The sequence below is a fragment of the Rutilus rutilus genome (assembly GCF_951802725.1).
Source record: "Rutilus rutilus genome assembly, chromosome: 8".
Taxonomy (NCBI): Eukaryota; Metazoa; Chordata; class Actinopteri; order Cypriniformes; family Leuciscidae; genus Rutilus; species Rutilus rutilus.
Window position 1 is genome coordinate 5797431 of NC_140222.1, and position 121896 is coordinate 5919326.

The following is a 121896-nucleotide window of genomic DNA, read 5'->3' on the forward strand; positions in this document are numbered from 1 at the left end:
CCTGCTTCTGAATTAATGCAGAACTATTACAAAGGTAAGTCACACGTTGTCTGTGTTTCATTATAATATTTATAATATGAATTACCCAGCTGACAAAAATATGTTCAAAGAACTAGAGTTAAGAAAAAACGTAATTTCTGAATTTTCTGTGAGCGTTCAGTTTTACATTTTCACGGTAATGCGAACGTTAAGGTTACATGACATTTTATCACTCTTCAAACATTACTTTGAAGTACAGTAGTAACGTTTACAACGGTATGAACGTCCACCTAAAACGTTTCAGGAAATAATAATGTTCCATGAACAATGTATTTAATGTTTTGTACTAAAGTTTTGATAACATTATTAAAGACCAGATATTATAACTTGCTGGACGTTACTGGAAGAACATTTGTTTATAATTTCGAGAGAATTCGTTAGCTAAAGTTCTGAAAACGTTCCCTGTGTCCTGGGTTATTTATTAATTATTTTGTCAACGTCACGGCTAATAGCCATTATAAAGACTCGATGAGTCATTAAACACGTATTAGGATTATTTTTGGGTCTTCATACCAAGGACAATCACTAAAGATACAGATAAAGACATAGTTTTAAACATCATTCTTAATATTAAAGAATAGCAAAGTCCACACACACCACAGCTATAACACAGATAATTAATATTGTTGGAATCACTTTCATAACGATTTTATCTAGCTAATGAATGATTAAAAAACTTCAACAACAACTGATTAGAATCAATCCTGCTATAACTGGCTTGAGGATTTAAGGGACAGATAGTCATCTTGAATTTTTTCTTTAATATTTTATTTTATTGTACAACATTAATTATACTTTTGGTGCATGAAATATTCAGCTTGAAAGTGTTCAAATATGTTGATAGTCTATGAAATATTGATATTGAAATATTCAAATTCACTCATAATCAACAACTTTTACTTTGTCTTTCAGCATTCAGAAGCTCATGCTCGCCTAAGTGACTTCAAATTGAATGGAATGACTTGAACATGCCATATGAGTGCATATATTCACATATGATCGCCAGTTCTTGCGTAAACAATGGCAGAAGATGGAGTACAGCTTATGGACGGAGGATTCGCGAATCTCGCCAAGGCGTTTGAGGTCCTCTCCCAAGCTGGGCAGGAGCGATGGTTCAGCCTGACCTTCAAAATGGGTCGCGAACGGCCCGAGAACGGCCACAAACAGCCTGAGGAGCTGGTGTACGCCATGTGCTTGATTCTCCTGAAGCGGAATTTCGATGCGCATGCTAAGCTAACAGCTAACGCCGACAGCAGCATTGGAAACTACTTGGCTGAAATGCTCAAACTGCACGGAGAACGTTTGAACGGCGGCCATATTGCCGGTTTTGAGCCAACAGATGCCAAAACGTTACTGGATATCGCAAGAATTTTCGCTATTTTGGTGCAGGAGAGATTGTGCGACGAGTCGCTACGAGATCAAGCGTACCGTGCGGCTCTTGCGTCGTGCAGAACGGCTGGTTTGAGTTCTTTAGACATCGAGGAGGAAGTTAAGCAAGTCTGCGGTCCTGATGCTATCGATCAATCCACCACTGAACTTACTACTTACCAACTGACGTCCCCAGACGCATCTAAGCAAAACAGTAGCCATTTGGTGACTCAGCAATTAAGTTCGGGCCGTAGTTCGTATAGTCTCGAAATTAGCTCGCCAACTGCTTCAGAATCCAATATGGCCAATAAGCCGTTGAGTTTGCACACGCCAACAAATAGCGAACGTACAACCAATCAAGACCAACTACGACAACCAACTACGAATATTCACACGTACAACCAACTACAGACAGCAGAAGTCAATCACGCGACAAATCCAACACAGTGTCTAGACCAAACCAGAAGCTCCCAACTTTTTACATCCCAAAACCCCAAAATTGGATTTTCGTCCGGACCAAACGATGCTAACGCTAACGATCGCAAACCACCAATTCAAGCTAACAGTTTTTGCTCTCCAGAAGCGAGCCAAAGCGACGTAGAAGAAACATTTTACGCCTTTGTGATCCTCCACGAAGCTGAAGACGCGGACGAGGCGCGAAGACTACGAGACAAACTCGAACTTATAATCTCTGTGTCTGGTGCGACATTTTACGACGACTTCGCCCAACCGGGAAGGTCGATGTTAGGATGCATTGAGGACGCCATCGAGAACTCTGCGTTTACGCTGCTGCTGCTCACGCAGAACTTCCAATCCAACCTCAGCGCGACCACCGCTGATTCAGCGATGGTGAATTCGCTGGAAAACCATCACAAATTTAACTCTGTTATTCCGCTGCTTCCTCGCGAGAACAGTTTGCCGCGCAAAAGTTTTCCGTTGGTGCTTCGGACGAAGTACCCTCTCGAAGAAAGCAGCAGGATGTTTGAACGCAACGCCTTGAGGGCCATCGCACCAGACAAAGTGGAAAAACAAAGGAAGGTTTGGCTAATCGAACAGCGTAAGAAGAAACTACACGAGGAACGAAAGAGACTAAAAGAGGAGAACGACAGAAATGCGGAACTACAGCGAGAGACTGAAAAATTAGCGCGACTGAAGCTAGAAAGCGAAATGCGGCAGAATAACATGTTTTATGCTCCTTCTGCACCAACTCCGTTAAATGGAGCAATGTTTCAGCCACACGGCTCTTGGCAGCCACAATCGTCATGCATCCACATTGAGAACGCGCAAAACGTTATGATCGGAAATAACTCATCTATGAATATTGATCATGTTAAAAACTCAGCTGATGAGTTTTAAAGCTGCTGGTTGGGGGATTTTTTCCCCCACTAAAGTGCATGTGAGAAATCTCATGTCTCTGTGACGGAATTCTTGCTTAAACCAATCAGAACACTCTCTGCCTGTCAGTCGTTTTGCATACTCACATACGGTTGGCTGATATGTTTTTGGGGGCGGGGTTTGGAGAAGGCCTGTTGTTTGAACTTGCAACATTAAAGGGGGTCGCACACCGGACGCGCCGCGCAGCGCCACGTCTTTTAAATTCAAACACATTATTCTCTATCATGAGAGTACACACACCGGCGGCGCCTTTCGGCGTCTGTCCGCGGCGCCCAGCAACGGCTCAGGACTGTGTTCAAAATCCTGCCGCGCCACAGAGCGCCATTTACATAGTTTTATATTAAATTTACATTTATGTGTCTCAATTCGTAGTTAATGTATATACAGACTTCACCCTGTGCTGCAATATACATTTAGTTTTATATTTATTTACAGAAATCAGAAAATGGCTGATGTTATCGGATTTTCAGGTGAGAGTGGTCCTAGACGTGGCGCGGCGCGGCGCTGAGCTGCGCGTCCGGTGTGCGGCCCCCTTAATACAAGTGTAATTGTATTCATTCATAATAAGGGCTATTGGGATGTCCCATGGTGGTTTATGGTTCTAGGTTATTGTATTATTATTATTATTATTTGAGTCAATCATTGCATTTTAAGGTACACATTTCACATTCTTAGCAGTTCTCAGTTCTTGCTTTCCCTGCAAATCGAACCCATGACCTTGGTGTTGCAAGCACCAGCGAAAGCTGATTTACAATTTGTATGTTGTTAATCACAGTCAAGATTTGCTTTTAAAACTTTAAAGTTGATACAAAATAGGTAAACTGAAAACAAAGTGTCTATAGTGTTACTGTGCGGTAAAGAGGTGTTTTAATAAAATCAATAAAATCATTGATACTACATGACTGTTGTATTATTTACAATTATGTAAATAACTCATGACAAACTCTGATAAATTATTCTGTATTGCTGTGCCTGAGGGCTCATTCCTAAATTTATGAATAAAAACTAAAGCACTTATATACATATTTTATGTATTTGAATGGGAAAATACAAAAGATGAGTTAAAATTATTGTATTATTTGAGGCATTACATTGCAATCATATCACCTGTTTTGGTCTTATTAGATTAATGTAGTACAACAAATCAAATTTAATAAAAATGCAAAAAAAAATATATATATATATATATATATATATGTAATATTATTAAAATATATATTTGGCGTCTGTTGATTGGCTGTTCCCTGGCCTGGCTCCTCCCCCGGAATTGCGTCGCAAGGTCAGCAGCCAAACGGGTCACTCGCAGCGCTTCCAAGATGGCGGCCTCCTTGTGTCAGTGTTACCAGGTGAGTTTCTCATTTTAACCTTTTAATAAGCGGTTATCAACAGCGCGATCAATATCTTCACGGTTAGCGCACTGTTCGCCATTAAAGCAACACGAGCGCGCGTTTGATTCTCTAGAACTATCATGTGTTTAGTGTAGAAATGTAAAAAGATTCTCTAGTCATGCTGATGAAACATGATTCTGGCCTTGATGGAGCATTAAATATTATAACATAACTAATAAAACTTTCTAAAATGACATTGTTTATGTGTAAATCACAAAAAAAGCACCAAGCAGGTATTCATTATTGTGTTTATACCCCTTAATCATAAAATCCCATAGTATATTACCATGGTTTTTAGTCATGTACTATGGAAATACCATGGTGTTATTTTGAGTGCCATCTGAGTTTATGGAATATGAATAATGCATGTATAATATCTTGTTTGTAAGTGACATCAGCATCAGATAACACACCTGAGCATGTCTTTCTGGCGTTTTTTCTTCATAATTATGAAATGACTGTATTATTATGCATGTTTTTGTGCTCAGCTTTGTGTCAGGAGAAGTCCTGCACTGTTAGTCACTCGTCAGTATGCAGCGTTATACGACAGAGCTCACACGTATAGGATATGTGGCCCGGCGGCCAGTACGGCACAGGTGAGTGTGGCACGTCAGTGTTGTTTTTTATGGGAGATTTGGGATTTTTTCCATGTTTTTCACACGCGTGTGATGATGTGCAGGCCAGGTTTATGTCCAGCGGAGGTCGGAAGGGCTTCCTGGGAGAGTTTCTGGACAATCTCAAGCAGGAACTGGGCAAGAACACCGAGATGAAGGAGAACATCAAGAAGTTTCGCGAGGAGGCCAAAAAACTAGAAGAATCTGAAGCCCTCAAGCAAGCCAGGAGGAAATATGTACGTACGATGTACGAGTGTTTTATGTTGCATTTTAATTAACTAGGGCTGTCAGTATATTAAAACACGTATTGTGAAATTGAGCATACACCATTTATCTGGTTTAACGCATTTATTTTGTCATCATTTGCTATATCCAGCAAAGTCAACCTTCAGATTGAAGGGCGAATCTCACAAAACTGTATTTTCTGCACGTTTTTTGTTCGTTTTTTTTAGGTAAATTTAGATGTTTTTCCAAAAAAGGACATTTTATTAGCTAAATGATATTATGAGTCCATATAATTCATACATTTATGCACCCATGAAAACACAAAAACATTACAGCGGCAAACATTACAGAATTCACAGTGTATAGACCTTATGTAGCTCCGCCCCTTTTCAGCGCTGCGCTCGTTGTCTTTTGACTTCCGGTCTGTATTTTCACAGCGATCTTGCGTATTTATGAATGAACGGCTCGTTTTAAAATCTTCCCGGTCTACTGACATTTGTTAAGACATCTGCTTTAAACATTACAATCCTCATGATATCTTTCGTTAAAGGGATACTCCACTTTTTTTGGAAATAGGAAACTTTGCTGCCGTACCATGAGTCCAGCAGGCGTAATGATATGACGCAGCGCCTGAAAATAGTCCCCAGCTCAGTAACTTCCAACGTGACCGGGACTAAGTTTGTCTAACCTATTAGACCTATTTTCAGGCGCTGCGTCATATCATTACGCCTGCTGGACTCATGGTACGGCAGCAAAGTTTCTTGATTATTACGCAGGAATGAGAGTATAGTTCCTAGCCATATCAGCCTAGAAAATCACAACTTTACATTTTCCGTCGGTCTTAGTACACAATGTAACTACAGAAGAGTCAAGTTTTAAATAGGAAAAATATCGAAAATCTTTGGTCATTTTTTTGAGAGAGATGCTAATGGTCTTGTCCGATTCAATGATCTATGCTAAGCTATGCTAAAAGTGGTACCGCCAGACCCGGAGATCGGCTGAATGGATTCGAAAACGGTAAAACTCAACTGTTTAACTCTGGGGGAGTTGTAAAATGAGCCTATTTCCAAAAAAAAGTGGAGTATCCCTTTAACTTTACATTAAGTAAATCCACTTCAAAAGCTAATTGCTCCTGGACAGCAATGCCATAGAAATATACAGAGTGACCGCAAAACCGGAAGTTCAAAGACAATATTCTAAAAATGGCGGCGCATATGGTCTATAGTGTGCGTACACTGCAAAAGCAAAGAGCTGGTTTACATTTTAGACAAAAAAAACCTAAACCAACCACCTGGACATGACTGCATATATACCTGCAGTCAACGGATCCATTCAGAATTACAAAACACAGCAACATACACATGACAAATAAGAACATTATCCTGAATAGTGTTGTCAAAAATATTACTGAAATATCTGAAACGGTTCCAATACTCCTTTTCTGCAGTGTCGATACACCGATTCCAGCTGCGCGTTCACTCTCTCTTCTCTCCGACGGGCGAGCTGACACACACCCGCCTCCTCTCACTCACTCGTCTCATTCGCTCCGGTTAAATGGTGCTTGTATTGCGCGTTATTTTAGTCATTCTCGCAGGTTTCACACTCGCACAGAAACTGATCTATATAAGTGTCGCTCTCATAAAGCCTCCTTTACAAACAAAAATTACTTTTTTTTCATGGCTTATTCAGGTAAATACAGTGAATTTTGTAACTGGAATAGTTGAGAAGTTGTAGTTCACCCAAAAATGAAATATCTGTCATTAATTATTCATCCTCATGTCGTTCCAAACCCGTAAGACCTTCGTTCATTTTCATAACACAGATGAAGATATTATTGATGAAATCCGAGAGGTTTCTGATCACAGATAGGCAGCAACGTCATTGCAACTTTCAAGGCCCAGAAAGTTAGTAAAGACATTGTTAAAATAGTCCAAGTGACTACAGTGGGCTAACCTTAATGCTATGAAGCGACAAGAATACTTTTTGTGTACAAAAAACCCCCCAAAATAACGACTTTATTCAACAATCTCTTCTCTTCCACGTCATTCTCCTACGCTGTTGACGTTGTAAACACAGTGCAGCGCCTCCTGGTTCTACGTCAGAACGCCGGCTCACTATTGGCCAACGCTGGTCACATGGGCACTGGCTGAATAACTTTTGTAACTTTAAATGCATGTGTTAATTTTTATGACGAAAACGGCCCAGTGTTATTTTACATTTGATCACTTTAATTTCTGTATTACCTGAATAGTACTGTTAGACCCACCTGAAAAACTTAAAACCGTGCTTATTTCATTTGTCTCTTTATTCTACTGCATTTATTTGTGCTGTTGTTTGCAATTACTTTATTTGTTCTTATTTTGTTACTGACTGTTTACTTGTCTTTTTTGTGCTGTGCTATGTGTAATCTGTTAGGCTACAATTAAAATTACCCAAATTATCAACAAAAAAATATGAGATAACAAAATATCTGAATGGTGTTATATATGGCAGTTTTCCTCATGGTATCGAATATCTATATTTTTTCAAGGCATCACATCGAAGTTGGAAATTCAACGCTAATCACGGTTTGTTTGCGCATCAATATAACGGACTCGAGCGTGCTATTACGTCACCGCAATCGTCTTTACCTTGATTACAATCTGCATCCATCAAAACTTTAGTAGCAAAGTAAAGAAGTTTGAAATCAAAGTAAAAAAAAAAATTATTTGCGTATTATCTGGTTTCCATACAGCGATGTTCGGTTCAGTCTGTATTTCACACAGCGCGATGCGTGAGGACTCGCGCTCTTCAGAAACAACGACAGCGCTCGTGTTTTAAAGCTAAACACACACTTGAAATGAACAATTCTCTGAAAACTGGCTGAGAGTCGCTGTTCTCTCTATCATATCTGATGTAATCAGCCGGGGTTTCTTTACATTGTCGCTGATTGTTTGAATGAATTCACTTACTGGATCGTTGGACTGCAGACTTTCCCGGGGATTAGCGGCTTAAACTGCGTGACGTGCATTATGTAAATGAGGCAATTATGCATTTTATTCAGTTCAGCGGCTTAGAATGATCTGATCGCTGATTACTGACTTCTAATGTAATTTTTCAATTTCTATTTATTCATTCTTATATAGCGCAGTTTAATGCAACATGAGTTGTCCAAAGTGTTTCTCAATAAAAAATAAATAAAAATAAATAAATACAGAGATAAAAAACATATAGAACCATATAAAACAGACACCGTTGCAATCGAAACCCCTTCATGACTTCTAAGATCATCTAACTGCATGATGTGAATTATGTTAATGACGCAATTATGCATTAACATTGACAGCCCTAATATTTACCTTGCTGTGGTTATAAAACAACTGAATGTCCCCTTGTGTAATTGTGCTGAATTGTGTTTTTGTTGCTTCTTCCAGAAAACCATAGAGTCTGAAACAGTCAAAACCTCTGAAGTGTTTAAGAAAACTCTGGGGACGCTATCAGAGACCGTGAAGGAGGTGTGTGGGAATTACTGCCGTTTCCAGAACATCTTGACATGCACTTTGTCTCATTTCAGAGGACATTTATATTTATATGTAGTGTTTTCATTTGCATAAGTGCTGAACGTTACATTTCTGCAGAGTGTTTACGCTGCAGAATTGCCATGTTCTGTGAAGGATGACATTTTGTTCTGATTTTGTGTGGAAAACACTTTTTTTTTTTTTTTTTTACTGCAGTGACTTGCATAACTGCTCAGAGTATGCTAGTAATGTGATGAATGTTGGGTTATTGTGCTGTCAAACCAAAATTTATTCAGACACCTTCAGCATTTCTCACATTATCACAGTTTATTTGCTATAGTTTATAAAAAGGTAATAAAATATCAGAGTTCCGAACTCAGAGCTATCAAATCAGTTGATATTTCACTGGTTTTGTCCATCCTTCTGTTAGACTGTCTCACAAATTATGTTAAATTTAACTACACAATTAGATAATACCAATTTAGCTCAACCAATCACCAAGCAATGCTTCATTTTGTTCAGTCTGTGTGTAAAAAGAGCATTAGCAATTAAAGAAAACACACTTCAGCAAAACATGATCAGCTCAAAGTGTCTGAATCATTTTTGGTTTATAAATGTTACTTCATAGTCACTGTATGAAGAATTTTTGGGTATAATATGTCATAGTTTACTTTATTTTGCTCTCCTCACTTACATAAATGAACTATAGTGTCCTGCACACACTAGTAAAAAATATGTCTGGTGTCTGAATCATTTTTGGTTTGACTGTAGTTCATATATGTAACGCAGGGATTAACTGGACATAATTCTCTTAGAAAATGCATTCTGATTGTGTGTGTTTCTCCTCAGGGTCTGGAAGAAGTGGGCCGCTCGGACATCGGAAAGAAGATCAAGGAAGGCATGGAGGAGGCTGCTAAAACAGCCAAACACTCGGCAGAGACGGTGTCTAAGGGCGGGGAAAAACTGGGAAAGACCGGAGCGTTTCGGGCGATCTCACAGGTCCCTACACTCATGAGTCTTGGGTTTCTGTCAATTGAGATGCACTGATACTAAATTTCCCCGCCGATCATTCAGAATGATATTGCCCGATAGAAAAGAAATCTCTCCCAAATAATGCTGCAAACTATACAGGGAACCCTCTCATTTGGTACACTGTAATATTAGAGATTACTATCAACAACAGAGCTATTAATATTCAACTGCTATTTATTTCCAGATATAATATTTACACTCTAATAAAGCTGAAATGTTTGAATGCAACTCGGGTAGTTTTTATGACACTTTTTCATGGCAAATTTATTCAAACATACGTATATAATTAACAGTAAATAAGCTCTTCTCTAGTGTTTTTATAGCTAACTAACGACTGAACTGAACACTGGATAACTTTAAGTGATGTTGTTCTCAAGCTGTTTTATTGACTTCTTTCTGCGGTTGAAACACAGATTGAGTGATTAAATGAGACACAATACAGATTTCGGTAAGTTATTCTGTGTCTTTCAACATACCTTCTGATGTTCATGCATGTTTTTCTAGATATAACTTGTATTCAAGTGGAAGAAAAGACTCTTGAACTGAAGCGCTATAGCAATCTAACGTCACATTTAAGAGCGTCAAAACACCATTTATTGTGTGAATTTCATGATAAAATGGTGAGAATGTGAAAGCTAAGACTTAGTTTCTTTTCAGAAGTAACAGAGCACAAGCTCTTTGTGATTATTGGATGAGAGGAGCTAAAAATAATGTTTGATGTGGGGAAAAAACGTAGATCTGGCAACCCTTGGCTTGAACTACGGGTGATTCACAGGGTCAAATAAGTCTGCATTAACGTCACTATTTTACTCTGTTAAAGCGTTATTGTCGCGTTAACCTAAATTCAACACACGAGAGATCTTCTTCACACACACACACACGTTTCACACCCTTTTGATTGACAGGATATAATCTGCACTGATCGGCCGATATAAAAATAATAGGCCTAGCTTTTATCGTTGATACCGATTATTGGCCGATTCATCGGTGCATCTCTAGTTGTCAAATCAAATGCTGTTTATATCATAAGCGATGAGTTTTCTGATGTTTCTATGTTGTGAAAAGTGGATGAAATGCACCCTGTTCTGAATATGTCGATAGTTTCAGCTCTTACGCCTCTTGATCTTCGCTGTGTTCAGGGTGTGGAGAGCGTGAAGAAAGAGATCGGTGAACTCGGACAGAGCGGCCCGTACCGGCCGCCCAGCAGACTGAGGAAGAGGAGCGATTTCTCATCCAAGACAGCCGGTGCTGAAGACAGAGTCTTCGAGGCCAACGAGTAGGTCTAATATGACGTTGAGATGTTTATTTTAAGAAGAATGTATGTATGTTGTATATTAAATGAATGTAAAATTCAACGTCAAGTGTAACATTGTATACATTAAGTATATTACTCTAGATCATTTAAATTACTTTTTTAGTGTTTTGTCCATGTCTTTCTTTCTTCAGTCGAAAAGAAATGAAGGTTTTTGAGGAACACATTCCAGGATTTTTCTCCATATAGTGACTTCAATGGGGTCCAACAGGTCGAAGGTCCAGATGTGAGTTTCAGTGCAGCTTCAAAGTCTCGACACGATCCAGCCGAGGAATAAGAGTCTTATCTAGACAAACCAGCGGCCATTTTATAAAACAAAATAAACATTTATATTCTTTTAACCACAAATGCTCGTCTCGCACGTCCACGACTTCACACATTACGTAATAACGTTGGAAAGTTCAGACAGTAACCTGATGTAGGTGGAAAATGTAGAGCGAAAAACTCCATCTTGCTTTATCTTTAATTTTTTTTTGTAAATGCCGTTTGACTTAATCTTTGCACGTTCGCATTGTAAACACTAGGTCGGTTCTTTCTCCTACATCACGCTTGACCTTTCAACGTGATTAAGTAATGTGTGTCGCATCACAGCCAGTGCAAGACGAGCATTTGTGGTTAAAAGTATATAAATGTTTATTTTTTAATTAAATGAGCGATGGTTTGTCTAGATAAGACTCTTATTCTTCGGCTGGGATCGTGTCGAGACTTTGAAGCTGCACTGAAACTCACATTTGGACCTTTAAACTTTTGGACCCCATTGAAGTCACTATATGGAGAAAAATCCTGGAACGTTTTCCTCAAAAACCTTCATTTCTTTTCGACTGAAGAAAGAAAGACATGAATATCTCAGATGAATAACATCTTAACGTAGTGGTTTTCTCTTGAAGGGAGGCGATGGGAGTCGTGCTTCACAAGGACTCTAAATGGTATCAGCAGTGGAAGGACTTCAAGGACAACAATGTGGTTTTTAACAGTGAGTTGATCTGCAGTGCACATGATTGACCAATAGATGGCGCAGAGATCTGCATGTTCACTTCTGTTCTGGAGCGGCTCTGGATGTTAGTTGGTAATTGAAGAGTTCACTGCATCAATTAGAGCCTCGTTAAGCGCAGTGATAATGAGGCTCAGTAACGAGCACCGTCGGCTCCTGCTCCCTTCATGATCAAGTGCTTTTCCAGAGGAAAGGCTGCGTGTTGCTCACACCATGATGTGAGATGTTTGCTTTAGCGTGGGGTTGTTGTGCTGACAGTGTGTGCTGTCTGTGCTTTTCTTCTCTCAGGGTTCTTTGAGATGAAGATGAAGTACGATGAGAGTGACAACGCCTTCGTCAGAGCGTCACGCGCCGTCACTGACAAGATGACCGACATCATCGGTAGAGACACCACTGCATTTATGCTTACTTTTTCTTATAGATGGATGGATGGATGGACGGACAGATAGATAGATGTATAGAGAGAGATGGACGGATGGATGGATGGATGGATGGATGGACGGATAGATAGATGTATAGAGATAGATAGATGGACGGATGGATGGATGGATGGATGGATGGACAGACGGACGGACAGATAGATAGATGTATAGAGATAGATAGATAGATAGATAGATGGACGGATGGATGGATAGACAGACAGACAATTAGATGGATGGATAGATATAGACGGACAGATAGACAGACAGACAGTTAGACGGACAGGTAGATGGATGGATGGATGGATGGATAGACAGACAGATAGACAGAAAGACAGACAGTTAGACGGAAAGGTAGATAGATGGGTGGGTGGATGGATGGATGGATAGAAGGATGGATGGATAGATAGATAGACAGATAGATAGATAGATAGATAGATAGATAGACAGACAGACAGTTAGATAGATAGACATAGATAGATAGATAGATAGACGGACAGATAGATAGACAGACAGTTAGTTAGATAGATAGATAGATAGACAGACAGTTAGATAGATAGATAGACAGACAGTTAGATAGATAGATAGACAGACAGTTAGATAGATAGATAGACAGACAGTTAGATAGATAGACATAGATAGATAGACGGACAGACAGTTAGATGGATGGATAGATGGATAGATAGATAGATAGATAGATAGATAGATAGATAGATAGATAGATAGATAGATAGATAGATAGATAGATAGATAGATAGATAGATAGATAGATAGATAGATAGATGGATAGATGGATGGATAGACAGACAGTTAGATAGATAGACAGACAGTTAGATAGATAGATAGACAGACAGTTAGATAGATAGACATAGATAGATAGACGGACAGACAGTTAGATGGATGGATGGATGGATAGATAGATAGATAGATAGATAGATAGATAGATAGATAGATAGATAGATAGATAGATAGATAGATAGATAGATAGATAGATAGATAGATAGATAGATAGATAGATAGATAGATAGATAGATGGATGGATGGATGGATAGATAGACGGATAGATAGACGGATAGATAGACGGATAAATAGATAGATAGATAGATAGACAGACAGTTAGATAGATAGTTAGTTAGTTAGATAGACAGACAGATAGATAGATAGATCTCCCTCATCATAACCGTTCTCTGCTCTTCTCAGGCGGTTTGTTCTCCAAAACCGAGATGTCGGAGGTTCTGACTGAGATCCTGAAGGTGGATCCGAATTTCGACAAGGATTCCTTCCTCAAGCTGTGCGAGAGAGACATCATTCCCAACATCCTAGAGGTGAGGGACAAAGATCCCAGCGTACATCGCTCCGAAAACATTGAAAGAACATTAACGCTGAACATGCGCTCTGTTTGTAGGCCATGATCCAGGGAGAACTGGATGTGCTGAAAGACTGGTGCTACGAGGCCGTGAGTGTCCCGGGGAAAAACATCCCTGCTGTTTTCTAGACGTGATTTGGCTGTTAAAGGGATAGTTCACCCAAAAATGAAAATTAGCCCATGATTTACTCACCCTGAAGTCATCCTAGGTGTATATGACATTCTTCTTTCAGACGAATACAATCAGAGTTATATAAAAAAAAATTCCTGACTCTTCCAAGCTTTATAATGACAGTGAATGGGTTTTGTTTTTGGAAGTTCATCAAAGTGCATCTGTCCATTATAAAAGTGCATCTATCCATTATAAAAGTGCATCTATCCATTATAAAAGTGCATCTGTCCATGATAAAAGTGCATCTATCCATCATAAAAGTGCATCTATCCATCATAAAAGTGCATCTATCCATCATAAATGCACTTTTATGATGGATAGATGCACTTTTATGATGGATAGATGCACTTTTATCATGGATAGATGCACTTTTATGATGGACAGATGCACTTTTATGATGGATAGATGCACTTTTATCATGGATAGATGCACTTTTATGGACTACAAAACAGAAACAGCCATTCACTGTCATTATAAAGCTTGGAAGAGCCAGGAAATGTTTTAATATAACTCTGATTGTGTTCGTCTGAAAGAAGAATGTCATATACACCTAGGATGGCTTGAGGGTGAGTAAATCATGGGCTAATTTTCATTTTGGGGTTTTTTACTTGACGCTCTAACACTGGTTCTGGTTTCAGACGTACAGTCAGCTGGCTCACCCCATCCAGCAGGCCAAAGCCATGGGCCTCCAGTTTCACTCCAAGATCCTGGACATTGATAACATTGATGTGAGTACCGAAGGAAAAAAGACACATGATATCCGTCTGCTGCATCTTAATGGCTCAGTAACTCCATCAGAGCCTGCGGATGGACGTATAATGCAGAATCATCAGACGTGAGAGCATCTGATTCCATTATGACATACAGTCAAACCAAAATCTATTCAGACACCTTCAACATTTCTCACATTATCACAGTTTGTTCGCTATAGAAATGGTATTAAAATATGCCAAGTTGATATTTGACTGGTTTTGTCCGTCCTTCTGTTAGACTGTCTCACACATTAATTATGTTGAATATCTGTCAGCTGTTAAATTTAACTACACAATTAGATAATACCAGTTTAGCTCAACCAGTTACCAAGCAATGCTTCATTTTGTTCAGTCTGCAGTTAAGAAGAAAAAACACTTCAGCAGAACATGATCAGCTCAAAGTGTCTGAATCATTTTTGGTTTATAAATGTTACTGGTAGTCACTGTATGAAGAATTTTTGGGTATAGTATGTCACAGTTTACTTTATTTTGCTATCCTCATTTACACAAATGAACTATGGTGTCCTGCTTTAAATAAAAAAAAATCACAAATTACATCTGGGGTCTGAATAATTTTTGGTTTGACTGTATGAAATAACTCCCGTTTTGTTTTCTCTGAAGCTGGCGATGGGGAAGATGATGGAACAAGGTCCCGTTCTCATCATCACCTTCCAGGCTCAGCTCGTGATGGTCATCCGTAACATGAAGGGTGAAGTCGTGGAGGGAGACCCGGTGAGTAAGCGACTCCTAGACATTAGCGCATTCGAAGGTTGTGATTCACCTCCAGTGATCTCACTCTGAGCCGTCGTGACTGTACAGTTCTCAGGGTATAAATCTGTTAAAAGGCCGACTGAAACGACACACCAGGGATGTTTTTACATTAGAAGCTTGTGGTTAATTATGGCAGTCCGCTGCCCTCGAGTCATTGAGTTCAGACAGTCGTGGATATTAGAAACGCTCTTTTATTTCCAACACTGAAGATGGCTTTAACCCTTTCACACGTAAGCCTAAAATATTCTAGCTGACCCCCCAGTGTGAGTTTTTCAAGGCGAACGTTATTTAGTACGTGCTAGGGGTGGCACGGTTCACAAAACCCACGGTTCGGTTCGTATCACGGTTTTAGGGTCACGGTTTTCGGTTCTGTACGGTTCTTGTTGTTATTTTTTTCTTTTAATCTTTAACACTCCAAAAATGTACTTCAGCATATGATATATAGCTTAATTATCTAATTATTAATTGATTCATTTCATAAATGGGGCGTGTTTGCAAAACGCAGCTTCTCATTTCCCATTTTGAAGTAATATAGTGAGTGAGCGGTCACCGTGAGGAAGCGTTCAGTGACCCTGGAGGTCCATCATCTGCAGTGAGAGCTACGTGGGCTGTGTCGGACAGTTCTTTGTCAATTTCTCCTCGTGTCTCGTCATCATAGGCGTAATTTGCGGGTGGGACATGTCCCCACGGTCGATATTGTCCCCACCACTTTTGAAACATCTCGCGGCACGGATGTACCAATACAAATAAATAAAGCATCTCCAGTTAACTAGCAAATTATTCGTTTCGTTCGCTTGTTAAATAAGAAGCAATCTAGCGCTGAAATGTGTTTTTTTAATCAAGTGATCAAAGTGCTTGTTGCCGCTGCGATCAGTGGCGCTGATACAGTGTTCACACGCCGCAGTCTTCACTCAGACGCGCGCTTCAATCCGTTGAGGAGACTCTCTATTCGTTCCGGTGAAATCACAAAGCAAAATTCACACAAATCTGTCCCTGCTTGATATACAACCACTGATAAACATAATCGGTTTTGATGAACCTATGACACGCTTGGCAAGAGTTCTGCCACTGGACTATTAAATTAGGCTACATTTGTGAAACAGTCGACCTATGTATTTATTCGCATGAAAAAACAACATAGTGGAGTAGATCTCGTTAAATGTCTAAGTAAACCCAGTGCACTATTTAGATCGATTGCTGGACATCGTAATGTTGTCCTACATACATCTGATTTATGATTTAGCATTGTATTAGCACGGGCACGAGGCTACAATGCGCATGCGTCGAACCGTGCGACGCACACACGCACCGAACCGAGACAAGCGAACCAAACGGTTTGGATGTTTTTTCATGTACCGTGCCACCCCTAGTACGTGCCACTTTATTGGTGATAAATGGTGACGTGTCATTGCTTGTCACGTGACGTGACACACCGCAGCCACAATAGTGCTGAATGAATAATGATCTGCTTTTATGTCATTTTTACCTTTTTTATTCAAAATATTCACAAATTTGCTAGCTATAGCATGAAATCTGATATTCTGATTGTCAAACATGTGCAAGTGGATGTGTTTTGTTGTTCACACATCTTTAAAACAATCGCGTTAGTTGAGCTGTATATGCGTTAGTTTGTGCCGCTGTTCAGATAATCGGATCTGTTGGATTTACAACACGTCAATACATCCACTTCTCCCAAAATACATGAAAGTAAGTGGCCGGTGAACTGGGAGAAGAATAGAGTAAACTTTAAAGTTACTTACACAATGATATCTGATATGAATAAAACATGTCGTCTAATTATAATGGAAAGGATCATTATTGGCGCTTCTATAGACATCTGTGTGTATTTTACAAACTCACATTCATTGTTTTACTTGTACTTATGTGTATTTAAACCTTAAATAAACATTATGTTGTTGAAAACACTGAATAGTTGTGATATATGACAAGCTCTGAGTTGAATTCAGCAGTTGATGCACTGACCGTTCTGATCACACCGGTGTGATCGTACGTACGTACATGAAGTTCATCCATTCATTGCGTTTGCCTGTTTCACAGGATAAGGTCCTGAGGATGATGTACGTTTGGGCGTTGTGTCGAGATCAGGACGAGTTGAACCCCTACGCCGCTTGGAGACTCTTAGACATCTCTGCATCCAGCACTGAGCAGATCCTGTAAAGACGGTTCTACAGAGGGACTCAGGGGGCGGGGCTTAGCTAGGGGCGGAGCCACACACATCCACTTGTTTTACATAACTCCGCCCCTGTGTTCTTCCAGAGCCCTTTCACGAACCCTGACTCGACCGCGGGGTTGTTCGAGTGTGAGACAAAATGGCCGACGGTTGGACTCGCGCCATTGGACCGAAAACCCCATCAGTCTGAAAGACTGAGAGACTCATTTTTTTTTTTTTGTGTACTGTTTGTCTAACTGTTCTGGAAGATTATGTCGAGTGGTTATCAAGTGCCATTCTACACAGCTATTAGTAACGATGTTTAATAATAATTATAATAAAAGTACTTTATTTATATTGGATTGAATCTGAAGATAACCAGACCTCCCCACCGACTTGAAACTCACTGGCCGCCAATAGCAGTTCAACATATTTATTAATGATTTGATCCTGATTGCCAGTTTGTGTAGTTTTATCAATTACAGACTATATCTTTAAGGTCGGAAGAGTTTGGAAGAGTTCAACGGATTTATTAAGCCATCAAATAGTCTTTTATTAATTTCCGCCTCATGTGGGGCTAAAATAGCAGCTCGTCTTTAAAAAATTACAGTATGTCGAGTATCGTATATGGGAGTCGCTGGTTGATGTAGAGCTTGATTATCTGGATCAAAAACATGAAATGTATATTATTAAAATTATTCCATGCTTCACCACTCACCATGAAAGATGTGCTGATATGTTGATTTATTTCAATCAGGTGTGTATAGCTACTTACAAAAACTAGCTAGCTGAAATTTAAGTGTACATCGCTACCTACAAAAAATAGCAAACTGAAATGAAGGTATATCGCTACTTACAAAAACTAGCTAGCTGAAATTAAGGTGTATAGCTAGGCCTAGTTTTTGTTTGTAGCATTATTGCAGTTAGCACGTTTTTGTAAGTCACTTTTAAGTGTGGCTAACTACCGTTTAAAGGGTTGCTTGACTCTATTTAAACTACTGTTAATCGAGTAGCTTGTAGTTCGACAAGTTATAATTTGAAATCTGACAACTAGTGTTAAAATTTGTTAACAGTAAGCTAGCCTAAACTTACATCGGACTAGAATGTACACTGCTAATTCACTTTAGCAGCTAATTTAGCTGGCAGTATTTGGCTATTTAGAGTGAGAAAATGCTGTTATGTAATGTGTTTCAGAGAATTGTTCTCTTCAGGTTTCTGTGGGTTGATTCTCACCAACGTGCCGCGCTTGTCCATGAACGTGGGCGCGCCGTTTCGACGCGGTCAGATTTATTGCCTGGGCTCTGGAAACGTGGAGGAAGCCTGATAAACAGGTTTTCCTATTCGTTCATCCATTCATTCATTCATTCATTCTGTGACAAGCGCATCTGTTTCGTGATGGATCTCCTTTGCTTGAGGAGACCGCTGAGGTGTGCACTTGTCCTGAAGTTTTCCTACATCTGCAGATGGATAGTATGTTCTGACCCGTCAAGCCTACAGAAAATATACAATATCCACCTCAGAACATGAGATTTATTGTGAGTTGAGTATGAACATGAGTATTATTCTAAAAGATATAAGACACTATATGCAAAATTTGTTTAAATACTGGTTCAGAACAGCATTCTAGCATACTATTCTTTTGATACTATTGTTGTAAACTTGTATAGTACAAATACTGTGACCTGCCATTTTTAACTTTGTTTAAAAACGTCTTGATTTTTGTCTGTTCGAATAAATACAGGTTCAGAATAGCATTCTAGAATACTGTGACTAGTATTACGCTATTCTTGCAGTATTTAGTATATAGTACATATACTGTGACGTGCCATTTTTAAGAAATTTTGTTTACTGTTTTGACTTTTGGTTGTGTTTAAGAATAGCATACTACCATAATATTATGTATATTGTGACTAGTACTGCTGTACATACTAATCTTTCAGTATGTAGTATGTATACTGCGACCTGCCATTTTTTTAAGCAATTTTGTCAATTTAATAATAGCATACTACCATAAGATTATGTATACTGTGACTAGTACTGCTGTACATACTAATCTTTTAGTATGTAGTATGCATACTGCGACCTGCCATTTTTAAGCAATTTTGTCAATTTAAGAATAGCATACTACCATAATATTACGTATACTGTGACTAGTACTGCTTTACATACTAATCTTTCAGTATGCATACTGCGACCTGCCATTTTTAAGCAATTTTGTCAATTTAAGAATAGCATACTACCATAATATTACGTATACTGTGACTAGTACTGCTTTACATACTAATCTTTCAGTATGCATACTGCGACCTGCCATTTTTAAGCAATTTTGTTAATTTAAGAATAGCATACTACCATAATATTATGTATACTGTGACTAGTACTGCTTTACATACTCATTTTTTAGTATGCATACTGCGACCTGCCATTTTTAAGCAATTTTGTCAATTGTCAATTTAAGAATAGCATACTACCATAATATTATGTATACTGTGACTAGTTCTGCTTTACATACTAATCATTTAGTATGTAGTATGTATACTGCGACAGATCTGCCATTTTTAAGCTAATTTAATTTAAAAATGTCTTGACCTTTGCCTGTTTGTTTAAATGCTGTTTCAGAATAGCATCATACCATACTACATTATTATGTATACTGTGACAAATACTACATACTATTCTTTCATTATAGGGTATGTAAAGTTCAAATACTGTGACCTGCCATTTTTAAGCAAATATTGTTTGTTAATGTCTTTGACTTTTGGCTGTTTGTTTAGATACTGTTTCAGAATAGCATTCTAGCATACTATTATTTTCATACTTTACTTGCAGTATACTTGTATGTATAGTACAAATACTGTGACTTGCCATTTTGAACTTTGTTTAAAAACGTCTTGATTTTTGTCTGTTCGAATAAATACAGGTTCAGAATAGCATTCTAGAATACTGTGACTAGTAATACACTATTCTTGCAGTATTTAGTATATAGTACTGTGACGTGCCATTTTTAAGAAATTTTGTTTACTGTTTTGACTTTTGGTTGTGTTTAAGAATAGCATACTACCATAATATTATGTATATTGTGACTAGTACTGCTGTACATACTAATCTTTCAGTATGTAGTATGTATACTGCGACCTGCCATTTTTTAAAGCAATTTTGTCAATTTAATAATAGCATACTACCATAAGATTATGTATACTGTGACTAGTACTGCTGTATACTAATCTTTTAGTATGTAGTATGCATACTGCGACCTGCCATTTTTAAGCAATTTTGTCAATTTAAGAATAGCATACTACCATAATATTACGTATACTGTGACTAGTACTGCTTTACATACTAATCTTTCAGTATGCATACTGCGACCTGCCATTTTTAAGCAATTTTGTCAATTTAAGAATAGCATACTACCATAATATTACGTATACTGTGACTAGTACTGCTTTACATACTAATCTTTCAGTATGCATACTGCGACCTGCCATTTTTAAGCAATTTTGTTAATTTAAGAATAGCATACTACCATAATATTATGTATACTGTGACTAGTACTGCTTTACATACTCATTTTTTAGTATGCATACTGCGACCTGCCATTTTTAAGCAATTTTGTCAATTGTCAATTTAAGAATAGCATACTACCATAATATTATGTATACTGTGACTAGTTCTGCTTTACATACTAATCATTTAGTATGTAGTATGTATACTGCGACAGATCTGCCATTTTTAAGCTAATTTAATTTAAAAATGTCTTGACCTTTGCCTGTTTGTTTAAATGCTGTTTCAGAAAAGCATCATACCATACTACATTATTATGTATACTGTGACAAATACTACATACTATTCTTTCATTATAGGGTATGTAAAGTTCAAATACTGTGACCTGCCATTTTTAAGCAAATATTGTTTGTTAATGTCTTTGACTTTTGGCTGTTTGTTTAGATACTGTTTCAGAATAGCATTCTAGCATACTATTATTTTCATACTTTACTTGCAGTATACTTGTATGTATAGTACAAATACTGTGACTTGCCATTTTGAACTTTTTTTAAAAACGTTTTGATTTTTGTCTGTACGAATAAATACAGGTTCAGAATAGCATTCTAGAATACTGTGACTAGTACTACATAATATTCTTGCAGTATGTATAGTACATATACTGTGACGTGCCATTTTTAAGCAATTTTTTTTACTGTTTTGACTTATGGTTGTGTTCAAGAATAGCATACTACCATAATATTATGTATACTGTGACTAGTACTGCTGTACATACTAATCTTTCAGTATGTATACTGCGACCTGCCATTTTTAAGCAAATTTGATTTGATCTGTTTGTTTAAATGCTGTCGAATAGCATTATACCATATACCACCGTATTATGCATACTGTGACAAATACTATATACTTTTCTTTCATTATATAGTATGTATATTACAAATACTGTCACCTGCCATTTTTAAGTATATTTTGTTTGTTAATGTCTTGACTTTAATGTTTGTTTAGATACTGGTTCAGAATAGCATCCTACCATACAATTATGTATTCTGTGACTAGTACTACTGTAGCCTACATACTACTCTTTCAGTATGTAGTATTTATACTGTGACGTGCCATTTTTGAGCAAATTTTGTTTAAAAATGTATTGACCTTTGGCTGTAAATGCTGGTTCAGAATAGCACTCAACCACACTATTATGTAAACTGTTACTGGTACTACACACTATTCTTGCAGTATATAGTATGTATACTACAAATACTGTGAACCACTATTTTAAAGCAAATTTGGTTTGTTAATGTCTTGACTTTTGCCTGTATGTTTAAATGCTGGTTCAGAATAGCAAACTACTATACTATGTACACTGTGACTAGTATTACATACTATTCTAGCAGTATGTACTATGTATACCGCAACCTTCCATTTGTGTTAATTTCTTGACTTTTGACTGTACAGTTAAATACGGGTTCAGAATTGCATACTACAATACTATTTTTCCGGTATGTAGTATGTATACTGTGTCATGCCATTTCCAGTGCAACAAATGAAGCCGAAGCAGTATTAAATGTGATTTCAACTTCTTTTTGACATAACATTTGATTGGACCAGCAAAAGTTATATTTTTACACATACATTTTCCTTTTGTAAGATCAAGCGCTCTGCATTGTGGGATACAGTATTCACGCAGTGTGCTCTGGTTGTATTGCTGCACACGTTCCAAACAAACCCAATGTCTCTTCACAGACCTGTCAGGAACATGCGCTCGCAAACGCACATATGCAAATGAGCTGCAGCATTAGCATTCAGTTAGCGGCTTGCTAATGAGACCCCTCCAGTGCTCATTTATTAGACCTTTAGGCTGCTTCGTGAGTCCTTTTGCATATTGCAGAAAGCAAATAATTACTTTCGATGGCATGCAAAGACTCAAATCATGTGTCTTATTGTTACTTTACCAAGCAATTAGTCTGATTTAAGTTTATTTAAGGAAGGTCAAAGGTCAAGGAGGCCTGCAATTACTCAAAGACAACAAATTAGTGGCAAATCGACGGGTATTTCAGCAGTTTCCACTGTGGATCGGCATACAATCTTCTCATGAGCGGGTCGTCTAGGGCTGCGTTGGCGTATCCTCACTCGAATGAAATGAACGATCGCTCCATCCCAGCGGCAGATTCTTTATGAGGATCTATGGATGTGTTTTGGAGGACGAAAACAATGGCAAATCCGGTTTCTATTGATCAGTAGGTCCTCTGCCTGCGGTTCTCCTGTTAGTGGCTTTCAGGATGGCAATTTGTCACGAGTTTAATGCGGAGGACGACTGGTTTCTGTCAGGGCTTTAGACTGGGGGCGATTTCTGCTGGTGTAAATTCAAGCTCAACCTTGAAACCACGCAAACAACTTCTTAGGTTGTCGAAACTGTCGTCAGCATGGGAACACTTCCTCAAGACAATCACAGATTGATGTTTTACTTTCTTTAGTTTCTTCAGTACATACACACTTATCTCAGGAAATGTTTAGCAAGATTTATCATCATAAAATGTTGGAACTTTGACTCATAAAGGCATTTTGTTTTCTTAAAATCCCCCTGTGGTCAGTCATATTTAAATGTATTTTTCCTTAAAAAAATTAAATAAATTTCTTCATGCCTTAAAATAGATTTCAACATCGAAATCAAGATTTCATTTTTACACAATGTAGTAATTGAGCTTTTGTTAACTTCACACACTCTTAAAACGAGGGAAAATATGGGTTTTACAGAGCTTATTCATGTAAATAATAAATTATGAATCATATTAGCAACATGCTAAAACATGTTAGCAATGAGCTAAATCACGCTAAAAACATTCTTGCAAGGTGATAATTCTAGAAACATACTAGCCACGTACTAAATCATGCTAGCAACATGTTAAAACATGCTAGCATTGTAAAAAAAAAAAAAAAAATCTACTGAAAATAATGGTGTAGAAATGTTTATAAAAATATAGTTTTACTGTAATATTGATAGTTTTTAAGAATGTTCTCAAAACGTTAGCACAAAAACATTATTCAAACATCGTTCATGGAACGTTCGTTACTACTTACTAAACGTTACTACTTTTTTCAAAATGTTTAGAAATCATTCAAAATTAACGTTCCCATAATGTTTGAAGAATGATCAATAGAATAGAATGTTTGCATAACCAAGAAAGTACGTTACATTTCTTTCTTTTTTTTTTTTTTTGAACGTTAAGAGAAACAAAGTTTTCATAACTTAACAGGAACGTTATTAGAACATATTTTTGTGAGCTGGGTTAGTTTGCTACACTGTAAGCTAAGCTACTAGTCAAAAACTAGATAACTGAAATAAAGTTACATAGCAACTCAATTTAAAGTAGTTTAAAGGTAAAGTTAGCTTCTATGGGTGGTGTGTGAGCATTTTGTGTAGCCTGTTCTGAAAATCCCTTAGGAACTCTGAGATTGGATTAGACGACTCCAGGAAAAGCCTGATCCAAGAAACCAACAAGAGACGGGAAATTAGGCTTGAGTGTCTGGAAAAACAAGCCTAATGGGGTGGCAAACCTTGTGGGAAGTGGGTGTAGATGTGAGCATGCCCAGTCCAGCCCTATATATATCTTCCCATCTACCCCCAGGGCAGTTACTCACGCCTTCTGAGGCGTTTGTTTGCTCTGTGGAAGTGACAGCTAATCTATGGGTGTAAATCAGAAGACCAGAGGTTGGGGAAACAGTTACAGAAGAGTCTCTCTTGGCTGTTACCCGGCTGTAATAATTGACGTTATTTTTATGACGAATCTCCAGGTTACATTAAATCAAGATGTGGTTCATTGAACAAGCAAGTGTTTATCGACATGGACGGGAACATTGAGAAGATGAAAAGAGAATGAAGATGTTTTCATTTAAATATCTATCTATCAATCTATCTATTTATCAACATATCAACCTATCTATCGATCTATCTATCTATCTAGCCTACCTATCTATCCATCAAGCCACATGCAAAAACATGGCAAAAATGTGCTAAATCATGCTAGCAATATGTTAAACCATGCTAAAAACAGGTTAGCAATGTGCTAAGTGCTAAAAAGTTGCCAAAACTTTACTGGCAAATGTGTTAAACTATAGAAACATGTTAGCAATGTTCTAAATCATGCAAAAAAATTGCCAAAACATGCTGGCAATTGTGTTAAGCCATGCTAAAAACATGTTAGAAACGTGTTAAATCATGCTAGCAACATGTTTGAACATGCTAGCAATGTGCTAAATCTTGCTATAAGCGTGCTAGCAACATGCTAAAATGTCGACAATGTGCTAGATACATGTTAACACCATACTAAATCATGATAGCAATATGTTAGCAATGTGCTAATTATTCTAGGAACATGTTAACATTTTTCCTTTGTCACTTCCTTTTTCCTTTTTCCTTTAAATCCTCGCTTATCGGGCTTATGCTCTGAACAATGCCTGAACTTCGTATTTTGAGCACTTCTTTGCGTTGTTTCTTGCCTCTTCACGATGACTCGCTTAATTTAGTCCTAATTTGTAAGTCGCTTTGGACAAAAGTGTCTGCTAAATGACTAAATGTAAATGTTAACACTGTACAAAATCATGCTAGCAACATATTAAGAAACGCTTGCAACACGTTAAACCATGCTAGCAACAAGCTAAACCATGCTAGCAATGTGCTAAATCATTCTAAAACATGTTAATAACTTGTTGAAACATGTTAACAATGTGTTAGAACATGTTAACATTTTATTTACTTTGAAAAGCTTGAATTTTTTCAAACTTTCAGACAAGATTTTGTCAAGCCAACCTTAAAGTTCGTCTCCAAACTATATAGGCTATACTCACCTAGTTATTGGAATGGAAACAGTTTTGGCAAGGCCGGCACTAAGCATAATAAACCATCCGTTTAAAATTTGCTTCCTCATATTTTAATATTTGCATTACAGTAATGTCAAACATCATTTAAAGTAATAAAACTGCTGGAAAACAAAAAAACATTCCCAGCTGTTTGACTGCTAAAGCCACTATGCACAGCTTCAGTCATAAAGAGACACTTGAGGAGCAGCAGCGATTAACCTGAAGCTTTCGCCTGAACACAAACCCAACATATGCCAATAGTACAGATTAGGCTAGATGTTTACAATTAAGTAAAGTCAATTAGAACTTAGAACAAGTTAGAACAGGTTACAGTGTATATGCATTGCCCTCCGTAGCTCCAACTGACGCTCACACTTGAGGCGTAAATGTCATCAGGACTTTATGAATATCTACTGAGTCTGTGCATGTGTTCGCGCGCCTCTGTAAATGAATAGGGTGACGGATCGCGCAACGGCGCGTCTGTTGGGATAAATATTCGCATTAGAATCGCTGCAGCCCGAGATGAGCATCGCTACTGGCCTATGAAATCTGCAAGGTCCTGCCCTACATGATAAATGAGCTCAAATCTGCCGTAAAGCATATTAAAGTCATATCGCATGATAGATAGCAAGATGGAGAAGAGGAGGGGGAGAATTTAGCAAGCCAGAGGAAATGTAAAACCCAGACAAAAATATTAAACTCAACCCTCTCTCTTTATTTATAACTCTCTCTAATTTTAATATTAATGCCTAACGTCCAGGTTATTTCTGCTAATTAAAGACTTCTTCTTTGCAATCTTAAAATCGCTCTGAACTTTCGTTCGGGAGATCCCAACGTGTCCTTTAAACCCAAGGGATCCCGTGGCCACGACACTCTCATGAACAAAAGTCAATAATTAGTCAATAAAATCCATAAGTGAGTTCGCGGGAAATTCACATGTGAGCGACACGTTCGTTCGTTCATTATAATGCTCTCAGTGACGGTAATAATGAAGACAATGTCATTTAATTAATTCACTGGACTGTGTAAAGTTTGGAGAGTAAAACGCCTTTATACGCCTATAGATGCTTTTAATCAAGTCGTGACGCAAACGTGTTTGATATCGAGGGACCCAAAAATTGAAAGATAGATAGGCTACGTTAAACTTTTGCGTAATGCAAGCAATCTAATTAAATTTTTACATATTACAAACCTCGTACCAAGCAATTTTTTGTTAATGCTGGTAGCCTACGGATCGACTGTTTGCGTCCATTAAGCATTCATGCAATATTAATAATATTATGCATATTCGATGGAGCCGGGCTTCAAAACGAGCGCCTTGTTTTCGTTCTCCGGCTCAATAAATCCTCCAAACTCAATTCCCAAGGTCATTGAGAGACATAATGTGTTTATCGCCTGGCTGTTTCGCTCATAATAAAACCATTCCCATTGGAATATTGGGATTGATGGATGTCTATGGGATATTGATCGATACCTGCTGGCCTTCTGGAAACAGGGAAATGAGTGACCATTAGTCCAACTCAATTCAGCGAGCTCAGAGCTGAGACTCTGTTTCCCACAGCTCAAAGACACCGCAGGACGCTCTGGATATGAAACCCCTGCGTTAGAAACGTTGAAGATGTTCAGATGCGCTGCAGGTGTCATGAAGAGCGAATTTCCAAAAACAAAGTTTGGATTTTCTCTAGGCTACAACATCTTGGTTGGTTGTATTTTCAGTTAGGCTAGACAGACTCACTCTAATATTGGGCCAATGTCATATTGACAACAGCTTGAAGAGGAATGGTCATTTGGCGAGTTAGCATGCTAGTCACAGGTAGTTAGTTTTGTGTTTATTACAGTTTCACTACAAATCCATACAAGCGCTTGCTGTAAAACCTTGTTAGTTTCTATGGTTTTTACTACAAAATCACAGTTAAACCAGTTACTGTAGTAAAACCATGTTAATTTTCTAAGTGCAACCCAGCTAACAGCATGTTCCCATAACTTTCACTATTGTTCTTTAAAAGGTAAATGTTAGGACAAAACGTTCTTAAAATAATGTTTATGGAAGGTTCTTATAAAGTAAGGGATAATGTTTCTCAGAATAAACCCCCAACAGGGGATTAGGTCTAGCATCAGGGGTTTATTTGGAGATAACAACTGGCTGGATGTAGCCTACATTATCCCACATAATTATGGAGATAAGAGATATTGATTTGAGATGAAACTGTTTTAAAATCGTACCTGTTTGTTGTCTTATAATCCAGCAATGTACAAAACAATAATCACAAATAGTCCACGATACTGGATGAAAAAAATAAATAACTGTACACAAAATATTGATTTGACTGATTTTTTATAATTTATGAGCTCGCCAAAATACCAAACTTCCAAGAAGAAAAGCCGTTTTCTAGCAAGCATATAACACTGCTGACTTCAGTAGTCCGGATGAGCCTGTGTTTCTGTTTTTAGCGGTTGGCTGGCTCTTGTAATGTTGAGAAAAAAATATTCTTAGAACAATATTCTTGGAACGTCCTTGTTATTATTATTTGCTGAATGTTTTCATAATGTTATCACAATGGAATCACTTTGGAATCATTCATGGAATGTCACGATGTAATTTGTACTTGATGAATGTTCTCGTAAATGTTGAGAGAAAAAACATTCTTAGAACAAAATTCTTGGAACGTCCTTATATTTTAATAATGTTTGCTGAATGTTCTTGTAATGTTTGCATAAAACATTTTAAAGAAACGTCCTTACTGTTTTTTTGTCAAAGTCAAAATTTGACACCTTTTTTGCATAACCCAGAAAATCATCTTAGAACATGAAGAAACTGGACGTTTTGAACGTTCAGAAAAAACATTTTCAAGATTATAGAATGGAATGTTCATCTAACGGTCACATGGGCTAAACCATGATAACCTGTTCTTACTTTAAAAAAATTGGACGTTTTGAATGTTCATAAGCCATTCGCAAATAATGTTTTCATAACCTAATGGAAAGGTTAGCAAAACATTCTAAGATTATATTTTTGCTAGCTGAGTCAGGGGTCAAACCTAAAAGCTTTTGTTAACACATTTTGAAAGGGCGAGGCTGTCAAACGTCTAAGTTGGCCTATAAAATAACAAAGAAGAAACAGAGGTGATTGAGTTGTTTATTGTTCATTATTGCTCACATGCAGAGGAAGTGACCCGTTGAGAGACTTCCCTTCGCCTGTCAACATGTTCTGGTCCAGCCCTCATCATCTGAACAGTGAGAGAGCGATATGGCTGACAGTCTTGCTTAGTTACAAACTGACTTTTGATTTTAGATTTGTGTAATCTAACTGTACAGGAGAAACAACTGTCTGAGATATGACCTTTCCATTGAACGGATTCCCCCTTCTTAAAGAAAAAACCCAGATACCGTGCATATGTAACTGTAAACTGTAAAGGTTAACGAGGCGTGTTTTTCGCTCGTTATGGAAGAAGAGGCATGTGCGGTAATGACGCCCCACGGATCTCATTATGGAGATTATTGATTCGATCGGCTCACATGCTTTCACCCGACACTCCGCTTTCTCTTTTTAACGAGCAACACGCTGAAGTGTTTCCTCCGAGGGACGGTCCGTCACACACATTCTGTTTAGAAACCTAACGAGGCATCATTTTAAAGGGATAGTTCACGCAAAAATTCTGTGATATCTTCATGTCGTTCCAAACCTGCGTGACGCGAGAGCAGATGTTGCGTGAACACGTGGTGGAGATTGATATTTTGTTAATAAATTGGTAAATTGTGTTTTTTTTTTGTTTTGTTTTTTCTTCAAACAAATGTCCTGTCACTGAGGTTAAACCACTGGAGTCACGTGGGCTTCTTGTAGGCCTATGATGTTTTTACTACCTTTAAATGGCTTGAAACTGGTAGTTGCGTAACTGTCAATGGAGGGACTCTCAGATTTCATTAAAAAGATCTTCATTTGTATGAATTTGTTACAAAAATAAATGAAATTCTTACAGGTTGGAGTTGCCCTGCTGAAAAAACAACAACAATAAAACTCTTATAGAATTTTTAATGGTTATAATGGGAATTGTATTGGTTTTAATGGAAACTGTCATGGTCTCTGTGGCTCTCTACTGGTAATTTGTTGCCTTCTGTTAAAACCATTAATGTCCCCCTGTGGTGAACATCCAGCTTTTAATGTTGTTTATATGTCTATGTGGTGTTTTTAATATGCTTTAAGACAAACCATGTGTAAATTCATAAGTCAACACCATTTCTATCCTTTGCGGACGTGTTTTATCGACTAATCGTGACGCACGTATAAATTCTCCTCCCCTTTCACATCGGTCACAATCATTTTAACTTATACTTTACCTTTGCAGTTTAAACCACACATCTTGCATATTTCAAAAAAATAAGAATTGAGAAGCACCCAGTCTCAAAAACACGGTTTGAAATCGCTGGTGTTTCTGACGTCACAAACTAATTTGCATATTCACAGAACCGCGTAGGCCTATACTAAATGAGGCAAGGGTGTCGAGTTACATTCAAGCTATTTTCCGAGGAAAAAACTTTAAAATATGTAATTTTGGTGATCAAAGATGAGTTTTAAGGGATACAATTATTGACTACAGGGGGACTTTAAATCCTAATAGATTATTGCCCAAATCACATTACAGGACAGGGTTGCCAGATTAAACACAGCTTTATTAGGGTAATCCACAATTGTAGTCCAAAATACAGAAGGGTGCACTCAATAACATCCCTTATGGATTTCGCACACCACTACAAATCCCCTCCAAAAGTGCTCTATTTAGGGCGATGTCAGACAAAGCCAATGAATGGGTGAATATAAACGACGAATTCAGACGTCGAGTGCGACGGAAATGCGCGTTAACCCCATTTTCTGGCAAGACGCGGGAATTTATTCGGCGCGGTGCTCACAGTGCATGCAAACCGTTATTGAGGTGCATTATGGGATTGAATGACTGCACTTGATGGTTTAAAACACCACTACAAAAAACGGCTGTCCACTCAAATAGTGAACTATAGTGCACGCTTTTTCCTTAGGCTATATTATTACAAGAGCAAGTGCATTTTAGTGTGATTGTGGTATATGTTCAAAACACCATGGAATTCTTTGTACATGTCTGAAAAGTTTTTTTAGTTGGACTTTGACCCAGCAGAAATTAAATTTTAAATCATATGCATAATGAATCAATTCCGAGCTTGCTTGTCAGCAACTTTCAATGCAGAACATTTTGATCTCTCCTCAGAAAAAAAACAACACACACAGTAGGCTATATCAACTTACATGACAGGTTTGGAAGATTTATGAGAAACTGTTAATTAGCGCTCGAGTAATTCGTGTTTTCAACGGTATCAGAGAAAAATGAATGACAAGACAAACTGACAAGTTGATTTAAGGAGATTAGTCGCGAGCTTGCCAATACACCTCATTATAGATGGTTTCAGCGAGGGTTTCTGAGTCAGATCACTCTGTCTGCGGACACGATGACCCGCGGGAGAGCCAGGGTTCACACTGGCACAAGTCAGGGCTGGCAGAGAGTGTTGTAGCACAGATGGTCGAGTCGCCACCTTCGGTTGGATGATTCGCTGTGTTCTGGAAGGTTAAGACCTATAGATTCAAAGGGCCTTCGGTCAGACTGGAAACCTGAGGAAAATTCAACACACTCTCTTAAAAATAAAGGTTCTTTACTGGCATTGAATGGTTCCATGAAGAACCTTTAAAATCCATGGAATCTTTCCAGAAAAATAGATTTTTTTAAAGGTGCAGTAAGCGATTTCTGAGAAATTCTGTTGAAAGTGGATCCAGAACACACTTGTATCCAATCAACAGTAAGGGGGCGTGTCCACTCGTGTGTCGCATACAACCGTGACTTAAACTGCAATTCATTGACTGGCCACTAGAGACAGGCTGAAAAAGAGAGTCAATCCCATAGACTCACATGTTAAAGCTCCAGTCCGTAACTTTTTTAGGTTAAAAATGATCCAAAATAAATTTTTGAGCAAGTACATAACCAGCCAGTGTTCAAAACTATCTGCTTGCCTTAGCTAGATTCAAAACGGTAAGCTCGTAATAATGTTTTTAATTCCAGTGGTACTGGTGGATTTCCGCGGGAAATTCGAGCATGTCTTTGCGTCATTACGTCACATCTGTACACATAAAGGAGTCTCGGCTAGTCGGCTATGAGTGTGAGGATGTTGGAGGTGGAGATGTATAGCCTTTTCTCACAGCACTTGATATAATTAAAATGTATTAATTTGATGGCGGATCCAGAAAGGTTCAAACGACAATCACCAGTGATGAGATTCACCCGTTGTAAAATGCAAAAGACTTCGGACTTCGGAGTGACTACAGAAGAAAAGAGACTGCAACCGGTGACAGTATCCACAACGGCCCGGGAGTGACGCGCTGCCAATATGGCGACGGCCTGCTCCGCCCACTTTAGGCTTCAAAAATGCTCTTCAGAAACACTACGGGTGATGTCACGGACACTACGTCCATATCTTTTTATAGTCTGGTTGCATAGCATGTTTGTAAATTTGGGGGCGGAGCTATTAAGATAGGGGCGTGATCCTTTTGGGTAGACGCGTGTTTGTTTTGGTGATTTCAAATATTTACCTTTCTCAGAAATCACTTACTAAGTAGCAGGCCTAAAATATTAATGCTACTAATTTACATGTTTTTTTTTTTGTTTTTTTTTTAACCTAGCATCATATTTGTTTAAATTTAGTCATTTGGGAAAGATCCATGTTATGTAATAGGCGAATGTGGTTTATTGTTGGCAGCAGATGGCCGATGCTGTCATGAACAGATGGGGGGCCACACTGATCACAGAGGGATGTGTTATGTTGTTATTTCTGAGCAGTCAAAACATAATTTTTATGACACTTCACATGAACCCCTGATGCCGGTGACTCTTTAAATAAATAAATCTTTAGTTAATCGTTTTTTTTTTTGTTTTTGTTTTTGTTGTGATGTTAAAAAACATTACATTTGTGGTTGAAACTGTCACAATACCAGAATTTTTTTAATAAAACATATTAAATATTACAAACATTATATTTCTATATATAAGCTGCTATATCTCTATATATAACATGTTGTATTTATGTTAAATTAATATGTGTTATTAATATAGGCCTGTAAAAATAATGTATAGTTATTTATTTATTCCGATTATTTTGCTAATCTTAATAAAAAAATATTCAAAGTTATTTTTAAATAAACCGATTATTTTATTAATTATTTTATTAACTAAAGTAAATAGAATTGTCCTTGTTAATCATTCTATTTGTTCATGATTCATTAATGATTAGGTATTTATAAAATAGGCTACCACATTCACCTTGCTAGATACAAGTCAATCTCGGTAAATAAATAATAATGAAAGAAATCCCTCTTTTCCTCTGTGATTGGTTTCTGTAGTGCGTGCGGGTTCTTTAAGAGCGGGTCGCGCGCCTGCTCGCGCGCTATCAGTTGGAGCGGCAGCGTGAACGCGCAGTGGCTAAACGCGCCCAAGTTTCGCGCCAGACGCAGATGAGGCGATTCTCCTCACAGATTAGACTTAACACCACACAGGTGAGTTTTTACATTTTAAATGTCATTTTAATCTGTATTAATAAATATCTGAGGGGGATGTAGATGTGTAAAGCGTTTTGAACGGCATATACGAGAGTAAAGATGAAATATCAGTTATTTTACGCAGAATACGAACTAAATATATTAGAAGAAATATGAGAAACTTTAATTTATTCGGTCATATAGAGTCCAAAAATTGAATTTAAACTTATGGCAGTCAAGATTACTGGATGTATTTGCTTAAAGGTGGTCGATATAGCACGTTTTAACAGGAAAGTAGTAAAAAGTACCATGTTTGTTGGACATTTACTATGGTAGTACCTTGTTCTCTTTGAAATACTTATAGTACTTTGTGTATGTTTTTGTACGTACCATATATTACCTCGTTTTTTTTGGTACAAAAATGCCATGGGCACATGTGTTACCATCCCATATCTTCTAGTTATCATGATTATCACCTTACTATGGTGATCATATTAGTCATATAATATATAAAACTACCATATTTTTCTGGACATGTACTATAGCAGTACCATAGTATTTTTCCCCCACTTTGGAGTACCATGGTATACTAGCATGTTTCCAACACAGCACTTTTTTCGTTCAGTTCCATGATCATATTCTTTTGCATTAATACAAATACTATGTCATTTTCAATACAATTAAATCAAGGTAATATCTCATTTCAGGGTATTTCTACATTTTAAAGGCACATTTGATGGCACATTTCTACATTTGATGATAATGCCCTTCATCAAAAATTTACATCTTTTCTCACACCATACACATTATGATTATATATTAAAGACCTTGAGATATAATCAGTATGTTATGAAATTCAGCCTACTTGTAGCTCTATATCAAACCTAAATTGATGAATTATAAAGTATGGCTTGGAACCAAGTATAAAAAGTCTTCTAAAACAATGCATTAATCTGCTTTTAATGAAATAGGACTATAAAACATAAGCCTAGTTGATATAATGGAGATATTATAGCTCAGATACTTCACTCTGATCTAGGATCATTTTTCACATTATGGAAACTTTTGCTGCTGATCTGCTCCTATTCAATTAGGTCCGTCTCCCATATCCATAAAGCATTGCTGTAAAGTTCAGCGTTATTAATCTTAGTCAGCAAGTACATGGCAGAAACAATTCATGAGGTTTTCGGTGCAAAAATAGTACACGCTTCAGTCGAAATTAATTATGGCGTCAGGCAATTACACTCGAAAATTAGCTTGATGTGACGGATGGGGCGTAGCCGTATGATAATGCACATCTTTAGGCCTGATCAGACGAGCGATGTGAATTTAATCACATTTGAATACTTTTTCATTAGTTAATGCACTTATATTCACATTTCCATTTGCGTATTACAGCTGGCAGTGGTTTGCAGAGTTCAGATGAAGACATTTATCACCGCCGACTCTGAAAGCGTTTGATAATCCACACAGGACTGGGATTGATTATTTCAGTTTGTTTAGGTTATAATTTACATTTATGCATTTAGCAGATGCTTTTTATCCGAAGCAACTTACAAAAGAGGAACAAACGGCTATTCTTACAATGGCAGGCAGGATTATTAGAAGACTTAGATTAGGAAGCAAACTACCCAGTTAACGTAACGTTCTCAGAACGTTCTCTCAGAGTTATGAACAAACGTTTTTCCTGTAATGTTAATAGAATATTCGCTTAAAGTTATCTGGTCTTTAATTTATCTGGTTTTTAATGACATGTAATTTGTTGTGTGTTGACGTGACGTGTTCTGACAAAATGATAATTGCTACAGTCTATTTAAAATGTTTATTATATCTGGATGAATTATTTAAAGTCCCCCTGTAGTCAATAATTTGATCCCTTAAAACTCATCTTTGATCACCAATATGACATTTAAACGTCTTTTCCTTGAAAAAAATGTCTTCATACCTTAAAATAGCTTGAATGTAACTCTTGCCTCATTTAGTATTCGCGGTTCAACGAATATGCAAATGAAACCCACCTCCACTCACTCAGCTCAGAGATCCACTGGTTGACGATCACACGTTGATCTGATTGGTTACAAGGTAGTTTGTGACGTCAGAAACACCAGCGATTTCAAAGCGTGTTTTTGAGACTAGTTTTTAGGAGAAAATACTCAGCAATGGTGTCGACTTAGAATTTACACATGGTTTGTCTTATTAAAAACACCATATAGAACATAAACAACATTAAAAATGGATTTTCCCCACAAGGGGACTTTTAAGTAATTGGTTTCAATGACTTGCTCATAAATACTTAATTGTTTCATTACCGAATGAATCAGGGTTTTTTGAACGAGACTCTCGAATGATTCAATGATAAACGCATGTTTTTAACAGTAACTTGTCGCCACCTTCTGGTGTAACAATGCAATTGATACAATCATTATTTGAAGCGCCAAGTTGCTTTCAAAAGGTGATTTACTCTATTTTGATCGTTACCATAGACGTCAGTGTTTATACCCAGTTCTTCTGTGTTAATGTGAATATTTGTAACACAAAAATAACAATACTGTGTGGTTGAAAAGGCTGTATGTGAAGCAGTTTCATACTTGTACAATACATGACTCTCTCTGGATCAAACGCAGATCTGAATTATTCCGGTATGATTTTGTCAAATGTTTAATAGACACAAGAGAATCGTTGTCATTTAGGAATAAGATCGAGTGGGAGTTTGAATCGGGATCGCCATCTTTTAACGAATAATTATATACGAAATAATGTTTTCATAACGTAATATGAACATTGGCAAAACCTTTTGTTATTGTAATTTTTTTCAAGCCAGTCCCTGTATATGTTCCTCCAGACGTTTTCTTCTTTAGTTTGGGATATATTGGTAAGGCAACAGGATTTGGAAAAGCTGGATATTAGTTTTACCCTTGTCCTGTTCTTTGCCCCCAGCACTGCCGCCTCTTTCTCCAGCTTTTTTCTTGCCTCTGTTGAAAGATGAATTTGAGCTTTCAGGGCGCTGGCAAAGTGATTGTTGCGTTTGCCTGGAATCAGCATTTTCTTTTCCATCTGTGGTGATTTAATAATCCGTTCTTAATAGCTGTGCTCCTGTACATCTGCGCTGGGATCTCCCATTGTCAAGATTTGCCTGGAATCGTTTTATCTCCTCCGGCGCCTCCATCTTGCCCTCCCGACGGCGTCACACACTTTTCATCTCATATTTGCTGATGTCTCTCCCTGCGGAGTGAGTGCTGTTCAGTATTCAGTTGCGTGCACTTGTTTGTCAGCTCACCTCAGGCGACTCTGTCCCACAATCAGCCCTGTGACCTCTGACCCTGCTGGAACAAGAACTACACACTGGATTTCCTGATTGCGTTCTGTTCGAATTTGATTCGGTTCTAATTCGTTTGAGCATTTATTGAATTTGCATGTCGATTTTGCAATTATATGAAAGGTGTCTCCTTGCTAATGCTGTTGCTTATACTGGGAAACTTTTTAGACTTGGTACATTACAAAAATATAAATTTTTACATAATTCGCTTTTGATTCAGTTGTTCAGTTATTATATAAACATTACCTTGTGAGCTTGAGATTATTTTTTTAATGACTCATTTAAAGGACCGGCTCAAAAAAGTAAATTGTTTGTGAATTGAACACTGAATGCACTGTATGTGTTGATTCACTAAAAAGAACCGATTTAAATGACTCATTTTGTATGAATCGTATGTTGATTCACTAAAAAGAACCGATTTAAATGACTCATTTTGTGTGAATAGTACGTTGATTCACTAAAAAGAACCGATTTATATGACTCATTTTGTGTGAATCGTACTACACTGATTGAACTGTATATTTTGATTCACTAAAAAGAACCGATTTAAATGACTCAATTTGTGTGAATCGTACGTTGATTCACTAAAACTAACCGATTTAAATGACTCAATTTGTGTGAATCGTACGTTGATTCACTAAAACTAACCGATTTAAATGACTAATTTTGTGTGAATCGTATGTTGATTCACTAAAAAGAACCGATTTAAATGACTCATTTTGTGTGAATAGTACGTTGATTCACTAAAAAGAACCGATTTATATGACTCATTTTGTGTGAATCGTACTACACTGATTGCACTGTATATTTTGATTCACTAAAAAGAACCGATTTAAATGACTCAATTTGTGTGACTCGTACGTTGATTCACTAAAACTAACCGATTTAAATGACTCAATTTGTGTGAATCGTACGTTGATTCACTAAAACTAACCGATTTAAATGACTCATTTTGTGTGAATCGTACTACACTGATTGCACTGTATATTTTGATTCACTAAAAATAACCTATTTAAATTACTCATTTTGTGTGAATCGTATGTTGATTCACTAAAAAGAACCGATTTATATGACTCATTTTGTGTGAATCGTACTACACTGATTGCACTGTATATTATGATTCACTAAAAAGAAACGATTTAAATGACTCAATTTGTGTGAATCCGTACGTTGATTCACTAAAACTAACCGATTTAAATGACTTATTTTGTCTGAATCGTACTACACTGATTGCATTGTATGTTTTAAGTCACTTAAAAGAACCGGTTGCACTGCATGCATTTGATTCACATCACTAAAAAGAACCAGTTTAAATGACTCATTTTGTGTGTGTGTGTGTGTGTGTGTGTGAATCACACCATTCACATTGTGCTGGATTTTTCGATATACCAAAAATAATCAGTTTAAAAGAGTATTCGTTCATGAAACAAAATTATTTTCCTTGCCATTATTTTGTGGTGCACATCTTTCTTTCTTTTTATTAAAGTACTTAAAAAAAATCTCTTTAGTCGCTGTTCATCACAGTGTTTTTGATTTTAAGCGTGTAGTTTTATTAGTAGCATTTACTGTGAATATAAGTTTATGTAGTAAAGTAGTTCAAAAGTTTTTTGTTTCCACAACTCGCCCTCGTTTGTTCAGGTCCACTAAGGCCCAGTGCTGTCCGACCCGCTCACTCACTGCCATTCCCTCCGTCCATCATCCGCTCCGGCGGCTCAATAATTCATGCTTTGATTTGGGATGTGAATTAAAGACGTCAGGAGTGCTGACACCAACTCCTCTGTCATCTCGTCTAATGCTTTACTGATGTAGACTGATCTAGATCCAGCAGTCCTTACAAAGTTTTACTTCACGATACTCCATATGCAAGATTTTTATCTAAATGTCAGTATTTTCACAGAATTATGTTTAAACATGGATTTTTTTGAGAAGAAAAGACCCACATATATTTTTTAACAATTAACATTTTGGGAGTGTGCAATTCAATGGCTCGCTCACTTAGGCTATTTCATTTTAAACACTTGTTTGAACGAATTGGTTGAGTGAACGATTCACTGACTCACATTCATAAAGGCAGCGACTTGTTTTGTTGCTAAATAAATAAGTGCTTTGAACTAATCATTTGAAATAACGATTCAGTCACTCCTTTCCATATATATATATATATAAAATGAAATTGCGATTAATCGCATGATTGCCATGAGTTAACTTGCGATTAATCGCATGATTGCCATGAGTTAACTTGCGATTAATCGCATGATTGCCATGAGTTAACTTGCGATTAATCGCATGATTGCCATGAGTTAACTTGCGATTAATCGCATGATTGCCATGAGTTAACTTGCGATTAATCGCAATTAACCGCACATTTTTTATTTGTTCTAAATGTACCTTAAATTAATAATTTTCAAGCTTGTAATACTCTAATCAACATGGGCATGGATAAATGTGGATGCTTTATGCAAATGTATGTTTATTATTGAAACCATAGTCAACATAGAGCATGAAGACGAGACATGTTTCAAAGGTCATAGATGTTTTTGAAAGAACTTGTTCATGTCTATTAGACACATGTAAATAGAACAAATACCAGGTTCCCATTACTTCACTTTCTTTGCACTGAGCAATTTACTAACACAAACATGTTTAGATTTTTGCATGACAGGGCAGCTCTTCTGAAAATGCTAAATGTACATTTATTATTTATTATTACATTAGTTTGTCTCTCTCTGTGCCCATTTTGATGAAGCTAAATTCTCAATAAAACTGTTTTCATTGGTATATTTGACGGTTTCTGTTGTCAAACAACGGAATGAATATGAAATAGTGACTGAAACCAGGGTGAGCAAACGTCCTGTTTTCCCAGGACATGTCCTGTTTTCACGTCCTGTCCTGGCTGTTTTTTATAAAGTGATGAAAATGTCCTGGTTTTCATTATTTTACACTGGGCCATTAAGACTGTACTTTAAATACACGCTTGCCTTTGCACTCAAACATATGAAACCGGCTTCGCCCCATCTTGTTATAATCAGCGCATTCCTCAATCCACAGCGGCAAGCAGAGAGCACATCAGAATATAGAGGCCTGTGTGTGTGTGTGTGTGTGTGTGTGTGTGTGTGTGTGTGTGTGTGTGTGTGTGTGTTCATCTCAGCCTCATTGGTCTGTCACTGCTCGTAAATGTCAGATATTTTGAAATGACCAATCAAATCAAAGTAGGCGGACTTTACGTTCACAGAATTTTAGCAGCGTGACTCGACGCTTCAGTTTACGGTCAAGTGCGAGATAAGATGTAAGTAGCTAACAGCAAAATTTAATCTATGGCCATGAAAAGAAATAGTGTCATGTAAAAGGTGTTTTTTTTTTTATGTATTCCATTGTTGCAGGCCAAACTTTGAATGGAAAGGATGTATTACTTTATGTATTAAAGTACAATAACATAGTTGCAAGGTTGTGAATGCATTTGTGAAGTGTTTTTTTTTTATGCATTCACGCCCCCCCAACCACGCCTCCACCCCTTAACCACACCTCCCCAAACCACGCCCCACCCATCAACCACGCCCCCGTCCTCTTTTCTGAAAACTAAAATATGGTCACCCTACTGAAACATGACCCATTAAGACATAACCAGCTCTCCCTTCCAAGATGTTAATCTGCACAAAAATCCTGATAATCGAGTCATCGTCTGATGAAATCAAATACACATAAGATAAAGACAATATCTGTGCTGTGATTTCGGCTATACTTGCATGTAAAATTAGAGAAGCAACATTAATATGTGTTTAACTGAATTAAAGCACTGCTTCTCTCTGCAGAGAGAGAGAGAGAGAGAGAGAGAAGGTTTGGGTGCTTTTTTGAAGGGGAAAAAATCGCTAAAGTGGTCTGCAATGTCGCGAAGTTGCCAACACTGTGTATCTCTATTTCTCCAACTAGGGGTTGGGCCACGGGTCAAACAGAAAACACGCGCTGCGTTAATTGCGCGTAAAAAAATTAGTGCAGTGAATATGATTTTGCGTTATTAACGCGTTAACTTTGACCGCACTAATATATATATATATATATATATATATATATATATATATATATATATATATATATATATATATATATATATATATATATAGTAGTTAACATTTGAAGTGGATCAAAAAAGTTCATCAAAGTTGGTATAAGATTAATGTATATCTTTTTTGGTCCACTTCAAATGTTGACTACTGTGTGTATATATATATATATATATATATATATATATATATATATATATATATATATATATATGATTTGATGCTCAAGAAACATTTATGATTATTAATGTAAAAAAAAAATTGGATTCTTTGATGAATAGAAAGTTCAAAAGAACAGCATTATATATATATATATATATATATATATATATCATAAGTGACAGTAAAGACATTTATAATGTTACTAAAGATTCTATTTCACATAAATGCTGTTCTTTTGAACTTTCTTTTGAAATCACTCACTGCTCTTGATTGAATATCTTTTGTAACTTTAATAAGGACCTGAAAACTTTATTTTTATTTACGAACCATGAGCAATTTGAACCAATACACCCCTAATATATGTGTGTGTGTGTGTGTGTGTGTGTGTATATATATGCATGTCCACTGTGAGAGACATAATCTAAAAAAAAAATCCAGAAATCACAATATATGATTTTTTTAACTATTTATTTGTATGATACAGCTGCAAATAAGTATTTGAACACCTGTCTATCAGCTAGAATTCTGACCCTCAAAGACCTGTTAGTCTGCCTTTAAAATGTCCACCTCCATTTATTATCCTAAATTAGATGCACCTGTTTGAGGTCGTTAGCTGCATAAAGACACCTGTCCACCCCATACAATCAGTAAGAATCCAACTACTAACATGGCCAAGACCAAAGAGCTGTCCAAAGACACTAGAGACAAAATTGTACACCTCCACAAGGCTGGAAAGGGCTACGGGGAAACTGCCAAGCAGCTTGGTGAAAAAAGGTCCACTGTTGAAGCAATCATTAGAAAATGGAAGAAGCTAAACATGACTGTCAATCTCCCTCGGACTGGGGCTCCATGCAAGATCTCACCTCGTGGGGTCTCGATCCTAAGAAAGGTGAGAAATCAGCCCAGAACTACACGGGAGGAGCTGGTCAATGACCTGAAAAGAGCTGGGACCACCGTTTCCAAGGTTACTGTTGGTAATACACTAAGACGTCATGGTTTGAAATCATGCATGGCACGGAAGGTTCCCCTGCTTAAACCAGCACATGTCAAGGCCCGTCTTAAGTTTGCCAATGACCATTTGGATGATCCAGAGGAGTCATGGGAGAAAGTCATGTGGTCAGATGAGACCAAAATAGAACTTTTTGGTCATAATTCCACTAAACGTGTTTGGAGGAAGAAGAATGATGAGTACCATCCCAAGAACACCATCCCTACTGTGAAGCCTGGGGGTGGTAGCATCATGCTTTGGGGGTGTTTTTCTGCACATGGGACAGGGCGACTGCACTGTATTAAGGAGAGGATGACCGGGGCCATGTATTGCGAGATTTTGGGGAACAACCTCCTTCCCTCAGTTAGAGTATTGAAGATGGGTCGAGGCTGGGTCTTCCAACATGACAATGACCCGAAGCACACAGCCAGGATAACAGGATGATATGCTTCTTACAGTGGCTCTGTAAGAAGCATATCAAGGTTCTGGTGTGGCCTAGCCAGTCTCCAGACCTAAACCCAAAAGAGAATCTTTGGAGGGAGCTCAAACTCCGTGTTTTTTAGCGACAGCCCAGAAACCTGACTGATCTAGAGAAGATCTGTGTGGAGGAGAGGGCCAAAATCCCTCCTGCAGTGTGTGCAAACCTGGTGAAAAACTACAGGAAACGTTTGACCTCTGTAATTGCAAACAAAGGCTACTGTACCAAATATTAACATTGATTTTCTCAGGTGTTCAAATACTTATTTGCAGCTGTATCATACAAATAAATAGTTAAAAAAATCATACATTGTGATTTCTGGATATTTTTTTTTTAGATTATGTCTCTCACAGTGGACATGCACCTACGATGACAATTTCAGACCCCTCCATGATTTCTAAGTGGGAGAACTTGCAAAATAGCAGTGTGTTCAAATACTTATTTTCCTCACTGTATGTGAGTGTACACTATTTCTTATCCTCTATTCCTGTATTGCTGTACAGGCACAGGAGTTCAAAGCCATCTTTTTCCCTCATTTGGTTTAAATGAGCAGTTGTGGAGCGTGTCTATATTTGTGCTTGTCTCGGCAGCAGGAGAGACGTGTGTGTTTGACACTGAGGACCGAAGCTCTTAAAATCGTTCCCATCAGCAGCAGGCCGTCTGTATAGAGGTCCTGCTTCTGACAGATATTGGTGACACGGGCACTTAAGGGAAAATTACACGGCTGTTTTCACGGACAGCCAGCTGGGTCTGAGGTATCCGTGTCATTATGCTGCGCAGCGGCTCAGAGTCACGCCGCTGTTGTTGAATTACGCTAATAATTCTTCAGTGATACCGCGGAGAACTCTTGTTTTTGTCAACTTTAATAACCTTGTTGTATGGAGACGTATGAGGCTGCTATTTCTAATATATTATAAATGTTACATTTTATTACATTACATATACCTTTTATTTTTGCAATTTATTATGTTTTCGTTCAATTTTATACATCTTAAAAAAAAAAAAAATTGAGTTACTTGTATTTACAAATTATATTTTCTTTACATTTTATAATTTTTTTTTTTACTATTTGCATTTAAAAAATAATAATTTTACTTTAAAAAAAAGTATATTTATATTACATTTTTATAATTAAATAATTAATTTTTTTTAAATTTACGTTATATTTTATATATAATTTATTACAAATTATATATTTCTTTACATTTTATTACATTTTTACTTTATATGTATTTTAATTTGCGTATTTTTTTATTTTTACTTTAAAAAAGTATTATTTATATATGTGTATATATTACAATTTATTAACATTCTATTTTATGCCTTTTATATGACAATTTACTTTTTTTATATTATTTTTTGATTTTATAATTTATTTACGTTCAATTTTATATATCGTTTTTAATTTTTTAATTTTATAATTTCTAATATTATAAACTCTTTATATATATATATATATATATATATATATATATATATATATATATATATATATATATATATATATATATATATATATATATATATATTAGGGGTGTGACGAGATCTCGTGTTACGAGATCTCGCGAGATTAAAACGCGACGAGATTTCTCGTCGAGGTAAAACTTTGTCTCGTGAGTTGTTGTGATGTCAGTGTGATGGAGCGTGAGGGTGAAATTAGTAGCCTATTGAAGATGCCCCTGCCACTTTTAAATCATTTGTGTGCCGGGCCAATCACACACACACTCCACGCACACACACACACACACACACACTCACTGTCCCTCGCTCACTCACTCGCGAACACACACACACACACACACACACACACACACACACACACACACACACACACACACACACACACACACGCTCACTGTTGCTCGCACTCTCACTCACTCACGCACACTCACTCTCGCTCTCACTCAACCCATCGTGGAGGACCGTTAAAGTTAAACATGCTAGTCTTTCTGTCATGATGTCCTGGAGCATCGCAGACGCGTAGGTTGTCGCCCACTATGACACACTATTCGAAATGAAACGATCGAATCGTGCGTCCCGACGCCCGTTGTCCTTTACGAATCTCCACGAAACGGATCGTGCCAAAATCGCGCTAAAATAGTGTAATCTGAACCAGGCAGGTAATAAACATTTGACCTATCACGCAAAGAACCTATTAAAGCACTAAGACATGGGAACAGTATAGCTAAGATTCACATATCACAAGTCATATCGACTAGGGATGGGCATTTTTCAAAAATATTGCATTCGAATATTCGGCCTCATAAAATTCGAATATTCGAATATTCGTTTATTTAAATGACGTTTAACGAAAAATAAGTTATTTTTTAAGGTAATTTTTTTTTAACGTTTTGTCACCATTTCTGAAGAAGCTTATGATTAGGCAATATATACAAAAAGCTTACAACATGTGTTAAAGTTTTCTTTTAATTGAAAACATTAAACAGTAGGCCTATGTGTAAACAAAAAAATATAAGAACAAAAGGATATATGCTCAAGCAGCGCGAACGGAAAAAAACGCCTAATAAAGCAGAGTAGCAGATTGCGCCAGTTATCGTACAGGACGTACACATACACTCGAGTCAGCATATGATTATCGTGTTTATATTGTTTCACGTTTATGTTGAGAAAAACAATAATAGGCCTATCCACATGGAGGGACGCCGCGAGGAATTTATGCTCGAGTGAGAAAACGCGCTGCGCTGACAGACGTTTCAGAGAAACAAAGATAACGCGGTTCTTCTAGTTCTAAGTTTCTAACAGCACCTTGCGTTTTCTGTTCTTAAACCTCTCTCTCAAAGAAAACTTAAAGGAAGAATATACATCAATATCATTTTACTATTAGATAAGTTATCATCTCGGATCACTCGCACTACAGCTGCGCTTACCTGCAGTCGTGATGCAATAATAGACAGCTGTCTTTCCTCAGTCGACTGCTGTTTGGATTTCATGTGATTTCTCATTGTGGTGATATTATAACTCCAGATTAATAAATTAATTTGATCATAAGTAATTCCATTTTGTAAAATCATTTAGTAACCTCATTTTCGACTAGTAATTCCAAACTTCGCGAGGCAGACGACGACATTATGATAAAATACAAACAACTTGTTAAACATGCGCCACAGTGCCACCCAGTGCATTTAATTATAACTGCGAGTTAGTGCTTGGGATTTATCAGGGATTCACTGCATTTACGACCCGCAAAGTATTTACGGCTTCATAAATTCTATAAAATTCGAATAGTATTTTATTTTTCGAATAATAATTACAGATCGAATATTCGAAAATTCGAATATTCGTGCACATCCCTAATATCGACATCGCAATATTAAACAATGTTATCGCACATCGCAGCTTTTCCTCATAGGCTATCGTGCAGCCCTAGTTAGCTACTGCCCAAAGGTCTCAAATGCTGCCAGAAATCGTCGACATGCTTATATTCTTGAAAAAGAACATGACCAAAATCTTAGTCTGTTCTGTGTAGTTAATTTTATCTCTTTTTCATGCTTGAAAAAAAAAATTTGTTTCTGTTTGAACTTGTAGCCTAGTTTTGAGAGAGCAGTACTTTGATTATGGATAAACACTTACTGTTTGCATTTAAAGTGTTATTTCAGTTATTTATATTTATTTTATTTATACTGTTTTATTTTTCTTTATGTTCGATTTGTGGAAAGGAGTTAGATTTCTCATGTGAAATCGTACAGGGGAGAAGCCAGACAGTAGAGTTTATAGCAAAACATTTTGCAGTGTTTGCATGTCCTTTACTGCATAGAATTCATTAAAATAGAAGTAAAATAACATTCATTACAAGTTGATTTCAAAATGAACCTAAATTGTTTAGCATTTTGTGATTTTCAGTTGAATAAAAGACTATTTTCCATATTTCATCAGTGAGGATTTCTTAAAAATTGTGTAAAAATCTCGTCTTGTCTCGTTCTCGTGAACCCAATCTCGTGTCTCGTCTCGTCTCGTGGAGTAAGCGTCTCGTCACACCCCTAATATATATATATATATATATATATATATATATATATATATATATATATATATATATAATATTATTATTATTATTATTTTTTTTTTTTACATTTGACTTCATACATTACATTACTTCTACATTTCCTTAAATCTAAATCCGGATCTCAATAGTGTCTCGAACGGTGCTCAAATCGTCCTCGCTGGATGGTATGGAGATGGATATGAGACTGCTAAAGCTAACATGTCATGTATAAACGCTAATGGACACGTTTTCTTTATCCTGCGAGCCCCATTCCTCCAGGCGTCACACACCCGAGCGGACGCGTGAATATCAAACTAGTTTCTCTCCCTCCTGTCCTGGTGTTTCTGGAAGGTCAGCAGTTTGAGGCGTCTTCACTTCTTCTTGCCCACTCAGCAAACGCGTGGGGTGAGATTTCTGTCTCCTGCTGTCAAGAGGAGGATTATATAGAGATGACGGCTGTGAACTGAAATAAACCCATTGTAGGACAGTTTGGAAGCGTTCCCGGTGTACATGTACAGCCACAGAGAGGAAAATCACAACTCATAATCTCTTCTTAATGTCTATTGTTGTTCATAGACAGAATTAGGGTTAGATGGTGATCAACGCGAGCCTTTGCTGAACATGTTCTTCTGTTTCAGTGTCTCAAACTGTGTTCGATTTGCCACGTCAACAATGTTTGCCGTCAGAAATAATCTCAGAATGAGCTCAGAATGTCTTTCCTGCAAAAGGAAATCTGCTGCGTTCACACCGCACGCGAATTGAGCGTCTGGAGCGAGTGATTTCCATGTTAAGTCAAGACGTGTTTACGCTCGTCTGGAGGTCCTGCGGCGCGAAGGACGCGATTTCGCCTCAGAGGCGAATTGAGCGTCTGGTGCGATACGCGCGAGTGATTTTATTTGGTGCTTTTTGTGCATTCACGCGTTTGAAGCGAATTCGCGTCTGACGCCCGAGTTGAAAAATCTGAACTTTGGCGCCTGTTCGTGCCGCGTTAACCAATCAGGAGCCTGCTTGCTGCTGTCACGTGGTGAAGTAAAAATTAAGCAAATCTTTTATCACATAAAAACTTGATTTCAATATATGAGACATATTCAATTTGTATTGAATGCTATTTATTCCATATCTAAATCCAGATTATATGAAACATTATTATACTAATGTAAAGACAACCAACATACTTTAGTGTATAAGAACATAGTTTGTGTCTGGGCAGTGTTGTGTGAGGAAAAAAAACAATCACAGGACAGGTCACTTTTGCATTATCACGTTTGGAGGCTGGCTCCATTTATCATCAAAACACAAATAAATGAGTCAATGACAGATTAGGTGGGTGAGGGCGATCCTCGCTCCCATGCGGGACAACAGGTCATCAAACTGGACGCGGGACAGGTGGAAGTACCGCTAAAAACGTCAAGTGGTGAAACTCGCCAAACTGGGTACGCCTCCGGATCGAGGGTCTCGGTGGACCCAAGTACGACGACCCCTATGCCGCTGTTCTGCTCTCCGGAGCAAATACGAGCGGTGACTCTCTCGATGAATGCTCGATCAACATCAGCCATCTTGCAAACAGACCACCGCCTAGCACTTGCCCCCCCCACAAGGAGAATTACGCCTCGAACGCATGCACGTCTATTTCGCTTCAAACGCTCGCTTTATACGCGCGAGTGGATTCAAAATGTTCAAGTGTCCAACTAGACGCGAATTTGACGCTCAATTCGCGTGCGCTGTGAACGCAGCATTATAGAAAATCTAAATAATAAAGTGAGACCGCTTCAATATCCCAGTTGTTTCTCTCGAACAGCGATGAGATTAGATGGAAAAAGGGAAAAAGATCTTCTGGTCTCAACAATGCGAGACATCACCCTGTCTCACTCAAGTCGAGATATCTGTGGCATCACCTATAGAAAATAAAATAGGACTTCTCTTTAATATATTTAATGTTGTGATCAGATTGAGACTTATGATATATTTATTAGATATTACTTTTGTTTTTGTTAAATTTTATATTGTAATATTTCTGATGTTATATAAATCATTTTTTATTTTGTATATTTTATTTTTACATTTTATTATATTTTTCATATATATTTTAATTTATTACATTATTAATTTTATTTTACATAGTTTCTTTGATTTTGCATTTTTTTTAAGTTTTTTTTAATTCACATTATTTAGCCTACATTTAACTTATTACATTATTATTACATTTTACTATAAATGTATTTTGTATTTTATATATATTTCATTATTTGACACTGTATTGTATTATCAGGGACACATCTTGATGCTTGAGCAGTACAGTACGGTTTTCCATCACACATGACACTTGGAGTTTGTCCCGAGCTCAAGGTGACCCGGACGTTTCCCACAATCCTGCCGATGCGGCGATAGCGATCCGTTATTGATGAATGAACACGGACAAACCGAAATATAAAAGGAAAAATCAAAGAATGTCACCAGTAAGGGCTGTGATGGATGGCATCAGGTCTGTTTCCAGGCATTTCCCTGAGACCTGCACATGGCTTCTTCTTTTCAGACCCGTTTTATCTTGATAAACACACACTTGGTTGGACGATTTCAGCAAATCTCATTCATAAGGTAGCGTTTATGCGACAAGGATGTGCTAAAAGCAGAAAACGATCATAACGATCCTCGTTATAGTGTCTATAGACACAAATTACATAATCTAAAATGTTTTATGTCTCGATTTTTATTCTAAGGATGTTAATCTTGATGATACTGTATTATTACTTTGTCTTCTGGGGAAATTTCATCTTCACACAACCAGAAACATTCACTTTAATCGCAATTTTATAATGTTCTCCTCTGATATAAAGTCCCGGTTTACTTCCTTTAAGAAAATGTCAAATCCTTTGAACTCAAAGGCTTCGACAACAAGCTTCATCCTCGAGTCTGATTTAAGGAACCTTTCATTTTTCATGATGACAATGTTATATTGTGTTGATTTGTGTAATACTTATAACCACTTGTGATGATGTCCGTATGCCCCCTTTATTTCTTACTGTTAATATCTGTATCCTCTCATTTGCAAAAAAAAAGAGTCTAATACCGTAATACGCATGTGCATGACGTCACCGTTTTCAGAGATTCACGTTTTTGTAGTTTACGCGGAGATGTCGTTTTTTGTACTTGTACTTTGAAACCCGTTTTTTCAAAAGTTTGCGTTTTCAGGGATGTACGTGTAAATGAACGGCCGGAACGAAAACGGTGACGTGTAAACGGCCCCTAAGAGTTTGATTTCATTATTTTACATTTTATTTATTAAATTAGTTTTTTTTAGATGATAAATTATATTTTTATTTTACATTTTATTATATATTTTATGTTCTGTTTTAAATTCAGCATTTTTATTTTACTTATTTTTCTACAATTTTATGTTTTTATGCTCGGTTTTATATTATTTAGCCATTTATTTTACATTTTTATTTACGTGATTTTTATTTTACATTTGATTATATATTTTATGCTCAGTTTTTTTTTTTTTTATTACATATTCTTTTTATTTGACTTTATTAATATTATATTATATTTTTATTATATTTTTCATTTTCCCCTCAATTTTATACATTTTTATTTTTTAATTTTACACTTCTCGTTCAAATCTTTATCTTGATAAACACCCGAATTTAACCCGATTCTCTCTTAGCCCTCGTTTCGGTTCGGTTTGAAGCCAACCACCTTCATTTCTCATCCGATTGTGGCCTCTAATTAGTTTTCGAGAGGCTTTTCGGGACAAATAATGACAAATCCGTGTGTTCGGCGCGTCACGACTCCAGCGGGGGTCAGTGAATAATGGGATCGGCTTCAGTCGTTTTCCTCGGAGGCTGAAATGAAAGCAAAAACACGCTGGCGTTTCCTCCCCGAGGAGCTGGTTAATGAAATGCAGTTTGTTTGGCCCTCGACACGGACTCTAACGGCAGTAAATGAGCGTCCCAGAGGCTCTGAGGCGCGTCACCGATTCACTGAGGGTCATTATGAACGCGAGGAACAGCAGAATAAAAGGATGAGCGAGAGTCTTGCTCAAACACGCACAGGCTCGAGTTGCTGCCGTAATGGAAAACATGATGCCTAACCTGAGGATCTGGCAACCGGCCTTGTTATTGGAAAAAAGAGTCATTGCTGCCCTGATAAATGTTGTTAAAGGTCCTTCTCTGTGATATGCATGGAGACACGCTGGGACGTCCTGACGGGCGATTCCTCAAGCGCTCGTCTCTGAGTGAGTTCAGTCGAGCCGAGTTCAGAGGGAAGTCGTTGAGAGGGTTTAATGTCCTCTGTTTGTGACCTGTGATTTTCGGAGACCTGCTGGGGCACCATCTGCTCGAGCACGAATGCTGAACCCACCGGCGTATGAAGTATAAAACACACACATAACACTACGCTTTAACATCTCAACAGTGCCTCAAGGTCACATGGAGAGCTTTTCTCACATTTCTCATCTCGAGGTTCAGAAGTAACAAAAGTCTCAATATGAGCTTTAACATTCGTCATCGAACTCTCAGACTCCTTCATTATTATTATTATTATTATTATTATTATTATTATTATTATTATTATTAATATAACCATGTAAATTTTGGTAAATATTAACATTTATACACATAGTTTTAAAGCATATTTTTATTTAATAATGAAAAATGCTATTAATAAATGAAAGCATGTTTATTTGTACTATGTATTTATTTATAATGACATACAAATTATGATGAAATGAATAAAGTAATAATTGAATATATATATATATATATATATATATATATATATATATATATATATATATATATATATATATATATATATATAGGTTTATATATTTAATAATTAAATGCTAATAATTAAACAATTTACAGCACGTTATATTATGAATTAATAAAAATACAATAATTTATATCTTCATTTCAAAATATACTTCTCTATATAAATAATTATTATTACAATAGTAGTATTGAATGAATAAATAAAATATGTATTATGTATTATAACATTTTTAGCATTTTATTTATTAATTTCATTACAATAATAATTATATGAATACAAAATTAATAACAATTGCATATTTTATTGGTAGTATTTGTTATGGGCAATTTTATTTATTTGATTAATATAAATATAAAAATAACAATATAATTGATAGCATATTTTACTAGTATTTTATTAATAAATGTTTTAATGTATTTTTATTATTAGTAGTAGTATTTTGTATGATTTATTCTTCCATTATGACGTGTTCTCTGAGTGTTTGTCTCTGCTCAGTGAGTCTGATGAAGCCCTGATTGATTTAAGTCCCGTTGATGAAGTGGCCGAGAGAGAGACCGTCGTCTGCGCGCCACACAGATCTTCACATCTTCCTCTCATCCATCATGACACTGAGACACGTCCATTCAGCGCCAGCGACTTCTGCGCCCACCATCCATCTTCCCCCTCGTCTTCGTCCGATCGCTTTAATCACGCCGTCGCTGTTCAGCTTTAAGATAATCGTCTGCTGACATTTCGTATCCCGTGATCCCAGACTAGCGACAGCCTAACTCGTATTATTCATGAATGGTTGTTTGGTTTCCTCCAACAGTCGGCTAATGCTTCGTTAAAACGACTCACTGATGGATAAAGACGACATTTACAACACACAGTTTTGCTGGTATCACCGTTTTGTAATCAGTTTCACCATTACGCAGAATGTCAGGGTAATTATGGGAGTTTTGATTGGATTCGTTGAAACACTCATTCACTCTATCCTATTTGATGATTGACTTTCTAAAGCCTCCACATCATTAACATGATTAACACCGTACTGAAAAACCTGCTATATGATTTTCATATCCTCTGCCCTCTTTAAGTCTTTTCTGGAAATATGACTTTTTATAGCATATCATATATCCGAAATATAAAATTTTTGAAGAGAAATCTTTGTTGACTTATTTCACTCAGGGTTATTTTAGTTAAAGGTATAGCGGAGGATCTTTCAGAATTTTAGATAAGACCCGCCCTCTCCACTTTTTGAATAAGTTTGATTGATTCACCAGAATGATTGACAATTAGGAGGACCAATAGTATAGGTGATCCACCCGGAAGTAAAAAATCCTCCGCTATACCTTCAACTGGAACTAAAACCATAAAAAGGATTTTTTTTGTTGTGGTTGTTGCTTGAAATAAAATAAATATAAAATATATAAAAACTTATTTTATTTCAGCTAGATGCCATGGCAATATTTCTCTTTTTCATTTAGTTTAACTTGATCTACTAAAATAACTAAAACTGAAATAAAAATGATATAGGCATATTTTATAAAAACAAAAACTTGAAACTTGTTTTATAAAAATGACAAAAACACAACAAAATGACTGAAAGTTATAAATAAAATATAAACGAAATACAAAACTAACTCAAAATATTATAACACTGATTTCATTTATTCATATATTGTTAATGTTTTATATTTACATTGATATTTCAAAATAATGACTCTAACGCATGCTTACTTAATATTTTGTATGATGTTTTAAAGAAAATATGTGTGTCATTTGTATTAATATTCCTAATACATATATTTATATGGATATAAATTGAAATGGTTCAAATATTTATAATACATTTTCAGTTTAGATTAATATGCATTTAAATTTTTTTTTTCATTTAAATAGTGTTACTTACAAGTAATAAATTGTATATAAAACATGCCTTGATTATTTCTTACTTGATTTCCAAAAAACTAAACATGAAAAATGTACTTATTTTATATATTTTGTGTTAAGATTAAGTAGACAGTCCTTCTTGGACTGAAAAGTTCTGAAAAGCATATAATATTGCTTCACTTTGAGGTTGTGGCTAGGAACAGTTAATAGTCATTGCAACTAAGCTGAATTAAATGTTGAATATGTGTATATTGTGTGTTAACAGGTTGAAGTACAACAGACCAGAGGCCAAACACACTGCGAAGGCGTCATTTCCTTGACTGTGCTGTCCGCCTACATCTGATCCCAACCCGATCGATAGTACCAACCTTGCAAGCCGTTTCTGTGTGAGAAAACGCATTCAGAGGCAAGCAAGAAGGAGCAGATCATCTGATTTACCAACCTAATGGACAGACAGCAGCTCACTAATCAAACTGGCTCTGCAAACGGCTCATTTAATGCTCGCATGATGATCTAGTGCCCTGCTGATCCGATAAGGAGCTTGAAATTCTTCTGTCTGCCACTTTCTGCACAAGCCAGAAATGAGAAACTTGCCGTCGGTGCAAATTTTGCTTTAGTGTAAAGTGGCGCCCAACGTGGGGCACAACACCTGTCCCATCTGGATCCAATTATCCCTAGCCCTGCAGCGAAGAGCAACGAGGAACGAGTGTGTGACTCGAGTCCCTGCACGCGCTGCTGTTTTTATCCACCGTGGCAGCCTGTTGTGTCATGTCCCATCGACTTGCGCCGTGCCACTTGAGGGTCAGATCAGATGTGACAGGTCTGAAATAAACAGGCCTGTCGTTTTGAGCAGCAAAGTCCCGGATTGCTCCACTTGTGTCAGTTTGCGTGTCCGTCACGCGGACAGAAGTGTCAGGAGGGTTGACTTTGGCCTCGGTTGTCCACATCGAGGTCACTGTACCAATCTGGCCAACCTCTCAGTCCAACCCACCCTCCAGACAGCTTGCAAGTTCTGCCGTCGCCCTCCCTGGAGGATGAGCGATGTGTCCACACTGGACTATGAGCTGCTTTTGCCGGGGCCTTCGTTCGCTGGGGTTCCCAGCAGCCCACCTTTTGGAGGAGACTCCGAGCAAAGGACGGCCTTCGCGTTCGTTGGTCTCCTGATGCTGTTTTTGATTTTCCTGTTGGTGCGTTGCTTCCGGATATTGCTGGATCCCTACAGCCGAATGCCCGCCTCCTCTTGGACCGATCATAAGGACGGCTTCGAGCGGGGCCAGTTTGACTATGCCTTGGTGTAGTCACATGACCGAGAGAGCCTTAGCCCAACCTGTAGCTTATGGCGCCGACTACGCCAAAGCACCTTGAAAGTCGCGCATACCAAGCGCATCAATGTACGCTACTTCCCCAACACATCTTAATTAACAGGGTCGTCCATTTCTACCGCTGTAGCTACATCCTCAGGACGGTCTACAAGGTCTACAACGAATGCACGCGGAGCATGAAGTCAGTGGTTCAAGGTGCCCAACACGACACTCACTGTGAACTGTTACTACCCTTCACAAAGTCGACAACTGTACATATTTCATTGTTGATGTAGATATATCTTAATTGTAAAAGATGATTAATCTTCTCAATGGACCTTAGTAGGTGGCATATTTGATTTAACACAACTGAAAATAAGGATAGATGACGCACCATCGATCATTCAGCCAATGAAACATTGATAAAAATGTATTTACAAGTACAAAAAGGGAATTCAGTAACACTTTTGTGTTAAGAGGAACTTTTAATAGTTAAAAAAAAAAAATACCAACGCGTTTCGGCTCAATGGCCTTCCTCAGGGTACACAACAGACACAATGCATGAAGATTTTAAAACATCTACATTTCGAGTTACTCACACAAAGAAAGTTTAAAAACAGTTTACAAGCTCCACTCAAGCCGTCACACTAATAGGTAAAAGGGTTAATTATCGAAATGAAACAATCACCCAATCAGAACACATCCTCATCAAATTTGCATGTTTTACGCATTTCTACATTATAAAACATTGAGTCATCAAATAACAAGGTCACATCTTCCATTAAAAAAAACAAACCCTACAGATTCATACAATAAACAACATCACAGAAACTTTAAGACAAAAGTCCTCATTCATACCTTCAAAGCCTCTTGTTTTTTCCTCACATAATCAATGTTTCCATCTCTTGTACTCTGTTTTATCTTTTCAATACCAAGAAAGAAATAATATTATATTTTATGGTTACACTCACAAAAAAGTCTTGCAAACAGGACTCTTGCGATCCTTTCCATTTATTACACTTCTATGTTCTCTTATCCTCTCTTTTAATGAACAAGATTTTCACCAACAAATATTATTACATGGACATTGAATCATGAATCACATTTTTCATCTTACATGTTATAAAACTCTTAATAAATATATATATATATATATATATATATATATAAATAAATAAATATATATATATATATATATATATATATATATATATATATATATAGAGAGAGAGAGAGAGAGAGAGAGAGAGAGAGAGAGACTCTTATTTCCAAGATGATTCAAAAAAGTTATTATTTTTATTAATTAGCGTTATTAATTATTATTTTTGTAAATGGACGATTACCACATTTGAAATTACCAAATAGAGTTTGACCTAGAGTTATTTTGTGATGTTTGTTTTGTAGGACAAGCTTTTACAGCTCTATTTTTTATATTACTGGCCCTTTTATAAGCAATTACTGGTACCCTATTAAATGTCCCATTTAGTTTTGGATCATCTTTAAGAACACACCAATTCTGTAATACAATATCTTTAATATTAGTTGTTTTATGAGTATATGTAGTGCAGAAAATAAGATCTGGATTGGCTTGAGATATTTTGGTCGAATTCACAAGCATATCTCGACTTTTTGAAGATCTACTATTTGGACTGCATTGTGTAACCAATCTGTAACCAACCAATCAAAATTTTGACAACATTTATTTTTCTCTCTCTTAAAGTCATTATTTTCACAAATTCTTTATCTACTTCACTGACTAATTGGTAAACCTTTCTTCAAGGCAACTGGTTGATAACTGTTGGCGTGTAAAAGTGCATTTCTGTCTGTAGGTTTATATGTATAAACATAACTATGTATTTACAAAAAAAATTCCAGTGGACAAAAAAAAAGTAACCTAAAAAAAAAAGTAAAAAACGAATTTGTGTAAAATAATTACACGATTACATGATTTAGGAACGTGAGACCTATTGAGCCTTAAGTTTTTATCAAATTTGTTCATGAATCCATGGTCGAACGAATAATTTACACCAAAATCTGTCGCTAAATTGTTAATCACTGCATTTGAATGAAAAAAATTACGAAAGAATTGGTTTTGCCAACAATTTACACTTTGTTCTACTCGTGTTTTATAAACCATTTCCACCTTCACAGCCTCATTTTTGTTCGTGTCAAATAAAATATGCCATCTACCCTGATTATGGTCCATTAAGTATGATTTTTGTCTATTTAGCATGATAATCTTGTGCTAAAAACATCTTCAGCGTTGTTGGAAAGCCCTAGGATTGTCCAACATACCTGCTGCCTTCGATAGATCCACTCTAAACTCTGTGCTTTATATTTCTGAGGATTTGGAACAAAAAACCCTTTAAAACTCCACAACTGAGTGTCAATCCTTGTATTATTGCCTTTTGACTCTTTCCTGTCCTTTTGTCTTCTTTGACTATATGTATATAAGCCATATGTTCTCGTATCTCTAAGGTGTTCATGTCTTTGGTTGTTTGTTTGCCGCTCTGCCGAGCTCTCTGAATCTGTCGTGAGCTAAGAGAGGGTTAGAAACTAGTGAAAGCTTTATTTTTATATCCTGACTCAAGATTTGGAGTTCCCTTTTTGCTAACGTGAATTTGTTGCTGTCATTTGGACTTGATGTGCAAAGAGTGCTAATGTGCCAGGAAACGGATGAGCCTGCATTGCTTTGTGAGTTTTGTAAGTAGATTGGATATTTTCCTAATTCCTTTTTGTCTGAAATAAAAACTGGGTTTATTCACTTATGTCTTCCTGTATCTTCAGGACAAAGTGTACCGAAGTGCCTTCCACTCCCCCGAGATCAATAAGCCATTTCTACTTCGATGCACTCGCTGAATCTCTTCAACTTGGCTAAAAATGGCTTTTGCACACAGAGAACAGAAAGACAAAGGTTTAAAAATATAACCCATGTTTTATTGCCATTTGTTGTTTCATACAGATGTTTACAAACATTGTGCGGATCACTCGGATCTGACAGATGGATGCATCCAATCGAAAACAGTATAAAAACAATGCATTTTGAATTACTCATTAGCAGTGTTCTGGGTGCTCAGGTTTCTCCGTCATGGATCTTTATGGCTCAAAAAATTCATACAGACGCCGTTATCGATGCAACTTTGAGATTCATCAGAACTGACATTATCCTGAGCGACCTGGTCCACTTTCTTTGGTCTGAAGTTTGTAACTCAACACCAGCTTGATGACTATTTCAAGTTTGCTGTTGATTTTTGACATACAGTACAGTCACGCACATTCGCTCTTTTACATGTAGTGGCATCAATAAAAACAGAAAAGATATGTAAAGTATACAAAGTTCCCATGTTAGACAAATGGTTATGCATAAATATAGCTCAGGCTGTCGTACAGTGCAGTTACTTTGATGTTCAAGAAACTATTTCATCATTCTAGCACCAGAACTTGTATTTGTCCAAATTACTTGTTTTAATCAAATGTCCTGAAGATTAAATTCAGGGCACAGGCTTTGAAAACAGTCCAATGTTGCTGGTCGTCGCAATAAACAACAGTATTATTCAAATTATGCGTTCAGATGATCGATGGACAGGCTCATGTAAACAGTGACGTCTGTCACGTAGTGCTCAGTGACAGTTAATTAAGGACGCTGTGATCATTAATTGTCCGTCTTCAGAGGAAAAACAAAGTCAACAGCTCTTAAAGGCTATTTATCTAATGTTTACAAGTAAATATTTGGTTTGGCAGTCTTGATGCTCAAGAATACACAAAAAGAAATACAGACGAAATCTACATTTCACTTTAAAATATACAATTTAAATTTTCAACAAGCTTTGATAGTATTGATTTTTTTTTTTCAGCATTGAGACAGTACAAAAGACAATCACACAAAATAAAAAATAAAACACAAAAGACCTTTGAAAAAAAAAATGTCACGTTTGAAATCCACAAATCAAGCATGTTCGTAGTACAACGGAAGTTGGAATCATAGCACCTTGCGATTTACTGAGAAACTAAGAAACGAGGGTCGTTTTTTTTTTCCGTTCCCACACTGAAGTTGAAAAGTTGTGTTTGCATGTCCACATCTGGAGTGTTTCGGAGGACAGCTTGCCAAACAGTCCTTGTGTACCATTGAGACCGCACGTCTCCAGCTGCAATCAAAAATGGCATCTGGTTGGTTTACCCAGCAGGCTTTCAATTCTCCATTCATATATGCTCTGTTTGCTCTGTTTGTGTCTTTGCCAAATACAAAGACAAGAGCACTCTGAGCACACAAGTATGGAGAAGAAAATGGTTCGAATTGTATGTTCGAATGTTTGTTCTACATCACATGCATATTCGAAAACCCTTTGGGTGTTGCCATTTTTGGAATGAAATTTCCCTGATTTAAAAACGCAGAGGAACCCCAGTGCAAATTGAGCGTTTAGCACCACTCCTGTCCTAACTGCTGTACGTATATGTGTGTAAAATGAGGTAACGTGATGTGGCAGCTCATGCAAACACTCCAGAAAATCCCAGAAACCTAAAAGTACATGTTTAGTATCAGTTTCGAGAACCATAAGCCGTTTGAACGCTCAACTCTCATTTAAACCTGAAAAATAGCCGTAGTTGCTACAGTCCTTTTGTGTGACCTCTTTTTTCATCGTTAACAGTACAATACTTGACTCTAAATACTGAATGGAATAAACTTTGACCCCAGTTTGCATTGAGATAATGAGGTGAGTGAAAAGTCATATTTTTCTTCATCATCTATAATGCAGTGTTTTATGTGCACTAAAGACTGAAATGTCATTTCATGATAGTTTGACAGTTTTACAGCCGTACTAAAATTAAATCGTCCTCACGACTAATATTTCTGATTGTCTCTCTTGTAAAAGTGGGTGCTAATACTAGTGCTAACGCACTCCTGCTAATTTAAGATGGTATGTGTACATTTTCCACCAAACTTGGTAGAATCACTGGGCGTTGACATGAAAGGATGGCAAATAAAAACAAATCCGAAACATGGCGGTAAATGGACACAGTTTCTCAGAGCTTACGCCCTGCAGTGAAGGGCACGGGGTCAAGGGTCAGTCTCAGTGCAGGTGGATGTGCAGCTTGATGCGCAGTGCATCACCGATCTCGCCCAGCAAGTAGTCGCTGTCATGCTGGTCCTCCAGGTCCTGAAGTTTGCGGGGACCAAACAGACGCAAGCTGGCGATCTCCAGGCGGTACAAACCTGGAGTGGGTGGTTTCCGGCCCAGCCGCAGAATGCTCTTCCCGTCGCGGCGCTCCAGGATACGGAAGTGTTCGCCCTGGTTTCCGTGCGTTATGACGTAGCGCACACGGTGCTCAAGCGGCTCCAGAGCTGGAAGCAACTCAAGAAGGGGTTCCTTGTTTTGTAACTGCGCCAGACTCAGGTTCATGGGGATGGAGGTCTGAACATCCATGCTGGCCATGCTCACCGTCTCCTGAGGGCAGAAAAGAACAGGTTGAAACTCTTGATAGACTCTTATAATCTTAATTTGGGGTTAGAGATAAGGTAAGCGATAGCAGAGTGTATGTGGCCATAGTGTTAGCAACATAACCACGGCCCTTAAAAGTACCTTGAGCTCATTATCACCAGCATTGCGCCTATGACGGCCTTTCTTTCCCAGGTCACCATTGATCTTGCATTCATAGCAGGCCTCCGGTGAGAGTGACTCTTCGTCATCCGCTCCCTCAGAGCTGAACTGACCCTGGAAGCCCACTCCTGTGATGCAGTGCCTAGAGAAGAAAAAGGTGATACATTACACTTGCTTTAATATTATGTTTAAGCCAGTGATTTCCAATCCTGGTCCTAGAGGTCCAGAGTTTAGCTCCAACTTGTCCCAACATACTTGGGGGAATTTTGTAGTCATCCTGAAGACCTTTATTATCTTGGCTCAGGTTTTTAATTGGGGCTAAACTCTTCAGGACAGTGGCTTTGCATGAGCAGGAATCGACACCCCTGGTTTATTCCTTGCTCCAAATAGCGCACTTAATATGCTGTCTTTACTTGCATTGCTCTATGGAGACCACAAGATAATAGATTATCCCATTTTATGGTCCAGAAGGGTGCTTGCACCCATGTTAAGACCATGCTGGTGCAGACTCCACAATGGACTACTGCTCGACAATCTGTGCGTCATCAAACTTGGACAATGGTTAAAGACTCGACAAGGTTTAAGGTTGGAATTTATTACAGGACCTCACACTTTCAGGCAAGCAAATGGATCTATACTGCATTGTAAAAGTATGTAGACATCCCCTTCTAATTAACAGGTCTGGTCTGGCCTACTTCAAGGCGAGACCTGAACCTTCTTTAACACGTTTGGAATGATTTGGGATGTCGATTGCAAACCAATCCCTTACAAAGATCAATACCAGACATGTGTGCTGGAGAAGGTTGGACTGAAACGCTGTATAAAAGCGGCCCTCCGGGAGCAGCATTGGACACTTCAGACATAAAATGAACTCTGTAGGAAGGTTCTTATTTGAACATTGTGAGTTAACTGGATTACCTGAGTTTAGCTCCTGAACTAGCTAATGAAGGTATTTAGGGTTACTAGAAAAGTCCAGGCATGTGTGCTGGAGAAGGTTGGACTGAAACTTTGCATAAAAGCGGGCCTCCAGGAGCATGATTGGACACTTCTGGCATAAAGTAAACTTACAATGTTCAAAAAGAACCTTCCTATAGACTTTAGCTCCTGAACCAACTAAATGATGGTTTTTAGGGTTACTAGAAATGTCCAGACATGTGTGCTGTAGAAGGTCGGACTGAAACTCTGCATAAAAGCGGGAGCAGGATTGGACACTCCTGGCACTAAGGCAAACTCTGGTAATCCAGAGTTAACTTGCAATTTTTAAATAAGAACCATATTACAGACTTCAGCTCCTGAAGGTAGGGTTGCTAGAAACGTCCAGACAGGTGTGCTGGTGAAGGTTGGACTGAAACTCTGTGTAAAAGCGTCCCTCTGGGAGCAGGATTGCACACTCCTGGCATAACGAACTCTGATAATCCAGAGTTTAACATGCAATGTTCAAATGAGAACAGTCTTTAGCCTAGCCTAAATACTCACCCTTGTCCTGCTCGGTAGAAGCCTCCAGGACATCCGCACAAGTATCCGCCATCTGTGTTGGAACAGCCATAGCTGCAAGGGTTATTGCCCTGGGAGCATTCATTAACATCCTGGCAGCCGCCAGCAGAAGACTCAAAGTCGAAACCTGATGGGCACACGCACTTATAGCTGCCCAGAGTGTTATAGCAAGACGCCGACCCACAGAGTTGGTTCCCGGCACATTCATTCTCATCTGGGTGGAAGGAAGACATAGAAATTAGCAATCTGCAATGAAAAAACTGCTTTTATGTTGCATCATTCATGCAGACGGACTTACCCACACACTGGTTCCATTGGTAGTGTTGAACGTAACCCTGCGGGCAGCCGCAGCGATAACCTCCCAGCATGTTCTGGCAACCGTGTTGGCACCGGTGGTTTCCGCCACATTCATCAACGTCTGCAAGAAACCAAGAAAAAACAACAAAGATCATAAACTGATCTCAGGTTGGCATGTGCTTCTAATATATCCGGGTTGGTTCTAGGGTCAATCTCATGAATAAACATTGGGGTCATAGTATGGGCCCTTAGCAGGATTGGTGCCAATACCATAAGCGCAAAAATATTTAATCTGAGCCCAAAATGGGAAACTAACCATCACAGTTGTGTCCAGTGTCGTCCAGAGAGAAGCCTTTCTGACACTCGCAGTTGAAGCTGCCGGGAGTGTTCAGGCAGGAGGCGCGGGAACCGCACACGTTTGGCTGATTGCCGCATTCGTTGTTGTCTAAGAGATGAAGCATGGGGGCAATTTTAGCTCCAAATGACCTGCTCAATTATTTAGGCTCTAGGCTAGGCATGTTAGCGGGGCGGTTTTGAGTTCATATCACTCACCTATGCAAGCCGTCTGGTGCTGCGTGAAGCCCGTGGGGCATTTACAGGTGAAACCACCGATCGTGTTGACGCATAGGAACTGACAGTTGTGTTGCTTGGTTGAGCACTCGTCCAAATCTGGGACAAAATTAGTAATACAGTCAATTATTCAGTTATTCAGACACATTATCACAATTTATTCGCTATAGTTTAGAAAATGGTATTCAAATATGACAAGAACTTATCACATCAGTTGGTTTTGTCCATCCTTCTGTTAGATTGTCTCACAAATTAATTGTTAAATTTAAGTACACAATTAGATACTACCAATTTAGCTCAACCGATTACCAAGCAATGCTTCATTTTGTTCAGTCTGTGTGTAAAAAAGTCGCATTAGCAATTTAAAAAAAAACCACTTCAGCAAACCATGGTCAGGTCAAAGTGTCTGAATCATTTTTGGTTTATAAATGTCAATGATAGTCACTGTATGAAGAAATTTTGGGTATAATATGTCACAGTTTACTTTATTTTGCTATCCTCACTTACATAAATGAACTATAGTGTCCTGCACCCGCTAGTAAAAATTTTTAAAAAAAATAATATCTGGTGTCTGAATAATTTTTTTGACTGCATTTCATATTAGCACACTGGGTTTGTCATTGGGATGGATTATTACCAGGACTAGATTTATAAGCTGATGTTATCCCGACAAGTAGGAATGGTACCCATTAATTATAAACTAACCTTTGCATGTCTTCCCATCAGGCTGTAGGATGTATCCTCTGGGACATGAGCACAGGTAACTGCCTTCAGTGTTCTTGCACAAGAAGTTACACGGTTTGGGCGACTGAGAGCATTCGTCCATATCTAATTTAAAAGGCATCAATGGGAAAAGGCAAGAAGTATTACAATATTTAGCTGATATTGCATAAAAAAAACAGGCTTAACATGGGTTACAGTGAGCGAGGACAACGTACCGACACAGGAAGTGCTAGTGAAGTCATTGGTGTAACCCACGTTGCAATGGCAGCGGAAGGAGCCGACACTGTTGATGCACTGGCCGTTCTTACACAGGTTGGGCATCACCTCACACTCATTGATGTCTGCAAAACACATCCAATATGGTAAAAAGATCCACATGTACATTTCAAATCTACCAAAGGAATGGCTACTAAACATCTTTTGCACATTGCTGTTGTATGAAGTTTCTCAGAAGAGTAGTGTGTTGTGTCTGCGACCTCTGACCTCTGCCGTCAGTGGTGTATCCCGGGCCGAGCGGACACATCTTCTTGTACTGTACGGTGCCAGGCAGAGGACACAGCTCACACAGCGAGCCCCATCCTCGACCCCCGTTACAGCAGCACTCAGACTTGGTGACGGTGTTTCGGTTAGTGGACGACTGCTGGCACATCGTCTGCAGGACCTCCGTGAAGCAGAAGCCCTTCCTGTTATCTGACGACAACAAGAGTTCGAGAACAGTTAGACGACGGGAGGAATCGGCTACCGTCAAACCAGACACCTTCAACATTTCTCACATTCAGTAATAAAATATGACAAGAACTCAGTTTATTTTTGACTGGTTTTGTCCATCCTTCTGTTAGACTGTCTCACACATGAATTATGTTGAATATCTGTCAGCTGTTAAATTTAACTACACAATTAGATAATACCAGTTTAGCTCAACCGATTACTTCATTTTGTTCAGTCTGTGTGTAAAAAGGTCGCATTAGCAATTAAAGAAAAAACACTTCAGCAAAACATGGTCAGCTCAAAGTGTGAATCATTTTTGATCCTGAATTAGTATAAATGTTACTGGTAGTCACTGTATGAAGAATTTTTGGGTGTAATATGTCACCGTTTACTTTATTTTGCTCTCCTCACTTACATAAATTAACTATAGTGTCCTGCATCTACTGTTAAAAAAGTATAAAAAAATTTAATCTGGTGTCTGAATAATTTTTGGTTTGACTGTATTTGATTCTATTGGATGTAAAACTGGTGATTCAGTTTCACGTGAACACGCGTGAGCCTTCGCCGTCAGCTGCGCTCTGATTGGCCGCTTGTTCTTACCGATGCACTCAGTGCCCGTGGAGCTCGACTCGAAGCCCTCGTTACACTCGCAGCGGTAACTCCCCACAGTGTTCACACAGCGGCCGTTCTTACAGATCCCAGGCTTACTGCGACACTCGTTCAGGTCTGAGAGAGAGAGAGGGAAGGGTGATCTAGTGATCTGAGGCTTATGCAATAAGAGAGCTGGCTAATGCACAATGTGTATACTATGTAAAAGTGACAAAATTACTTGAAATTTGAATTATATCAAGCAAGCAATACAGAAAAAGGTTTAGGTAACATCAAATAAAATATTAGAGATTTTAATTGTATAATATTGCTCAAAATATTACAAATTATCATGATGATTATAATTTTATAAATAATATAATAATATTTATATAATATATTTATTTTATTTACTGTGATTTATTTTATATGAATATTCCATCAAATATTAAATTATTATTATATAAATTGTATTTGTTGTTATTACAAAAATTATATTAAAAATTTACCCTAGTAAATATAGTTTGACAAAATACAATAGTTACTGCATTTATTTTCTGAAGACTATATGCATTTACTCTATAAAAGTGACTAAATTACTTAAACTTTTTAATTATATCAAGCACACAATATAGAAAATGGTTCTGACAACATCAAATAAAAATATTCTAGATTTTAGTTGCATAATATTGCTCAAAATGTTACTTAGTAATAATAATTATATAAAATAAAATATGATTTATATTGTATTTACTATTATATTCATATATCATACATTAGTTAATTTTTATATAAAAGAATTACTATTATTATATTTTGTTATTAATATTGTATCAAATATCAAATTATTTTATTTGATAAATATTCTTAAAATGCACATTCCAATTTACCCTAGTAAATATAATTTGACAAAATACAATATTAACAATAATACTACATATTCACTGTTACTCCAATAAAAACAAACCACATTTTTACATTTTCTGAAGAAAAATGTGAGCGTTTGCTCATGCAGAAATTGTCACCACAATGTTGCTGTTGCTATGCGGTTGCTAAGATGTTGCAAAATGGTTGCTAAGGTGTCATGGGTGGTTGTCAAGTGTCAAGTTTCTGTAATATAGTCTGTAGACATGCATTTTTAAATCCCATTTTGGGTGGAAATCGTAAGTGTGTGTTCGCTTGAATTATCGTATATTTTTCCGATGACAACATAGAGGCCTCATTCTATCTTTAGAGCTCCTCTCTTAGCATGTCAGACACACTCTCTCACACACACACACACACACACACACACACACACACACGCGCGCTGGTTTCTCACCCATGCAGCCTTCTCCATCAGGACGACGGGTCATGCCCGGTGGACAGATGCACATGAAGGTGCCGATCTGGTTTTTGCAGGCCATGCCTCTGGACGCGCAGTCATCGAGGCCTTCAGCGCACTCGTCCTGGTCTGAGGAGAGAGAGTAGGAGTATGAATATGAATATGAATATTTCCGTGCTGTGAACAGGAGTGGAGTCTGGTCTCACCTCGGCACATGCGGTTGTCGTCGCGCAGCACGTATCCCGTGGGACACATGCACTCGTACGAGCCGAAGGTGTTGACGCAGCGGAAGGCGCAGAGGAGCGGGTTCACAGCGCACTCGTTGATGTCTGACACACACACATGAACAACAGTGTGAACTATACTGACAGAGAGCAATCTATAATCTATATATAGTTGTTGTGTTGTTGTATAGTATATCTTCACAATTATGCTCTGTGTATCTATTTATCTGTGTGTCTATCTATCTATCTATCTGTATCTATCTATTGTGTTTCTATCTATTGTGTATCTATCCATCTATCTATCCATCCATCCATCTATCTATCTATCACATAATTGTGTTTTTATTCAGAGTATATATTGTGAAACACACTTTAGCTCATATCTAGTGTACCTTCACAGGTCATCATGGGTCCGGGTTCAAATCCCTCCTGACAGGAACACTCAAATCCGCCTGGAACGTTTGAGCACGTCCCGTTTCCACAAGGGTTTCCGATGGAGCACTCATCCGTGTCTGGGAAGAGGACAAATCAACCATCGGCCCAAGAACCATCATCAAAGGTGCGCTTCACAAGACATAACTTATTTGGTTGATAGGTGAAGTGGACAATCACAACCTTCCCGCTTTGATCGAGGAGAGAGAAAATGCGTGTGTGTTTAGGACATTAGTTTGCAGGGGAACTCACCCACGCAGTTGACGCCGGTGTAGTCCAGGTTGTATCCGAAGGGACACTCGCAGCGGAACGAGCCGTCGGTGTTGATGCACAGGCCGTTTCCGCAGATTCCCGGGTTCTCCACACACTCGTTCATGTCTGTGGAGGCAGAGATGACGTTATATCACCAGTGTTGGTGGAAGGAGAAGTGCTTCAGTTGGCAGAAGTTGAGCAGGTTTTCTCACCCTCGCGTCCTCCGGAGCTCGGGACGGCCTCGTGACCGTAGGGACACAACGTGTGAAACGCAGCTGCGGGTGAGAAGGGACAAAAACATGTCAAACACACACACACAGAAATCAAACATTTCATGTTTCCATGTTTTAATAAACATCAGAATATCTTCTAAGTACATTTAAATTTATCTTGGAAGAGTTCGACATGCAAAAAATGTTCAAATACACTATAGTGAATAAACTGTGATAGCGTGAGAAATGTTGAAGGTGTCTGAATACATTTTGGTTTGACTTGCTTTGAACTGTGACAAACTCGGTCTTGTCGTATACTCGGTCTTAGTTTCACTGTATGTCATATTCTGAAGTGTATATTCTGTAGTGTATACTATGAAGAGTATACTCTGAAGTGTATACTATGAAGTGTACATTCTGAAGTGCATACTCTGTAGTGTATATTCTGAAGTGTATAGTCTGAAGTGTATAGTCTGATACTCTGAAGTGTATACTCTGATACTCTGTAATGTATATTCTGAAGTGTATACTCTGAAGTGTATAGTGTATATTCTGAAGCGTATACTCTGAAGTGTATACTCTGATACTCTGTAGTGTATATTCTGAAGTGTATATTCTGAAGTGTATAGTGTATATTCTGAAGTGTATACTCTGTAGTATATACTCTGAAGTGTATAGTGTATACTCTGAAGCGTATACTCTGATACTCTGTAATGTGACGTACCCTCGGTCTCGCGCGGGCACAGTTCGCAGGGGTCGCCCCATCCCTCTCCGGGCATCAGACTGCAGCAACACTTGGCTTTAGTGGTGTTCAGTGGTTTGGGCACCGAGCATTTACCCGCTTCAAAGCGCGTGAAACAGAAGCTCTCGCGCGTGTCTGTGGGCATCAAAACACACATTCATGTTCATTATAAACCAATAAAACACCACACTTTACATACAGAAAATAACCGCTATAAATGTATTGTATGAAACATTGGTAACACACTATATTAGCTGATATGAACTAACAATAAAAAGACATCTAAACCATTAATACCAACCCTTAGTAATACATTATTAAAATTATTAAAAGTGGTCTGTAATTTTATTTTAAGTCCCCTTGTGGTGAAAATCCAGCTTTTAATGTTGTTTATGTGTCTATGTGGTGTTTTTAATCTGCTTTAAGACAAACCATGTGTAAATTCATAAGTCGACACCATTGCTGAGTATTTCCTCCTTTAAACTGCAGTGAACCAAAGACAGTCTCAAAAACACTCTTTGAAATCGCTGGTGTTTCTGACGTCACAAACTACCTTGTAACCAATCAGATCAACGTGTGATCGTCAACCAGTGGATCTCTGAGCTGAGTGAGTGAGTGGAGGCGGGGCTCATTTGCATATTCATAGAACCGCACATACTAAATGAGGCAAGGGTGTCGAGTTACATTCAAGCTATTTTAAGGCATGAAGACATTTTTTGTAAAAAAACAAAAAACAAAACAGATCAAAGACAGATTTCTGCAATAAAAAGCACACACAGATCTATTTAATAAGATGTCAGGAGTCTGGCTTTGGATTTCAGAGATCTATAACGGTCCTGTTTTACAGGAACGTGTGGACGGGCGCGGGATCTTACCGAAACAGCGGCGCCCGTTGTCGGACAGGACGAATCCGGGCTGACAGATGCACTGGAAGCTTCCCGGCGTGTTCTTACACGAGCCGAACTGACAGATGTTGGGCTCCACGTTGCACTCGTTGATGTCTGAGGAAGAAGAGCACAGAGAGAGGTGGAAGAACACACAGATCACGATGGCAGACGATCATGTGTGCAGGAGGCTTGTAACTATATATCGGGACACAATATATCAACAATATAACAATATATCCTGTCACAATATATCAACAATATAACAATAACAATATATTGTGACACAATATATCAACAATATAACAATATATCCTGTCACAATATATCAACAATATAACAATAACAATATATTGTGACACAATATATCACCAATATAACAATATATCCTGTCACAATATATCAACAATATAACAATAACAATATATCCTGTCACAAAATATCAACAATATAACAATATATCCTGTCACAATATATCACCAATATAACAATATATCCTGTCACAATATATCAACAATATAACAATAACAATATATCGTGACACAATATATCAACAATATAACAATATATCCTGTCACAATATATCAACAATATAACAATAACAATATATCGTGTCACAATATATCACAATACAAAAAGGCAACTATATGTATTGTGTTTAGTTCACCCAAAATGAAAATGACTGTGCATTAGAGTTTTAGTGTCAGTACGACGTTAAACTACTGTATATAATGTTGAATATAATGTATAATAATGCAGTGGGGGAATATTTGTGTGTCCTGATAATGCCAAATGATGATGTTACCAGTAAAAAGTGCTACATTATTTTAAATATATCTAGTCAGTGACAGAGTTCAAGCATATTCGTCTAAAATAATTCAGTATTTTCAGCTTCAGAATCATGAATATTGTTATTCTGGTGTCTCTATTGTCCTGTGCTTTGAGTTTCCAGCAGACTATTCATTTACACTCACAGTGTATCAAAATGAGCATTTTAACCAACAGTACATTTTTTGTCATATGTATTGGAGTGTCGCAATGATATCGTATCGTGAGTTCAGTATCGTGATATGTATCGAATCGTTCCACCGCTAGTAAATACATCACTCTTACCCACACACTTGTCGTTCTGCACCTCGTATCCTGAAGGACAGATGCAGCGGAAGGATCCGTCCAGGTTCTGGCATGTTCCCGGCTGGCAGGCGCCCGGCAGCGTCACACACTCGTTGATATCTGATATCCCGTCACACACATATACACCGGATTAAACACGCACTCATGTGGGGAAGCTACTCCGAAACTAGCTTACCGCATTACACAATAATCAGACACTTCACACTGTATATACAGTAGTCAACATTTAAAGTGGATCAAAACCTTTCATCAAAGTTATACATGAATTTTGAACAATACCCGTTCTTGTCTTAGGACAACTTTGATTAACTTTTTTGATCCACTTCAAATGCTGACTACTGTATATATAGTATATATAAAGTATAAAGCTTCTGATTATTATATAACATTTAATACCTTTACACTAGGTTCCACTTACCTAGCACTTTATATACATCAAATAGTTACAAATGGCAACATATTTATTATTAACAAAAATATTTATAAATAAAATTGATATGCATATTATATGTTTATGTAAAACATTCATTTATGCTAAATACAATAATAAAACATTTGCAAAATATCAATATTTACAGAGTGTAAATTTATAAATAAAGAATAAATATTAAAAAATATGAATTTAATAAATAGTATTTTATTTGTAAATATTTACCTACTGGCAACATACATAAAACATAAAAGACATGAAATATTATATATATATATATATATATATATATATATATATATATATAAAATTATAAATAATATTATATATTATATTTATACAAAATAATAATATTAACAAAATACTAACAAAAAAAACATAGCTGTGTGGGGACTCTTATTTTAAAATAATAAGACTTTGATTTTGTCACACTATAACTCAGTGTTTCCTCTGGAGATCTGCTAGCTCTTCCCTGATGGACTGTATGGATCTTTAGGTGTAATTAACTCTGTTACGGTCAGTCTGCAGGATGAACTGGAAAGGTTTGTTGGTCAATAGGAAGGTTTCAGGGATCTCTGGTGAGGTTAATCGGCTCTTACCGACGCAGTTCTTGCCGTCCGGCGTCAGGTTATACCCGTCCAGACACAAACACTTGAAGGAGCCCATGCTGTTGATGCACTGGCCGTTTCTGCACACCTGACTGGAGTGAACACTGCACTCGTCGATATCTGTCAATCACACACACACACCTGTCAGAACTCTGACCCCTCCGCTTTCATGATCTACACACAGTCTGACGCTAAATCCACAGTTGCTATTAGAAGCACAGCATTTAGCATAATATCTCAGATTTCAAAATCCTACATTTTGGATTTTGCTTCTTAATTGCTTATTCCAATTAGACATGCTTAATGCCAAAATATATTCTCTCTTTGGCATTTTAAGGGGCATTTTAGCTGATGAAAAGGCAGAAAGCAAGATCATTTATTATTATTTAATCAAATAAATGCAAAAATATATTTTGTCTTAAAATAAATGTACTTGTTTTCTGCCTTTTTTTAGTAAATATTTAGTAAAAAAAAAAATTGTTATGAAATATGATTATGCAAAAATATATTTTCTCATTGGCATTTTATAAAGTGCATTTTATCTTAAAAAATGCAGAAAATGTAGATTTAATCAAATAAAAGCAAAACATATATTCTATCTTTGGCATTTTAAAGGGTATTTTATCTTAAGAAAAGGCTAAAAGCATGAGCATTTATTATATTAAATCTTTTGTAAAAAAATATTTAAAAAAATAAATTCAAAAATATATTTTCTCTTTGGTTGTTTAATCTTAAAATGCGCCGTGACTCGCTAAATGGCCGGTAACTTAAACATTTAGAAGCCAAATTGGCCAGTGAGTGAAAAAAGTTCATTTCAAACCCCGGTGGCAACATGTTATGGCCATGTAATTCATTTTCAAACAGCAGTGTAAATGTAACGGCTGTGATTGGTGTGATTGCTGTGATTTTGTGATTGCTGTGATTGGTGTGATTTTGTGATTGGTGTGATTTTTATGATTGCTGTGATTGGTGTGATTTTGTGATTGCTGTGATTGGTGTGATTTTGTGATTGGTGTGACTGCGTGTGACTGCGTGTGACTCACCCATGCAGTCGTTGTTGTGCGTGAGCTCGAATCCGGGGAAGCACAGGCAGTTGTACGAGCCCACGGTGTTCTTACACGTGCCGTTTCCACACGGCTGCCGGTCACACTCGTCGATATCTGCCGGACACAATGACATCACAGTCAGGATCCGTGTCAGAGCGCTTCCGGCGGGAAAAGCAGCGCGACGTGAACGCTCACTCACCCATGCACATGGTCTGGTCCGGCGTGGTCTTGAAGCCGTTGTGGCACAGACAGCGGAAGCTGCCCTGAGTGTCGATACACTCACCGTGACTGCAGACGTTCGGGATCTCCTGACACTCGTTGCGGTCTGAGGGACAGGCAGTTCACTTGCATTCATATTTTTCATTTTCAGTTTCATTTTTAGTCATTCATTATGCGCCTTTGTCATTTTATTATTTTTTTGGCCGGGCGTTGGTTCCGGAAGTATTTTTTCAAAACATTTAAGTATTTTGAGAGCGTACACAATTACGTCACTCGCAGTGTTTCACAGAAGTGGGCGGAGCTAAAGTGATTTTTTGGCATGTGTTGCATTTTGACTCTCTGATTGGTGGAATTTTCCGAACAGCATCATGGGTAATGTAGCTTTTCACCACGAATTCCTCTGTTGAACACGATTATTTTAAAACTAAGTTGAAATAATGAGGGCTAAAATAAATGAGGCTTTTGACAGTTTTTGGCAACTGAAATAAAGCTCAAATAAAATATAAATATTAGATGAAAAACCCTGGCAACTAATTGAAATACAATAAGTTAAAATTACTGAAACGGAAATAAATTAAAGCTAAATAGAAAAAAATAAAAATAAAAATACAAACAATAAAATTAGAAAAAAGGAAAACCAAAAATATAAAATTAAAATAAATATAATAGTTTTTAAATTATATAAAAAAATATCTTAAAAGTTATATTTTAGTAGTACTATTTTACACTTTACAGTTAAATAAAGAGTTTTGCGAGAAAATTTTTACACATAAGTGCAGCAACAATTTAGTAAATTATAACAGCTTAAATTATTTTATTTAGTTTTATTTATTTTGCCGCATTTTATTATGACACTATCTAGCGCATTCTGTTAAGGCGCATTTTATAACGGTGCATTCTATTACGGCGCATTATGGCACATTCTATTATGGCGCATTCTATTATGGTGCATTCTATTATGGCACATTCTATTATGGTGCATTCTATTATGGTACATTCTATTATGGTGCATTCTATTATGGTGCATTCTATTATGGCGCATTCTATTATGGTACATTCTATTATGGTGCATTCTATTATGGCACATTCTATTATGGCGCATTCTATTATGGTGCATTCTATTATGGTGCATTCTATTATGGCGCATTCTATTATGGTGCATTCTATTATGGTACATTCTATTATGGTGCATTCTATTATGGTGCATTCTATTATGGCGCATTCTATTATGGCGCATTCTATTATGGTACATTCTATTATGGTGCATTCTATTATGGCGCATTCTAAAAAGACATTCTAGTGCATTCTATTATGGCGAATTATGGTGCATTATAATATAGTGCATTCTATAATGGCACATTCTAGTGCATTCTATTACGGCGCTTTATGGTGCAGCTTATAATGGTGCGTTCTGGTGCATTTTATAACGGTGCATTCTGGTGCATTCTAGCGCATTCTATTATGGCACATTTTATAACGGTGCATTCTATTATGGCACATTCTAGTGCATTCTAAAATGACACAATGTAGCGCACTTTATTATGGTGCATTGGGAGCAAAATTGCAGAAATCGTTAAGTAAATCATAAGTGCTTAAATAATTTTATTATGGCGCATTCTATAATGACACATTCTAGAGTCTAAATTCCCCTCTGGATTTTGAATGTTTTTACTGCTGAAAGCTGGAGACTCACCCACACACGCTCCGCTGGGAGACAGCTTGAATCCGGCTGAACACTCGCAGCGGTAGCTCCCGGGGATGTTGATGCAGTTAGCGTTGCGCTGGCACAGGTTGTCGCCGCTATTGCACTCGTCGATATCTGTGGTGGAAAAAGTCCAGAAGGCGTGAGTCGAGAAATACGTGAACAATCTTTGGTTAAATGCGTCAGGAGCGTCGGTACCTTCACATATGAGCAGGATGTTGTTGTAGCTGAAGCCCATGCGACACTCGCAGCGGAAGCTCCCGATCTGGTTGATGCACACGCCGTTAGCGCAGAGGCCCGAGATCTCGCGACACTCATCGATATCTGACGGAGGAAAAGTTTGTGTGATCAGGAGCGCGTTTCCCGTACAATGGCGTAACTCGCTTACCTTTCATAGTACGATACATTGTCGAAGAAATCAACTAGCTAGTCACGTGAAATGTGAAGTTCAGGTCGAACTCACTCACCGATAGGTTTTCCAGTGTGGAAGTCGATGATGAAACCAGGAGCCAGATATCCACACAGAAGCTGGTACTCGGCTACAGGAGACAGAAATACACAGATCTGTGTGAATATTGAAACTAGCAGCAGGTTCAGGTATATCTTCCCGTTGAGAGACACTCACTGGTGGCCGGGGTCGGACAGGCCTCACACGGTCTGTTCCAGGCTTTGCCCACGTTATACGAGCAACAGCACATCTTCTTGGTCATGTTGAAGGGCAGCTCGTTCTCGCAGGTGTCGTTGAAGTTGCGATAACACACGCTTTTCCTCATATCTGCACATCCAAAAGTACATCCGATTAAAGGGATAGTTCACCCAAAAAGTAAAATTAGCCCATGATTTACTCATCCTCAAGTCATCCTAGGTGTAGATGACTTTCTTCTTTCAGACGAATACAATCAGAGTTATATTAAAAAATGTCCTGACTCTTCCAAGCTTTATAATGACAATGAATGGGTTTTTGTTTTTGGAAGTGCATCAATCCATCATAAAAGTGCATCTATCCATGATAAAAGTGCATCTATCCATGATAAAAGTGCATCTATCCATGATAAAAGTGCATCTATCCATCATAAAAGTGCATCTATCCATGATAAAAGTGCATCAATCCATCATAAAAGTGCATCTATCCATCATAAAAGTGCATCAATCCATCATAAAAGTGCATCTATCCATGATAAAAGTGCATCTATCCATCATAAAAGTGCATCTATCCATGATAAAAGTGCATCTATCCATCATAAAAGTGCATCTATCAATGATAAAAGTGCATCTATCCATGATAAAAGTGCATCTATCCATCATAAAAGTGCATCTATCCATGAAAAAAGTGCATCTATCCATTATAAAAGATATAATGATATATAAAGATATAAATATCTATTATATCCACTTTGATGGACTTCCAAAAACAAACCCCATTCACTGCCATTATAAAGCTTGGAAGAGTCAGGGCATTTTTTAATATAACTCTGATTGTATTCGTCTGAAAGAAGAATGTCATATTCACCTAGGATGACTTCAGGGTGAGTAAATCATGGGCTAATTTTCATTTTTGGGTGAACTATCCCTTTAAGAGCCAGAACACTAGATGGCGAGGTCTTACCCATGCAGTTGTTTCCTCCGTTGACCTGCATGTATTCGGGTGGACAGACACAGGTGTAGTTTCCCAGCGTATTGTAGCAGGTTCCCGGGCCACAGATGCCGATGTGTGCCGTACATTCATCAATATCTGTGTGAGAATTGGTCAAAAAATATCAGTATTCACTCAAACCACTCCAACTCTTTCGGTCTGGTTGCTCCCTTTTTTAAAGTTTGCTGAAAATCAGATTATTAAAATTAAATAAATGTATATTCTGTTCCTTTTTTTTTTCTTTTTTTTAATTAAAAGTAAATTACACAAACTATTAAAATAATTCCTAAATCAAAGTTAGTTATTAAACTTCAATATATATAAAATTTTAATTAAGTAAATTAAATTATTAAAATATTAATATAAATTAAAATACTCATATACATGTAATGTAAAATTAGTTAATTACAAGTTAATTATTTTATTTATTTACTAAGCATTAAATGTCAATAAATATAAAAATAAAGTAAATTAAATTATTGAAATAGTACTATAAATTAAAATATAAATGTAAAATATTTATGTAAATTCTAAAGGATTTAATTAAGTTAATTGTTTGTTTAATTAAAATTTCACAAATAAAACAATTCTTAATTATTAAAATATTACTAAATATTTCATTGAAGTACTAATATACAAAGTTTAATTTAAAGTTAACTATTTTTATTTAAAGTAAATCAAATAAATTATTTTATTTAATTATATTAAATTACGTTTAAATAATATTATATTAACATTATATATATATATATATATATATATATTATATACAAATTATAACATTTACATTTAAACAATATAATTATTATTTAGAGAACAAATAAACACAAATACATTTTCATAAAAAATTAATTAAAGTTACTAAATATAATACAATTAATCAATCAAAATATTAATATAAATCAAATTATTAATATAAATATTTAATTGAAATATTAATATAAAATTGTTTAATTAATTGTTTATTTAATTTACATACATTAATTCATAAAAACAATAAAGGTTACTAAACATTAAAATATTTAATTGAAATAATAATGCTAAAAATGTTTAGTTATTTTTATTATTGAATTAAAACATTAAAATTAACAGATAAAAATACGAACATAAATTAGAATATGAATATAAATTTAGTATAAATATTTAATTTAAATATTAATGCAAAAATTTTGTTAAAAATCATTAATTCATAAGAAATTAATTGGGGTTACTAAGCATGAATATAAATGGATGGATTAAATCGGAGTTTCCAGCAGCTCAGATGACCTTCACAGATGCGCGTCTCCTCGTTGAGGTAGTATCCGGCGGGACACTCGCACTGGAAGCTGCCGAAGGTGTTGACACAGTTTCCCCCCTGACACAGGCCGGGCAGCTCCTGGCATTCGTCTATGTCTGATGTGGGACAGAGAGAGAGAGAGAGTTATTACTGCAAACCCCCCCCAGGCTTCATCTCGCTGCCCGCGGCCAGATCCACACTTACCCTCCAGGATGACCGTGATGGGGTTCGGCCGGAAGCCTTCTCCTCCGGGACACAGGGTTTTGTACTCGGCTGTGAGGAGACAGAATTCATCAGGGCGTTTGCTCATGTTTGCTCATGTTTGCTCACAAAGACTTTGTTTGGGGTTTTCCACTGTCATGTGTTCTTAAATGGTTAATATAGAGTATGTGATAACACTTTACAATAAGGTTTAACTTTAGTTTACTACCTTAGTTAACATGAAAAGTAACCAAGTAACGCTGTTAGTTACTTTTTTTGGGAGTAACACAATATTGTAATGCATTACTTGTATAGGTAACTTTCCCCAACACTGTTTGGGAGAGATTCTTCTTTTTTTAAGACAGCATGAAGTGTGTATGACAGCAGTGAGTGTGTGTGTGTGTGTGTGTGTGTCCGTACAGGAGTTGACGAGAGGGCAGAGTTCACACGGGTTGCCCCAGGCTCCGCCCAGCGAGCAGCAGCAGGACGCGCGGGTCACGCCCACTCCGATCTCAGCGCTGCAGGAGATCCCGCCGTCGCCCCGGTCCAGAGTGTCCAGGAAACAGTTTCCCACACGCGTGTCTGTCCGAGGGGAGAGGATCACGGCTCTTTAGTGTCACGCGTATCGCAGAACATGAGAGGCATGAGGAGGGGCGGGTATCGTTTGAATTTTAACAATTCCTAATTTCGATTCCAATAAGGTAAAAAAAACACATCGATTCCCAACCCTAGGAATGAGGCGCTGAGTGTGTGACGTACCGACACAGCCGACTCCGGACGGGTTGAGCTCGAAGTCCGGCGGGCAGTTGCACAGGTAGCTGCCGGGCAGGTTCACACACACTCCGTTGATGCAGTTCACCGGGTCGAAACACTCGTTGATGTCTAAGGCAGACGGAGACAGTGTGAGACAGAACTGAGAAATAACACACACTCTCTGTGTTTCCAGTGGGATTAGTGGCCGTGACGATCCAAACTCATTCAGTGCCTCTTTTAAGAACAACATTATTACAGTTAAGTTATATATTATTAATAGGTAAGGTAAATTACACAACGAAATACTGTACATGAGGCTCACACTGAGGCCCTTGTGTAGACGTTTGCTGAAATGAACTGATGATCTGCAGGCCGAAGATCTTCATGTGATGCGTGTGTGTGTGTGTGTGTGTGTGTGTGTGTGTGTCACCTGTGCAGTTTCCTCCGCTGCGGTCCAGCTCGTAGCCGTAGTCACAGACGCAGCGGAACATCCCCGGCAGGTTCTGACACGACCCGAACACACAGATGTTCTGGAAGTTGCACTCGTCGATATCTGAAGGACGACACACAGCGCTGTGAGTGAGTGTGTGTTACTGTAGGTGTGTGTGTTACTCTAAGTGTGTGTGTGTGTGTGTGTGTGTTTGTTACTGAAGGTGTGTGTGTTACTGTAAGGTGTGTGTGTTACTGTGAGTGAGTGAGTGAGTGTTACTGAAGGTGAGTGTGTGTGTGTGTATGTGTGTGTGTGTTACTGAAGGTGTGTGTGTGTGTGAGTGTGTTACTGAAGGTGTGTGTGTGTGTGTCTGTGTGTGTGTTACTGTAGGTGTGAGACAGGTGTGTGTGTGTGTGTGTGTGTGTTACTGTAGATGTGTTGTGTGTGTTAGTTAAGGTGTGTGTTACTTTAAGGTGTGTGTGTGTGTGTGTGTGTTACTGTAAGTGTGTTAATGTAGGTGTGTGTGTGTGTGTGTGTGTGTGTGTGTGTGTGTGTGTGTTAATGTGTGTGTGTTACTGTAAGGTGTGTGTGTTAGTGTAGGTGTGTGTTACTGTATGTGAGTGTGTTACTGTAGATGTGTGTGTGTTATTGTTGTGTGAGTGAGTGTGTTACTGTAGGTGTGTGTGGTACAGTAGGTATGGGTGTGTCTGTATGTTACTGTAAGTGTGTGTGTGTTACTGTAAGGTGTGTGTGTGTTAGTGTAGGTGTGTGTTACTGTAAGGTGTGTGTGTTAGTGTAGGTGTGTGTAATTTACTGTAGATGTGTGCGTGTTACGGTCATGTGAGTGAGTGTGTTACTGTAGGTGTGTGTTACTGTGTGTGTGTGTGTGTGTGTGTGTGTGTGAGTGAGTGAGTGTGTGTGTACACAATGTTTTTCTATCCCAGTGGGGACTTCGACCTGAATGCACACAGACTCATAGTGACTTGTGTCACGGTGGGGACCTAGATGTAGATCCCCATGAGGAAACAAGCTTATTAATCACACAGAATGAGTTTTCTGTGTGTGTGTGTGTGTGTGTGTGTGTGTGTGTGTGTGTGTGTGTGTGTGTGTGTGTGTGTCTGATGGGTAGGGTTAGTGTAAGGAAAGAGAATATACAGTTTGTACAGTATAAAAACAGTACAGTGAGTGAGAGTGTGTATGTGTGTGTGTGTGTGTTACTGTAGGTGTGTAAGTGTGTGAGTTACTGTACAGGTGTGTCTGTGTGTGTGTGTGTGTGTGTGTGTGTGTGTGTGTGTGTGTGTGTGTGTGTTTACCCTGGCAGGCCTTGCTGTCCTCAGTCGGGGTGAAGCCCATCTCACACTCGCAGCGGTATCCGCCCGGGGCGTTCAGACACTGGCCGTTCTCACACAGATTCACGTTATCCGCGCACTCGTCCATGTCTACAGGCACACAGACAGGAATCTCAACCCCATCTCAGAACAATCGTGTCATTCATGTCTGTGTTATAGGATAATTGCGCTGTAATAGAGTCAGGTGTGAGCAGTACCGGAGCAGGTGAAGCCGTCTCCGTTGAATCCCTCTTTACAGGTGCAGCGGTACGAGCCCGGCGTGTTCATGCACTCGGCGTTGGGGTTACAGTTGTGCTCTTCAGTGACACACTCGTCCACATCTGCAGAGACACAATCATTACTGAACTCAGACTACGTTCAGAGCATAGACTGTAAAAAAAGATGGACGACCCCATTCACTCTCTTCTACTGGTGAAAAGTGAAGCTGGCTAATATGTCCTAATATGGCGCAGACATCTTGCGCTGATTTGGGGCATGATTTTGCACTTTAGTAAAACGTGAAATGGAGCCGCGATATCAAAGCCCCGTCCACACTCACATACACACGCACACACACACACACACACACACACACACACACACACACACACACACACACACACGCAGAAACCGTTAGCAAAGTTTACTGCAGAGCAACTCATTAAGTCAGTGTGAAATAAACAGTTATTGGAACAGTTAAAGCTCCAATCTCCTCCCGAAAATCACAGCTGTCAATCATGATGTCACATTTACGTTTTTATAGCATCAAATAACTAACTAAGAACAAACTTATTTAAAAAAACGAACACTTAAACTCACATCAGAGTGATCAAAACTACCTAAAATGACAGAAAACATCTTCGGAAAAAATTTATTTGAGGTGTAATTTGGTTGTTTAGTTTCGCCCGTGTCCCATTAGTCTTGATGGGGAGGCGGGGTTTATGAGCTATACTGGGACCAGCCACCGGGGGGGGGGCGATCGAGACACTTTGGCTTCACTTTTCAGCACTTGCGCGGCACGCCTGGTTCAGACTTCAGAGAGGAACGTTCGCCACTCACCGATGCATTTGATGCCGTCTCCTTCCCAGCCGTCGCGACAGCGGCACTTGAAGCTGCCGGGAACGTTGACGCACGCCGCGTGCATGTCGCAGTTATGAGCGCCGATCTCACATTCATCGATATCTGGAGAAAAATAAATAAAAAATCAAACCACTTCGTACCAGCTAGCATGTTCCAAAAACCAGCCTGACTTAAGCTGGTGTGAGGGTCTGGACTCTCGTACCTGTGCATCCGGTGGAGCCCTTCTTGACGAAGTATCCCAGCTGACAGTGGCAGATGAAGGATCCTTTAGTGTTCTCACAGTCGCCGTGGAGACAGATGTTGGGGTTCAGGTCGCACTCATTGACATCTGGACCATAACATCAGGAAACGACACCAACAAACAGCACAATATCATTAGTAAATATTAGAATAAAAATATGTTACACATAAATAAACAAATGGATGAAATAAAATATTCATAAAAGTAAAAAAATATATATATATATCAAGATGACTAAACAATATAAATTATTTCATAAAATGCTAATTTTAATAATAAATCAAGATGTTTAAAAGTAAATTCATCAAATTAAATAATAATAATAATACAAAAAAAGAACTACACATTAAAATGAAATAATACCCAAATTATTTTATTAAAAGTAAATTAGTACTTAAAATAAACAAATTGATCCAATTAAATCATTCATAAACAATTAATTCATAAATAGATGTAATAAATTATGTAATTTTTAATTGAAAGTAAATTACACAAAAACAAACAAACTCAAACAAACAAATAAAATAATTAAAAAAAATCATAAAACAAATCAAAATGAAATTATATGAAATGATTTACTTAAAAGTAAATTGTTACTTGTAATATTTTTTATTATTTAATTAAATCTAAACTACACTGACAAACAAATTCAAATTATTTAAAATAAATTACTTTTTTAATAATTTAAAAGTGATATATAATCAAACGTATATATAAGTTTAGTCTCTTGTCTTCACACAGGTATGAACTGAAGTTACACACTATAAATATTTTAAATTACTTGAATATTTTTATATCATTTAAAGGTTATATCTACACAAACGTGTGTGTCGTCCTCACACACACATATACACTGATGCTGTGTGTCTCACCGATGCAGGTCCTCATGTCCATGGAGGCCATGAACCCGTCGTAGCAGAGGCAGCGATATTCTCCGGGGATGTTCGTACACTGGCCGCCGTCGCAGATGTCGGGAGAGTCTTCGCACTCGTCGATGTCTACGGAAAGAGCCGAGGGTCAGTCTGAGAGGACGTCCCGTGTGTGTGTGTGTGTGTGTGTGTGTGTGTGTGTGTGTGTCTCACCGGCGCAGGTCCTGAGGTCGGGCATGAGCGCATAACCTTCGCTGCAGCTGCATTCGTAACTTCCCTCCGAGTTCGTGCAGTGTGTGTCGCACCCGCCGTTCATGATGGTGCACTCGTCGATATCTGCCACAAAACACACTTTCTTAGTGAGTCTCCTTACAGAAGGCAGCATGATTACATATTCTTGTTTCATAACAGTAAATCACACAAACACACAAATAAAATAATTAACACAAAAATCAGCAAACAAATAAAGGTTACTAAGCATTAAAATGAAATAATATAAAGTTATTAAATTATTATTATTATTTTATTACAAAGTAAATTACAATTATAAGTTGTTTCTGAGAATGAATGTCAGTTTAGATGTTTGCGAATGTTTGAGGATGTTTTGGGATATTTCCGGATGTTTGCAGATGTTTCTGGATGTTTGGGAATGTTTTGGGGAAATTTGGGAATGTTAGTGGATGTTTAGAAATGTTTGTGGATGTTTGGAAATGTTTTGGGGATGTTTGGGAATGTTTTGCAGATGTTTGGGAATGTTTGGGAATGTTTGATGATGTTTGGGAATGTTTGATGATGTTTGGGAATGTTTGAGGATTTTGGGAATGATTGAGGCTGTTTGCAGATGTTTGGGGATGTTTGAGGATTTTGGGAATGATTGAGGCTGTTTGCAGATGTTTGGGAATGTTTGAAGTTGTCTGAGGATGTTTGCAGATGTTTGTAGATGTTTGGGAATGTTTGAGGATGTTTGCAGATGTTTTGGGGATGTTTGGGAATGTTTGCAGATGTTTGGGAATGTTTGGGAATATTTGAGGATGTCTGGTAATGTTTGCAGATGTATGGGAATGTTTGAGGATATTTGCGGATGTTTGGGAATGTTTGCAGATGTTTGGGGAAGTTTGCGGATGTTTGCAGATGTTTGGGGAAGTTTGCGAATGTTTGCAGATGTTTGGGAATGTTTGCGTATGTTTTGGGATGTTTGGGAATGTTTGCGTATGTTTACAGATGTTTGAGGATCTTTGGGAATGTAAGCAGATGTTTGGGAATATTTGGGAATGTTTGCGTATGTTTTGGGGATGTTTGGGAATGTCTGTAGATGTTTGGGAATATTTGGGAATGTTTACAGATGTTTTGGGAATGTTTGCAGATGTTTGGCAATATTTGGGAATGTTTGCAGATGTTTGGGAATGTTTGCGTATGTTTTGGGGATGTTTGGGAATGTTTGCAGATGTTTGGGAATGTTTGGGAATATTTGAGGATGTCTGGTAATGTTTGCAGATGTATGGGAATGTTTGAGGATATTTGCGGATGTTTGCAGATGTTTGCAGATGTTTGTGGATGTTTGAGGTTGTTTGCAAATGTTTGGGGAAGTTTGCGGATGTTTGCAGATGTTTGGGGAAGTTTGCGAATGTTTGCAGATGTATGGAAATGTTTGGGAATATTTGCGGATGTTTGCAGATGTTTGAGGTTGTTTGCAGATGTTTGGGGAAGTTTGCGGATGTTTGCAGATGTTTGGGGAAGTTTGCGAATGTTTGCAGATGTTTGGGAATGTTTGCGTATGTTTTGGGATGTTTGCGTATGTTTACAGATGTTTGAGGATCTTTGGGAATGTAAGCAGATGTTTGGGAATATTTGGGAATGTTTGCGTATGTTTTGGGGATGTTTGGGAATGTCTGTAGATGTTTGGGAATATTTGGGAATGTTTACAGATGTTTTGGGGATGTTTGGGAATGTTTGTGTGTTTTGGGAATGTTTGCAGATGTTTGTGGATGTTTGCAGATGTTTGGCAATATTTGGGAATGTTTGGGAATGTTTGCGTATGTTTTGGGGATGTTTGGGAATATTTGGGAATGTTTGCAGATGTTTTGGGGATGTTTGGGAATGTTTACAGATGTTTTGGGGATGTTTGGGAATGTTTGCGTATGTTTGGGAATATTTGGGAATGTTCGTAGATGTTTGCAGATGTTTGAGGATGTTTGCTCACCCACACAGCCCTGTCTGTCGGGCGTCACCTGGTATCCCGTGTTGCAGGAGCACTGGTAGGTTCCCACCATGTTCACACACTGACCGTTCTTACACAGGTTATCGCTCAGCTGACACTCGTTCACATCTGAAAACAATTATAATAAAGTAGAGAAAAAAGGTTTGATTTATAATATAATAATAACAATAATAATTTATTTTTACAATAAATATACAATCATTAAAAAAATACTATTTAAATAAACTAAAACTACTAACAAAACAAAAAGATTAGTTTTTTAATTAAATATGGAAAATTGGTAAAATGGACAAAATATTAACTGGATTATAGTTAATATTAAAGTGAAACGATAAACAGAATGTATTCACTCACTCACTCTAATATTGAGTAAATGTGTGTGTGTTTGAAGCTTGTGTACCTTCACAGGCAGATGCTTCAGTGCTCAGCTGGTGTCCTGGAGGACAGTCACACTCATAACTGCCCTCGGTGTTCAGACACTCGCCTCCGCGACACAGCATAGGGTCCCGCTCACACTCGTCCACGTCTGCAGGAGAGAGAGAGAGAGAGAGAGAGAGAGAGAGAGAGAGAGAGAGAGAGAGAGAGAGAGAGAGAGAGAGAGAGGTGGGCTTAGTCAAAATACCAACACAAAGTTGTCACTGTCTAAACCCAATTGTAACTAAATAAGCCTATCAAAAGAAAGAAAATTAAAATGCAGTGGTCTTTCCTCACTCCCTAATTACCTGAAAAAACAGGAGAAAAAGATTCTCACTCAACCCCTACCACTTCAAGAGTGAAGGAAAAACCTAATATTTACAATATTTAAAAACAGACAACACTTTGCCACAATAACGGAAAAAAAAGAAAAAAAAAGAAAGCTTTTCACTTTTCGCATTTCACTTTAAAAAGGGGAGTCACACTGAAAAAGGCAACAAGATGCAAATTACAATAACACTTCGAGAGAGAGAGAGAGAGAGAGAGAGAGAGAGCGAGAGACACTGTGACTGTATAAAGGCCTCTGGTGTCTCACCCATGCAGTTCTTCATCATCATGAAGCCGCTCTCGTAGCCGTCGGCACACTCGCACTCGAAGCTGCCCGGCGTGTTGACGCAGACGCCGTGTCCACACAGGTCAGGAGAGATGGTGCACTCGTCGATATCTGCCGGATGAAGGGAACCGCGTGAGCCATGCACAGAAACACATGGAGTGTGTGTCTGATTCAGATGTGTGTGTGTGTGTGTGTGAGATGTGGACCTGTGCAGTTCCTCTCCTCCATGGTGAGGGCGAAACCACTGTCACAGCGACACTTGAAGCTCCCGATGGTGTTTCGGCACGTCCCGTGAGTGCACAGGCCTTTGAACACCTTACATTCGTTCACATCTACAGAGGAAAACAGGCTTTAAGACAAAGTCCCATCTTTCAAACGCTCAGTGTCTATGCATGGGGAAGCCATCATGGGGAAACTTTCTCCCATTCATAGTCATATGAGTGCAGCGTCTTTCTATATCTGAAGTCTTTGATTATCACATCATTATCACACACTCAAAATTATACTGTCTGATTTGTGTATGTCAGTGTGATTGTAACAGTGATATTTTGACAAATCGGTTTGCAGATAATGGTAAATAATTTGGTTACACTTTATTTTAAGGTGTAATTATACATTTAAGTACTGTGTAATATTAATTATTAACTACATGTACTTACTATGTAATTATGCATAATTTATAGTTATTACAACAGTTACAGCAGTAACTATAAAATAAAGTGTTTTAAACAATAAAAATTATGTTTTATTACAGACACGTTTTAATATATCCATTTATATTTAAATAGTGGTAATCCTGAAACTACTTCTAATATAATTAATACTATTTATTATAAATGGTATATTTATTTTAATACTATTTCTGTTAACTTATAAACTGTAACTTTGGGTATAACTTAGCTAATAAAATAAACTAATAAGACTGATGAAATAAATGATTAGTGAAGTTTTAATAAATTGAGTTAGTTTTAATAAAGTGTAAAGTGTGAAAGTTTTGATTTAAAAATATATTCATCTTTTAAAAAAATTATGAATTTTGCTGTTGGTAACCAATAAATCTATATCTAAAACATCTATATACATATATAGTACATTTTTATATAATATTTAATATAATATATTATTTTATTTTATTTAATTTAAGAAATATTTTCAAAGTTTTAGGTAAAAAATATATATATTTTTTTTAAGTTCTAAAGCCCAAATATAGATAATGCATAATAATAATATGCAATAAAGAAGGATAAATAAGTGTTATTCCCAATGTTCCCAAACTTCAGACAGACAAAATCTTGGTTTATTGGTTCAGTTGAAAAAAATATATATATATATATAATATTTTATAATAAAAAAAATGTATTAATAAAAAAATGATATTATTAATTATAAAATTTGTTATGTTTTGTGGTAGTAAAAAAAAATATATATATAGATAATGTCAGCCATAATATCGGTTTCAGATGGTGTTTTCAATATAGTGTTTTCAAAATGATCGGCTGAAACTATGTTTTCAAATGTTGATGTATAATATCGGCAATATCCAAAACCGTTATCGTTATCATATCAGTCAAGATTTCTATATACGTAGATCTCTATGAATAAATGACCTTTATAGAAGGGTCTCCCAGTCAGGATGTCTCCCCGGTTGGCGATCCCGGGTCCACGAGGGCAGATGCTTTTATATTCGGGAGTGTTTGGTTTGGGACACGCCTCACAGTCGACGCCCCACGCCGCTCCCACCGTACAACAGCACATATCCGCCCGGTAACGGCCCGGTAACGGCTCCACGCACTCGTCCTCGTCCCATTTCATGTAACACTGCTCGCTTCGGATGTCTGCGGGACACACACAACCAGTTTACATCACTGCTTTGGATCAAGACCTCCTGTTAGGGAATGTTTGATTTAGTAAAGCCGCGTTCACACTGTACGAGACAAATTTATGCAAATCCTAAAAGATTCCTCTGATCCTATAGGCTAAAATTTGAAGTCTTTGATCGTTAGTTTGACATGTTCACCGTCAGCCGATTAATGACCGTTGTGATCGAATTTTACCTCAGACAAATTCTGATTTGACTCTCAGTCCTGCAGTGACTCTCCTACGACAACAGTCAAATCGTCTTCGTCTTTCAAGACAAGCCATGACCAAAATTAACGTTAAAGATTTCTTTGTAGCCGCCATTGTGTAATGCAACTCACATCACTAAACGTGTCATTGATTGATGATGTAAAACTTTTATAAATCGCACAGTGTGCACCCGGCTTAAGTGATGATGATTTTTATACTTTTGTAAATAAGTCAGATTAAATATTGAATATGTAAATGTTCAGTTCACAGACCAACACATGTTCGTCCGGCTCCGTCCAGCGTGAGACCCTCGGGACACTCGCACCGGAACGAGCCCTGGGTGTTCACACACCGGCCGTTTGTGCACACGCCGGGGAAAACCTCACACTCGTTAATATCTGGAGATGGAGCAGAGAAGTTATGCATCGTCATGCAGCGCACCAGGTGAATGCAGCAAGGGATTGTGGGTAGCACGTACCTTCACACACAAGACCTTTCATGCGAGCGAAACCTTTCGAACAGGCAGGATCTGTAGACAGAAGGTCAAAAACATGTTTAATAAAACAAACACTCGTCAGTACGGTTTACTATGTGTATGTGAGCGTGTTTTAAAGATAATGATACTCTGGAGACAAAATCACAGCGAAATGTATAAACAGCATATATATATATATGCTAAAGTTATGTATCAAATCATTTTCAAAAATACATTTTTTAAATGATAAAAATTATTTATAAATTATAATAAAAATACACATACAATTATATATATATATATATATATATATATATATATATATAAGAAAGTTAAAATAAAATTGTATATAAGCAAGTTATAAATTAAATATTATATAATAAAAATATTTATTTCATATTTTTAATTTGTATGAATGATAAAAATTATATATAAATTATAATAATAAAAAAAACAGATATAAGCAGAAGTTATATATAAAATAAATTTCAAAAATATATAATTTTTCATGTTTTAAATGATAAATTACTTATAAATTAAAATAAATAAAAAATTATGAATAAGCAAAATTTATATATGAAATAAATTTTTTTTTAAATGTTTGTGTATATATATATATATATATATATATATATATATATATATATTCTACAAATATATCTAAATTATAATAAAATAAATAAATTATTTATTTTAAGAAAAAAAAAGATTATATATAAGCAGGTTATATATTAAATTTATAAATCAAAAAATTATTTTGTAAATGATCAAAATAAATATATCAATTACAATAAAAAAATACAATTGTGTATATGTATATATATATAAGCAAAAGTTATATATCAAGTTATTTATTTGAAAAAAAAATTATAATAAAATCGTATATATAAATTATTATAAAAAATAAAAATTATATATTTATTTTCTTCAGTTGTGTAATATATATATATATCCTTTTTTGGTTGTTTTTGCATATGAACTAACCAATTTCACAGCGTTCACATGGGCTTCCCCAGGCCGCCCCCAGCGTAGAGCAGCACTCGGACTTCAGCGTGGCCCCGTTTATATTCACCTCACAGCGGCCGTCCTGGATGTTCAGCCAGCAGGTTCCTTTCATGCTGTCTGCATGAGGCAAATACGTGCAAGAGAACCAAGAAAGTGTGACAATGACAAATGGACGTTGTGACATTTGAAGCGACTCCCCTGTGGAGAATCGATGCATTTCTGCAGATATATAAAAACCAACTTGGATATCTAGCGGGATGAGATCACAGTGGGCATTCATCCTGAAAGCACAAACGCGTGACCTATTGCCTTCATACTCCATTAATTTCAATCAAACGATGTTCGGTTTCAGACAAAGAATGAAAACCGCCTGGCTAGAAATGGATAAAAGTAGCAGAATGTTATCCAGTTACCTTTAAAATGGAAATAAACAACATTGGCATATGCTAATGTAGCACAATAAAATCTTTCAGGAAGTGGTTGGTTGCTTGTTTAGCATCTTCTGTGCAATTTTTAAAAACATTGAATAGCCACTAAACTATCCATAAGTGATTTACCAATCAGAGAACACATTTCTGCTAGCATAAACCTGCGTTGTTCTTTAGCCTAAAACGAATGTTCGTACTTACCTACGCAGATGGTGTTGGTGGAGTCCAGCTTGCTGCCGTGGGAACATTCGCAATTGAAGGAACCGGCTATGTTGCGGCACACACCATTGATGCAGGGGTTGGAGTCACACTCGTTGATGTCTGAACGAAATGTATGACATCACGATATAAATTTATGAAAAAAGATACGATTTTTTTGTTTTTAAGGAGTGGTAGTTACCTTCGCATGTCTCAGAATCGGCTTTGAAGGAGAATCCTTTGGGGCAAGAGCAAGTGTAACTTCCGGGCGTGTTTCTACACATGCCGTTGTCGCACAACAACCGATTCACCAAACACTCGTTAATGTCTGAAACATGCGCAAAAAATTCACGAAATTAATCAAACTACTTTTGCTAGGTGTTAGAGCATGTTGTTCAAAATGTATTTTGTACATAAAACAAAACATTAGTAGAAGCTACGTCTTGCGTAATTTAAAAAAAAGTAACGCAACTCACCCACGCAATTCTTTCCGCTAGCGTCAGACTCGTAGCCGATGTTACAGATGCAACGGTAGCTCCCGCGCAAGTTCTCGCAGATACCGTTTTGACAGATGTCTGGATCCAAAGCACATTCATTGATGTCTACGAAGAAATCGAATACAGTTTGTTAGCATTTAGCGTTCGCAAAGAAGTCAAATACAGTTTGTTAGCATTTAGCATTTGCAAAGATATCTAATACAGTTCGTTAGCATTTAGCATTCACAAAGAAGTCAAATACACCCCGTTAGCGTATAGCATTAGCAAATAAATCTAATACAGTTCGTTAGCATTTAGCATTCACAAAGAAGTCAAATACACCCCGTTAGCGTATAGCATTAGCAAATAAATCTAATACAGTTCGTTAGCATTTAGCTTTCGCAAAGAAGTCAAATACAGCCGTTAGCGTATAGCATTCGCAAATAAATCTAATACAGTTCATTAGCATTTAGCTTTCACAAAGAAATCTAATTACTGTGATTACAGTTCATTAGCATTTAGCATTCGTAAAGAAATAGAATACTGTCCGTTAGCGTTTAGCATTCGCAAACGTACTAGCATAGTAGCGAAGACAGACTTACCTCGTCCATCTGCGGTGATTCCAGGTCCACTGCTGCACAATGCCTGAAAATCGGCTGAGGACAAACAAAACATGTTAGCTACCTGTAAGCACACAAGTCAAAGCTAACGTATGTTGCGTTAATATTAAAATATCGTTCTGGACTAGAAGGTGTATCCCAGCAGTCTACCTGAGTTGAACGCCGGGCAGGGTTGGCAGGGTTCTCCGAAGCCGTGTTCTGGGTTGGCGCAACAGCATTCAGACTTCGTCACCGCCCCGGGGAATGGGCGCGAACACGTGCCCATCTTTATTGCGCCGTAGCATGTAGTGCGCATGTGAGTATCTATGCAGACACGCCCGTCCACGCCGATGGCCAGGCCTGGCGGGCACTCACAGCGGAAAGAGCCCTCGGTGTTCACGCAGCGGCCGTTCATACAGATGCCCGAGGTGTGGCATTCATCAATGTCTGTCCGGGTGAAACGGAGGAAATGGCGTAGAACGTTAGCAAACAACACGTCAATAACAAACGGTCATGAGATGAGCACAAACGACAACTGACTTGACATGAAAACTAGCCTCATATGTCTTGAGGCATTAGGTTTGACATCAGTGACAACAAATGTCATTGGTTCTTGTGTCTTAAGACTTGTCGCCAATTGACGCCGAACACGCACAACCGATGTGCATATATATGTGAACGCAAATTAGATTTGGGTTTTTTTCAGAGAATAACGACTTAAATTTTGGTCATTAAAGACTTCTTTGACAAATAGTCACCAGATGCGAGAACCAAAGATGCATCACATCAGATCTGACGTCAAACTTGCAAAAAATGCGCAAATTAAATTTAAGCAATTTACCGTCTGTTTCTCACATAAAACTATCGTATGAGAGATTTTTTTAGAAAATAACGACTTAAAGTTTGATCATTAAAGACTTCATTGACAAATGGTCACCATTTGAACCGAAGACGACGCAAGAAGCGTTACGTAAGATTTGACGTCAAACTTGCAAATGAAAATGAGATTTTAGCGATTTCTTGCACAAAACTAACGTACGACTTCAGGAGATTTGAAATGTAGCGACTGAATAGTTGCACTGAGGGAACAATTTTCAGAGAATAACGACTTAAATTTTGGTCATTAAAGATTTCATTGAAAAATGGTCACCAGACCAAAAACGCGTCACGTAAGATTTTATGACAAATTACGTCAGATTTGAACTATTTACCATCTGTTTCTGGCACAAAATGTTATTTTAGCGATTTCACAAAACTATCATATGACTTCAGAAGACTCGGAATATAGCGTATAGACTCGGAATATGCCGCACAAGTTACTAAACTATTTTCTTGGCACTTTTATTTCGTTGTTTTTTGGTCATTTTTTGGCGACTGACAGACATGAGGGTGAGTAAACCATTTCTGGGGTTTAATAATCCGTCAAAGTAACTCCCACACATGCTCACCGGTGCAGTAGCGTCCATTGGGTGCCAACGCAAAACCAGGTTTGCAGATGCACTTGAAGCTTCCGTCTTCGTTGATGCACATGCCGTTGAGGCACATGTTGGTGGTGGCACATTCATCATGGTCTGGAGCACAAGAAAACACCGTTAGACTATAAAAACCAATGGTGGATATTGAGTCGTGTTTGTATTTGTCAAAGTCATTAATGAAAAACTATTATGTTGACCTTTTAACACCCTCCACCAACCTGTGGTGTATATATATATATATTAGGATATTCAGATTGCCCACCAGAGTATGTTAAAGTCGCAGTTTAAGCACTTACCGACGCAGTTCTTCCCATCAGGGCTGATTTCAAAGCCAGCGTTACAGATGCACTGGAAACTTCCATCGGTGTTCACACAGCGTCCGTTTCGGCACATAACACCGTTCACGATACACTCGTCAATGTCTGAAGCAACGGGAATGTATTAGTTACAGTTGTCCACCAGAGGGCGCTAGGCCGTGTAAAGTTGAAATTATGGCGTGTAAAGTTGAAAAAAATTATGTGCTGACTTTGAAATTACCATGAAAATTAATTGAAAATGGATTATTCACATTAAACTGTCATAGTCACATTATTTGGTCGTTTTGTTTGTCTGTTTAGTGTGTATACTAAAATTAGTAATAGCCATCTTGCCTTACAGAATTAAAAAAATACATAAAATTCTATTTTTTCCTGAAAATATGCATTTACTGTCTATGTAGTATTTATTTATTTTTAGTTATAAGTATAATTTTTAGTTATAGTTTGAGTAAAAAAAATTGCTTACAATATTTATAATTATAACAATCTAGGCAGGAAGCATGAAACTAAATAATGTAATGATATTTTATATTTAAGGCTGTTTTTTAGCTGTTTTTTTTGTTTGTTTTCAAACCTTTTGAATGTAAAAATGTTTGGCATTAAATGAGTTTTTGGCATAAAATAGGTTTTAGACCAGAATAACAAGCAACAAACCAATGCAGGCCTGTTTGGTCGGCGTTCCCTGGTATCCCTCGTGACATTTGCAGTGATACGATCCTTGCGTGTTGACGCAGTCTCCGTTCACACACGGGTTGCTGTTGCACTCGTCCACGTCTGAGGGTAGAAGGCAGATGTATGAGAACCTATTAGCACTATTAATCAATTATATGAGTTAAAATACCGGCAGTCAAGCCTACAGATGTTTTCAACCCACTACAAACCACCTACAGATGGCAGTAGAGGACGCTTTAGACCATTGCTGCGTCTCAGTTCGCCTACTTATATTACGTCCTAAAAGTATGTACTCTTTTTGTGAAGAAAAAGTGCATACTTTTGAGTGTGTAGCAGAAGAGTAGACTTAGTTACACGCAAACTGATTTCCTACACTTTGATCTGCAGTCGCGGGTCTTTCATGCGGAGATTCTCCTCACATTAATGCATAATAATGCATTTAAAAGTTAATGGCCAAACGGAGCTTTATAATAGTCCACATTGTTATTGCAGATGAAATATAACACGGATAACATTAAATAAATATTTTTCTATCAGGTTAAACTTTGATTAGTCACTTAAACCTCTCACCGGCGGACGCGCATATCCGCCATGTTTTGTAGTTTTTTTTACACTTTTTGCTCGTGTTTGTAGTTCTGAACTGAATCCTCCTCCAAAGCACAATGGATTGTGGGTAATATTATCTGTTATAGTGAGCACGGATCCACATTTTGAAAGTCCACCGGAAATAGTAGACCATCCAGGGACTTCTGACCTACTCTTTTCAACATACTATGCTTTGGGACACACTTATTTGGATGGTATGGACATTGAGACGCAGGGCATGTCTACATTCGTCAGTTCAGGAAACACTTTTTTCCTGACTTTTAGGCCACATCCACACGAAGCCAGAGCTTTCCCTATCCGATCTTTTTTTCCCCTCGTTCTAAAAAAAAAAACTCGGCGTAAACACGGCGTCGTCTCAATAAATACCTGCGCACACACGAAACCACTGAAAACGACTCAAAACGATGTAGTATACATGCCAGACCAGTATGTGGCGCTGTAATTCTGCCACAGAGATACACTAAAAACGGAGAAGAAGACTTGGAGCGTAAACCTTGCGTGCTGTATACAATAATAACAGGCTCAGTAGCTTATTCTTTTTTTTACAATATAACAGCATAAACAACCATAAATGGCCTGGTACAAAATAAAGAAACAACAGAAAAGCATCATAGCATAAGAAATAAAATAAAAATACATTCAAGTAAATAATAAATAAAGGGTTACACTTTTTTTTATGGTGTCATTGTTACAGTGTAATTATATATTTAAGTACTGAGTAATATTAAGCAACTACATGTACTTTCTATAGGGTTAGGGTAGGATTAGGGTTTGGTTTAGGGTTATTTGCATGTAATTATGCATAATTTACTATTATTACTATGGTAAGTACATGTAACATATGTAACAAGGACACTGTAAAATAAAATAGTGTTACCAAATACAGAAATAAGAGGCTCAATAAGAGGCAAGGGTGTCGTTTTCAGATTTATCCACTCGGGGACCCAGTTTAAAAAAATAGCGGTTTTAGGCTCCCAAAGCGCCGGATCCGTCTGGACGAAACGCTGATACGATACAAAATCCGTACGTATACAGCTAAACACGTCTCCGCGTGGACAAGGCAATTAGATGCAAATAATACTTCGACTCACCAATGCACTCCCCGCGCACGTCCTGCCTGTATCCCATGTTGCATTCGCAGCGGTAGTTGGTCGGCGTGGGAATGCAGCGGCCGTTCAGGCACAGGTTGGTGAAATGCTTGCACACGTCGATCGTGGTCTCGTTCAGTTGGCCTGAGCACAAACGAAAACACACCGCTCATTTCTCAGCTTCGAACATGCGAGTCAATTCACTGGGAAAAATCCGGCAACTTCAACTCACTGATTTGAATCTTCTGGCCGTTTCCGTTTCCGTTTCCGTGTCCGTGTCCGTTTCCATTGGTGTTTTCTCCGCCGTAAATGTAGCCGTTGTTTCCGTTCTGCGACGGCCCTTTGCCGTAACCGCCGATGTTCAGGCCGTCGTGGATGCCACCGCCATTGCCGGTGCCAAAGGGAAGCCTCTGGATGCACAGTCGCCTGTATTCGTCTGGAAATCAACAACAGACACTGTAACAAGATGCTAATTACAGGAAGACATCGTTTTAAAATAGCAATTTACAGTCAAACCAAAAATTATTACGACACTATAGTTCATTTATGCAAGTAAAGGTTTTGCAAAATAAAGTAAACTGTGACATATTATACCCAAAAATTCTTCTACCAGTCAAATTTGGGACCAAATATTATCCAGACACTTTGACCTCTGACTATACTGTGCTCAAAGTTATCGGACATTATCAAGATGAATTTAGTTTGACTCTGAGTTCTTGATTACCATTTTCTAAACAATAGCGAATAAACTGCGATAATGTGAGAAATGTTGAATTTTGGTTTGATTGTATATCATGTTGCAATCGTGCCTACTTTGAATGCAAACTGATACATTTTATATAAGTTGCTCAACTCAACATGAAAAACAAGTAGATAATGCGCAGACTGAGCTCTACTTGCACACTGAATGGAAGTAGAAAGATCGAAGCGTTAGCCGCGGATTTGGCAGCCGTCTGGCTCGCGCATTCCTGCGGATGAAACATGACGGTGTCAAAGAGGAGGGAAGAGCGTAAAACACTCGGGTGTGAAGGCGTGGGACTGAAAGAGAGCGTTTTATTATCCTGAGAGAAGATCGCTCTGCTGACCTGACACGTGTTTATCGTGATTCTGCAGCGAGGTACAGCACGTCTGGAGCGATTCTTCAAAGGGTCAAACATCTGAAGAAATTCCTCGAGATGAGTACGAGAAGAGTCAGCACTCATGACAGGATCATAATGTCATTTAAAGTTTGTGCGGTTCAGAACTACATTAAAATACCACACAAAAACTATTGATGCACATCCTGTTGAAAAGGGAAGTCTGAGACTTTAGAAATAGCTAGTCGTGTTTAACTAACATTTCAACTGTTAACTACGCTACTTCAGATGTCCTCATTCAAGAAACCATTTTATTGGACAAAATGCAGGATGATGTCATCAGTATTTTTGGAAATAGTACTAATTTTAATACTTGCTAAATATCTTTTAGGGGTATGCTAGCATACAGATGCTAGCCAGACATGAGTCCCAAATGACATGCTACACACTACGCATAAATAACCTTTTGAATTTTATAAGGTTATTTAGTCATTCAACACCAGAGTCTGTTAGCCCCTCCCCCTTCCCTTATAAGGAAGGCTGTGACAGTTGAGCGGATTAGGCGTCCAACATTCCACAACATTCCATTTCCGGTTAGTTAAGTGCAACATTTAAAGTGCACTTTATCATTTTGGAATGTTCAGAATTTTTGGAATTTTCAGTATGAACAGTGGAATCTTCACTTTTCACACTATTTATACTACAAAAGGCGTAGAATAGTGGATAAATAAGCTAACTGGGACGCCATTAAAAAGGACTAAAAAGTTCTAAGAAGTGCTGATAAAAGCAATAGTAGAAGTAACATTTGACTTAGCAAGCACTGCTAGTGATTAGCATTAGCCTACTCACCAGATCCTCTGACGGGGCACATCTCTGGGATGTGTCCGAGGGCCCAGCAGCGGCCCGTGTCGCAGCAACACTGTCCCTTGGTGTACTGACCGGACAATTCACCCGCGCAGCGGCCGTTCGCCAAAGACGAGAAACACGTACCGACCCGATGATCTGTGACAGAGAGCGAGAGAGAGATCAGCATACTATGCATACTGTTTACAATACGGTAACACTTTACAATAAGGTTCATTAGTTAATTTATTAACTAACACGAATTAACCATGAGCAATCCATTTGTTACTGTATTTGTTACCGATAGTTAATAAAAATACTGTTGTTCATTGTTAGTTCACAGTGCATTAACTAATGTTAACAAGATTTTAATAAAGTATTAGTAAATGTTGAAATTAACATTAACAAAGATGAACAAATACTGTATACGTGCAGTTTATTATTAGTTCATGTTAACTAATGTAGTTAACTACTATTAACTAACAAACCTTATTGGAAAGTGTTACCTTTTTATACTATATTTGAGCCTGGATCACAAAACCAGTCGCAGAGTCGATTTTTCTTTTATGCCAAAAATCATTAGGATATTAAGTAAAGATTACGTTCCATGAAGATATTTTGTAAATTTCCTACCGTAAATATATAAAACATTTATTTTTGTGAGTGAATGCAGCACAATCGTGAACATAAATGAACAACTTTAAAGGAGATTTTCTCAATGTTTCGATTTTTTTGCACCCTTATATTCCAAACCATACATCAATGAAAAGCTTGTTTATTCAGCTTTCAGATGATGTATAAACCTCAATTTCAGAAAATGGAGCCATGTGACTAGTTTTGTGGTCCAGGGTCACATATACAGAAAAAGTTGTGTATAAATTCTACTATTCAACTGTGCATTAACCTCCAAATACCAGAAATGCGTGTTTTCTCGAGAGTACAGTCCCACTTCACAGGAAGTCAGGCCCATGCATGCCCTTTACACAGTCCCCTAGCAGGAAGTTAATTTATGAGGTGGGAGCTTGGGAAGGCCACTGGAGGACTGAAAGCATGGTTCGGGAACAAGGTTGAGATAGGACGCTTCAGCTGGTCAAGGTCAACGAGCGGGCTGGTTGAGATCGGGTACGTACTAGTTTGCATACAATGCTACATTAGTGCTTCTGAACCATGTGGAAAAGGGGGGTGAAAGTCGATTAACTCGGCTAATGAGCCAGCACTCTGCCATAAATCAAGTCCATGTGGAGTAATCTTGGCCAATTACGTCGGACACAAGAAACCCTTCGTCTGGAGGTTCCAGGCGCTCTCTCCAGAACTACAACCCCCTGGGATCGACCCGGCCGGGGGGTTTCGCAAGCGTGGTGATGGGAATGCTGGCTTCAATTGGAACCAGACCTTCTGACGTGAGATTTCTCGTGTTCGTACACGGCTCGACGGTGCATTAACGCTGATTAGCGTCAGGCTAGATGACTCCCTACGGCCTGGTTCTGTGCGATACAGAGCACCAGCCAGGGGGCGAACGCAAAGATAGCACAAAACTTTTCCGCCGTTGGTTTCTGGCCTAAAACAATGTCTGAGCAGCTAGTTGGCCTTTGCAGCTTCTTTGGAATAACTTGCACTGATGAAATGCTCACAATGGCTGCGTCTACGGATGCATTTGAGAACGCCGTCCACGCGAGCGCTTTCCAAAAGTTACTCATCCACACTGAAACATCGGTAAATGCTTAAATCATCTTCCTGTGCATGCGTAAAATGCAATTAATTGGTCAATAAATACAATTATTGGTCTAAAACACAAAATTCCCTCATGTTTTGCTATTTTTTTGGGTAATTTTTGCATGAATGCAATATGATATGAATGTAATATATTATTTTTAACAACATTATCAATAGCAGGCACAACAATGCCGATATAACTATACTATCTATGGTTACAAAATGTGTCGCATGACTAAACATCCGTCATCGTTTTCGGAAACCTCAGTTTTCACAGTCCGCACAACAAAGCGAAAACGGTTTTAAAATTCAACCACTTAGTAGAGCGTCAGTTTTCACAGGACAAAAAAAAAACGATGTCTTGGTGAGGACAGACGGCCAAAATGTGAAGAAAATATGCATTTTCAGATGTATCCAGATTATAGGTGTAACCAATCACACTCATTACGAGAGTAATAGTAATGGGGTCATATTTGATATCATGCCAAATTTCCAAATGTTCCTTCTAACTACAATCTTTATTGTGTATGTCAACAACATCCAGAAAAACATCCAGATTGCCCGTGTTCTCCACCATGACGGGATCCATATGTTCACTAAACATTTGCTGCAAATCCAGACGGGTTTCTGGGAATGTATGAGGGCCACGTCAACGCGTCATCCAGGGCCGGTATCTCACGTTTCTTTATTCGCACCCGGGGACCTGTCGGATCAGGGGGTTACGAGAGACATATGGGCCGGCCGGAGTGAGAAACTCAAGATGGCGTGCATAAAAAGAGATGGATATATATATAGAGAGAAGGGAGTGTGAGGGAAAGGGACAGTGAAGGGAAAAGACAAAGGCCCTGCCAGAGTCAACAATGTCTTTGCCTCACTGTACTGGAATGTTAGCAGGAGGAAATAGCATCCATGTGGCTCTATTTTCACCATTGTCCTCTGATGATTGATCCCCGATTGAGACCCGTTCGCCATAAGAAACCAACAAACTAGTCTGGTTTCAAACTAAAGAAAGACTAGTTAGTCTGGATTCAAACACAAGTTTTTAAAGGCGACATTTATTACTACATTTATGTTTGGCAGTGCATGTGATCTTTGTGACGTCAACAGAAAAGAAAGTAGATTTTTAAGGGCAGAACGATGCATTCATGAAACAAGCCGAATATGTTTTCCAAGTAAATTATTTGTAAAACCAATAATAGGTGTTGTAAACTTTTTTTTCTTTTTGTAGGACAACAATCATTGTAAGATGAGCATGAATGAGATATATTTTGTCCAACAGATGTCAGACAACCCGGGTTTTTTAATTAATTTCAATTCGCAATCATATCCTGCAGAGAAAAATGTCCTTGAGCAAGATATGTCCTTATTAATGCAACTCATGTCTGAGGTTTTACTTTACAAAAAAAACTCAAGAATTTAACTCTTTTTTTTTTACAGCCTGATGCTAAAAGAAAACATTTTCTTATGTAATTATATATTATTATATTAATTACATTTTTATGATGAATTTCTTACAAACTCTTTTTTTTTTTTATTCTTATGATGAAATTCTTATAAACTATAAACTTTTTAATACATTAATGATGTTCTTCTATGACACATGAATTCAAAATTTTCTTCTAAATTCTTATGATCATAGAATAACCTTAAGTTTATGCGAAGCTACAGAAGAGCCATCTTTTGCTAAAAATGGACAGACTATTTTACGGTTTCTAACAACACAAATTGCAATAAGATGTTAAGTTCTCTGAGTAAGTTCTCAAAATAGGAAACCAATTTGTAAAATATATGTTTCTAAGAGCACCAGATGCAATGGCAAAAATATTGTCAAGTCATGGTTTAGACAAACAGATAATCCTAACCTAACCCTAACCTAACCTAACCCTAACCTAACCTAACCCTAACCTAATACTTTAAAAAGTGTTAACTGCAATAAAAAAATGTTGCCTTAGTTTAAGTTGGCAATAAGTTTAAGTTGAAGCACTAAAATTATTAACTCTAAATAAAAACTAAACATAAATTAAACCTAAATACCAATTTAAAAAAAAAAAAAAAAAAAAGAATACAATTATAAAATAATTAACATCAAATATAAAAATGAAAGCTGATTCAAAATATTGATAAAACTATAATAAAACTAAAATAATACTGTCCTAACTCAAACTCACATTATTGGTTGAGCAAACGTTTTTTAATAGGGCTGCTCAAAAAATTGCAATTCCATTTGGCGCCACTAGGGGTGCAGAAATGAAAAAGTTGATCTCAAAAAAGAACTCATCCAGGTATATTTAGAATTTTAAACCAACAGTTCGGTCCTGTTTGCTGGTGAAGTTACTGTTCGGTACTATACACACACTTTCCCAGGCTTGAAGTGGTTGACAAAAGCGCACACAAGTTCATCCTGTGAGTCACACAGGCGATATGAAGCACGGCTCAGATGCGGCCCAGCGTAAGGTCACGGGAACAAGCGTGTGTGTGCATGTGTGTGTGGATGAAAGAGTCTCACCGACACATCTGGAGCCGTCTGTGCTGGTGATGTATCCCCGCGGACAGGTGCACACGTAGCTGCCGGCGGTGTTGGTGCATTCTCCGCCATCACACACGCCGGATATGACTGTGCATTCGTCGATATCTGAAACGGAAACATGCATTTCTAAGTTATTTTATGAACTGCACTGTAAAACATTATATGATCAATAAGTTATAGCAACATTTGTTTTTACATTCCTTCAACTCATCAAAATAAGTTAAGCAATTTATTTACTTTTTTTTAAGTTATACAAGATTCAACTCATTTTAAGTCAGTTTAATGCATTCAAAGTTGCATTCTTTATTTTAAGGTGTCATTGTTACAGTGTAACAATATATTTAAGTTCTGAGTAATATTAAGCAACTACATGTACTTTCTATAGGGTTAGGGTTAGGGTAGGATTAGGGTTTGGTTTAGGGTTAGTTGCATGTAATTATGCATAATTTACTGTTATTATTATGGTAAATATACATGTAACATATGTAACAAGGACACTGTAAAATAAAGTGTTACCAAACTTAGTTATTGTGATGTCAGTGAAGAACCTTTCTAAGTTTCTGTAATGCCATCATAGGAATTATTAATTAGCTTTGTAAAATTCATAAGATGTAGCAAAAAGGTTCTTTTATGACATGAGAACTTGCAGCATAAGAACTTAAAAAGGTTCTCCGATGCCATCGCAAGAACCTTTTTAAGTTCTTATCACACACTCTGGTTCTTTCAGAAGTCTGGGAAGTGTAACACCAAAGTCTTCCAATAAAAACCAAACAGAATGAACCAAACAAGAGGAGACACACTTGATATTTCTGGCGTTGTTTTTTTTTTTTTTTTTGAGAAGAAATCTTAGAAGCAACTCTCATCTACATCTATAGTAGGAGAAACAATTAAGATCTCGTTTGTGGTTTTTCTTTTTCCTGTGGGAATCGATTGGTATCGCTCGGGACCTCCTCATGGTCCATAAAGTGACTACGGGCGCTAACTCAAACCGAAGGTCAACAGATGTTAAAGCGTTTTGTTGGTTTGTATTGCGTATCATTCTTATATTTATACACACGTGCAATTACATTTATTTAGTAAAATTATATGTGGACGCTCTGTGTCGGGTTCGTCGCATGAGATTGAGGCGGGATGTGGGAAGAGCATGAGGAGCGATTACGTGTTTGATGTGTTCGTGTGTTGGAAAGCGGGAGTCACGTTGTCCCACAGCAGCTGAAAACGGCCCTGCTGAAGTCATAAAAACCTCGGCAAAACAAACCCGCTCGTCAGCGGAGCCCCAGAAGCGGGACCAGACTTTACTCAGGGCGTGTTGAGAGGGAAACGTCTGCTAATGACTGCTGAGAGTGCGTGCTCACGTAATTGTACATCAGGAGAGCACTTTTTGTGGTTTTTGCATTCATTGATGAAATGTTTGTGTTTGGTTCTGCTCTTCATTTTAAAAAGAGAGGAGGAGGAAAAAAGATCAAAAGCATCAAAAAATTTTGGGTTCCTTGACTAGCTGACAATTATCTGGACTAAAATGGTTCAAATTAAAGGTTCTAAAAGGGTTGATGCCATAAGAGAATATTTTAAGTTGTAATAACGTAATATAGTAACTTTTTAATCCTTATGATTTCATAAAAAAGGTTCTTCTGACATCAGAACTTAAAAATGGTTATTCTGAGTTCTTACAATGTCATAGAATCAACCTGTTAAGTTATTATAAAGCCATTAAAGAATATAATACTTAACTACATGTACTTACTATAGGGTTAGGGTTAGTTGCATGTAATATGCATTACTACAGTAACTACACGTAACAAGGACACTGTAAAATAAAGTGTTACCAAACTTAGCGTTACTTAGAGCTACTTTCTCTGAAACGATCTGCAATTGATGTCTCCTCACCACTCCTGAGAAAGTGCCCTGTAAGCAGTGCGAGGTATGCCTCATGCCGTACCTCCTGGCCCAGGGCGAGACTTTTTCCACCACACCATTGTCTTGTAATTAAGCGTCCCACAACTACCACCTGGGTTTTTTTTTTTCCACCCTCCACGCAGCTTCAAAGAACAGAGGAGCACTTCTATTCCAACCCAAAGTTCAGGGTGTTTTAGTGATCACTTGAGCATCTAATTTGCAGAAGTTTCTCTCTCGTTTCCTTGAGAAAAAGTCTACATGAGCCTGCAGACAGAGGTCTGTTTCTTCTCCAAACCGTTGTTTTAGTAATGGCCACGTCATTGGGGTCAAAATGTGATTAGGAGATAAACTAATAACCTAGAGGGTCAGGATTCCCTCTGCCTGGCTGACTGGAAGCGTGCCAAATCATTTTACATACTTAACTCTTAACTTACAGTTTTGAACATGTAGAAAACTGTGGGAAAGTTAAAAAAAATAAAATAAGTTTCACTCTTCCCAGATGCATCTGTGAGGAACGATCTGTAATCTCAATGTATGTCAACGACCGACTCGTTTGTGTTTCTACTCAGGAATTTTATGACAAACATCTCAGACAAAGTAGATACTTAAATGAAACATGAATCAAGTCTCCAAGTTAATGGAGCTAAGAAACAAACCTCTGAGCCGAATATTATACTTCATACTCTTTTCATGAAAAGGAAAATGCAAGCTGTAATCAATGCATTTGCCATGCAAAATAAAATAAAATAATAATTTCGAATAAATTCATTTTTTTAATACAAAGCAATATAACACATATTTTAATAAATAAAATAGGTTATAAAAAACAAAAAAAACAATCTGGTAGATATGGAATAACCTTTTAGCTAGTATAAAAAAGCTGTAATTCACTATCTCTCTCTTTATCTCTCTGTCTAGGTTTTATCTTAAATCTCTTAAAAGGCAGGATTGGATCCAAGAAGCGCAGACCCCCGCTTTACAACACGGCTGTTTGTTTTCACTCTGCATTGTTTAAATTCCACTCAAGCGGCACTAGCTTTTGTTAAAGATGGACCCCAAGCGGAAAAATAATCCAGTAACTTAGTCAAGCAGCTACACCTGACATTTACATGCCAAACCAGCCTATATCCAATTGGAAATCCACTGACGTCAACATTTCATGCATGTCAACATTTTGGAAAGCTTACAATGTCGACGAAACCGCCAAGTGCATGACTTTTCTTTCCAGTTGTGAGTAATGAACAGGAGTGAGATCATTATCATGCTTCATGCTGTCTTCTGACAGGTTTTGGGTTTGTGCAGTAAGTGACATACCTTCGCACTTCTGGTTGGTCTCACTTTGCCGGTGACCCGCGGGACATTTGCACTCGTACGAGCCCACGGTGTTAATGCAGTTTCCTCCAGCACATAGTCCCGGGACGGCCTGACACTCGTCCACGTCTAACAGGGTGAGGAGAAGAGCGTAAGCAAACACATTTGACCCATATATGTAGTCTGAACACTAGTTGTAATGTGTTTTCAGTATGTATATCTCATGAACAGTACTTTGTTTGGAAAGGAAATACTCATTTCGACAACAACTGCAGCATCTACTGCTCTTAATTGGAGATCTATTGTGAGTTTAAATCACTGAGAAGGTTAAACATGTATCATCTTTGTTCGCTCACAGTCTGGGCATTTTCTCATTGTCTGAAGTCATCCCTTTAGGACTTCATGACACAACTACAGATATTCGGTATTGTCTGGGTTGAACGGCACTTACGTATCTGGCTGGCTCGCAAAAACTGCATTTATCTGTTTTGCCCTGTTTCTTTACATTGATATAATTGGCAGGCCTTAACCTGTATCCAATAAGCGCAAAACCATCAGGTCTGTCTACTAATATTGTCCTAAAATAGCTTCTCCTGTTAAATGCCATTGAACGTAAAGAAACTCTGGAAAGCTCAGTGCACGTTACACAAATCCCCCCACATGTGTGTGCTTTGTACTCTAGCCAGACAGACTTTTGCAAAAGCACTCCATCTTTAGGCAAATCCAGGCCAGACTTGGAGCTGTCTCTTATTTTGTATATTGAAAGCGGGAAAGGAATAAAAAGGAAAAGTTAAAGAGGAGACATTTATAATCACTGGGAGGGGCGTCTTTGAGATGATATGTGAAGTCTGGGTGGCATTTGGCATTTTGGCTCGCAAAATGTTCTCTGAGGGCGAAGCAAATGGACTTCTTTTTTTTTCAACTGCAATGCTGCAGAATCCGAGTTGTTATTGTTAACTAAAACTAAAACTTTTATACTATAAAACAGCTTGCAAAGGAAAAGCTGACCAAAAAACGCCTCTGTTAATGTTTTAATCTTGTGATAGTTACCTTATCTAAATTCATGAGCAAAGTGAATAAGCTTTATAATGTGTAACAGACCTTGAGAACAGAATTCAATCATGTACAATTATGTCCTTGAAAATCAAACAACACGCTCATAATTGTAAATAAATGTGACAAGCCATTATATAATCCCATTTAAAGTATACCTAATGGAAGTCTTGTAAATATTTGACGCTACTAAGAAACACAATGGGGACGTGTCCTTTTGGAAATGGACTGGAGTGGTATGGTTTACCCTAGACAGGCCATGTCTTAGTGTCATCTGCTGCGTCAGGCTGGTCATTAGGGCAAGAATTCACCAAACATGTGAGCCAGACACTGAGAAGGAAAGAGCTATTTGCTCAGATGCTAGAGGGAATGTCTTACCTTGGCATGCACCAGTGCGGATGTTAGGTATGAAACCCCTTCGGCAAGGTTGGGGTTGGGCAGGGCACATCTCACACGGGTGACCCCACGCACGCCCAATGGTGGCACAACACAGCGTCTTGGTGCACACGATACCACTTAGCTGACCCTGGCACATCTGGTTGTTGACCTGTGTGAAGCACGGCCCGGTCCGGTAGTCTGATTGTGGGAGAGATGAAGAGATGTTGGGGAGATCAATATATACATGAATAAAACATTGGGATATGCTACAACAGCTTTTTCACACAAGCCTTTCCTGGGGTAAAATACCATCTCAAAACCATTAGTCAACATAAAACAGCTTAAACTAGCCTAAAATGGTGTGCTGTACACTAGTTTCCACTAGTAAGGTTGGTCCAGTTTGGTGGTACTTATTTGACTAGCTAGCTAAACTTGAATAAACCAGAAAGCCACCATAGCCTGACAAAACCTTTCAATGATACGACAAGTCAAGCGCTAAAAAGCACTATGTGACTAAGGAATTAGGACAAGAAATCACATTTAACAGGGGTAAAGAAAGCAAAGAATGCTGGCAGACAAATCTTCTCCATCATGCAGCTGTTTCCAATGCTGGAGGTCGGTCTGGGAATGCTCTGACAGTGATTCTCTTTCACTGTCTTATAATAGGATAACTAGATAATGGATTGGAAATTTCTGGATGGTATCAATAATGGCTATTTCCATGACAAACCTTCTTGTTTTTTTGGCTGAGGTCGAAATGTGGGATAGTGGTACTAGCACTGTTTTGACATTTGGAGATTTGGCAATTTGCTTAGACTTCCATTGTGCTGGCTGCCAACTGAGACATTTCAATCTCATTAACAATGTTTTGAGCTTCAAACAAACCAATTCAACACTGAAATAAACTGAGCATTTAAGGATCCAATCATTTCAGTGTTTAATAAAACTCATCTTAAGCTCAAACAAATGCCCTGATGCATCTTCCGAGTGTTTGCTAGTATGTTTTGAAAACGTAATTAAACGAGACCCACATTTGTTTGGGGTATACTGTGAGAGTCGGTTTACTCTGGCGGGATATGAATGAGTTCCTGACTCCATGATTTCCCCAGTCATTCCTCAAGAGAATGAACAAATCTTTCCGTATCCTTCATAATATTGAATGCGAAACAAAAGCTAAATCATATATCCATAGCCAAGGAGGGGGGAGGGGGGATAGGGGGGCACTAAGAAAGTAGGTCAAGAGGAGAAGAAAAAAAGGAAGAAGGACTATAGAGATATCCTCCTCATGTGTCTGTAAATCCTTTCACTGTCCCTTCTCTTTGTCCCTTCTGCGTTCCCCTGACCTGACCGTTCTTCCTGGACAATTTGAGTCCAGGAATGCAGGTCCTCTCCAAGTTGAGGCGACCCACTGCGAGCATCCTATGAACATCTGGGATTGATTAATTGCGCCTGGTCGGGACTATGGTGGGACAAGCTAAGTCCCAGATGTATCCATGCATATCCAATACTCCAATTCATCAGCCTCTCTATATTGCAGCTTTGTCTCTTACTGTGAGTGATATTCATATGGGTAAAGCCTTCAGGGATGCATCTATAAAGTCAAAATCATCTTGATTTATGGATTTGGTCATTTTGCAAGCTGGGAAAAAAACAAATCTAGAGCTATAGGTGAGTTTAAGTGTCTATAAGCAAAACCAACCCTAGGGACTTTCGACACATATAAATAGCGAGTTACGTACATGAAGTAAAGTTGAAAGGTGGATGTTTCTGGACATCTAAGTAGTTAGGGTTAGGGTGGAGGACTACATGGATGCCATAAGTTGCTCAGCAGTGAAGGACAATAATGAAGAAGGTACTGAGAAACGTCTGTCATGAGAACATCCTTTAAGCTGCTCAGGTCTGTCTAACAAAACTTTGATCTGCAATGAAACTGGAGCCCGGGAGTCTGAAAGCTCCAGCCAACATCAGTCGGAAGGCGTTGCCTTGTTTGAATCAGCCAACTTCAGCACAGCACCATTTATACGTGCACACAGCCAGAAAAATGTACGCAGTGTAACACGGTAGGTCCACACTAAAGACTGGTCTCTTTTGAGAATTGAAAATTTTTGAGATTGCAATCTCCAACAGCAACAGATCTGCGAGGCAAAAGGGAAACCGGTTAACCTCAATGTCACGTTGGCAAACTTGGAAGTAATGCACAGACCTTGCTTCCCAGAAGTAAGCAGACTCATATTCCAGAGAAGGGGGGATGTAATGTAACATTCGGAAGTAATTTTGCCTTGATTACAGTTCGAGTGGCTTGTCAGATCAAAACCATTCACCTACACCCTATCCCACCAAACACTCACTCACCTCTACTTTCCGTTTAGTCACCAGTGTTTCCCTGCCAACGACGTCTGCCAACTATTTAGCAGCGTTGATTATCATGAATCATGAGGCAAGATGGGAAAAAAACGATGCCTCAGGAGGTAGCTGATGTGTGGCATTCACACTTGTCCAAAGGGTGGCAGCGTAATTTGGCAGGAGGAATTCCAGCTTTCTTCACACTCCAACGACTTGGCCTGTTTTTATCATCCTCAGTGCTAATGGACCCGAAAGGGAGTAGACTGTCATGAAAGACCTTCTAAGATATGAAAAATCAGCCAAAGGGAAGTTAATCTAGTCTGGAACGTTAAGCCTCGGGGACCAGCTGCAGGTGGAAACCTCAAACGCAGCCAAAAACGTGCTCAAGAGTCAATGACTGGGAAAAGTCGCTCGCTCGCTTTGTTGTGACCTATTTTGGTTTAATCAGAGTACACACCAAGATAAGAAATGTGTTTTCACTTGGGGAGAAGCAGAAGTTCATTCACGTAGGTCTGAAGAAAAAAAGGGGGGTAGAAAGGAAACATTAGATGCACAAGCGTTCCGGTGAAAGGCTTTGAATTTTCTCGGACGGACCAACAAACTCTTTTACTGCTCAGTGATTTACAGTATGACTAAATAAGACAGGCAATCTCTTTACATCTTATCTGTCACACACATCCAACAAGCCAAGGTTTCAACAGTTTTATGACTCCCAAATGAGTCAGTCCACAGCAAATCCACTGAGCCTCAATCCTTAATACATTCATTCATACTCTTGTGGTTACAGGAGGATTAGTCACGCTTTATTGCTCGGAAAAACCTTTTTCTTTAGAATCCACTGCATCAAAAAAACAACAAAACAATAGCATCTGTGCCAAAACAGTGGTAATTGATGCAACTTAAATGGACTTGTGACCATAGCCTGGAGCAAAGTTACCCTTCGACAGTGAAATTAATACTATGCATATCTTTCTTCAGTGTGGGCCACTGTAAGTGATAGCACAGAGCACACGTGGCTAAACGGAAAACTAATTAGATGGGACTAACACCATTCTCACCATTAACTTGCTTAACTCTCCCTATAAACCGTGCCCGACTCACAGCTGAGCTTGCACTGTGTTCGCAGAAACTCTTCTGCAGACGACTGACTTTCCAAAAACGCCAGCCAACTATTGTGCTGCACAGTTTTCAGGATCCAATTTCTTTGTTACTACCTCTTTCTTGGAAGACTGTTCTGGCTTCTTTGTAAGAACCAAATAGAGCGACTGACATCAGGCCTTTTGCGAAAAACTGCATCATCTTTTTGGAAGTTCATCAATTGTATGAAATGCAGTCCCTTGATGATAAACAGGAGTGGCTGAAAAAGGCTAAATAAAGAGTTTTTTCTCTGCTCTTTAACAATGAAATTTCGAATTGTTTGGTGTGACGTTTTTACAACCTAGAAGCAAGGACCTTGAGGGGGAATCTGGGGGTCTCAGAGACGAGGGTCTGGACTGAATGAATCTTGTCAGGTGGCCCAGGAAGGATCTGCCAGGGCAGCTGGTGTCCCATGGATGGTGCTCTCTGTGTGAAGACATTTGTTTGTACTAGTTCAGGCCTGGCTGTGTATACACAGCTTGGGTCTCCATTTCTTAGAGAACCCCCCCACCACCACCCTTACTTGTCAGGATAGTCTATGGCTCCACACAGAAACATTCCCTTGTCATTTCCACCCTACTTTATCTACTGCCAGATGTCTCCCAAACTTTTCCACCTCCCCGTGTTGGGTTTTCAAAGGAAACCGGCCTACGATTGCACAAGGGGGCTTCATGAAGGGGTGGGGTTACAGAAAGAACCAGACACAGGAGGGTGGGGTACCGAAAAAGGGCTTAGGTATTCGGTCTAGAGTGCCTGGGGCGCTCCTCTCCCACAATTCACATGGCCTGATGGGAACTGCCTTTACGGTCCTTTCAGTCTGTCATTTTCTCATAACTCCAGCCAAGGATTTCACCTCTGATAGAACGTCTTGAGCACCCATGAGGGAGGCCTTTTTTCCGCCCCAGATTACCTCATTGTTCCAGCTCTGAGAGATGTGGTCACAATGTAAACTGTAGCATTAATTTCACACTAGCTACAGTGAAGGGGGGGAAGCACACTGACTCAAAACTACTGTAAATAACCCTTCTGAGCGTTTCTGGGTCACATTGACACACTGTTACCACATTCTTGAAGCAGGCCTGAGACGGTAAACAAACCGCACATCCTCACAGACGTCAACACAATTAAGAGTTGAGAAAATATGAACTTTGGAAGGATAGCAGTGGCTTACCTCTCTCGCACTGTGGTCCAGTAAAACCATAGACGCAGGCACATCTGTTTGGTCCAATACAACGGCCGCCGTTTTGACATCCGCTCTCACACACAGCTACAGAAAGCAAAATTGGTCAAAATTGGACTCAAATGAATAATATTTATTTATATTAATAGTACAGTGATCCACAGGTTGGAGGTTGAAGTCCTCTTGCATTTAGAGAAATATATAGTTGGGTTTAAATGCATTCTGCGATCTTTCGTGTCTGTAAGCCCAACTCTTGAGAAATCATCTATTGTTGTATGTGTCTGTTCAGGTATGTGCTGATGTCTGGACGTTCTGAAAAGGAAGTTCACTTACGCTGTCCACAGTGATTTCCTGTGTAGCCCTTCTGGCACGAGCAGGCATCTTCATTACAGACCCCTCCATTCATGCATCTGACGGTGCAGGACTGGACTGTACAGAGACAAGGGAGGTGATTATAAACCATCTGGAGTGCTCAATATAACAATGCACCTTCCAAGCAGCCAACTTTAGGAATCAGGAATACCCCAAAAATTATACAGTGGAAAATCTTTGATTAATTTCCATGGATTGGTTCAAACTGCTTTCTAATAAACTTGGCATTGTACACAATGAATATTGTTGCATTTGTGACGAATTGCACTGAAAATAAAGTTGGTGTAGGGTTTACTTTAAATCAGTTTTTACTCAGAAACTGCTAGTAAATTTCACAAATAATTACAAAGAAACAGCAAGTAACACATAGAATTAAACATGACCATTTGAAGTAAAAAACTGAAATAGTACTTTCTTGTAAAAATGATGTTTATTTTAAAACAGTGTTATTATTATGTTCCTCTATTGTAAGACGCTTTGGATAAGGAGGCATTTGCTAATGCATACTTGTAAATGTAATGGAATTGATTCAAAACTTCTTTCACATCATCACTAAAACGTATTCACTAAAGTTTCCATGTGGTATTTTTCTTGCATTAAAATGTCTTTATTTCATGAAAAACAGTGTGAGAAAGACTTTTTACACCAGATTATATTTCTTCAACTGTACGTTTGCCCTTACACTGATGTACAGAGTTTACTGTAACTCCCTCACTTATTTGATTCAGTCATACTTACAGAATGTATTGGAGAAAGACCTACTAAACTTCTTATTTATTGTCTTTCCAATATCAGCAACTCCCAATTCGAATTCCTGGTAAGAGTGATTTTACTCGGCCAACAAAAACCTATTTTCATCCTGAACGAGTAGATTCATTTTCCAGCAATTTTCACGAAATTGGAATTCTCTCGGCACAGACAGAATCACTTAGCAAAGAATCTTTCAATAGAGTTTGTATAATTGCAATTTAAAATTGCACTCAGAAGAAAAAACAGATGACATAAGCACAACTAATCATGGGATGAGTTTTAAAAAAGATTGATGTTCCCAATTGGTTGCATCAAAACGTTGCTCTTGCCAAGCTCTTTCGTTCTGTCTAAACAAAGGCATCGTGCCATTACCTTCCAGCCTGAACATAATTCAACCCACTACTTATCACAGACAAAGATATGTAAATATAACAGTTTCTCATTTATTCCTTTCATCTTCGCCTGCCATGACCAAATCCTTTTAAATGAACCTAAAAAAGAATAAACCAAAACAAGAGGGTAAAAGTTGAAAGTTTTTATTGTAAAAATTCGCCTATTTTTATTTGATTTCGCATGAAAAATCCTGCTGGATGGAGATCAAACGTGTTTTTTTCACTGATGGCATGCTTTCAACAGCAAGGCCTGTAAATGTTTGCGCACTGGCCGTGTTTTCCTGAAGCACAGGAAATGACTTCATCGGCTAGACCTGCTGACGGCCCCCTACAGGTGGACGGGCGACGCTCTCGCTCGCTGACCCATGCTAAGTGAGCTACACGTGCTGAAGCGCTCACGCTAGCACACACACAAAACGGGGCTCCCCGAGGCTCCCACCCCACAATGTACCTCTGTATGCAGCAGTCACATCTGTCAGCTTTTTACAAGCTACACTGACGGCAGGAAACATGAGCGAGGCCGAGGAACAGAGGTCCTTTATGGCCTTTCTTTCTCGCGGTGGCCTGTCAACGTCAAGTTCACGTCGTGGAGCTTAAAAGGAAATCTAATAGTTGCTCGAACGATAGCGCTGTATCTCAATGATACTAAAAAAACACTGAGTTTAAGTTGAAGTATTAAAATAACTAAAACTGAAGTGAAAAATGTATACTATAAAAGTATCTTAATTATACAAAAATAACATTGCTAACAGTGGCTTAAATTGAGACGTATGGTAATCAGACACTAATGATGAAGAGAAAGAGGATAGCACTGTTTTGGACGCTAATGACTACAGCTAACATTCGTGTGGCGGCTTGTTATTTATGGAGTAATTGCAGATTCATAACTGACTCATAAATGTGGCCGCTCCCAACCACTGCAGACGGTACGCGGTCGGGTAGGCGTAATGACAGCATTACCGATCTCGCAAATCCCATAAGGCTGCCAAAACAGAGTACAAGCGTATGTTTAGCATTTGCTTTCAAACAGACAAGGAACTGGCAGCTAAATCAGATGGTCAATTTCTCATTGGCGAATAAATTGACTCTGGTTTTACAGCTTACGAGACCGAAACCTATGGTTTGGTGCATTTGGGTTTATTTGTCTATGACCACATATTCCGGGCATTCGCTGAGAAACGGCTGGACGCCGCTGGCAGAGAGCAAGTGCAGTAAGAGAAACCTGCGCTAATGCTAAACACCTCATCCATGAATAACCAACAGTCATTACTTTTCCCAGTGCCATCTAAACACAATCAATCACATTTTTCTAAGTCTGTTGTAAAAAAAAAAAACGCTTTCACCAGCAGACATATGGTCTCAAATTTAACATATCTCAACAGAAAACGCTCTTAGCTTGACATTAGCTAATGATTCAGTGGACGAAACACTATACGCTGTCAGAAGAATTTCACAGTATTTCCAGCCATCTGTATCTCTGCTCAATTTCAACTCTTAACCAGATAAATCACTGAAAATGTCAAAGAAAAGTTTAAATATATGACAAGCCCTTCAACAACAAAGGAAGCAAGCAGTGTAGAAAGAATCATTAAAGAGGACCTATTATGCTCTTTTACACACTCTTGATTTTCCCTATATTCTCCACTGTCTCCAGCTCCTCTCTTCCCAGTCTGTCAGTAACGCCTCCTTCTGAAAAGCACAATGTGCTCTGATTGGTCGGCTGGACAAGTGTATTGTGATTGGTCTAGCTCTTCGGGCGTGTTTGGGAAATGCCACGCCCCTTACCCTAACTGCGAGTTTCAACCATAGACTATAAAAAAAAATTATGGACGTAGTGTCTGTGACGACACCCCTAGTTTTCTGAAGAGCATTTTTGAAGCCCAAAGTGGGCGGAGCCGGCCGTCGCCATCTTGGCAGCATCACTCCCGGATAACCGAAAATGGGCAAAAAGGCGGGATTAGCTGAGGTGACGTGACGGCTAACAGACAGCAGACAAACGGCTAGTAGTGACATCAGTGACAATCCACCTGTCACTCAAGTGGCCACGCCCTTAATTATGCAGAACTTTAAGGCTTAATATAAAATAATTCACCACCCTCAAAGTTGTCATCAAGGGCAAAATTAGCTACGTGGGGGGGGTTGACTCTCTTTTGGAACCTGTCTCAAGCGGCCAGTCGATGAATTGCAGTTTAAGTCACGTCCGTGTTGGATTCAAGAGGAAGACCAAAAGTTTGTCACTTCTAACTAACTCAACCAGGCCCCGCCCTTTATTCTGCGTATAAATTATTTCAATGAGGAATAATGTGACTTGAGAAAACTCAAGACTACAAAGTTTCAGGGAGTTCACGAAGCAGTGAAACTGATATAGAGAATAACTCCCCCTGGACGGACTTTGTGTAACTTTGCAGAACTTTTTCATGGTCAAAAAGCAACATTACACACTAAAGTTGAAAATGTGAAACTGCATAAAAGGTTCTCTTTAAAAAACAAAACTAAACACATCTAAAGTCAGAGCTGTAAAGTCAGAGCCCTAGCGTTTAGAGCGCATGTTCCAAACGTTGTTAGAAGTCATTTTCAAATCATGTTTTTCTATTTCTAAACTATGCCTATGAATAAAAGCACCAAAAAAAAAAATTAACTAGTCATAATGTGTTTTTCTAATGGCCCACAAAGAACAAAAGGAGACGGAAATGACTGAACTCACCTGCTGCCGCCCCACAGCTAGGGGCAAGATGACCACTGGAGCATGTACACATGTTGGGCCTCGAGCAAAAACCATCTCCACACGAGTTCCTACATATTGCTGGAGAGACAAAAATATTCATGAGAAGTGCTTAGCAAAGGCCTTTTGATCTGAACAGAGATATAGCACAGAAGAAGATTAAATTATTTGCATCTTTAGGACTAAGATGATTGGCTGGACTTCCAGCCTGGTCATATCTTGTTTAGCAGGGTGGTTTTAGAGGGGTTTTGGTCACTTCTTTAGGTGGTCAGGCTGGGTTTAAATTAGTTTTTTCCTCCACAAAAGACTGTGTTTAGTATGTTTCTATGCTCCAACTAGAAATGCAGTGCACGTAATATGCATTTTTATATGCATGGAATAAAGTAATCATGTTGTTTTCCAGGATGGCTGGTATTTTAATGGATGTAAAAACTTCATTATTTTTGGAAAAGTTACTTGTTGTTGCACACACAAACTTTAAAGTAGGCAGTATATATGCATCCTGTGCATTTATACTAAACATAGCCTGGGTCTTGGTGGGTGTTTCCCTTATCTTCCTAAGCTAAGCCTTTATCTTTGGGGTGTTGTGTTGTGGTTTAAGGCTTTGGGGTCAAATCCCCTGCTATCATTGTAGGCACTTAACCACAGTTAACCTAAGGCTAAACGCTAACTCTGTGGTGAGTGTACTGTAAGTGAGTAGATAATTGTTCAAATGGCATCTTTGGCATGCAGCTTTAAAAAAATAAATAAAACAGATACTTACGAACTATACACTGGTTTCCTGCGGGAAGCGTTTTCCATCCTGGACAACAATAGGAGTGAAATCGGGAACCACATACATTGGGCCTGAAACAAAGGAAACAAGTCCATTAAATTACAGAAAGCAAATTTTAATCATGAACATTTCTCAGAAACATACAACACAATGAAATATCTGCAGTCTCAAAGACCTTCTGACCCTTTGCAATAAATCAGCCTCAATACATACAATGACCCCAAAAGATTGTCCCGGGAAACAACATAAAAAGAGTTTGTTTTGAGTAGGACCATAACTAAACTTCCTGAGACAGAAATATTTACTAAAGCCACTCTTACGTTCCCAAATGCGTTCATCCATTAGCTGTTTTTTGGCAACTTTCTCACAGAGACAAAAGCGTCTGTCTTAGTCATGATATGTGTGATTAATGACAGGACCAAGCCCAAAGTTCAGTGCTTCTCATGAACAAACCCTGCACCATGTTATGGGCCTCACTGTTTAGTGTATATGACTTGATCCAGGACAACTAACTGGTAATTGACAGCTTGAAGGCAAATCGCCCTCAGAATGTGTCGTTTTAGCGTTTTCTTTCCAACAAGCCCTTAGAATCTATGTCAAACCTGGACACTCACTGTGAAAACAGTTTTATTTCTATCAGCACCAAGTTAAGCCTGCCGTAAATGGACCTTTAAAAAAAACACAAAGTACATCTGTCTTTCTACACACATGCATAAATTCCTTTCCTCTACAAGTCAAGATGTTTACTAATGTCAGTCACCTGGGGACAACCAGCTGTAGTTTGAATCTTTTGATGGATTTCAAAACGCATTGCCAGACTACACAACCACTAACAGCAAAAACCAAGAGGACCTGAAAGAGTAGAGGCCAATGGAGGGCTAGATGTTGGAACATGAAAACGGAAAATGCTGGGGAAAGGGCAAGAATCAGTGGGAGGTAAAGAAAACAAGTGGAAGTGAAGAGTTTGGGAAAAGGGGGGGTTTGAAAACGGTGGGCCGTTGAAAACAAAAGCAGCAGCGGAAATTAGACCAGAAGATGATGAATTATCAGCAGTGTGGAACCAAAGAGTCTTTTTTCTCAACTGGAGCCTGAAAAATTAAGTCTAAAACTCTTGCAGGATGACGGCAAGAAGGTTATCCCTGGACGCAAACCAATCTCTTCATTCTTTAATTCAATGCTTTTCAGTGTGTTCACATTTCTTTCAGCTGGAATACTGTTTTGGGTGGTTGTGAAGCATATGCAGTGAATACTAGAAAGCAGAAAACAGCTTAGAAAATTGCATTTCAAACATGAGCTCCTTGTGCAAACTATTCAAATGTACCACAAATATACCACTACTAAATGAAGAACATTTACAGCATCTCAAACACAAACCGGCACCTCAAAGAGAGATATAAATTGTTAACGGGTTCTTTGCCACGAGGCAAATACCTTGGAAAGATCATGTGACTTCTTTAGCTAGATGGATCAATTCATTTCACTTCACTAGGTCAAATCCTTTTTCATTTACAGGGTCTACCGGCCCTCGAGCAAGAGATTTGCAAGCAATTCTTTGGCAAAGATCTCCGGATAAAGCAGGTCAGCTTTACGACTCTTGAGCCCTAAAAAACCCTCACAACCTGAATTCCAGTAAGGCAAAGGGTCAAGACAAGACTGAGATAGGAAATCAGGATGCTTTGACAGCCGGTTTTCCGTGAGGTCATAAAAACTGAACAGGAGCTCTCACTGAGGCTTGTGGGATATCATGGAGAGGGCGCAGAAAGATAGCACAATTCTATCCCACCGGTTACCACTCCTAAAGAGGTTAAAGGTCACTTTAGAGACATTTGCTCCCAGCCCCCACGATTGCTGCTAACTCCAGTCCAGAGCCAATGAGCTAATGGTTGTTTTAACATTATAAAGATCCCAGTGCGTAAAGCCTCTGGATCTCTAAGACCTTTTCCTTGTCCAACTTGGCCTGTTTCAAGCCCCTGGCCCTAATGAACTCAAATCACACTGCCGTCTAGACTATACACTTTTAATGAAATGAGGAAAGAGGGGGGTAGCTCCATATGATTTCATGCATAAAAACCATGTGAGACTGATGTCTTTCTTGCCTAAGCTGGTCTACAAGACACTTTGGAGTTCTGGAGCGACTGATGGTATTGTGAATAAACAACAGAAAGCAATTAGCTCTTAAGTTTTTATTGTTTGGTACAATACACTGAGTACATTTGATAAGACGATAAGAATTTCTGGGCATGCTTTTATGCAGACATAAGGATACACTTATCAGATCTACGTCTTCCTTTCCACTAGTTAGATGACAAACCCCACTGAAAAAAAGAGAAACATACGGCTTTTTTTATTTATTTTTTTAGTTGGGCATCAAAATAAATTTGGTCCCATTTCCAGGGGCTATTTTTCTGTAAATATTCTTAATGTATTTCTACAAAGAACAATTCCATAACAAAATGTTGTTGGCTTCAACCAAGCTCTTTGGTGTCCAAGAAGGATTGTTTTCCTTTGACTGGCATCTTCTTTCAGCTGTTAAAAGAATATAAATCCAAGACAAAGAACTCAGTCTCTCTTGGGATGCAAACATCAAGTGCTCTGGAAGAACTCAAGCCCATCTTTGCAGTTCAGTGGAGTTGACATTGCCTCAGAGACATGTTGAGAAAATGAAGAGAAACCCTGGCCAAGCCACTTCTAAAAACGTCAACCATGAGCACGGTGCCTGGCTTTGTACTCATCAAAACTTGTCAGGGTTGGCATCGATAGACGAGAACCACATAATCATAATCTCACCCCAAGCCCATTGCTTTTACAGCAGTCTCCCAGACTTTACCTTCATTTAAGAGGCCCCCAAATGCAATGTGATCAGACTCCTCAAAACTGACAGCCAAATTATGCTTAGCAAGGAGAGCCAGTAAGCTTCAAATCACATACTGTAACTCTCTTAAACTGTCTGACCCTGGATAACATGGCTTTCTTCGTCGGCGACTCTGTAGTTGATCAAATGTCCAATTTTGTGCCACATCATTATAATCAGCGCACTTAAGAAACATTCTTACACTGTGTTGGTATGTAAACAGGATTACAGATCATGCTTAGAAGAGATTAGACCTTTCTTTACGACAAAACAGCTACAACATTTGTATGAAGGTTCTTAAGTTCAGCATCTTGCCTTGAACAAAGGGAATTGTTAGACGGGAACAATCTGGAAACCGTGCAAGTCCCTACATCCCTTTAGGCAAGTTTGTGTTTAGCATTGGCTCTCAAAAGGGCACTGTGGCACATTTCTCAATTGACTTGCTGCCACCTGGTTCTGCTTCACCGCCCGGATCAGATTATCCCTCTTAATTTACCTGGAAAACTCACTTTTGGGTGCGATACAGTTCATTTACCATTTGTCCCACTTATGGACCTGGTGTACATGTACAGAATGTCGCTATTGTTTCTGGAATTCAGTATGTACTGGACCGCTAACCACAGTGCTAATCTTGAAGTTTCTGTCTGACCTTTCTAGATTTCTTTCAGACCTAAACTGCAAACCCCTTTCCTGATTAAATAAGGATCCTTGAATTGAAGACATGTCTCTGTTGTGAAATGCTCTTTCTCACTTCTTTGAAAACAAATGTCCCTTGTTGGACCCCCCCTCCTTTTAATCAGAATACCTCATTTCCTATTGCAGTTTGCAGGGGAGTTATAAGCAAGTACAGATGAGAGGATGATTGGAATAACCGTTTAGAACATACGAGGGCAGCGCAACACAAAACAGCCATTGTTTTCCCAAAAATTAGAAAAATACACAGCTTAGACTTTGTGGAGACAAATGCAGATGCATAGTTTGAGAGGCGCTGGAGGGCTTGGAAAAATATCTATCATCACGCAATCAATCCGCTTTCAATATATTTTTAAGCGTGTTTATCTCAACTTTCAGCAGAAACTTGAGAACTAAAACACTAGGCATTCTTCTAGGAGTTATGTAGATGTAAAATTTGCGATGGCCAAACAATGATGTCTTTCAACAGCTTAAGTTATCAGTAGGAAATGACACTCCTGTTGTCATGACCAACATATTGAGGCATTTCAGTACTTAAAATTCCTTCACAGCAGATTCACAACACTCCAACACATATGTTGCTTTTTCAGAGACCAATCGTGCTTTCAACCCAGTTTGGCTCTAACCCAAACAGCACAGCAGGTTGCAACAGAAATCTACTGCAGCAACAAAAAAAAGAGGCATTTATTGCACTGTCTGAAGAAACTTATGCTAGCTTTGAATTCAAACTTTTAGGATGAGATACAGCAACCCTGAAATGATTATTCTGTATTTCTGGTAATAAAAGATGAGTTAAACCCTCCGCCTCATGATTAAACCATTAAAATGTCCACTTCAAGAATGAAACTGACAGAGAACAGGAGCAGGACGTGACTGAAAAAGCTCTTACCCCCTGAGGGACTCCTGGCCTCTCCGACGGACCCTCTGTTGCACCTCCCCCTCGGGTTTTCCAGTGAATCGGCTGGCCTGGATGTCTCCATCTCCTTGTGCCTGCACTGAATAGGCCGTGGCCCACCAAACCGCAGCCCATCCGAGCACCACCTTGGCCAGCTTCCACACTCCCATTGGCCCCTGCTGTGCGACTCCTTAAGCGCCGTTAAACGTGTCTCACCCACAGTAAAACTCTTCCTTTCCAATGAGCTCTTCAGACGTGAACTTGTGTGATCCAAGAGCACTCCAGGCTGAAGGCTGTAAAAAGAGAAGACAAAATGCTTACCATTACCTTTGCATTCTTATATTCATTCTCGTTCCCTTTACTGCTTAGTCTATTTGGCGTATATACAGTGAACATACGAACAAATGTGCCCCCTCATAAATTCAGCCATTAAATCGCCCACGGTCGATGATGGAGTTTTTTATAAAGTGTAGTATTATTCCAGGCAAACTGTATGGGACTTTAAGCGCCAGCCAGCATCCTTTTACAGGCCCACTTAGACTGTCTTAGTGTGCGTTCACTGTAGAAATAACCAACTCCTGGCCAAGACTGGACTCCTGGTTTTGTCCTCAACCGGCTCATTAAAACTAAGATTTTAGGGTAAATAATGGGCCTCAAAAGATTTAGAGCCATGGCAGAAAGGGGGTGGCAAAACAACACAGTGAGATTTTACGTTTTTCTTTTCAGCATGATATATTTGTGTTAAGGAACAACTGCAAATATAAAACCTTTGCAAAGTGGACATACTGCTTAATAAAGACATTCTTTAACAAGGGTAAACAGGATGTCTCCACAAATCTTTAATGGTTTTCCATATTAAAATATATATCTTCAGTGCACTGTAAGTTGCTTTTGCAAACATCAAAGCCTTAAAAAGTTGGTTTAATGAGAAGTCAGTTAAATTACAGTACTCCATCTAAGATGACAGTCTAGTAGCAAGTCTGTGAAGGTAAGTTTGAAGAGTTTTCAAGTTAGTGGATCTAACTGTTGTGTGAACAAGAAAAATATCAAAGAGGAACAACCTTATACATTATATGTAGCCTACATACATTTATATTCTGATGAACTTTGAATGCAAAGTAGCTTTTGATCAAAGCATCTGCAAAATGAATACAATATTGTTTTACATCAAAAACTGCGTCTACTTGATAAAAGTTGGTTTAATTAGAAGATTTTGATAAAGTCAGTTAAATCACAGTTCATCTGACGATGACAGGTCTGGTAACTCTGAGAGGGAAAGTCTGAGGAATTTTCAGGTGGGCGGTGCTAATCGCGACGCGAACAAAGAAGAAAAAAACCCATCGATGACAACAATCATCTTTCGAAGGTATTATGAATTACATAGTCCGCTTTTCAACGCTTAATGACGTCAGACGCGGTGACACAATTCAACATCTTGTACTTTAATTATGACGTTAAAAAATAATGACAGCACGTGAGCGTTTCCTTTGTGAGGAAAAGAAAAAAAAGTAGCAAGAAAAAAGTTGAGTTTGCTGAGTCAAACGCGTTCACGATGCCTTACACACATTACGACAGATTTCGCGATTGCATTAAAAAGGCTTCCAATATTCCGCTGATAATTGTTGCAATTGAATCTATTTTCACGAACATCAATGGGACAGTTGCAGATGTAACGCGTTTAAACAGTTTAAAGTTGGCTATTTCTGACCATCTCATTGAAAGTTACTTTTTTTTTTTTTTATATATATTTAAAAACTTTTCTCACCTTAAAACTTAATTTCTCTTCCGTCGTTTACCAGAATAACACCTTTATTCGAGTTTTAATTGAGTTAGCCGGTCAACAGACTGTAGGGAAATAAACGCCGGTTTACGTCACCAAGGTATTTTTTTGCTTCAGATTAAATTTTGCAAAGTAGCCAACTTCTTAATCACATTTAAATGCGATATTTCCTGCATTTTAAATTAAAATCGGGGTGCATATAATGCGCGCTTCGTTGAAAATGATGCATAAATAATCAGGAGATTGAAGCCGAAATACCTCAGATGTCTTGGAATGCCTGGAGGAGTCCGTTATTGTCACGGGATATGTTCCCCTGAATGGAAAACTGCACTGTAGCCCTTGTGAGAAAGAGAAAAGTGAGTGAATTACCCTGATAGGTCGAGGGGAGGTGCTTTGGTTGAAGAGGAGGGGGTTTGAACCCACTGACTGTCCCCCTGCACTGCAACCAACCATTATTTACAGAACTGAAAGCCTGAATGAAAAAGAAAAGTTAAGTATATGATTTACAACATTTCTCCTACAGTACAAACAATACTGAATTGATGTAGTAGATTGACTGACTGATTGATTAACTGAGTTGCTATATAAATAATTAATGAAAAAGTAATAAAAAAATAAAAAAAAAGATATATATATGTATGTATGAAACATATATAATTTGAACGTTGTTTTGTTTTATATAAACTTAATTTCCATAGTACATGCAAAAAAGTTGCCTAAAGTTGTTTTTCAGTTCTTTCTTATTCTAAACTTTATATATTGCTATGGCTCAAAAGCCAAGATTAAAGGTCAAAATCTGATGGAAGGTCATTCAGTCTCAATTAAAAGGGTGAATAATTAAGTTTCAGCCAAAACAAGATGAAAAGCTTTTTTTTTTCTCACTCTGTTTGGTTCTTGCTTGCCTAATTTTAATTGGTTGTAAAGGATGACGCGCCACCTGGGTGGTCAAACAGCTGAGCGCAACCCAAAGAGAGTGACAACGTTGTTGGAACTGCAGAGTCCGCAGGTTTGGAAAACATAGATGCCTTTGTTATAAGAACAGCCTCCATCACCCGTTCATTTGTGCTCGTTTTATCTCTCAGAAGGGAAAAACGATGTTAAAATAAGTTAGTTCCCAATCTCATAAAAGTTAATGGAAGAAATCAGCGCGCAACTGTGTTTGAGCACATCTTGTGATTAAATCGCCTACGTCATG

At 38.1% G+C, this 121896-nt stretch overlaps 4 protein-coding genes across 4 annotated transcripts in view; 3 read left to right on the forward strand and 1 right to left on the reverse strand.

Moving 5' to 3' along the window:
• Positions 1–2963, forward strand: part of ticam1 (TIR domain containing adaptor molecule 1) — a 3187-nt gene extending 224 nt beyond the window's left edge. Inside the window, exons 1-2 of the mRNA XM_084415724.1 lie at positions 1–34; positions 952–2963. The exon at positions 1–34 is cut by the window's left edge and continues 224 nt beyond it. Coding sequence (XP_084271850.1) covers positions 1060–2763 — 1704 coding nt within the window. The 5' untranslated portion in view covers positions 1–34; positions 952–1059 and the 3' untranslated portion in view covers positions 2764–2963. The remainder of the gene's footprint in view (positions 35–951) is intronic.
• A 1081-nt stretch (positions 2964–4044) lies between these two features.
• On the forward strand, positions 4045–18228 carry timm44 (translocase of inner mitochondrial membrane 44 homolog (yeast)). Its single transcript, XM_084416899.1, has 13 exons — positions 4045–4148; positions 4679–4786; positions 4870–5040; positions 8443–8523; positions 9376–9525; positions 10698–10834; positions 11758–11843; positions 12150–12242; positions 13481–13605; positions 13686–13736; positions 14457–14546; positions 15192–15302; positions 17400–18228. The coding sequence occupies exons 1-13, from the start codon at positions 4119–4121 to the stop codon at positions 17517–17519; spliced, it is 1353 nt and encodes a 450-aa protein (XP_084273025.1). The 5' UTR covers positions 4045–4118; the 3' UTR covers positions 17520–18228.
• Positions 18229–53694: 35466 nt separating this feature from the next.
• On the forward strand, positions 53695–55143 carry LOC311294610 (cortexin-1-like). The gene has a single exon (XM_084415565.1). The coding sequence runs from the start codon at positions 54100–54102 to the stop codon at positions 54361–54363; it is 264 nt and encodes an 87-aa protein (XP_084271691.1). The 5' UTR covers positions 53695–54099; the 3' UTR covers positions 54364–55143.
• A 2138-nt stretch (positions 55144–57281) lies between these two features.
• On the reverse strand, positions 57282–121154 carry fbn2b (fibrillin 2b). Its single transcript, XM_084415566.1, has 65 exons — positions 120960–121154; positions 118916–119214; positions 114471–114553; positions 113690–113788; positions 109805–109900; positions 109463–109558; positions 104812–105009; positions 103384–103509; positions 100153–100278; positions 95940–96092; positions 94247–94450; positions 94018–94158; positions 92303–92422; positions 91628–91753; positions 91305–91427; positions 90028–90303; positions 89860–89913; positions 89258–89383; positions 88984–89109; positions 88785–88904; positions 88135–88272; positions 87154–87204; positions 86948–87073; positions 86216–86443; positions 84815–84940; positions 84591–84719; positions 83982–84107; positions 83564–83689; positions 81577–81699; positions 81367–81492; positions 80456–80581; positions 80233–80355; positions 79392–79514; positions 79159–79284; positions 77846–77968; positions 77422–77544; positions 77083–77244; positions 76666–76734; positions 76452–76577; positions 75159–75284; positions 74178–74327; positions 74020–74091; positions 73751–73876; positions 73544–73669; positions 71831–71956; positions 71629–71745; positions 70577–70705; positions 69527–69646; positions 68405–68530; positions 67512–67664; positions 66788–66850; positions 66576–66701; positions 66284–66403; positions 65874–65996; positions 65665–65796; positions 64356–64481; positions 63531–63737; positions 63263–63388; positions 63030–63152; positions 62307–62423; positions 62071–62199; positions 61756–61875; positions 61440–61671; positions 59946–60105; positions 57282–59810 (listed from the first exon to the last, which is right to left on the reverse strand). Exons 2-65 carry the CDS (start codon positions 119089–119091, stop codon positions 59436–59438), a joined length of 8619 nt encoding a protein of 2872 aa, XP_084271692.1. The 5' UTR covers positions 119092–119214; positions 120960–121154; the 3' UTR covers positions 57282–59435.
• Between the last annotated feature and the right edge of the window lie 742 nt (positions 121155–121896).

Excerpts from the sequence above, each read along its gene's own strand:
- timm44 (XM_084416899.1), top strand. The coding sequence starts at position 4,119 with ATGGCGGCCTCCTTGTGTCAGTGTTACCAG. Across the intron at positions 13,737-14,456 it reads AAGACTGGTGCTACGAGGCC|ACGTACAGTCAGCTGGCTCA; the intron begins GTGAGTGTCCCG and ends TTCTGGTTTCAG. Across the intron at positions 15,303-17,399 it reads AAGTCGTGGAGGGAGACCCG|GATAAGGTCCTGAGGATGAT; the intron begins GTGAGTAAGCGA and ends CCTGTTTCACAG.
- LOC311294610 (XM_084415565.1), top strand. The coding sequence starts at position 54,100 with ATGAGCGATGTGTCCACACTGGACTATGAGCTGCTTTTGCCGGGGCCT.
- fbn2b (XM_084415566.1), bottom strand. The coding sequence starts at position 119,091 with ATGGGAGTGTGGAAGCTGGCCAAGGTGGTGCTCGGATGGGCTGCGGTT. Across the intron at positions 114,554-118,915 it reads GGCCAGGAGTCCCTCAGGGG|GCCCAATGTATGTGGTTCCC; the intron begins GTAAGAGCTTTT and ends CCTTTGTTTCAG. Across the intron at positions 71,746-71,830 it reads GGACCAGACCATGTGCATGG|ATATCGACGAGTGTGACCGG; the intron begins GTGAGTGAGCGT and ends TGTGTCCGGCAG.